This window comes from Melanotaenia boesemani, chromosome 10 (assembly GCF_017639745.1).
Source record: "Melanotaenia boesemani isolate fMelBoe1 chromosome 10, fMelBoe1.pri, whole genome shotgun sequence".
Taxonomy (NCBI): domain Eukaryota; kingdom Metazoa; phylum Chordata; class Actinopteri; order Atheriniformes; family Melanotaeniidae; genus Melanotaenia; species Melanotaenia boesemani.
The window spans coordinates 23,969,391-24,083,870 of NC_055691.1; the positions used below are offsets into that span (position 1 = coordinate 23,969,391).

Below are 114,480 nucleotides of genomic sequence, written 5' to 3' on the forward strand. Positions count from 1 at the left end.
TGTTAATTTACATCTCCTCTTTGGTGAATTTGAGAAGGATCCACAAGTTCTTAACTGCTGGTTATTAGCCACACATAAAGAAGGCACACACTCAGCTCTAAATGCAAGTTCTTGCGAGCACTCAGTTTTATGTAAATGTGAGTAAAGTATATTGATCTGAAATTGTGCAAACTACAGCCATGTTGAGGCCATATGTTGTCAGAGGCTAGTTAGAATACTGGCGGCTCAGTAATCCCCTCAGCCACCCACATTTAAGAGGCTATTTTTGCTGGCTATTAATCTGCAGCTCCGGCTTACTGCAACGTAGTTTCCCTCTCTTTTTATTCTCTTTTTTTCTCCGTTTTTTTATAATACATCAAATGCAACCCAATATACCCGTAAACATCAAATATTCAAGTAGAAAGCTGTTACGGATCAATGAACTGTAACTCTTTAAAATGTAAATAAATGAATAAATAAATAAAATCTAAAGAGTGCAACAAAGGGTCACATGGCTCCCAATGGTTACTAATGTAATTAGTGGCTAATTAACAGTACCTTCTCCATCCAATAGAAAGCAGGTGAGCAGGTGGGGACACACCTCCTCCAAAACAGTGCAGAATGAACAGAAAGCAGAAGGCCCCTTCAAGGAGAGGTGGTCCAAGAACACCTCTGCCCGTCTCCTGTTGGACTCTTGTCCCAGTATTTCCTTATACTCCACCAATGTGAAAACCTTATGGTACACCAGGTAGGGAAGCACAGCATTGACATCCAGCTCATTCAGGATCTTTTGTCGGTGCTCTCTGAGGATCTTAGCTGCCCACTTCTTCTTCTTCCTGGTGCATGGCCTCCTGCCAGACTTATGTTGCTGCCTCTTTTGCTTCCTCACAAACCACTTCTTGGTGCCGCTGCCAAACATCTTCAAATGAAAGACACCTTCCAAAACTTCTTCCACAGCTCTGTCAACACAGTTCCCAAAAGAGGGGAGGTGCATATTTCATGCCAGCGAAGAGACTATGCCACATATTTCTCTGAGCCTCTCTTTGTTGTTGTCTGAGTTGTTTATCTGGGGCAGGAACAGACTATCTGGACAGTAGCTGATTTCTAGCTAGGTACTTAGTGACTCTAAGTAGATTAACAGCCACTTAAGTACACCAATACACACTGTTCACCACTGCTCAGACATCCTCAACATGCTTTGCATTGTCTTGTTAGAAGATTAAACATTTACTGTACTAGTCATTTAAACGCAATAGAAATAAACGTGTCTAACTTTTTTCCTAATCAGCTTCTTTCTCGAGGATAATTCAGAGCAACCATGTCAAAAGACTCCACAGTTATTTTGGGTAGTGCTGACTAGCCCCAAAATTACCAGGGAGTTATAAAACAAGGCTTGTGAGATTTAGTTCCTCCACATTGTGGAAAATTTGTAAGAAGTGAATGAGACACACTGCCACCTGAGCAAGAATGTGGCAGCATTCATCAGTCCACTGGTCAGCACTCTAACTCACCTTGCTGCTTATTACTGCGAATGTGACACCTGATTAAATCAAGATTAATACATTTCATCATGCGCACTGACCCCTTACATTTAGATGCCATGCCTGCACTGAAGAGAAACATTAGCATATAATGGGATGGAACAAGGGCATTTAAAGGGGAGCCTAATGTATTGAACTAAAAAATCTATAAAAAAGAGTAATGCAGCACAAACCGATATGACCTTGAATCACATTTTATTCAGCTGCTGTGTGAAAGACACAAGGGCGGCCTGCTCATTACCAGAAGAGGGTGCCATTTGATTAGAGAGTTTCACTTTGCACACAGTACATGTGTGTTTATTCTTAAAATATATACATTTCATATCATAACCACATACTAACTGGTAAAATAATTCTACCTGTAATAAAGAAAAATGTGTAGGTGCTGACTGGATTTACACATTTAGACTCATCACATATGAAGATATATGAGCTGCTCTGTAATATGAGTAAGATTGTGAGGATTTTCAGCAGCAATTTATCTCCCCTTAGCAAAAAAAAAAAAAAAAAAAAAAAAAGAATTAAACAAAATTTTGAACTTTCATATATTTCCTTTTAAAAGTAATCTGCGATTTGAACTGAAAGGCTGGATAAATTGGCATCATTTATCCACAGGGCAACTGGAGAGCAACAAATGGAAGAGGCAGTGCCATGTGGATGCTCACAGACATAGTATGATGATTTAAGCACTTTGAAAGAACTGACTTTATATATAAAACAGTCTGTGTGTAGGCCTCAGGCTGCACTATCACACATGTGAACCCGGTTGTTTGAAGCTGACTCCGCGTTAAAAAATGACAATAAACTGAAAATGCAGAGGATGTGGAATTAGAAAGACATGTCTACTGAATCACAGTTCATCAACCAGCCTTGAGATGTGAAGATGTTCTTCAGATCCCAGAAATATTATTATAAAACAAAGCAGAGAAAACAAAATGGGAAAGCTTTCCCCTCCCTTATTTGAGCTGCTGAGATTGGCTACTCTTGGTAGAGACTCTTAACACAAGTGCTCCAGTGGAGCTCTCAGCTGCCTGGAGATCAAAATGGTTGAACTGGATAACTGCCAGGTTAAGAAAACCTAACTATTTAATATCAGCTTGCATGTTTATTTATGTATTCTAGTTTTGAATGTGAAATATCGTTGCTGCCCTTTGGAGTATGCAGTGGTTAACTTTCTTACATCCATGTTTCTAGCTTTTTGTTTTGATTCAGCTTAAAAAGGTTGAGTTGATATTCAGACTGACTCAGATTATTAGACGTGTAGCACCCTCATCTTTTCTCATGTCAATTGTATTTAATAAGCAAACAAATCTGTGCAGACCACTAATTTTACATTCATTAATGAATGAATTCAGCTTGTTGCAAAGAGCAACAACTGAAACTGCTTAATAATTTATATAATAATGTAGCATGATAAATAACACAATTCCTTATGTAGACTTAAAATTTCATTTGCGCTGGCTGCCTTACCACTCAAACAAGAAATCACATTTTTCAGTTTGAATTAATTCAAGTGTAATTTTAATCCAAAAGCAAGAGTCATCAGAAGGAGCCATAAAAGCATTTGTTGCACAAAAACCCAAAGTTCCTCCATAATCTAATGTCCTCCGGAGAGATGCAACAATTTACTTTTGCATTTGATTTGTAGACATTGACATGATAAAATAATTAGTTTAAAATGCTTTTTTTTTCTAAATATATCACACAAAAATATGTATAACACTAAACCAGCCATACACTGTGATCTCAAAAACATATATGCACATTTGCAAATAAGAGCACAAGTCAAAGAAATACTTTAGACCTACTTACATGATCAACAATCAAAGAAATTAACTAATTATTTGAAGTATTTGCATCTTTGAGGCATTGCCTGGAATAAATATTCCCCGTCTTGATTGCAATCAATGTAACAGTAATTTTCATGATTAGAGAACAAGTGTGTAAAAAAATTAATCAAATGGAAACAAGTAACCTTCACTTTAATACTCAGATTAAATTTATTCAACATCAAAACCTACCAATATAGCTGTGTGAATGTGTGTTAAAAAACACAACTCAGTATAACTGTTTTCTTTTCATTGCTGTAACCATGCAGTCCAAAGCCCAGAACCTGTTAGAAGTTCTCATAGTGATGTAAGAAATGGGCCTGATCCCTCTTGTTCATCTGTTGGCAAGCTTTCTCCACGTTTTTGGTGAGTCCAGGAGGTCCACAGCTGAATACACCAATTTTTTCCACCTAAAGAAAATAAAAATACAATCATGTGTTGTCCAGACTGATGCACGGAGATAACAAGTGGATAGACATGGATGAGGACTGACTTCTGGGTGAACTTCCTGCAGCGAGCTGAAAAAGGACACGAAGGGCGGACGGCCGAAGTGAGTGACAGACCGCAGGCCAGTGAAGAGACTGCGGTTCCACACCTTCTGAAAGTGGCGCTCACACACGTACTGCACATATATTACAAAAAATGCACAACAATGCATTAGAGATTAAAACCATAGATTGTTTCTCAACTTTTATTAGTCACTGTGCAGTCAGTGTGTTATTGTTTAACAAACTTCCAGGTAAATAAACGGTAAATGCGTAGCTACTTGTATTGTCAGAAAATTACAGCCTGCTTAGTGTTAGGTCCTTGCATATTGTATACTTGTACACACTTTGTACAACTACAAAATATCTCATATAATTACTCATTAAATACCATTTTAGTGTAGAATCAAGATAATTAAACATTTTTTTTAAATACCCTAAATTATTTTCTCTGTTAAATGAGAGTACTGATAACACTAATTTCAGTAGGAGCTGAAAAACTTTGCATAAAGGTCACCAGCAGTACCTCTAAAGCTCAGTTAAAATATGTGAACAAAAAACAAAACTGAGTATAATTTGTAGAGTAACAAAGGGATAAAATGTGTTTATTGGTGAGCTTTTGAGATGCTCTTTAACAGACTTAATCTTTGGACAAACAATATGCAAATTTTAGGATATCAAATATCAATAATAATAATTAAAATGAATATCTGAGAACTCTTTAATACTATTTGCATCCACTCTCTGCTCCATATGACAAGTAACAGTAACATCGGATCTCACCAGCATGGTGGTGCGAAGGTCGAACTTTTCGGCCACCTGTGTGATATAAGTGTGAACTGAAACCAGTTCCTGGGTGTCCATTTCCTCCACCTCCCTGATGATGTCCGACACCCACTCAAACTGACGCTGTGTCCGTGTCACCCAGATGAAATACACCTTCAAACAACATCTGAACATTAGCAAAACGATGTCAAGTCAATGTCATATGAGTAAAGTTTGATTTCATGACACACTTTTTTACACAGAATCTTGGATTTGATGGAGGACTTGAACACCAGGTCTTTGAGGATGGAGGCAAATGGTGTGACTCCTATTCCTCCCCCCACCAGAACAGACACCTCAAAGTCAATCCACTCCTGATGGCCTTCACCAAACGGGCCGTCCAAGTACAGCTTAAAGCATAAAATGAAATATTAACATTAGTGTCATAAAAGTATGAACAAAAATAGCTGAGAAAACATCTCAGGTATATAATAATAAAAACAAAAACCCTGCCTTTGGATAGGCACCAAGCTCAAGGAGATTTTCTTCAGTGTAGAGCTCTCGGAGCTGGCTAGTCCAGGGACCCACGGCTCGGATGTGGAGACTCAGGGTCTCTTCATGAGGTGCTGAGGTCAGTGTGAATGGATGGTACTCATCCGTGCCCAACATCAGGCATGCTATTCGAACCCACTGGCCTGAACGGTACACAAAGCCCTGGGGTCGCTTGAATTCCAGATGTGTCACACCTAAAGGTACAAAAGCTTTTGAGTGGTGATAGACATGATTCCAATGAAAACACATAAAACATCCAATTTCAAAGGGAAAGACTTGAAGTCAAAAACATTTTTAAGACAATGATCTTCCAGATGTGTCACCTGAGGGTAGCAGTTCAGCTCTGACAACAGGGATCTCCACCTTCTTCCTGCTCAGGCTGATTAGTTTGTCCAGCAGGAAGAGGAGACCAGGGGGAATTAAGTAGATGTGGAAACGAGGCTCTTGGAGCAGAGCAAAGCTGCCATGAACAACTGTCTGTTGGATAAACAACAGTTGTATCAAATTACTTTAAATATGTCTTACTGTAAGAATATTAATGTGAGAAAATACTTACTAGAATGTACACAACAATGTAGAGGTAATGAGTGATCCAAAATCCACGAAAACTGATGCGACGGAAATAATGAGAGGCAAACACATACATGAATGCAAATGTAAACAGAAGCAAGACACCAGTTATCCCTAAGTAATGGAGAGGAGGAAAAGAAAAAAATAATTAGATCATATTATGAGAGTAAGTCTACGTATTATATGTCAGTTTTAAAATCATCTCATAATCTACCTGGAACAGTCTGAAAGAACCACCAGTACCACTTGGGAGGAAGTTCAGACCTTAAAAGGAAAACTTTAGTAAACAATTTGAAATCAGTCTGTAAAATCTACATATTTCATGGTGAAACCTGAAATGTTACCCATTGTTGTTAAAGACTTTGGGGAACAGACACGACAAGATGCTGATGTCGCTGAGAGAAAATATGTAGACGTTGACCACATGGCCCAAACTATGAACAACTGCACAGAAAACAGACAACAGCGAGCATCACGTAAACACAACTTAACAACAAAAGGACATCAGGCCTTCAACATATTAAGTGTAAAAGCACAGAGTGCTACTCGCACAAGAAATATTCATGATGCAACTGCACTTTCTAACTCACTGTCTTATCCTGTGTAACTGAAAAGAATTAAAATCCCTTTGTCATGCCAGATGGCTGAAAGCTGTCTTGTCCTATTTAAAATTAGAAAAAGATTGAATATCCCCTTATAGGGAAAATGGCTGAGTTCAGGAAAACATGGACCCATTTATTTCACTGCTGTTAAGGGATAACAAACTAGAATGATTTATATAGCTCTGAATGATCAAAATTTGTTGACAGTGCATATGAACCCATTTAATTTTCTATTTTTTTAAAGATTTTCTTTTCTCTTTTATTTCTTAGTAAAGGAGTTTGTATGTTTGTTAACAGGCTTAGTCAACAAGTTATAATAGTTGTTTACCTGAGGGTGAGGGGTGAAGGGTATGGGGCATAGCCCAGATTAGAAGTTATTAACATTTGATGCAAATCCACACCAACCTGTGAGGACGATGGCAGTCATGGCCATGAATCGATGGAAGTCTATGGCAGCATCAAAGGGGATGTATTGGTTGAGGAAGGTCTCTCGACACAGCGTGATGAGGTTACGGCACACAGTGAGAAGCATGTAGGGAAACAGAAAGGAGACGGCAGCTGCCGTGCCACGAGCAATGATGATGCCCACCACTGATGTCGCAGGCACTCCCGTAGATTCAGCCTGCAAACCATAATCTGAACACAATATTTTAATCAGGCCAGACGAAAAACAGGTAGCAAAGCAAAGGATTACTTAAAAACTATGATCAGTCAACAAGATGCAGTGCTTTCCACTCACAGTAACATCGCTCCGTCAACACTCCAGCTGTGATGCCGTACACAATGATGAAACACACAATGTGACGACGATAATTCTCAATGAAGCGTTTGAACTGCTGGATTTTCTGCTGTACTGGGTTCCTGATATACTGATCACGCTTGGGCTTCACATAGACGTTTGGGGTAATTACACTTAACCTAAAAATAAACAATTTAGATTTTAATCTGTGGCTATAATTTACTGTTGTCTATTTAACCAAATTCAGATTATAAACAACAGAGGAAGAAGAATGTGACACATTTAATAACAGCTATAAATGGACAGATAACGGAGCATTGCACACGCAAACATGCTTTTCTCTACAGCCACAGTCTTTTCTGTGCAAAAAATATTCAAAATACATGTACGGAGGAGCTTACATTCATATGTGTGGGATTATATCTATCTTTCTATTACTTGTTTCATATTCAGAAATAAAAAAAGAAGCATACTTTTTTCGTCTTCGTAACTCCAGCCCTTCTCCCTTGTTGCTGCCGTGAAGAAAATTTAAGCAAATTTGTAACCAAGGTGCAATCCGTTGTTTCTATGTCAGCACTTCCTCGTGCTATTTAAGTAATCACAGCTTGTCTGTGCTGTTTTCTTACCTGTTTGCTGGACAAATGAAGGACACTCTCTGGTCTCGACTCAGCCGTTTCCTCCCCTGCTTCTCCATCCCTTTGCACACACAGCAGATACAAATGAATAAAAAAAAAAAAAAAAAGCTTGGAAAGGTCAATACACAAAAACTATCTTCTTAAACTAAACTTTCCCAAACCTTTGACATTGAGTTGAGCAAATTGTAGCTCCTTTTCATGGTCCCTCAAGAGGAAGTGAAAGTCCTGCCATGAGATTTTCTCCTTGTTATCAAAGCCTGCGGCCTGCATCATGGCCTTGATGCCGTCCTCTGCCTGTTTCTTTGACAGAGAACTGTTGGCGATTTCAATGAAAGACCTGCAAATCATCAAAAAGGGGGAAGACAACCCATCAATCACACAGAGAAAACTCTACAGTCATGAAAAAAAAAAAAAAAAAAAGAAAAAGAAGTGCCACTGAAACCTGAGCATCCTGGCAAATTCTTCTTTTGATAAGTAGCCAGTTCCACCAATGTCATTCATGGAAAACATCAGTTGGGATTTTTCCTCAGGAGACCCTGCAACCATATACATATCATTTATATTAGTATCAGATCTCTGTGAGCATCACTATCTAGAATTCATGCAATCTACTGCTTATGTTTAGCTGCTTAAATCCGAACAGCATTACCCTAATCAACCAATCCTACAAAGTAATCACATTTTTTTATTCATTCATCATTTTACTCATAATGAGCACTGTGAATTCATTTTAATTGGTGGTGGTGTCAGCCATCATGACAAGTGTTAACCAATCTAAATATTGCTTCAAAACTTTTTGCATTTTGTTATAAACTCTTTAGAAGCTGCTAAATATCTGTACAAATTCTCACAAAACAAGAATGCACCACTTTAGTTCTTGTTCAAGCCTGACACAAGATTCTTCAAGCATCCTCTGATGTCTTTATAGACATTTTAGCTAAATGACAGCACACCTGAGGTGCAGACAAAGGTTGTACCTTTCATGAAGATAACAATAACATCAAGAAACTCTTGAAAGGAGAGGTAACCATTTCCATCTTCATCAGCTAGTGTGAACATGGAGTCTACAAATAAGGAGTCAGGCTTGAGGCCAAGTGCGTCAGCAAACTCTGCTGCTGTCAGCTCACACTGGAGAACTTCTCTGGCTCTTTTGCGGGAAACACCACTCATATCTCCGGCATCACACTTCTCTATTTCCAAGACCTGCGTTCCAGAGAGACAGGGGGAGAAAGTGTTATTATTTGTCACCATAGTGTAATATCTCTGACGTCAGCCGAGAATGTCATCATAGATGAGGTTACTGTAAAGACCAACTACCAATTAGTTATACTGGTTTGCGGCCGAACCTCACTTGACCTCAAACAAGAAATTACGCTATTTAGTGGCTTAGTGTGGACCCGCTCAAAGGATTAGGTAAATGTTTCGAAGCTGACTGTACCTTAGAGAAAGCATGTCGAATGAAAGTTTCCACAATCTGAGCCCTCTGCTCTTTGGTAATAGCCTCCTTCAGCAGTTTCTTCTCTCTAATCTCTGTCACTTTAATCTGCTGCCTGATGTCTGTCACCTCCATGTGCAGATGCTTGACAAATTCTGCGCGTTTGCTCTCCTCATCAAAAAACAGTACCTGCATGAGCAAACAGGGAGCAATGTAAATAGATAAACAGAACTGGAGGGAGATAAAAATGATGGAGATTAGAGATATACAGGCACGTTTACATGTGGGCCTATGTGAGAAAAAGTAGAAATAACAAAGAACTTTCATTGTGTTAAGTAAAATCTATATGAACATAAACTGCAAACAAGCTTAAATGAAAACAAAAATTTTCCTGCATGCACTTTTCTAGTCTTATCCTCACCAGGTCATACTCTTTTGGTACTTTGAGAAGCAGAGCTTTATGGTGACAGTCGCTGGAGAGAAGGACATCTAAGTTTTCCTGATTTCCCAGATTGAGACAGCGGTGAGTGGAACCTGATCTGTCGAACACCTGTAGCCTCTTTTTCGCGAACACCACACTGACCAGGTGCAGCGGGTTTTTATTGCCCTGCCACTCATATGCTGGAGTGAAAAGGCAGAATTAAAAGAAAAACATGACAAGGCTCTGAAGAATGATGATACAAGCAAGTCAAATATGATCTTGATTTTGTTTTTTTGGCCATAATGATTCAGTAACTGTTGCCATAGTAATTGGCTTCAGCTTTTCTCCTGATTATAAGCTTAACATCAGCTTTCACTGGAGATTTTAAGATAACGTAGCTGTAAACACTGAACCAATGAAAAGATTTAGAGTTATGTAATCTCTCCTCGTATTTCTCTATCATGTGTTTTCAGTCACTCTTCATGTCTTCAGTTTCTATTTTTACACATTTTAATCTCTTTGTATTATTCTAAGCCTGTTTGTGGTCATCTCACAACTTTATGCGACAGTTTAGTGTCTCACTCTGGTTCTTTTGAGTGCATTTTATTTTTAAGGTCAAGAACAGAGGTACCCGAGATACTGCCTGTTATCTGATGCTTGTTAACAGCTGACAATGAGTTAATGTTAAATCCTGAATGTTTTTATCAACACTGAACATTGCAAATACATTCTAAGAAGGATTTTCTCTTTAATCCCACAGATTTCATACCAGTGATTCCCACAGCTGGCTCCTCTGTTCTGTCACCAGCTTTTCTCCTTCTTCTCTGGAACTTCCTGTACCTGTACTTCCGAAAACAAGCTACCATGCAGGCCACAAAAAAACTCACTGTAAAAGTAAAAAAATCCACAATCAAAGCGCTGATGGGATATATATAAGTGTTGCTACTGTAAAAGAAAAGAGAAGGATACAGACCAACAGGGAAGAGAAACAGAATGATAATAAATATTCCAAAGCCAGCTTTACTCCCATCAAAGTAATTAAGTTTTGTAGCATTAGTGCAGGGATGTAGCATTGATTCCTGCAGCTGTGTTGGCTGAGGACAGGGGTCACCTGCGGACAGCACACACAGCTTTTTTTATTAAAAAAAATAATAGTAATGAAAAAAATACAGATATGTTGTATTTTTACCATCTTTCCAGAAGAAGACATTATCTTGTATATCACTGTCCTCTGCACTTGTGACTGCAACAAGGACATCATGATATGTGACATTACGGATCGTCTGAATCTCCTCATCTGTAAACAGACTGGAAACACAGTAACAACACAGAGATGACAGATGACTGACAGAGCTGTATCACAAATGTTTATAGATAATATAAAAAGTTCTATGGATTACCCATTCTGCTTGTTTTCAAACCAGAAGCGGTCACCATTTCTGATGCGCTCAAACTGGTCCAGGATTATGGCAGAGAAAACTGGACCTGGACCATCAAGAGACTCCAGCAGTCCTCCAGGGAAGAGCTCCAGTTTTGAGATATCTTGGCTGTACAGTTCTGCCACAGCGCGGAGCAGCTGTTGTAGCAGAGCACAAGGCAAAGTTTAATGCATGGGATTAAGCTTTTTCTGAAAGGATGGGTCAGTGTTTACATTAAGATGTTGTCTGTTTGGAGGACTGCAGCTTTAACCTGTGGGTTAGTGCTGTTGAGCTCGGGATTAATTTCTTCAAATCTCTCTACAGGAGGCAGATCCAGAACTTTTCTCAACTCAGAGTAACTTTGTAGACCAAAGTCTCTTCCTCTCTGAATGGTCATAGCCACCAGATCTGTGCGGGTGAATCTTAATGGTCCGTACATGTAGTCTATCAAAGTGTAAATCAGAGTGGCGAAAATTAATTTAATGTTAATTAATGATACATAGAGGGATACAGGTAGTAAATAGGAAAGACTACAGACCTCTTAAGTCCTCCACTACAATATTGTCTTCTCTCTCTGCAATCTGAGAAGCCATGCCCATGAGGAGATCATCCACATCCTGGCCTGTCTTCATGTTGTCTCTCTGGAGAAGACGAAGACTCAAGGACTCAGATCAGGCAATGGATGCAGTCATATTTGGAATTAGCTTGTGCTACATACATGTCTAAATACAATTCAACAGGTGCAGTTTTTGTTATTTTAGCTGTTTAAATGAGCATATTTGAATTGTAGCTATTTATCAGTAAGCGTTTAAAGTGCAGATTTGGAGGTTGTCACATCACTGCTGGAAGAAGATTGCAGCTCTTCAATATGTCAATTAAACATGTTTGTAACACAGCTAAAATAACAAAATGGTGTCAGAGCTCAAATATTTCCAGACTTAGAATTTGTCTCTCCAATATCTGGTATTTAAGGGGTAATTTCCAACACAGTGGGCATTTTCCTAATTTATCTTTGAAGAACCCTTCAAGTATTTGTATTCAGCACAAAATAAATGTCAAAAAGATTTCCTTTTGGGATTAAATGCGCAATTAAACATTTTCCTTATGCTGAGTGGGGATTTATAAAATAGCAATTTAATTAGTTTTAGAGAATATATATACTTTTTTAAGATGGATATTAAATAAAACTAAGATGCATATATGTCTCACATCACAGTTGAAATACATTAATTTCTTTATAATATACCTGTCTTTTCCAAAAGCTGTTGCAAAGGCGCATTGCAGGCGATGTGCTCCCATCTATGTTGATAATCTTTCGAAAATGGCAGGTACTGTTTCTGTACGAAAAATGTGGAGCCAGGAAAATCATCTTTACATCATTACAATCTTTACATTAATTTTTACAGAATCTACACGCTCTACATTCCAAGCAGGCACTCACAAAAGCACATTTCAACAATTCACAGGGAAAAACAGAAACACCACCTCATATAAACACCAGGTGGGGCTAAAGTGATACCAAATCGAATGGCAGCCTGAAACTCAGGAGAGATCCCTGGATCGACAAACTTCTGGTAGCCTGTGTGCAGGAACACAACAAAAAACACCATCACAGTTTAATTAGATTTCATCAATATACGTGTGGATCCGCTGCATTATTCAAACAGTCAAAGTGAAGCTGGAACAGCAGCGGAGATGCAGCAATGAAAAGTGGTTCAGGTCATGGGATCATCTAACCACTGTCTTAACTTTCTTCAGCCACGGCTGCTTATTCAGCAGGAGAAGGAGGTTTGGTGTGATGCTTTGCTGACAAAGCACATATTTGTCAAACACCACCTCCGACAACTGACCTCACCACGGCTTGTGGTCACTGATGCATTACCTGTTTCCCCCCACTTGTACGCACACGCACTCCGGTTGATTCTTACCTGGATAAGGAGGAAGCTTTATGTCTCCGAGGTATGCAGGCAGCCATTCATAGACAGCGATATTCTGTGTGTAAAAGCAGCAAGTACACAAAGAAGTGAGTGCAATTTTATTTTATTTTCAATTAACACCAAAAAATGTCAATATGAAATTAAACCCCCAAAGCTCTTTTTTTCCCTTAATTTTTTCTCGTTTTGGACTAATTTCTTCATAGTGCAAAAGAAAAATTAGTTATATTTGTTTAAAAAAAAAGTAATACTTCAACAATTTGTGGACTCATAATTCATTTTAAAAATAATTAACATAAGTGCGATGTTGTTCAAGATGGTACGTGCAGGATACAGGACCGCAAGAAGTGAGAGATGACGCATTGGTCCTTAATGACCACCTGTCGTTAATGCAACCTCTGTTTTTCCAGAGTGCAAATTAAATCAGCATCTGTGCAGCGAGAGGATTACACTGAGACTTTTTCTTCTACCTGGAATGTGGCCACAACGGTCTTTCGGGCAGTTTGAAACAGCTCCTCGTCTGACCACCCTGGGTGTTCCTCATGCAGCCTGGAGGCGACATAATTGTGGTAGCGAAACCAGATAATCCCCTCTGCTGCTGTGAACATGTTCTCATTGGCCCAAGCATTTCCCAACTCTAGATGCAGAGGGTGGCACAAACAAGGATGTTTTGCAATTTCATCAGGTGAATTTACATTACTATGTCAAAAACATAATACACAAAACTAGGTCAGATGTCTGACCTACAAAAGTCTTTTTTTTTCTTCTTAAAAAACTGCCCTGTGATTCTTAAATATCTTGTCAATTATCAGTATCATGTCAAAATCCAGTTGTATTTATTCATAAATATCTTAACCACTAATTGACAGATAATCTGATTGTTTGTTTCCATGAATTTGAAAACAGAGCATGAACAATAGGAGATCCTCCATCCCCATCCCCAGATAATAACCAAACACGTTTCACAGTACACGCAACAAAACACTGGTTTTATGACACATGCATGGTATCACCTCAACTATAGAAAGAAGGATTTACTGTGGTTAGTGTGAAATGCCATTTACACAATAATTAAAGTTTTACATCCCAAGTCAAGCTGGGCCCCTCTTGACTCAGCCTCCGGTTGCAGGGCTGCAATCGGAATGTGAAATAATATTTCCAAACAATTTTTGTTCTTGTTTGCTTTTAGCAACTTCCAGTATCGATTGAAAGGATGTTGCTACATGCAGCGCAAGACTACAGTGCTCATACCATCCTGTTGAAAGTTCATTTCAACAATAATTTTGTGCAACAAGATTGCAATGCAAATATGAGCTCCTTTAATTAAAAATACTGAATAAACTGAGCTGTAGTTGCTATAGGGTGGGACATTAAATGTCATCGAGCTTCAGAAGTGTGTCCCACTCTTCATCTGAGGAAAGATGGAGTTTTACCCTTTAACCAATTATTGGTAGCAATAGTTAGTCTGTGTTTTTTTGGTCCTTATTGCCCTAACATCTCCTCTGATATTTACTGTTCTCTTCACCAACAAGGTAGATGTGACACTCTGATTCTTGGTGAACGATACATTTGATTCTCAAACCATGCTTGGCATCTCTCAGACAGTTTAAAGTGTAATAAGTCTCACCATAAAGATTGTGCGGTCCATGTTCTCCAGTTGAGGGATCGGCCACACTCCACATGATATTGTGACTTCCTCCCTGATTTGGCATGTTCACCTCTGAGCCTGAAGTCAAGAGCCCTCCAGAGAAACTTCTCATGGAGTCAGACCAAGACGCAGAGGGGCCATAAATGGAGCTTCCATCTATCCATGCTGTCACTGAATTCACCTGCATGAATTGCACAGTTTTCTCAAGTTACTTAACCTCTGGGAAAAGAAAAAATGCAGTTTGTTCTGAAGGTTTAGACTCATGATGCAAGACTGTTCATATATTGACAAAAATCCCTAATCAGCACCTGTGTGCGAGGGTTACTAGGACTCTGCCCAGACTCTTTGTCCCATGGTCCTCGCTGGAAGGGCAGCAGAACATTTCCAGTGTTGGCAGGGTCAAAAACAGGGTCACCTTTTGGGACTTGGATGTTCATGAACTCAGGTGGACAACCACAAGCTCTTGAGTCAAATATTTCAAAAGCAACATGATAACCTAAAAAAATGTCAGCAAAATGATCAGTATTAATCAGAGATAACTTTTTTTATCCAATCAGATTACTGTTAACAGTTGTGATAAAGCTTTAGTTCAGGAGGAGGTAAAACACAACTCTATGTCGACAGACCCTAAAGTGTGTTTATCACTTAATTTTCTGTTAACACACACTGACCTTTCGCTGTGTTATTAAATATTATCTATTTTTTTAATACAACAAAATCAACTATTATTATTTTACCATTTACAGATAATATAACTCTTGTGCTCTTGGGTTAAGAATGACACCAACCCTAACTAGAACGCTAACATTATGGTGCGACTCAAAATGTCTAGTGGATACATTTCTTTATTATCTATAAGATCATATAAATAAATGCAACTTAATCCAGCTGTTAAGCATCAAAATATAAGTGTAGGTTATTTTTCATTTACACGTAATTACCTAAAAAAATGGACACACCTGTTTACCACTTTCTTTTCTTGAATTTAGGTGGAAATTATGAGTGTGTTGCCAAGTACTGAAAACATTTAGTGAAATTACGTCTATAGTTTCAGTCTAAATTCACTTTAATAGCCCATTTTAGCACGACAAAGTACGTTATATTTACCAAAGAACAGAGACAGCACGGTCTGGTTGCGTTTGGAGGGCATACCGGAGGGCCCTTTAGCCAGTAGCCGACTCAGCCTGCGGGGGTTTGGTTCCAGCGGCTCATGAACAGGTTGGTAGACTCCGTCCCAGTAGCGCGCGGGCACGAGGCGCACGAGCCGAGAACCTGCGCGAGCATGACGAGCGTGGTGAGCAGGTGTGTTGCTACTGCTGCATACCTTTTTTTCTTGCTAACTTTGTGACCTACCGACAGCTCCGCGTTTGGGATATCCCAGACTGTTGTACCAGCCGTCGAAGCGAGGGACTTCCCAGGTTATTTCACACTGCGAATCTGCTCAGTACAGAATGAAATTTAACACTTTGCTCACTTTTTCTACATTTTGACTCTGAGAGTGAAACATAGCCGCTGTTTACTTACACTCACTGACAATGAGCACCAAGCCAACCACTGCACACACACTCCAAACCCATCTACGCAAATCCATTGATGCGAGAGATGCTCCTCAGCTCTGTCCTCAGCCAAGGAGAGTGAAGGACTTCTAGAAAAAAAGTGAAGACAAGAGGCGGGTAACATTTGCTATTATTTGTCTATTGTTGTTTTTATTATTTTATGTAATATCATTTGCTAGTTCAGCAGAGATAATAAAAAGAAATTAACTTTACAGGTAAAGGATTCTCTGTGATGGAATAAATTAATTACTTTTGATATAAACAAGAAAATAATACTGAGTCTCACCCACTGCAGAGCAGAGTATATGTGGAGCAGATATAATGCAGGTTCGAGCACAGATGTAGTTGAGAAATGCTGCAATACTAAAGCCAAGATGTGTTATTTAGCTTATCACAAAGTGTGTGTGACCTATTTCCCAAATGGGAATGGCCATCATGTCTGGATCACACCTCTTTTCCAAAGCATTTCGGTAGATGCATCCTCCTCCTCCTCCTCTGTGACATAAAGGGGACTGCAGGTTATAAAAGTGTATGTTTCCTCAACAATCAGACTTCACACTCTTCTTCCGTAGCCCTAGTCCTGTAACTTTCAGGTAAGTGATATCATTTACATTTCACATTTCTCACAAAACTTACTTGGTATTATTGAAAACTTTGCATTTAGTTTTTAAAAAGTATGATCAAATCTGGAACAAACCAAGTCTAGAGTACTCATTTTGTGACTGAGGAATTCACACAGATGTAGATAGCAGAATGTATTTATGAATTTTACAGATGACTTTCTCTCTTTGCAGTAAAGACACAGTATTAGCCAAAGTTAGATGCTTTTACATAAGGTACACATGCTAGTGTTTAATCATGTGCCACGTTACATGGTAGTACTACAATCCCTTATCAGTTGTAAGCAGCAAAGGCTGCTATCTGCATCTGGAGGAAACTGAGAACCCACCCAGTAACACTGCCTTCTCTGTTGCAGTGCCTAGTCTCAGCTGTATCCTTAGATCAGAAGCTGAGATGACTTTCTACAATGACATTTACCCATTCTACCCTCTACAAAGGACTTCCTTCATCTTCAGTGGCCACTTGCTCACCATTATTCTGGTCTTCCTTGTGTTAGCAGTCAGTCTTCTTATTATTCTGCCAGGAATACGAGGCAAGACGGTGAGTGCATCCCATCAGATAACCCATGACTCACTGCAAACAACCTTTGAATTTTTACTCTTTATGCTTTTTGGAATCGTTGGAATTGCAAACTAATAAAAGCATTATATTGCACTGCTTTGATTTGATTTTGTTTACATTTTTGACTGAAATCACCTGCAATAATTTTGTTTCTGCTCCTTTGATTCCTCTCAGCGGCTCTTCTGGATGTTCAGGATAATTACCAGTTTGTTTATAGGTGTAGTGATAGTGGGTGAGTTTTGTATTTGTATCATAGCTGTGGAATAGGTCATTTTTTCCCTATTTCCTTCATCATTATCTATCTTTATATACTTTTTGTGCAGTTCTCAACTTCACTAACAACTGGGCTGAGGCCAGAATTACCACAAATACCACCTACAAGTCTTTCAGCAATGTAGTGATTAATGCTGAGGTTGGCCTACATGTTGGGCTGTACGGCATTAATGTGACATTAAAAGGTGAGTCACTGCTGCAGCTCATGTCTACATCTAAAATGTTGAAAACTTGAAACACTGAGTAACTTATATGTTTGGTTACAAGGTTCGCACAAAACCTTTCTGAATATTCCATAGATTTTTTTTTAATTATCATTTTTTTTGCCAATTAATTTTAGGTGTATCTGCTGTATATAGTACATATAACACCCTGTTTTTTTCTCTCAGGAAATCCTGTCGTGCAGTTCAATGAGACCATAAATTACAATGAGATGTTTAGATGGCATGAAACAACTGAAGAAGATTATGAGGAAGCTTTAGAGAAGGGTTTACCCAACCCTATCCTATACATTGCTGAAAAATTCACCCTGAGAAATCCATGTGGTCTCATCTTTCAGTACAGATACTCTGGACGATACGCCTCTGCAACCCTGTGGTGATTAATAACAACTTCTGTTTTAATTTTATCAAATTATGCTGTCTGTTCCTGCAGTGGCTTATTATAAAAGCAGAAATTTAAACAGCTTTACTTGTTCTGCAGGACGTCATTTTGTTGCTGGATTCTCGCCAACATCCTCTTCTCCATGCCAGTCATCTTGTATGCCGGGTACATGATGATGGCGACCGCTGCCTTCATTTTCTTCTCCATGGCCTCCTTCTCCACCATCGTGAATGTGCCTCAGTGTGTTTTCTCCATAGGAACTAACTCTTTTGTGACAGAGTACAGTCATTCATTCTGGCTGGCTCTGGCAACAGGTAAACTTTTTTTTTTTCCCAGAAACTGGCATATGAAACCACATGGACCACCATGATTTTTACTAACTGAGTTGATTTCCAGGTACGCTGTGCACCATCATTGGGAGCCTTTTGGTGATTTTAAACTTCTTGATGCCAGAGAAGATAAAATCAGCTTTCAGTGTTGGTGTTGACAGCTGTGAAGATGAGGATGCTTCTTGTGGGGAAGGCTACTTGAATTCAGTTTTTCTTCATGGACCAGTGATTTCACCACTGACATCCAAGGTTTCCGCAGTAAGTTGATCACGCTTACCTGTTAGCGTCATAATCGGTAGCATTTTGCAACATGCAAGTAGATTAGTCATTCATTTGATTATGAAATGTATAAATAAATAAATAAACATGGACTTTTATAAAATATATATTCAGTGTTAAAACCAAATGTGACTAATTCTGTATTAATACGGCATGAAATAATAAAATAGAATTAATGACGCTACTGTTGTGACCATCATCATATACAATACATCCTGAATCCTGAGTGCTGCATTTATTTAATTTATTTTATTTTTTAATTCCAGCAGGCAGCAAACTGACTGACCATTTTTTTTGTGTTCCAGGAGCATATATGACGTGGCCCAGATTCCCCTCATGGGGCTTTCAGTTTATACTTGAAGATCATTTTACTGATCGTGTTACAGACAGACAGTCTGTCCGATTTCACATCTATTCTAATTATGTACATGAGCCTGTAAGTGTGTTATGTGTTAACTGTAAATATATTTTTGAATTTGTAAGGATTATTGGCGGGTTTCAGTAGCTGTAAAAAAAATATAAATTTGTATGGGATCTGCATTATATGTGCGTCCGAACATTGATCATGGACGACAGGTGTGTCTTTGACTCTATTTGAAATTAAATATGAAGAAAGCTTTGCAGTGAAATTGCATTTAGTATCATCCGGATTTATATGCATAACATTTTAGATTATTCTGCTACCGACATGATGTCATTTCTGCTATATTTCTAAAGAGCCTAAACAGTTGAACTTTCCAAGAAAATGTGAAAAATATGAGAGTGGATTATTATGAAATTCCTTGTAAGTACAATTTCTCAAATACAGCCAAATGTATTTATTTTGTCAAAGTTTGTCAGCACATTTTTTCAGCAACACCTTAATAAAAATGAAAACAAACTTAAGTTCAGCAGTGAAATTGTATTTTAGGTGTGTTGCATCATTACATTCATCCAGTAATGTGTATATTGATACATTCTTGTATGCTCTGGTAAAGGTAATGATCACCTATACTGTATGTCTTTGAATAGTAGGTGTGTCTTTGGCCTTCAGCATCACTGTAATACACAGAGTTTAATGCCTTTGTACAGCTTTTTTTTTATAGCCTTTTAATACTTACTGTTGTAGATTATTGTGTCAGATTGGAGAATGAATCCCTGGTCAGTTATTTTTAATAATCACATGCATACTGATTTCTGCAGGAGTAATATGGCCTTTCCAACCAAGTCCTTGAGTAATCCAAACTATTTACAGTATAAGTACAATTTTTAAACTCCATACACATTATAAAAATGACTAAATAAAAAATAAATGTACTAATTTATCTCTTTATAAGAAAATAATCATGACCATAAAGCTACGTCTCTTCGACACCATAAACTCACATACAGTACTACAGACAGTATTCACATTATAAGGCCATTATGACAACGTAATTCAAGATAAAACCTGAAAATGAGAACCAAATGTTCTTTACAGCATCGCAACAAGAGGCCAAAACTAAAATGATAGAAAAATAAATTCTGCTCATCACACAGCCAGATGAGCAGAAACGCAGCGGGCTGATCTGTGGAAGGCTCTCTAGATGTAGACAGGCGTCTCTTGTCCTGTTAGCAGTCTGAACATCACAGCAGGCATCGTCTTCATGTTAATCTGGCAAAGAGGCAGTGATAAGAGGAGTGTGGTCATTATTCAGGCAACTTATGAACCTAATTAAAGATGCACAGGTGTAATCACATCACTTGAATTCAGGGCTAATTTGTTCCCCTCTGTGGCTTCAGAGTTATATGAGACCGTGGAGGCTTTACCAACTAATTTTGACCTTTTTTAGTTTAAGTGGAGCTTGCTAATGGAGGAGAAACAAAAAGGTTCTGAGTACGTTGGTAGCTGTGGCTTCTTGATGAAAAACATTAACATGTTGAGAGTTTTGCTAAATGAATTCTCTCATATCTCTGATAAAAACTAAACAGCAGTGGCCAGTAAGTTTGCAAAGACTGAAGGCCTGACTCTCTTCAGCAGGTAATAAAATCCACATCAAAATAACACTGCATCTCACATAAAAAAACTGCAGCGTAAAAGAGATGAGGTGGTTTTATTTAGGTTAAAGAACCAATTTCTTTTTGCCTTAATTTATCCTTTTAAAGTGAATGTTGCACAGCATTAGAGTGATGTCATTATGACTTTCACCACACTGTACTGTCATAAGGTGACCAGAAATAATAGCATTTTAAAATGTGTGTATACCAGCTACAACATGCTGATGACTCTTTTCCCTTTCCACATGGCATTGTGTCAACCCTCATTGTTCCAGCACCTATTTTCCTTCTAATGATGGTATGTTAAACCCTGTAGACCACTGGCACAGGAGGCCATGGCATTTAATTACCTACAGGTTGAGACAGATCACAACAACAACAAGTTGGTGCCCCACCTGGGAGTTGTGTTTACATTTACTTAAATATCTGACCGACTGTTGTAGTCATGTAACATGGATCTGAATGCTCACTGAACCCTTTTCCCCTAAAGAAAGTTGTCAGATAATAGTGAATGTTAATGGGTATTTCTGTCTAATGTGAAAGGGTTTTACAGCTAAAAATTGGTGCACCTGCTGCACCGACAAGTAAACACTTTTCCTGCCTGCTGATTTTCAAATGAACAATTATGTACATAGCTATTGTGTAGTTTCTTTAATCTTCTAAAACCATATAGCAACATGATGCCAACAAATGAATTAGTCTCAATATACCCTATACAATGTATATCTGCTTTCAGTAAATGAATTCATTCTAATGATTTCTTCTCCTCATCCACATCAGAGAAAGCCCTGCTGTGGCTACTTTTGTGCACATAAAAATACTTCAGCAAAGTTCCTGCTCCATATAAAATTAGAACGGTTTCACATTACACCTGCATTTATGCCTCTCTCCTCTCTTTCCAAGCATTATTGATCATTCCTGTGGCTGGAAGCAGCTTGGCTTTGAGGAAAATGAAAAACAGTGCTTTTTGTGCCAATGTAATACCACTCAGCAACACTAGAGGGAGCAATAATTTATTTCTGCTTTATTGAGCTGGACTTTGACAAAAGATTTGCATTTGTCTTTTTATCACAAAGTAAGAAACCAAATAAATGATAACTTTAACCATGACAAAAGATAAAGAGACTGCACATTGCAGGGCTATGCACAGACTTTAACCCTAACTCTTTTCTTACTTTGGCCACTGTTTTCCCTGCATTTGCTAAGCTAACATTACATCATCCTCTGCTGCACTGCTTACACTCGATTGATCAGCTTTTAAATAACGATTTACACTTTTAACTATAACCTTTTTGCCATTGACTAAAGTAAATTTTATCTATTTATTTAATGCATGGTATGACACTTTATAAATCTTTTTTCTGAACCAATCTTAGTCTGTAAGTATCTCTGAAAAGTTTGCATAGCACAGTGTTTGTGTGGCACAGTAATGAATAAAAAGAGTTTGTGTCTTGATGAGTTCTTACCTCACCCACTGAGACAGACAGGGTTAAAACAATCTTCTCATGTGGCATGGCAACAACACTCTGACCATTTATTTCAATGATTCTGTGTCCCACACGAACGCCACCTCTCTCAGCAATGCCACCTCGCATCAGACTGCAGATCTGAGAATATGTAGGATAATATGTAACACTCACCATCTTAAGGATTTGCCAACCTTTCATTTTGAGCCTGAGCTTAAGGATACTCACAATGCCGTTCTGAACACTGAAGCCAAGCTGAAACTTGAGGTCAGGTCTCTTGATAAGGACTGTGGTGACAGGAGGGCAGCTCACAATACTTAGCTTTACCTTCACCTGATTCTTCAGACCCTGGAACAATTACAAAAACACCTTCTTGTTAAGGTAATTAAATATAATCTTCCTATTAGATTGAATCGAAGGAAACTGTACTTCATTTTTTTCTCTTCAAAACGCTTTGCTTCTCATCCAAAAGGCTTCTTTAGTTCTAAAAGGACTGGTGAGGAATTTCAGGCTTATAAGCTGTAGTTCACACTTGATGGTCATTGAAGTCACATGAGTGCTGTTGACCCACCCAACCGTCCTGTGGATCATTAAGATCTGACCAGCCGGACCAACTCACTGGTCAGTGTAGAACTGAAGAAGCCTTTCTAATGAGAGGTGAAACGTTTTCAAGTGACAAGAAAAAGTTGAGTTGCCTTCAATTTAAAATGTAAGGATTACCATGACCTGAGAATCTCCTCCTACATACAAGGAATTTAAATAATCAAATCCCATAAAAAGACCAGAACCAACTATAAAATCCTTAATACAAGCAAATTCTTTTGTGCCGTAGAGCTCAGAATAAATCAGTCCAACATACATTGTTAGTCTAAATACCAGCGACTGAATTAAGAAAAACTGGGACTATTACATTTTCAGTAGGAACCAAAGGACTTGGAGTTGTGGATTAAATAATATTGCTAGCCAAATCAATATGTAGTTTTTGCATGATCATATAAAATAAGAAGTCATCTGGGATGTCATAGTGTCATGATTAAATTGACATCTATTCATTTATTTTCATTTTGTATTCACTTAATCTTCACGAGGGTCAGCAGAGGCTATGATCCATCTCAGTATGCAATAAACCCCACCAGAAAGGATTTGATTCTAATCCATATTTTTTGGCCATTCAAATTTTCCCATGAGGTTGATGTGAATGCTAATGATTTGCATAAATCATAATTTGATTTAATATAAGAAAATACATTTTTGTACAAACCCAAACTGGAGCATGACATCCACTTTACCTTGATAATCCCCTGACACGTGGCCAGTGGCAGCCCCACCAGACTTGTGTCATTAATGGACATAATCTGGTCCCCAACGCTGAGTTTTCCAGAGCGAGCTGCAGGACCGCTATTCAACATACTGGCCAAAATGACGGTGGGTAGAATGGAGCCCCAGCCAGACTCCACAATCACCACACCGAGAATTTCCCCTTTTTGCTTCTCCACATAGAGCTGGAACACAGTTAAAAGTACATATGTTTTAAACCTCACACCCTCAAGTCTAAAGGACTTGGAAATTTCTGACATAGCTATTTGTTTTAGAAGGAAACCCACCTATAAAAAAATTCTCACCTCTTTACAGTTGTCTGAGTTTGAGAAATGGACAAGGTCATCGTGGTACATTTCCTGGGAGTTGATGATGTCACTGTATTGTTTGTGGCTTAAGTCAGTTGGGTTGATGCCATTAGCTCGAAGGAACTCTCTGTAGGCCACGCTGAACGCCTGACCAATGGACTGTGCAATCAGTTGTGCCTGTGGGGAGGGAAGCGTTTGGGGAAAACTACTTAGCAGGGAGGCTATCCCGTTAACAACAGCAAGGAAGTGAGAAAGATCAAAGTGGTTTGAGTGACCAGAGAAAAAACGTGTAATAAATCTTAAAACTAATGTGTAATGCAGGCCCACTTAGGCGCTTACATCCTCCGACTCAAAGACATAGCAGATCATCCTGTACTGACTGTTTCCATCACTGGTAGAGTCAGATGATTCAGAGAAGTCCTCTGATGAAGCTTGAGACATACGCCTCCGTGCCATCAGAACCACGATGCTGCCAATGTCTGCAATGTAGGAGATGGTCCGCAAGGCACTGTCCATCATGGTCTCCTAAACACAACAGAAACCGTTGCAACCATGATACTGAAAAACACACAGAGATACAGGAGGCAGCATCACCACACAGAGCTCCATGAGTTACTAACCTGTGTGTCAGCGTTCAGTACTTTGACAGCTTTAGTGGAGATGAACAGGTCCACTTCTGTCATCATTTGAGAGTCTTCATCCTGGCTCTTTGAAATAAATACGATTTCAGTGAGACTTCTTCATTTTGAATGTTTGCGTGATGTTTAAATAGCCGAAAACAAACATTCAGCTCATCATCAAAACACTAAAAGGAGGAAGATGATAAAAAAAACCAAGCAACAGCTCCACTATGTGGTAAATAAATGAATTCACTACACGCCAAACCTCTACCACAAGCCAGCTGATGCACATGCTAATACGCTCAAACACATCAATAAACCCTGAACATTTTTTAATCACACAGTAAAAAGATACTTTGATGTCTTTTACTCTGTCTGTAGTGAAGAAAAATATCAGAAATAAAAATCATTTCAATTCTTTAAATCTGCCAACAAACATCTGGCATTAAATTTTAAAAAGTCCAGCTAGCAAAATCAGCTAAATCAATACTCATGGTCCTGAATACTGACTTGTTGACCAAATTGCTTCTAATTTGGCTCCTTCATTTTGAGATAAATTAATGAAAGCAGGCAGCTTTTACCTTTTAATAATATTTACAATCCAAATAAATCAGCACTGACAGTTACCTTGATGTGACTGACGGCTTCGTGGGCCTGAGACATGCGGACAGACTTGGATGGATTTTTGTCAGACAACACCTGAGTGCAGCCAAGGTAGTTAGCAGCAAAGATGATCCCATCAATGAGATCCTCTGGCTCACAGGGACCTGGGACTATATAGCAAAACACATTGTCATGTGCTGCAATAATTTTTAAAATCTGTCAAATTCAAGAATATTCTGAAATATTTACCATCTTCAAAGCTGGGAAAAGAGGCAGCTTCCTGTGTTTGCTTTAGAATAAGTTAACAAAATAACATAAGTGCAGCCGATAAGTGAAAATATTAATGTAAGACATAAACCAAGAAGATATACCAATTATAGTGAACACAAGTAAGCATGTTTGCCTTTCACTATGGACTCAATGAAAAAAAAACATAGCTGAATCTTTGACAGTGTAATATTAAAGGCTGTTGAATCTTTGTCATGTTTCATAATGAAACAAATCTCAACCTTGGGAGAATTGCTTTCCTCTGGTGAGGTGGGCTCTGGACATTGAGGCCTCCTCGGTTCCTCTGGCACCTCCTCAGGCATTATGGCTGTGCTTGGCTTCTCATCCTGCTGTACACAAACATCTGCTTTAATTTAGGTCAATTTTAAGTTGGGGATGGTACAAGCAGTAACTATTATAAACTAAATTGTGAGAAATGACAGAGACCTGTCACATTTGCATTTCCTACCTCCTCAGGTTTCTCTGGCCCTCTCCGCTTCTCCTCCACAGACTCCTTCTGTTCTTCTGCTGTGGGATGAGGGTCCAGGGGTGGTTTGACCACCCTGGGTTCATTCTCCTGACTAATAGCAGTGGAGGGACTGGGTCTGGAAACAGGAGGAGGTGGGGCTTTCTGGGTGTCGGCAGATGACTGAGCATGAGTATGACGGGGTGGTGGAGGAGGATGTTGCCTACTGGAACTGGGCCTAGCCTTGGATCTCACTGCAGACTTTTTGCAGTCTTTGGACAAAGCCTTTGGACGCAGCTCGGCGCTGTTGGTCACAGATCCTTTGATCTCAGAAACAATATGCTCAGTGTCTTCTCTTGCTCCCCTCCTTCCTCGTCCTTTACCCTGGCCTTCCTTCTTCTTTGAACTCATGTGGGATGACTCACACTTCTTACCAGCTCCTGGAATATTGTGGCTTCTTGTAATTTGAGAGTCATCTTCTCTTTTTCTGTCATCACCTCCCTTTCTAGTTCTGCCAGTCTCATTGCCCTGATAAAGACTGGGCGGCCTTTGACCCTTAGTCTCTGTCTCTTCTAAATCCTCTACAAATCTGGCTCCATCCAGCACCTCTTCGAACCCATCTCCATCAGTAAACCTGTCTCTCTGGCCCAGTTTCACTACCCTCTCTGCTTCATTGCCAGCTATCAGGGCACAGTGTGACCTAAAATGAGGACCCTTCTTATACGGCTTATTGTCTAACTGTGATTCTTCACTTATTTCTGTGCTAAGTTGAGGTTTGGAGGCAATCTGGTCAGTAGCAGCACTGTTCTCATTAATATTATCACTCACTGCATGCTTCACATCCTCAGGACAATACTGTTTATAAAATCTCATATCAACAACAGCTTCTCTGCTCAAATGTAGCACCTCATCACAGTCCTGCTCAACATCAGAGCCAACGTTGTCATACTCAGAGCAGGTGTCCTCCATATCTTCTGGACTTGGGTCACAACTCCTGTAATAGTGCTTTACAGAAGCCGAAGGAGTCAGCTGGTCATTGTGGTCACCCTTCAAAGAACGGGATGTTTGCTGAGTTGCCTCCTTCACCAAGCCTCGCTGCTCTTCTTGACTCGATTTCTTGAGTCCTGCAGCAGGGCACGATGGAGGGCTGGGAGCCAGTACTTTGGAAATGGTTCCTGGCCTTTGTCCATGAGCCATAACTGGCCCATTAAGTTCACTACCCTAAATCCTGGGAACATTCAAAGGTATTTACAGTTTTGCATTACAAGATCAGTAAATCTTCACTTGATATCCTAAAGGGGTGTCCAAAGTCTTCCTGCAGGCTTTCCATATGTCCCTGATTAAACACCTGACTCACATTAAAGGGATCCAACAGCCTATGAAGTTCTGTACAATGACTCATTAATTTGAGTCAGGTGTGTTGGAGCAGAAACAATTAGAAAACCTGCAGGATTGTTGCCCTTGAGGACCGGAGCTGGACACCCATCTTATAAACAAAACATCTTTCATGTTGCTGAAAATCTTTATCTAAAAGTCAATGAATATATTTTAAGTTAAAAATCAGATTACATTTAATCACAAGACCTAACATACTGTACAAAATACCCCAAAATGGTTGATCTCTTCCATACATACAGAAACTGTTAAGATTTAATTTTGCCTTTAAAGCAACCTCATCCCTATTTCAGTTTTTAAACACATATTCCCAGAACATCTCTCACTCACTTAACACAATACAATACAATAATGTCCTCTCAATAATTCCTAATCTGCATTTTCATAGTCAGACAAAAACAAAAACTGTTGTTTGTTATTAGTCATCTTGCTTGTTGTTTCAGCTCTAATTTTGTCCTGATATCCTGCACAACAGGAAACCTACAGTTAAACTACATTAAGTAAGTCAGTCCAGTATCATATGAGTGTGATGCCTTTTCTTTGACCCTTGAAGTTAGTGGGGTGGTCATATTTATGACCAAGAAGCCCTGTCATCTCAAGAAACATGAATCATTAATAATTCTTTGACATTTAAATTTAATGTCTAAAAGAACATTTACCCTGGACTAAGACACAACACAACAGTCCTGTGTTTTTTTTTGTTTTTTTTTTTTTGTTGTTGTTGTTGTTGTTTTTTTGTAACGCTTGACTAGTTTATGAAGCTAACAATAGCAAGAAAGACTCTTACAATAAATAAAAGCAGATCATACAATTTTACAAGACTAACCAAATTATTTTGAAACATGACGTGTTGCGTTATTGTGCATTGTTGCTAAAATATGATGGTTCCAGCCACCTAAATATTATAATTTTTCAATCAGTGTCTGAAATGGTTGCAATGCCTGAGATTTTCACTCTGTTTGGGAAATAAGAGTTAGGTTATTTATAATTAAACCATGAATAACAAAGCTATCCTTGACAATAGTAAGCTGACTGATCATAAAAAAGTTATGTTATCTACAGCCCTACAATTCCAAACATCACACAAGAACAGCAACACTAACAAAGAACATGAATAAAAACATCAAATTCTATAAAATGTACTTTTTATTATGTATGATTTTTTATGGAACATAGTAAGACCTTATGATTCCCTAGTTGCAACAAATCAATTCTCATTTGTGCCATTATCTGCAACCCTGGCACTTTAGTAATAAAGGCTTTATAATTAGTTTAGTACTGGGTGTGCTAAAGCTAACAGTGAGGAGTGGTTTCCTATTAACCCAGGCAAAGCACGTCACACCCTCATCTGAAAGGCAGCATCTAAGCTTGTGGCTAAAAACAAACTGTGCGGTTTGAGTCTAGCCTTTTGGATGGAGTTAAATTCTCTATACAGCATTATATGTGTCGAACCAGTGTCGATCAGATCATAATGCAATCGAGATTATGGCATCATCCGTCTAAAAACCTGTAATCCCTGAGTACAGCTTTAATCATGACCTCTCCATGGTGCTGAACTGGCAATTAAAACAATGCTGATTATTATGGGCTTAAATGGGGTTCTGTAATGCAGTTTTCTTGCATCTGCCCTGCCCTTCTGTTGTTTTGTATGGTTTCTTATGAAGACATTACGCCGAACATTTGCCGCAGCTGCAGGGGTGGTTGTTGTGGTGGTTCCCCATAAGTGGACACCGCATTTCCATCTGCCTACATGTCGATATGATAATCGGATATATGGTTTTTAAGCGCATGTAGTACTCGCAGTGATGGAGCTGACTCCCTCCACACTGACTGTGTGTTTAACCATATAAACGGATCCTATTATCCTACTGCTGCTGCAATTCACATCGACCTTGATTTGAAGCTTCGAGACTGCACCATGCTGACATCCAGCTAATGGGCTGGTGTACCACAGGAGCACTACCAGTTTCGTTTTTAGTCCTGTTATTGCAAACCGAGCGGGCCTACATGAACCATCACTACATTTGAATTACTGTGCATAGATAGATTTGTGTACCACTTACCGACATCAGTCTTGTGGGCAGCCCTCTTCGTTAAATGCCGTGTTGAACAGATCAGATTGCTACCCGGAATGGGTTTTTTTTAATAAAAGCTGCACAGCAGCCCAGGAACCTGTGTGGGGCAAAAAAACACCCCTCACCATGTGGTCTCTTCCAGCATATAACTCTCAAATAGCCATGATAAAAACCAAGTCAGACTTGTTTAAATAAAAATTGTTTTAATGTAAATATTTAATTTCTTATCTTTAATTATAGAGAAATCATATAAAGTTTAATTTAACAGTAAGCATTTTGTACTGTATAGTCCTTATTATTATTTTATTTAAAGAAATGTTCTAAAATATGTATTAATAAAAAAGATTTGTAAAGGTTTTACTTCAGGTGTAAACGTTCATCTTTGAGAAATTATCGATGTATCTGGGATCGATTGGGCAAGTTAAGGAGCACTGCGCTCTATTGGTTTTGCCTGAGAAGCGGGATTGTTGCTGTGAAGCATTGAAACCGGTGTTTGCTAGTTTCAGCACATTTGACAGTTTGTATCTTTTCATTTTTCTGTTTGCGTGTGTTATTTTCTGAATGTGTAAAGTGCCAAAAGCTGCACATGGGCGATATTTTCAAAGGACATGTTTCATTCTTGCTAAGTTTTCGTTTAATTAAGCTAATCACGGTAAGCACTTGTAACCATTTTCACACTACCAATTATGCAACAAAGACGAACCTTTGTAAAACGTAGTTTTTATCGAGTGGCACTGCTAACGCTGGCAGTATGACAGAAAGAGATAACGAAGACAAACTGAAGCGAAGGTTATCGTTGTCTAAAAGTAAGAAGAAAGACTGTGTCAAAGGTGGGACTTCGGCAAGTACAGCGACCAAAACTCCAATCACGTCGTTCTTCAGCAGCAAGCCTCCACCTAAACTGGCGTGTCCCCTGTGTGGCCAGTTAGTACCAAGATTCAGGATCAATGAGCACATTGATCTGCAGTGCCAGAACTTTGAAAGGAGAGACAGCCTTGTCGCCTCAGGAAGTAGCAGTGTAAAACCAAACACCCACCTGTCACCGAAAACCAATCTCCCCAAGTCCCCAGAGCTGGATCAAAAACTGGAAGAGGTGGAGAAAGAGACGAACACTAGCCCATATTTTAAGAAGAATAACTTTCAGCAGGCACCACGGAAGATAAACAGCAAGACTGTGGTCAGGACTATTGACCTTGGAAGTCTGTCCTCCAAGTTATCCAGAAAATATCAGAATACACCTGAGTCGAAACACATAGAGGATATAAATGTAACCAAGAAGACAGATCCTTCTGAGACTATCAGTAGCTCCCAGAAGGAAAATGTACACATTCAGATATCAGAGGACAAAAAAGAGTGTGTTAAGGATATAATGGTCAGTGTGGACACTCCAACATCATTGGAAGATGCATCAACTTCTAAAAATGGACATAATCCTGAGCTCAAAGCATCTAAATCAAGTACTACCCCAACAATGGTTTCTACAAAATTGCAATCATCTCCCTTCAAAGTAGCCAAAAGAAAAAATGAAATGACTTCCAGTGTTAGCTCATTTGACATTCAAAAGAAAGCTAAGTATAAGGAGAGTGGTAGAAAACTGAAGGAAATGTCTTCTGAGATAACTCAAACTGACTGGCATAAAAGTGAGGTATCCTCAAATTGGGATCCATCTTTGAGTTCAGAGGAGTCATATGCAAGAAGAGTTGCAGGTATTAGTGGTGACTCAGTTCCCGAGTCTTCTGCTGAGAGCTCTAAGCCCTCATCGCTTCCTTACTATCTTCGTAACTTCAGAACTGTACTGCATGCTGTGCTGGAGAATGAAGATGACAAGGAGTTGTTCAACCAGGATGATATGTCACTGGTAGATGCATTTGACAAGCTATCAGGTATGTTAAATTATTGTTTGGGGATGCCAATAAAAATTTGCAGTAATTCAGAACCTTATTGCTAACATTTTATTTTCTCTGTTAAAGTAAAAGGTCAGAAGCTGTATGTCAGGCTTTTCCAAAGAAAACTGAAATGGCTCCAAGTAAATAAACTGGATTATGACGAGATTTGCAAAGATCTAGGACCTGTTGCACAGGAACTGGTTCATAGTGGTTTTCTGCAGACAGGTAAGCAGTTCAAAACAACACAGCTTCTACAGTCTGTCTTTTAATATTAAAGTTGATAATCATCCTGTTATTTTTATAATTTGGCCATTAACATTTACCCAATGTGTTTATTCCACTCCATTAATTTAGCTAAGGCAAATATTAATAAAAGGTTTGGATTAAAGCTCGGATTCAATTTTAATCAGTACTCCCATCTTGTGATGTTTCTGTGTCTTAAAGAGAATGATCTTGAGGATCTTGGGGAAGCGCTAGATCTCCTACCTGCTCCGGAGCTAAAGGCTCTAGCCAAGACTTTCCATCTGGGCAGTTCTGGGACTCAAAAGCAGCAGTTGGTGGACGGGCTTCTCCGCCTGAGCAAGCAAAAGTCTTTCTTCTCTCTGTCCTCTGCTCAAAACAACATTGGAATAGTTATCCTCAAACGGTGAGATCATTTGCACTGACTTCCAGCTTATTACTTTGATGACAGTGACGAGCTCATTCCTTTTCTTTCCTTAAAGAGCGAAGCAGTTTGCAGGTTCCTGTGTGCGCCTGTCTCGTGCCCCTAGAGCCGTGTTTTCCCGCATCCTTCTGCTGTTTTCTTTGACGGACACCATGGATGAGGAGGAGATGGGAGCTGGAGGACAGAACCAGCTCTTTACTATCCTACTGGTAAACTCAGGACGTCTTGCTTTCCCAGACTACACAGTCCATCGAGTGGCCAAGGTGTTTCAGGATAGAGAGGATCTTATCAGGTTAAGTTTTGCCTAAATATTTAAGATAGCTTTTTTCATTTTATTCTGGTAGAATAGACCAGATTAAATACTCATGTCATGACACCTTGCATCACATTAGATATGAAGCTTCCATGAGAGCCCTTCTAGAGGTTACCTCAGCTATGCAGGCTGGTCAGTGGGAACTGGCCCTGGACCTTTATAGTGCTGCCAAAAGCACCTGGCAAGAGCTGAGGAAAAGCCATGACCTGAGGTCAGCACAACATAAATGTTCTTATTTGCTACTGTACCTCTGTAAGAGGTATCCTTGGTCTATGGTAGCTGTTTAATATTGACATTGTCATTTGTTTTGTAGGCACCAGGAAGAGCTGCCCGTGTTCCTGCGCAGCTTCACTACAGGATGGGCTTACACCCGAATTTTATCCAGAGGAGTGGAGATTTTGCAGAGGCTACGTCGCTATGAGGTTTGATGAACTATCCTCACTCACCCACAAAAATTTAAAGCTTTGTGAAGTTAAGTGATAAAGATGCCATGTGTTTACTTTTATATTAAAGGAGGCAGTAGAAGAGCTGCAGTCCTTACTACAACAGTCTATTTACTGTCCTGACAGCCGTGGCCGATGGTGGGACAGACTGGCTCTGAACCTTCACCAGCACCTCAAAAAACCTGAGCAAGTGAGCACCAGCATCTGTGTTTCTATTTACCATACAGTATCAGATCCTATAATCCTGCATTTTTTCACAATTAGCCATATCTGCATTTTTAAGAGATTCCTGACAAAATGGGCTACTTACGCTCAGAAACAACTGCCTTTGTTTATAAGCCTTTGAGGGTTATGGGTGTTGAGGATCTGTGATCAACTCCAGTGTGGACACAAAAAAGAGAGGGACTGCCTCACATAGTTGTAAGAAGTATGAAAAGTTTCCTGCATTCCAAATATACCAACAAAATTTCCCACTCTTTTGTCTTGAGGATGTCCAATCCACAGCACGTCTTTATTGGTCACACATGATCAGTTACAGCCTGTCAACGCAGAAGGCTTCTCTGCTAAAGTCACCATAGAGTGAAACATTTCCATACCAGAGCAGCCTGAGTAAGTGGGTGTTGCTGCACTTCACTGGGAATGTACTGTAGCTGATAATGGTGAGGTTGCAACAAATGCTACAATTTTAGTGCTTTGATCACAAACACTTTTAGTTTCTCAGTTATACTGAGCATGTCTGAATAAACTGGGAACTGTCTGTGCTTTTAAAGGTAAATGTTATCCTGTTAAACATAACTAAGCTTTAGATAAATACACTTAAACACTTCTATGTTACCTTTGAAAAAAATTAAATTGGTTAGCCTATACTTTCCATCCTTGTGGAGATTTTAGCTATCTGGCTGTGTTTTTAACCTGTATTCTTCACACTCAGGCCATTTGTGCTATCAGAGATGGGATGTCAGACACTCAGGTGCGCACAGGGCATAAACTCTCCCTCTATCAGAGGGCTGTTAGGATGAAAGAGTCTGCCAGTTGTAAGAAGTACCGCCTACAACTCAGAGAACTTCCCACTGTCCAAGTCCAAGATGTCAATCATGTGAGTTTTGAAAGGTGGGAAAATTACCCAAGCACATACAGAATAAGAGATTTGTTCATTTATGCTTATAATTCTGCCTGCAGGTGACTATTCGAGGACAGCTGTTTCCTCATGAGGGCGGCATGGGGAAATCAAAGTTTCTTTTACAAAAACATGAAGATGGGGAAGAGTCTGCTCATGCCACTGTAATATGCTCTGTGGAAGAATTAGCTTTAGCACATTACCAGCAACAAGGTTTTGACCAAGGTAGGCTTTCTTCTACTGTTAAAAAAATGTCTACCAACGTGTCACAAAAACAATGTGTCTTCTCGTGTGTAACAGGGATCCATGGAGAAGGCTCAACATTCTCAACCTTGTTTGGTCTTTTTATGTGGGATATCATTTTTATGGAGGGTATTTCAGATGTCTTCCGAAATCCATACCAGGTAAAGTTAGATCCTGAAAGTAATATAAATAAATATATACTGTGTGTGTGTGTATATGTATATGTATATATATATATATAAATTATGCAACTCCTGTTGCCCCCCCACCCCCACAGACGTGCCCGTTGGATCTCTACACAGACTGTTTCTATGAGAATAGAAAGGAAGCGATTGCATCTCGTATTCAGTTACTTGGGGAAGCTTCTATACAAACTCTGTGTGACATGTTGGAAGATATCTGGAACTCCCAGGAGAGTAAAGTGTGCTCACTGGTCAGCTGGGAACGTTTCTCATCCCTTCAACAGGCGCAGGTATTCACTGTCATTCTTAAACATGGATATTTAGTATTAACAGATGTGATGTTTTCCATATATTATATGAATGTGATTAGACAGATAATGTCAGTTATGATCAAATAAATTGCTCTATACATTTCTAGATTTCTTTACAGGAGGCAGCAGCCTGTACTGCTAACAGTATGTTTATATTCTGATATTTGCAGTCTCTTGTTGCATGCTTGGGTGGAACCTTCTTAGCTGCAATAATAGACCGAATGGGAAAAGACTACAGACACTGCCGTGGAGGTTTGCCTGATCTCGTGGTGTGGAATACCTCCAACAACACTTACAAGGTTCTGAAGTAGAGATTTTTATTTTTCCTGTGGATTCAGTTTACTTTGCTTCCTGATCATCCTCATCATTTTAAAACTTATAATACTGAATAAAATCTCCTGTCATTGTAGCTGGTGGAAGTGAAGGGGCCCAATGACCGACTGTCCCACAAACAGCAGATCTGGCTGGATGAGCTGCAGAAACTAGGGGCTGATGTGGAGGTGTGTCATGTGACAGCTGTTGGAGCCAGAGGCGCTCGTCTGGAGTAGGAAGACAAAGAAATGTCTGATGATCAACAAAGACTCATTAATCAGCCGGAATTGAAGCATTACAAACATAATGAGAAAGCCTCCTGGAGAAAAGAATCTCAATCAGATAAGTTTGGTACAGACCACATCTGCAGATTATTTATAATAGCTTAAAAATGGTAAAAATCTTAATCTCAGAAATTTAAATAAACTTCCATCCATCTAAAATGTCATCATATTTGAATATGGGGAATCATTGATGCCCTTGGATATAGAAAGACATACAATATGAGATAAAGATCAGAGTTTGCTTACAGACAGTAGGAGTTAATGCATGAAAGATAATTTTCCAACCACAAAACAAAGTTAATGGTGTTTCTTTTTCCTTTGTAACACAATATTAACAGGATTTTGGGTTACCAAGCAACAAAAGCTCACATTTATTTGAATGTGTATGACTTGCATTACGGGTCTATGAGTCTGTTATGCAACCAATTAGTGTGGTAATGGGCTTATAAATGTGCAGTTTTACAACTATCCATCAATGTGTTAAAAACAACTGGTACCAATAAAGATACCATAGAGCTGCTATTAAAGGTCATTTTTATTTTCAGTGATGGATCTCCAGTGTATTCTCTATGTTGGATAATAAGTTGAATTATTAAAATAAATAAAGGATGAAAGTAGACCCTGAACCGTACAAATCTAAAACGCTTGTGACTAATTTTCTCTGGTAAAAAGGCATTTTACCTCCAGCTCAGTTTCATAGGCTAATTACAACTGATCAGCTCATTTTTGTGTGTTTGTGCGTGTGGGAAGGATATGATTAAACTATAAAAACAAGGTAAATCAGAATTCATAGAGTCCAAATCAACAGTATTTGATTTTATAAGTGACTTTACTACAAATAACACTACATATTATCAGAAGTAGCCTGTTGAGAAAGATGGAAGTAGTGAATGATGGATCAGTTACATTTTACAATGTGTTAATAAATATGTGGTAATCTGAATATTAAACGTTCATTTTCATTTAAACGTATTGTGTCCAAGTGTATTTGTAATAGATTATCTCTGTGATGTACATTGCACACATTGCATTGTACCCAGTGCTGTGCCTAAGCGGGAGGTAGCCTAATCAATAGCCCCTAATGTATTCAGGCCTGGATCATAAATGCTTTTGGGGGAAGGGATTCCAGCTTCCCTGCGTCTGACGTCACGACGTTGGAGAAAGAGGAGGCGATGAGAGGAAGCTGCAATAAACACACAGGGCGTCTGCGCCTATCTAAATAGGACAATAAAGTGAAAACGGTATCAATGCTCTAACAATGGATTTGTCACATATGGTTCTCCTCAAAGTTTTTCTCTTCGTGTACTTACTAAATTGCACCGAAGGTGAGTCAAGCATTTTGAGGGGGGAAAAACCAAACCTTACGGGTTGTGACGAATCCACGAAACCGCGTCTGAGAGGAACAGAAATCCCGATAGCCCGTTAGCTAACAGAAGGGATCAGCAGGGCCTGCTTGTTATGATGAGGACTGCACCCTTTTTGCCGTATTACATCAGGCCACGGAAAGATACGTAGCGTTAAAGCTTATAGAGATTTATGTAGTTTATTTGTATATGCTGATATTGCTGGTTTATGTTTGTGTGTTGTCATAATTTTGTTGCCAGGTTTGGTGCGGTTTTGCTGTTACCGTACCAACAGCGCCGACAGCCATTGTTATGAGAATACTGAGATGCCGACCGGGTTAACGGTCCGTTAGCTTTGTATTAGCTAACGCCTTAGCTGCTAACGTTCACACATTAGTTGAAATCTCAGTTCAGCGGCTGAGATTACGTTACCCGCATACTGTATGTGTGTGTACAATTTGTACGGTACAAGCTTCAAGCTCTGAAAATATTTTTTTAAGTCGGTTTTTTTAAACACATTTTGTAAATAAATGCCACATTTGTTGCTGTTCTGTGGTATTAAGACAATTATACAAAATATTTAGATAATTGTGTCATGAGATTGTTTTAATCAATACAGTCACACTAAGTAAGGTGTTTTTTTTTATTACTTTCAATGAAGTATACATATAGCACCTTTTAAATCGTTAGCTACATGACTAAAATAATCAGAGTATTCCTAACTCATTAAAGGTCTCAGACAGTCTTAAAGTCAAAATGAGCTTTTGATACTGCTTATTTATTATTTTTGTCACTATTGTACATATGGAAATTGTCTAGTTTTATATAGCGATTTAGAAATAATTTGCATTTACTTTTTATAAGGCTGGAGAAATTTAGTTATTTCAGACCTATAGTCTTGGCCCTCACTTCTCAGTCACCTCAATGAAAAATTTAATGTTACTACCTTAATATTTCATATTGCTTATAAACGACGGAAGTAGCTGAAGCCCGGTCTACTTATCCATCTTTTCTACTTAGCTTTACTGTATCCCTGTAAATTATGGCTCACCGGTTGGCTGTAATTACTGGCTAGGAGACAGAAAATACTGTCTTATGGGTTACAGATGTTTTGGAGCAACTGTCTTCTCAGATAGTCTGATGTACTCCGTTTGTATGAAAAACAAAGTTACCTTCACATCAGATAGTTTCCTTGAACAATAATGTTGTGTTTTCTTACAATGGAGTTGAGATGCTTAAGAATCTTTTCCCCTCAAACCCACCACCTACTCATCTGTTGGCGAATTAATTATGCTGTGGTGCTGGGGGCTGTTGTTGAACACAGCTCCAAAGCTGGCATTCATTTTATTAGAATAGATGTTTAATGTTAAGATACAGACTGTCATGATTAAAAAAAATGTTTATCCTCCATGTGAAATATCGGCTATGAACATATGCAATGACTCATATATTCATTCAGATATTTTTGTAATGCTTCCATTTTAAAGGCTTAGCTTTGAGTATTCATGGCTTGTGATATTTTACCAAAATGTCAGATTCAGCTAAGAATAAGTGATGTGACAAACATTTTGTGTAGTTCAGCAGTTACTTGTTCATACAACTTAGACTAAGTTTATAAAATATATTGTATGTACACAGCAGGGATGACAGTGCTGTTGTTTTCTTTAACAGATATTCCTGTGTTCTTTTCTGACAGGACAGTTTAGGAATCCTCTGAATAAGTACATCCGTCACTATGAAGGCCTGTCCTACAACACAGAGCTAGTTCACAGCAAACATCAGAGAGCCAAGAGGGCCCTCTCTCATGAAGACAAGTTCCTTCATTTAGATTTTCATGCCCATGGAAGGTTTGTCCACTCTGTTTTTTGTTTTGTTTGTTTGTTTTTTTTAACTGATACTGACTTTATCTGAAAAAGTCTGTTTTCTTCTCTTCTAAAGTATCTTTAAAAATCTTATCTAAAACTAATCCCATAATCCATTATTTCAGAATAAATGTTTAGATCTGCTTTGACAGTAATCTTTAGTGTGATTTCATTTTTTTATATTTAATTCTGTTCATCAAAATAATGAATGTAGTAGTGGACATCACAGTATTAACGCCTAAATGAATGTTTTTTATTTGTGTTTTAGCTTGTTTCTGTGTTGTTTCCATGGTCTCAGTTGGAGCCAAATGATTCATCAGTTGGTTGAATGCCAGAGGAGAATAAAAAGGCATTCACTTGTTATATATTCTTATTCACTCTTCTTCTTAAGTGATATCTTGGCAATCTGAGGACTTGAGATTAATGTTGGGACAAAACAAGCTATGAGAATACATGCAGTTGGGCTACAATGATTGCATTGACAGATAAATTTATACTTAAAGTAAATGTGAGCTGCACCTCAGATGTGGGGTTGTTCTGATTTCCTACCGCAATGTAATAAATACATGCAGATCAAAGGAAGCAGAAAATGTAGATGTTTATCTAGGATTAAAGTATTTTGTAGCATACAGTATTTTTTAACAGTGTAGTTGGAGAGTATTGTTGGATGAATAGATGCATAAAGTCCTTTATTTTTGAGAGTTGGTTTTGTTTGAAATTGTCTTCTGCTCATGACAAACTCACAACCATCTGGGTTGAAACTTGGAAAAGGCTGTTTATCATCCTGCTTGCAATAGTTCCTGCTGTTCTAATTCTGCTTAACAGCAAAATGTGTGATAAGGACTATGCAAACAAACACAGGGAAGGAAGATGTCTCTTCCTTTAAAAAGCAGGAAACTGTCAACTTCTTTTCCTTTGGAAATTCTGACAAACAAGAAATACGAAAAACATGTTTAATTTGTAACAGACCATCCACCCTTTCTTGATTTGAACTAAAGGTCTGAATGCCTGTATTACACCACTGTGAAAGGCACACAAATTTTATATATAAAAAAATTTACTTGGTATCGGTTTTGGGTAACATTATGTTTAAAAGTAACTAATTAGATTTCATAATAAGTGTCTTAAAACAGTAATAAGTGATGCTGCTGCATTACTCGTGTGGTTTATAGACTTTTGAATGACCAATTATAACATCCCCTTTTTACAAGACACACAAATGCAAAATAATGTGAGAAGCGACTACTCTTATTGAAAAACTAATACCCTCCTACGTTACTAGTTGGTACAAAAAAAGTAATCCGAGTTACACTCAACACTGTTTTAAAGGAAGGCTGTTTCACACTTCTTGAAGAGTCACCACAGTTGTCTGAGGGTTTAACTTGCCTCAGTTGCCTCTTTTTTCCATGCAATCCCAAACTGACTCCATGATGCTGAGATCAAAGCGCTCTGGTGGCCATGCCATCTGTTGCAGGACTTCCTGTTTGTTTAGTTGCTATAGCTGTCCTCTGTGATTTTTGTTTTTTTTTAGGGTTTTTTTGTCTCAATGTCATGCTAAAACATACAGTTTTGTGACCAATCAAAGTCTTTCTAAATGAAGTGGTGTAAGAAAATAAGAACATGTCTAAAAACTTTGCACAACACTGTATTTTAAAGAGCTAATACAGATGGGTGACCTCTTAAAAGAAAGAAAACTGTTTTCACAAAAGACATGAGGCAAATGTGGAGAATTGGCTCAGTCCTTTCTCCTAAATTTAGTATAGAAGATTGTCTACTAGAAATGTGATCTCACCACTGAGAAAACTCCAAAGTAGTTTCTTAGTTGGGGGCACAGGTGGCAGAACCTTCCCCTTCTGCAAAATGGGGAATTTTGCAGTGGATTGTGGAAAAAGAGACTATACTTTGTGTGAGGGTTTTTGCATTAGCGAATTATTAAATCAGGTAGCAAAGGCTTGTGAATTTTTCATTTGTCTAAAAAGACAAGCTGTTGCATATGTTGAATACTAGGGGTCAGGTTATAGATGACATAATGGATAACAAAGTATTAACAATGTGAATGGACAAAAAACAAAGGGGGAAAAAAACAGCATTGTCCAAGGATGTCCTAATTTCCAGTGAGCCATTTAACAAGATAAAGTCTGCAGTTTCTCCTGTGCAGCAACCAGCGACTTAGGGGTTTTCTCTCTACCAGTGCTCATGTTTTGACCCCTTTTTTTTTGTCCACTCTCATTTGAATTTTCCTTTCTTGCAAAGAAGTTTTAAATATTACTTATAAGAAGTGAGGCAAAACTCGGGATACACACCTACATCTGTAGGCTTGCACTCTGACAGAATACCTTTAGGCAGTTTTGTGACCCACATTGTAACTCTGTCATTTCAGGCATTTTAATTTACGAATGAAGAGGGACACCACCTTGTTTTCCCCAGATTTGAAGGTGGAAATTTCAGGAGAAGAGATTCCATATGATACCTCTCATATCTACACTGGAGAAATATATGGTAAGATTGTTGTTTTGGTATAGTTGCTTTGATCTGTCACTGTCACTGTGCATCCCCGAGCATTTTCCAAGCAGCTGTTTGTTTTTGTGATGGCACAATGAGAATGTCTGGGGCCTATACTGTGAGGCAGGATGAGTGGCTTATGTAGGTAACTTCAGGTTCAGCTCTGGATTTTCAGTAACACAAAGCTGGTTTACTTCTTACTGGACTGTACTACCCTGGCGGCTTATGCTGTAAACCTAACCTGTATCCGGGGCAGGTTAGGTCCCAATTGAAGAGAGAAACGCTTTTAAAAGTAATGCCTTTCAACAAATTGGCACAAGAGAAAAGCACTGGCACACGGACAGTAAGAGAGTCTCTGAAAAACTCTCTTAAATGCTTGCGTTAATGTTTAACTTTCATTGATTTTCATCTTTATGAGAAGTGTATGATCAGAGGGTGGGGCTGGACAATATGGACTACAAAGAAAACCATGATCTTTTCTGGCTTTATCCTAATACACAATCTTTATCTCAATGTTTTGAAAGCTCCCCTAAAACAGTGCTTCCCAGCCTATTCTCCTTGGGGACCCTCTTTATGCAAATACTGAAAAGTCATGGACCCCTGCCCCACCGTGTGCTGAAACCATGCTTGGTTTTATGCTTTTAAAAGTGAGATTCTTTCCATAAATAATGTACTCTGAGTCTGTCCTTCCATAAAGCCTAAGTTAAAATAACATATAACCTTACTTTTTTTTCTCTTAAAACAGGGATAATATGTTGTGCTCTTTATGGGACCCCCTTGGGGTTTTATTTTCTATAATTATTCAATGTCTTATATATTTTTTATTAAATTATTTTATATTCAAATATTATTTCATTATTTTGGTCATTTTTTATTTTGCACCAGATCACAACAGAAGTAATCTAAGGACCCTTTGTTCTAGAGCAAGTTTATATTTTTTCTTTTATTACAAAAACTAAATACTCTGATCTTATTTATTTTATTCTCATGCTGACGTGTAGTTACGTCACGTCATGTTTGTACGTACCGTGCCACGTGCACACACAGGTGAGCTACACCCCCACCAGCAGACAGAGCGTACCTTGGAAATTCTCTCGTCAACCACCTGTAAAACAGACAAAATATCTGGTTTAAGATCAGCTTTTATTTAATAAAAAGAGCAGCTGGAGGAGGAAAAACAGGTGGAGGAGTTTCCTGCTCCAGTGTATTAATAACACAGCACAGCTGAACAATCAGTCTACTTGTCATTATCGTCATTTCTGAGGCGTAATACTGCTTAAATAGACGTCTTGTATCTTTTAATGATTGTAAACTAGCTGGCTAGCTGCATACTCTACGTCTCCATGCCTCTTTCCCGTCTCTCATGTCATGTAGGCGGCCTAAAAGGCAGCTGTGACAGCTTGTACTTGATGTTCACAATACAGCCATTTTTATATTTCGGATGTAAAACTCCTCGGGATACATCGAGCATATTCGATATATCGCCCTATCAGAAGCGAATGTTTCATGTAGCCTCTCTACGGTGTATGTGTGTGCAGTATGTCAGACTTGTCCAGCTGTATTAAATGAGGTGCTTACATTCACACACAAATATACCTGCTGAATAAAAACAAAACAATCCTGTTTCTTTACATTTTCCAATCATTGGTGACACAATATGAACTTAGACATTTACAATAAATCCACAGATTTCATCTACTTTGTTTGTTGTTGCAAAGATCATTCAACAAAGTCTGTCTTTCACCTGACAGTATTAAACCTGATGAATCCTTCTCGTGTACCTTAAGAATACACCTGACACACTAATTTAATGAAAGACTGTCAGAAATAGTTAGATCTACTCCTGCTTTAATGACATTACAGCAATATTTATCTGCTAATTAACACATTTGCGTAGTTTGCATTATTTGTCTTTTCTTCCTGCTTTGGCTGCAGCAGCTGTGTTGTTTTTCAGCCTGCCAGGAATATATGATTTATCTTTCATCCTCTGTAAACTCCACCCTTTTAACATCAAGGCGCACATATCTAAGTGAGAAAACCTGGGTTTACTGACCAAGAAGATAGCCAGCGCTGTAGTGCAGCTTAAAGAGATCTCTGTTGTTAGGGTTAGTTAAGCCAGATCACTTAAATAGTACACAGTAAAAAAAAATAAAACTGACCCTGTTTAGTTACTCTGGTGTGTTTTTATTCTCAGGTGAGAAAGGTACCCTGACTCATGGCTCCATTGTGGATGGTAAGTTTGAAGGCTTTATACAGAGCTACCATGGCACGTACTATGTGGAGCCTGTTGAGAGATATCTGGAGGGCAAAGACGTGCCGTTCCACTCTGTCATCTACCATGAAGACGATATACGTGAGTCGCTAGCAACGTCACTTACACAAATACTTTGACAAACTAGTTTCTTTTATCATTGGGTTTGTGTGATTTTGTACATGTACATGTAAACGTGTGACCGGGAAAGTGCGAGGTTAGAGCAGCTGAGCTGATGAAAGCAGATTGGTATGATTGCCCCCCTAGGGAGCAGTAATACCCGGGGTGCTCATTAGCTGAGTAACACTCTCTCAGGCTACTGGCTTATTTAAGCAGTCTACACAATTTTGATAGCAATAGTGAGCACCAAGTACACTTCACATCACCAGCACCCCCTAATTTCAAATCATCTATGTACACATAGCATGTGGCTGAGGGGCAAATTAAACAGGATTGTGAGTAGAATTACTAATGAGAGCGACATAAAAGTAACAGCTCACACAGCAAAGCTAGGCTCAAGTGGTGTGTAAGTACTTCCATTAGCTGATCATGAATAGCACCAGGAATAGAGTGACTCATGGGGTTAAGTAGCTGTCATTGTCTCCATAATCCAAACAGTGTTGTCTGCCTCTGTCACTCAGACTATCCACACAAGTATGGCCCAGATGGGGGCTGTGCTGATAGCTCTGTGTTTGAAAGGATGACAAAGTACCAAGCCTCAGCTGTAGAAGATCCAGCCAAGGTGAATTCATAACACACACAAAAAAACACGTTTTTAGTAAAACATTCTTCTTACCTGTGTTTTTCAATACAAGAACATTTTCTAAATTGCATGAGTTGCTTATATACAGATTTTATATTCTGGTAGTATCCCCCTGTCTGAGAGTAATAAACTAAAAAGAAGTGTAGTGGGGAATTTACTGGTTTTTGTTACTTTTATTTTTGCCCCACCAATAGTTTTGTAACTAACAGAAAAAGTACATGTCCCTGCAGAAATTCAGTTGCACCTAAAAATACCTCACATTATTTATTTACTCACTGCTGGGTTGAAAATGCTATATATGTTTTAGTTAAACATGTATGTGCTACCCTCCCTCACACAGGAGCTCCACACTGAGGCTGACTCTAACAACCTTGTACTGCTGAGGAAAAAGAGGATGGCCCAGGCTGAAAAAAACACCTGCCAACTTTTCATTCAGACTGACCACCTCTTCTACAAGTACTACAAAACCCGAGAAGCTGTCATAGCTCAGGTAATGCACGGTCACACAAGCTATTACTTTACCCAACACGAAGAATTAATTGTAATTATTAGCACCACATACACTAACTAAAAAAGAAAAGTCACTAACTTAGTATTTTTTGGAGCCCCTTTAGCTGAAATTGCAGCTCACATTCTGTGTAAGGTTATGAAGTGTTGTAACATTCAGCCGCTCAGATCACTCTGGATTAGGGTCAATCTGAACTCACCAGAGCACGTGATCTGTTTCCATTTCTCCGGAGTCCAATCTTTATGCTCTCTCTAGAAATGCATTATTTTCTTTTCTCCATTGGCCTCGCTTCTAAGTGGTTTTTCTTATTGCTACACAGCTGTGTAGTTCCAAAACCTCAAGCTCTCTTCAGTGTGAAAATGCCTTGTTACTTCACATGTTGCTGCAACGTTCACTGTTGCTCTTCTTCAGTTCGATTTCACCAAATGTTTAAGTGTGCTCTGATCATGAACATGTTTTTAAGCCATATTTTCCCTTCAAAGGTTGTAGTTCTCCACTTTCCTACAGGTTCTTAACCCAAGTTCAGTTTAAGCCTTCTTAGTTTTTTGCTTGATGCAAACCAGTAATTTAATCCTTCTGAAATAGAGTAGCTTCATTTCCATGACCACAGGGTGTGTCTTCCAACATAGTTTGAAAAATGAGAAACTGCATATCTTTTGCCTGCTGAAAAGTATTAATCACTGTAGCGCTTTTCCATTTGGAGGATCTTAGCTATTTGCTTTGTTAAATCCAGATTTTTTTTTTTACCCTAGGCAGTGCATTTTATATTTTGTATAGAGGTTAGATGGAATAATGAGGGCTCTTACACAGTTGAATTCAAAGAAAAATGTGCAACAGTATTCTAGAAGTTCTTTGTCGTATGTTGCATTAGATGGTTTATTAAATTAAAAAAAGATTTTGTGTTTGCTTGGTGAGTTTCCATTTTTAGTAATAGCTTGAAATGAGGACGTCCTCTTCACAGGCACATTCCGGATTCTCTCCATTATAACTGCACACAGTATTGATTTAGTCTGATGGTGAAATGTTTTTTGTTTAGTCAATAGGCTGTTTAATCTGTGCCCTGAAACTCAAGCAGTTTCTTTTTCCTGTGTGTTTTTTTTTCTCACGTAAATGTCTTCCACTTTCAGATCTCCAGTCATGTGAAGGCCATTGACGCCATCTATCAGGGCACAGACTTCATTGGGATTCGTAACATCAGCTTCATGGTGAAAAGGATCAGGGTGAGTATTGTGCTGAGGGACGGCTTTTAAGTTTACATTGCAGTTTTTGGTCTCTGTTCTTTCTCTGAACTCCTCCTCCTCGTCCTCCTGCACAGATCAACACTACCAGTGATGAGAGAGACAGGTCCAACCCATTCCGCTTTGCCAACATCGGTGTGGAGAAGTTCCTGGAGCTGAACTCTGAGCAGAACCACGATGACTACTGCTTGGCCTACGTTTTCACTGACAGAGATTTTGATGATGGGGTGTTGGGATTGGCCTGGGTGGGAGCACCCTCAGGTACTTAAAGACAGTTTGCCATCTGCACACAGATGTTTAATGTAAGGTAAGCCAGGAAAGGTTTGTTCCAAGTTGTATTTTTCCATCCTAGGGAGCTCTGGAGGCATCTGTGAAAAAAGCAAGCTGTACTCTGATGGAAAAAAGAAGTCTCTTAACACGGGTATAATCACTGTACAGAACTACGCCTCCCACGTACCTCCAAAAGTCTCGCATATCACTTTTGCACATGAAGTAGGACACAACTTTGGCTCTCCGGTAAGTTATTTTAGATGTGCCACATCTACGTGTGGATAAAAAGAATTTATGATTCTAGCACTTTCATCCCTTCTTTTAACCTTTGATTTATTTTTTTCCCCTCTTCACCATAAGCATGACTCTGGATCTGAGTGTACCCCAGGAGAATCCAAAAGCCAAGACATGAAGGAAAAGGGCAATTATATCATGTATGCAAGAGCCACATCAGGAGACAAACTCAACAACAATAAGTTTTCCACCTGCAGTATTCGCAACATCAGCCAGGTGCTGGACAAAAAGAGAGGCAACTGCTTCGTTGGTACGTTTTCCTGCTTTCCACTGACCTTCATTTGAACTGTTACTCTGGAGGATCTGCAAATTAAAACCCCATATTCTGACTCTGCTGTCACTGCACTGTTAAATGGAATTATCCCAAAGTCTTAATTAGTGAATTAATTCAGGGAGCTATAGCAGCTGGTAGTAACTTTTGAAACACAGTCACTTCAATTTTGTCAGTTCAAGTTGTTTGGCAGATTCCACACATCCATAACAATATTATTATTGCAATGTACAATAAAATAAAATTATAATTTGGCAGTGTGTACTCCTTTGTTTTAAAAGACAGAGAGCTTTAAAACTCTACTCCACACTGCATTCTTACCATTCATCATTCTTTATTGTAAGAATAGATAAAAGCTAAATAATGTATATTATTAATGTAATGTTTGCTACTTGTGACGATCTCTTTTTGTGGGCAACTTGATTGTGGGGAAATTATTTTCTTGTTGAATGATCCAGTCTTAGTGAAAGGCTGTCACTTATTTATTGTTAAATTAACGGGATATCACTTATTTAATTGATAAAGATAATAGATTATCCATATCAATATAATATTGGATTAACATGCCTAAAAACTTCGCTTGCTGCTGTTTGAAGTCTTCTATATATATATATATATATATATATAAAAAAATATATAATATATATATATATATATATAATATATATTTTTTTTTTTTTTTTTTTTTTTTTTGGGGCTGATACGACTGGAAAACTCATAAGCTTCCAAACCCTTTCCTGCCACACCTGTTACTGCCTGACATTTCATATATTTCTCCACTCCATTTTTCACATTGGTTTTCTAGAAAACCTTTTTTTACCCTGTTTTTGCAGCAGCTATCATTCTTCAAAACTGTGTCAGTTTGGTGTTATAAAGTGATTGTCATAGTCATTACCTGATTTCTTATAAACCTTCAAGATCACGTGTATATATATTAACTTTCCTCCTGTCAGAGTCTGGCCAGCCCATCTGTGGGAATGGCCTTGTCGAACTGGGAGAAGAGTGTGATTGTGGCTACAGTGATCAGTGCAGGGACCAATGCTGCTATGATGCCAACCAGCCTGACAACAAGAAATGTAAATTAAAGCCCAACAAAGTCTGCAGGTAGGTGTGAGCGTTGTTTTTCAGTTTGTGTGCCTGGCGAAGTGTAATCTGCCAGATCAAGTGTGACAATTCTCGACTCAACACTTGTCTTCCCCATCAGCCCCAGCCAGGGTCCATGTTGTACTTTTGAGTGTACTTACAAGGGTCGCAACGAGAAGTGCAGAGAGGAGTCTGAGTGTGCTCACCAGGGCATGTGTAATGGGGTCAGCGCCATGTGCCCCACTTCGGAGCCCAAGGCCAACTTCACCGCCTGCCATGGAGAAACTCAAGTCTGCCTCAACGGGGTGAGTGGCAGAACACTTCACACCTGGATGAACTGGTTGTTATAGCAACATTGTATTCATACCAGTCACTGTCTGATCTCTTCTGTCTTCTCGCTCCTCCCCTACAGGGCTGCTCCGGCTCCATCTGCGAGAAGTATGGGCTTGAGGCGTGCACTTGTGCCAGCCAAGATGGCAAGGATGAGACGGAGCTTTGTCATGTTTGCTGCATGGAAAAGAGTGAGTCATCTGCTTCTTTCATAGCTTTTATTACATTTGCTATATTAAATCTGCATGAGATTGTGTCTTTTGTAATTTGCAATGTGTTGACTATCAGCAATCTGTCTCCACAGTGAACCCCAACACGTGCAGCAGCACAGGATCAGAGCGACTGGCTCGTTTCTTCAATAAAAAAGTAACCACGCTCCCAGCCGGCTCACCTTGCAACGATTTCAAGGGCTACTGCGATGTGTTCATGAAGTGCCGACTGGTGGATGCAGATGGACCACTTGCCAGGCTAAAAAAGGCCATCTTCAACCCAGAGCTCTATGAGAACATTGCAGAGTGGATTGTGGTACGTATCGATGCTTTGATTGAAATTGAACATTTAGTTTCTCTGCGGCTTGATTAGTTCACCTTTGATATGTGCTCAATTCTTCTCCCAGGCTCATTGGTGGGCAGTGCTACTTATGGGAATCGCCCTCATCATGCTCATGGCTGGTTTCATTAAAATCTGTAGTGTACATACACCGAGCAGCAACCCTAAACTTCCCCCTCCAAAACCACTTCCAGGTGAGTCTAATCCTACACAGGGAAATTTACACAAAAATATTAAGCTTTTATGCATGTGCTCAAAATCACTTCTTAGCACACTGGCTAACAAATTTGGGTTTACTCTTAATCGATACAGAAAGATATGTTTTAGTAAAGCTATTTAAATGTAGTTGGCAGTTTTAAATCACATCAGGATCCTGTTTCAAATCACACAGGTATATAATGATAAAATTTATTCATTACTAATAAATATATAAGCTTGTTTATTAACCACAATTATGGGTTCACAGATCAGACTTTCTCTGCTGAGGAAAGCAGGGCTCTGTTGTGCTCAGTATTTATAATCACGCTGTGAAACTATCCAAACCCCTGAACTAAAAGCCTGTCAGAAATGTATGCAGAGAAATAACAACTTTATACTCCTTTATACTCTATATAATAATTAGAGCCTGACCGATTGATTGGCCATTGCCTTTTTCAAAATAATCATTATCAGAGTTTTGCTGATTAAACACAGATATATTCTTAATTTCTCATAAAACAGTAAATGTTGTGAAGTGTCCGAGCGGTTCAGAGTGATGTCGTTGCGCCGTTTGTCCACTAGATGGAGCTCTGACTCCATTCAATCCTCAGTCCTAACCGCTGTCAGTAACTACAGCAGTAGCTACAGCCAGGCAGCACTACAGGGGTGGGCATAGCGGAGCTTGACGAAAGGTATGTTTATACCGACGTTGTGAAATTAATAATGACTCAACATGTCTCTGGTTTTAGTTTAACTCTGTTTGCAATGTGTCATGACAATGACATGCTTCACTGAATCGCTCTTGCTTTTTATTTATGGTGAATTGCTAAAGTTGTGCTAACCTAGCTTAATTTACTCCCTGTCTGTTTCTATTAGCAATAACATCGCTGTGGATATCCCAACCCAGCATAGTGTTAGCTAACAGCTTAAAAGACAGTAACTGCAGAAATTATGTTAAGCATACAAAATATTTGAGAGTACAACTTGTTTATCACTCCATCAGCCGCATGTTGAGACGCGTTTAAGGAGGATGTGAACGCAGAGAGGAAGAGGAAAAGTTAAAATTACTGTCTGTCTGCAGCGACTGTCATGATGTCCTGTCACTCTTCGTTTCACTTTGTCAGAAAACACTACATGACTCAGGCTGTAACGACAACTCACTGTGTGTGTTGTGGAGTAACATAAGTGCCAGACTATTTGTGACCATTATGTTTAAAATGTGTCTCTGTTAAAGATGACATGTTTTGACATCTGAGAAAGATGTCTTTGGTTTGTATTTTGATAAACATGAGTCATGACTTCATGGCAAAGAAAATAAAGGAGTAGAAAAAAAAGTGATTTAACATTAAACGGCATCAAAAGGCTGCATAAATAATGTTTTGCCTGTAACTTCACTCATATAGGTTGTATATAGCTTACACCTGTGGTCTAAATCTAAAGATAAATTCATTAGTACAACTGGTAGCTATATTAAAAACATTCACACTGCAAATTTAAATTGAAATAAATAAAATAGAAGTTATTTATTCATACATATATATTTTTTAATTAATCAGCCGATGAATCAGTTTTCTGAATTTTTTTTTGTGCCAAATATCGGAATCAGCATCAACCTCAAAATAATCCATATCGGTCGGGCTCTAATAATAACCATTCACACATATGTTGTGTATCTATGTATCATTGCACTTCTTGCTATGATAATCAGCTGATTCTGCCCACAGTGAGGAGATTTGGTCTGTTGTGGAAAACAAAGCATGGAAGAGTCAAGCTGAGTCCAACTGTACTGCACTGCTGTGTTCTTTGTTTTGGAAAAAGGCCTTTTTAAATAACAGGAACCAGCTGCTTCAGGATTAATGCCAGTAAAGTGTTTATGCAACTTGTAATTATTATAAGAACTGATCTACTTTATTCTGAAGTTCTTTCAGTATCCACAGTTGAAGGAAACAGCCTTTCTCCTCTCCAGATTGTTGTATATGTGTAATTTCTTGCCAGTAGATATTTTAAAATCTCAACATAAACTGCAGCCTGAAGGCAGCTTTATGCACTGCTCACAGCACAAGCACTGTCTGCAGCTGCATTTCTAGACATCAGTTTGATATTTTAATATCACTACCTCAGGCTTAAATCTGTTTTTGCTGCAAGCTTTATAGAGTTAGGATAGAAATAGGACTATTTTATTGACAGTTTAGTTTATATCAACTTTTTTTTTTTTTTCCATGTCGCAAATGTCTTAATGTCTCTTTTATTTCTGACAGGCACTTTGAAGAGACGACGAGCGCAGCAGCACGCTAACTCCCAGGTGCAGCATCAGTCCCAGCACCCGCACTCCCATCAGCACGGACACGGCGGACATGGTGGTCAGCGGCAATCCAGGGGACAGCCCCAGCGGCAGGCACAACCCCAGAGGCACCACCGTCAGCCCAGAGAGAACTATCAGATGGGCCAGATGAGACGCTGAGACCCTCCACCCAGTCCCCCACCCCCCCAATGCCTTGGCTCCTCCTTGTGCCTACAGAGGGAAACAAAAGCGTCACTCCATCCAAAGAAAAGCCTGACATGGTTGCTCATCATATCCTCCTTCTACAGACAAACCACACACGGAGAAAACAAAACACTATTTCACAACTCGTTTGGCTCTTTGTGGAGTGGACTCAACCATCAGCCATTTCCAATGCAGTGCAACCAAGCATTGTTTCCATTCTAGTTTTTTTTCTTCTTTTTTCTTTCATTTTTTTAAGGAGTGCCAAGGAGTTTAAGAATCATGTGTAGCTTCTACATTCTGTGATGTGATTTTTCGTTGTATTGCAACGTCTTTTTTGAGTGACAACCCCATGGCTGCTGGTGAATTGTTCTGTGCTTTTCTTTCGCCATTCTAGCCAGGAATGAGAGACACTCCGTGGGGATTTGCGGCACTTTTGTGATTTCCACATGTCAAACGGCAAAAGACACAGACTCCGGTCTCCCGTGCAGACAGTCTTCTGCATGTGACTGTAAATATTTAGTGTATCATAAGTGAAAACAAACTATTTCTTCTATTGTAAATGTGTAATTCTTCACTTATTTTTCTTTTTATGTCTTTTTTTTTGGTTAGTGCTCTCAGGATTCTTAACACATAAATGAAGGAGCGATGGTTGTCATGGGTACCTTGGACATTGCAGTTGAGTTCTCTTTACAGTCTATTCAGGTGGATCTCTTTCACGTCTTATTAGATATCTAGGTTTTAATTTTTAACAACAAGGTTGTCATGTCCCACCTTTCCCCCTTCCCCATCTTTTTTTTTATTTTATTGTTTGGCTACAATAACATTTTACCCATGTTGTGCAACAAGGAAGAGGACGTATAGCGTTATGGGAACAGAAAGGGAAGATCAACTAGTTTGGCACATTTTCTGTCTTTAGCATTTTGTTTTTGATAATGAATGAAAACCACTAACAAGCTGATGATATTCAGATATGAAGAGGAGGGGAAGTGAAGGCTGCTGTGGATTAGTGTAGAAATGAGAGCGTGTCATGTTACAGAGTTAGTTTAAATGAGTGTGGAAATAAATTTTTAAAATGACTAAAAATGTAAGATTAAGTCATTCTATTCTTCAGATATCGAATCTAAGAACTTTTCAATGTGGGCATGCAGACACATTTATTAAATGTGACTATTAATTGACCAAGGTCTGTACTATTTGTATGTCACTCAACACTATTTACTTTGACAGCTATTAATGTTTGTCTTAAAACACCTGGAAAGAGAAGCATTATGCAGCAGTATTGTCGCATTTTTCACTAACATATTCCTGTGTGTTCATTTCAACCGCAGGAAGCAAGCAGCTGTTTGATCTGTATGTTTTTTCACACCTTTAAAAACCCTGCAGCTATCTCCAGGTTGCTTCTCATCGAGGACTGAATCCCCTAAAGAGCTCATGAGTGCAGGATGTTTACATCAGAGTGCCATAAATCTTTATAGAGGGAATCTCTGTGCGCAGGTTTTCTGAAATGCAGGAAGCACCTGGAAGAGAATGAATGGAAAGGGATGTGACTGTTTTTGTGGGATTGTGTGACCTCAGGTGCTTTCTTCCTTCACTGCAGCAAAGGGTGTTTTGGAGAACTACTACCTAACACTAACTGGTAATTGTGATAATGTGGTGCAAAATGCTGACAGTTTGCCCACAGAATACCTCTACATGGGGGAGAGGCGAAGCACAACAGATTTTGCATTATGTGTTGTGTAAGGACAGTTTTTCCTGTACTCTGACTTTATTTAATCCTGGCACTGTTCTTTTTAAATGCATGCAACACTAATCACGACTAATATCTCACAACACTGTCCTGATGGTTGTCATAATCACACACGTGCTCTGGAGGGGGACATGGAAAATAACATGCCTCACACTTTCTTTCACGCAGCAGATGAATTCGGCAGGTTTGCAGTTGCTGTAACTTCTCATGTCTGTACAAAATGGAGCTCTTTTTAAAATGTCATCTCCCAGGCTGCGTCACATTCGGTTGGCCTGAAAATTTTACTTGTAAAATTGTACAGTACTTGGAAAAATTTGCATTTCATTTGAAGAATGAAAATTACATTTTGATACTTTTATTTTTCTTTTCTTTTTTTTGTATTTGAATTCCAGAGTAACTTGTTCAAATGTGACAAACTTTCCTTTCTTCTAAGTTATTTATGTTCTTATATGTGCTAGTTGAACTGCAGTTTGCCTATGATGATTTTCACCATCGTCATCAATGGAAAAAAAAAAAACATTTCAGTGTGATGGAGTTAATCTTACATTCTCATTTTTGTCTTTCTTATCCTGTGGCATGGTTTGGGTAGAAGAGCAGATGAAAAATGCCTGTAAATTTACTTTTCTTTTTAATTTCGTAGTCTTGGTAAAAGTTTTTAGATAAACGTGCACTGAAAAATGTCCAAATTAAGTTGAAATGTTGTAGGTGATGTAGGCCGAAAGAACACAAGATTAAAGAGTAATACTACTGTCTGATTTTAATGTTCACTGTGTTTTATACAGTATCCAAAATTTTTGTTCACTTTGAACATTTTTACTAAAAAAAAAAAAAAAAAAATTTCAAATTGTATTGTGCAAAGAGATGTAATTTTTGGAGTACTTGAAATGCATTAATTAAAAGACTCGTTCAAAATAAAATAGACCCATTTACTGTCTATAAATTGTGCACTTTTGGCTTTTTGTTTACATGGCGTTGGATGCAGAGCTCTGTGGTGTTTAAACAACTTCTGCCTTGTTTTATAAGATAAAAATCAATACATGTTAAAGTGGAAATCTTTCATTAAATTGTAGTGGCATTAAACAGGCAGGAAGAGCATCCCAAAATATAGTGTCCAGCCACCTTGATTTTTCTATATGTGATCACATCTCACCAGATCAAAAAGAAATGCCTACTCGGGCTAGCACCAACATAGTTATCAGAATTAGATAAGCAGATTTTTATTTATATGTTTTTTTCTTCAGGCTCTCCGGCTTCTCTGCAGTTGTGGTCTGTCTCTTTCCAATAAATCTAATTTCAGTCTCCATGGTTTCCAGCCTGGACTTGTCTATAGCCAGAGCTGTCATGTGATCATCTCTCACTATTTTCTGGATGGTTCTTAAGTTTGTTTCTTTAAGTCCGCCTGCTGAGTTTTAAACTAGATGTCCATCTGTTGTTGCCTTAAGAGCAAATTGACTCTGCCACTCAGTGTTGCAGAACTTGCCATCACATTAATTAATCTTTCACTGGGAACAAGCTCATTTAAAATGTAGTGGAGAAACTCGTTGATTTAATATAAACTAAATTATTCGTAATCTGAGTTTACAGGTTTTTGCTTGTATTTAATCTGAACGATGAACATGAGTCATGAAAATTGAAAACATCGTAGATAGCAGAGGATGGTTTCGATCCATCGACCTCTGGGTTATGGGCCCAGCACGCTTCCGCTGCGCCACTCTGCTTCCGTAAAACGTCATGGTGTATTCTTCAATCGTCAAATAAATGAAAACGTCACATTTTAGTTTTTGTTTGTAATATTGTATTGCATTATATATTGTATCCTTATTATTCTTGCTTCCATGTATCCTTCGTGTATATGTCATTAAATTTAAGGACATATGTTATTTTATGTTAAATATCTGAAAACTTGACTTAAATCTGCTTCTTTTCCTCTTTAAATCGTCAGTCTTGCTAATGCAGTTCAGAGACTCTGCCAGCAGAGGGAGCAGCTGCTTGATAAAAGCGTTGAGCAGATGGTTTTGGATCAGAAAACGTCTCATTAGCTTGTTTCCAGAAGAACACACACACACACACACACACACACACACACACACACACACACACACACACACACACACACACACACACACACTTCAGTACTTGTTCACAACCTCAAAATCCTGTGTTGCTTTAACATTTTGAGATTTAGTTGAATAAAGTTTGTGGAAGGAGATACATTTGCTCAGCATTTAGATCATTCAGCCACATGACTTCAGGCTCCACAACACGTTCTCCACATGTTTTTACACTCCTCATTGACTAATCATTAATGACTTTGCCTCATGGATGTGTTTGATGATGTAACGGCCATATAAGCACAATATATCAGATTCTGAAAGCATACATCTACACATGCAGTGGAATGTGGCCTGCAATTGATTTTCAATGCACATGCTCTGCTGCAGTTACCGGTTGCAACATGACTGGGGAGAGTCACCCACAACAACTGTTTAGGTCTATTATTTTCTGAATTTGTACTTAAGTTATACAGTGTTATGTTTTGTTTTGTTTGTTTGTTTGTTTGCTTTATTTATTTATTCATTTTTACTGATGATGTCCATAACCTTGTGGTTCTCTCCACGTGCATGCTCTTCTGTGAAACTGCATTTTTAAGAGAGAGGAACAATCTTGTATGCTGGCTTCTATTTCTCTTTGAGGGGATGTCAACGCTGGTCCTTGAGCATTTCCTCTGGTTTCTTTTTGTAGTGACAAAGGATGATTGTAAAGGTGGCAGCAGCTTGCAGCGTCACTCACACTGAACTGTGATGCAGCTAGCCCTAGCCTACCATTAAACAGCAAAACAATCTTTCTATAAGCAGAGAAGTAACTCTCATTGCCTTGTATTCATCCATTCAATCAGTTAAGAAAATGTGGGCTAGTTTAATTAATTAATTAATTAATTAATGAATTAATTAATGAATTAATTAATTAATTAATTAATTAATTAATTAATGAATTAATTAATTAATTAATTAATTAATTAATTAATGATTTTTTATTCTCTATAACTGTGCTTCCATTTCACTTAGAAATACTTCAACATGCATTATCAGAACGGTCAAGATTTTATACAAATGGACTTTTTAAAAGATTATGGTGTCTAAAAATTTATAGGTGGTAATACAACCAATATCTTTTAAAATGATTCTTAGAGTTTAATGAATCAGAAGAAGTAAAAAAAAAAAAAAAAGCATTAAATAATTCTTAGTAATTTCTCCAAACTGAGTGCTTGGATTATAAGTTTATCCTCCACTTAAAAATGTGTTTTTATTTCTTTACCTCACCTGCTCCGTCATTGTGTATCACAGTTTTCACATTTACGTTCTGTAGATAAATGTGTGAATGTGGAAAATCTCAGTGGGAACCACACAACCTGTCTGATGCAGATCTTCAGTGTTTGCTTGAACCTCTATGAAAAGTTAATTTAAGGTTAGAGTTGTTTTTACTGCCAGAAAAGTAAACAAAGACTGAAAACTATAATGTTAAATTTGAAATGATTTTTGCACCCAGAAAAAAGGAAATAAATTCATGTTCCATGACACAAATCAAAAGATTAGGTTTCATGAAAATTCACAAAACTCCATGAATGTTAGCACATCATTTATCAATATGATGTCCCTCATGCATTTTCATCTCTTTGCATGTCAAATTATCATTGTGATGGATGCCTGTGATGCTTGCTCGTGCCTTCACACATAGTGTGAACATCCTAACTGCAGCTAATTTAAATCTTCTTAGATTTAATTACTTATAATCACAACATTAATATTTTTAATAGGGGTTGTATGGTGGTATGATGGTTAGCACTAGATGAACGTTCCTGGTTTAGGCTTTGACTAAACTTATTGTTTTGTGTAACCACATTCCTTAAACATTTTCTGTTCAAATGTGCCATCACTTAAGGTTTCTCGAAGTAAAATCAGGAATCCCTCAGAGACTTTTGAATATGTTTAAACTTAACAAGGTTTTAAAGCAAATACTCCTGAACATAAAGCTCTGTTGCTGCAACATTAAAGTCTGAACAGCACTTAATTAAACATATGGGGTTATGATCAGCAAACCCATGAGGTTGCATTTTAGGAAAAAGGCATCAGTGTTTTTAGTGAAACATGCAAAACTGAAATGAAGCGAGATATTGCTTAAGAACTTATTTATATAAACTTTAATGTTGACAAACAATGCTGAGTAATTTAAATTGAAAAATGAAGATCAGGGAAAGTGTGCAAAAAGTAAAACTAAAAGAAATAATGAACAGTATTTTTTTTAATTAATATAAACAAAATGTAATAATGACTGAGGCAAATGGGACAAAAGCTATGAGGACACTTTCATGCACAACTATTAATCCATTTTCAGAAGGGATCTTCCTCTTCACATACAGTAAAATATGTACAACATGTGACATTAACAGTATCAGGTTACAATGCAAAACAAGGAGATTTGGCAACTTCTTGTATTTATGGAAAGCAAAAAGAAAAATCAAAGATTGAAACTGAAGAGATTACTTCATATGTTTACTATTTCACCCACAGTACAGACCGAATAATGACCGCAGTGTTATTTTGCTGCAGATTATTTGACATTTCCTAATTTATTTGACTTCTTTTGGACCTGGGGAGATTTTGGCAGCATCAGCACGAGGCTGGGAAGTTTGTCTCTGCAGAGCAGGACGTCAACCAGAAATGTAACTACAGCTTATTTTGCTAGTATTGAAAGCACACTGACACATGGGAGCCTGTCCTCACACATGGGAACTGTGCTGGCTGTTCTCCATCTGGTTGACGGTCAAAATCAGTCAGTAGTGAAGGGTCAGTGTCTTTCTAGCTCATGGCAATCATCTCATATTTATCCTTCAGACTGCTGTCCTCATCATCTTCTTCTTCCTCATCCTCTTCCTCCTCCTCAGTGGGCTTCTCAGCCTCATCGTGGGGGTGGTGCAGCTCAATGAGCAGGAAGTAAATGACGGCAGCAACCACGCCCCCCACCATGGGCCCTGCCACTGGGATCCACCACCAGTTGTCTGCAGTGCTGCAAGGACCAAACAAAAAAGAGTTAAATACGTCACTGGCAGTCACCCAAGCAGCTGGCAAAGAGTAGAAATAGATAACTGGTGCCATCATTAGATCGTTTACAAGCATTGACCACATCTGGTTGGTGCATGTGACATTATATAACAACAGGTCAGTGTTTACCTCAGTAAAAATCTAAATACAAACATAGTTGTACATGTGGAGGATTCCAGGATAAACAGGCACATTCACATAATGTCAAGATATGACAAGTACAACACTTTTAGTTTGTTTGTCTCAGTTTGTCTGATAAAAAAATGCTTTTTAATAACAATTATCAGATAAAATTGCACTGCATGAAGTTTGATAAAAAGATCAGCATCCTGTTACTGAAAAACTCATTTATAAATAACATCTTATGCATGCAATCCAAAGTTAAATACATGAGATGTTAAGTTTTTTCATTGTTGTTTTTACTTGACTTCATTGACTTGTTAAAATCTAACTAGGTTGTTTTAAGTCCTGATCTCCAGTTACCTGAAGACTTCTATCCCCCATCCTGCCACTGCTGTGAACAGTCGTGGTCCCAGATCTCTGGCAGGGTTCAGAGGGTAGCCACAGTTGAGCCCCATGGACACTCCGATGGCCATGATGATCAGGCCGATGGCCAGTGGCTCCATGCCTTTAGGAGCTCCAATGTTTCCACCATCAACGATAGCAAGAATACAAAGAACCAGCATGCCTGTCCCCACCACCTACAACAGGACAACAGTTCTTGATAGATTTGTGGTAGCCTGTAGGGACTTGGAGGATCATGGCAAACCTTTAATCCCTTAAACCCTGGCCATATTTTCTTAGAACAACACCTAAAAAGAGACCTACTGCTCCACAATTATAAGGTTTATATGTTTCTGTTGTCTAGGGACATTTAGGACAACAGAGAATATATTCCCAATTTTAAAAAAATGGTTTCTTTTACTATGCAAATTGCAATAAAACATAGGAGAAATTAGACATATTTTTATGTATTTATTTGATGTAGTCTCTTTGCTCTTTAGCTTTAAAGAGAAATCTCCCTTCTTCTCCAGCACAGGTATTCATTTAATTAATATTGCCCTTATAAGAAAGAGCAAGAAATTCATTGCCACTTCAGTAAAAGTTACACATCTGAGGATTTTTAACACTTTTTGAAAATAAGCTACGTCAGCCTGGTTTGAGTTGTTTTAGGTGAAGAAAAGTTCAGTCTTCTTATGCGCCCCTCCTGAGCTTTATTCTGTATTTAGCTACTACAAACGGAGAGATCTCCGACTGCTGGCTGCTGCAGGTAAGACAATGAATACTCATAAGCATTACACTTGTATAAAAATAAATGACAAATAAATTAATTTAATCATGAAAATAAATAAACCAGATAAATGTTTGTTGTTGGTTTTTCCCTCCTGCCCTGCCCCACATGTATTTATTGGCACTTGCAAACATGTTCTTATTGTTTTGCCTAGTAAAATAAAGGTTAAATAAAAATCTGTATAATGCATGGCAAGTTTATTTATATTGCACATTTCATACAAAAATCAATCCTATGTTCTGTACATGACTATAAAACAGCCACTTGACTTTAAAGATGGCAGATGAACTGAAAGAAAGTCAACATGTTTGTCTCCTGCAGCCTGCAGTTGTTTGTATGTAGAATCAAAAATTCAAACTAAATTATTTTGCATGTTCTGCTTAAATGAGTTCTTCTTTGTTGTACGATGTTCACCTCATAGCTGCTCAGGTTGTGTTTTATTTACTTCCACTTTTTGCACAGCATCGCTCTGACACCATGAGCACAGTGGGTTGCTGGAATGATGATTCCAAAATTAACCAAATTGAACTAATTATACTAGTCATTATCATCTCAGTGGCTGACCTGATTTAGTTTTCAAAGACAGACATGTTATTTTTGGATTCCTGCACCAACTAAACAGACTGAAAATGCTGCTAAATGGCTCTGACCTTCCAGTGAATGCCAAGAATTGGGTCATTAGACCCAAACCAAGCAAAAGAGGGAGTGTTTTCAGACTAAATGGGGCAATCAATGCTGCATTAGCACAGTTTACCAGATTTTGTGCTATTTGGAGGCTGAATAGTACAACAGAAGTGCACAAAAAAGGAAGGTTATTGGGTCACAGCGACCAGAACTCACCTGATCAATGAAGCCGCCGAGGACTGACAGGTGTCTTGCAGGGTATGAGGCAAAAATGTGACCTGTTGCATTGATTCCCGTCACAGACAGAATCCCACTGGTGAAATCCATGAATGCATCTATGATGAGAACAAATGCACGTATGAAAGAGTGCAAGGGCACCACTTTGTATCTTATAATGATAAGCATGCAGCTAAAGTGTTTTAACTGATAGCTAAGAGTTGAGTTTTTCCAAGCTTTAGAGACACTAAACCTATAAGCACTTCTACCACCAAAATCTATCACTTGCTTATAAACATATGTAAAGGATAGTTCACCATAGTATAGCCCGAACACTGCAGCAGCTCCTGCAAAAGCACCAAGAAACTGAGCGATGACGTAGAAGGGAAACTTCCAGATCTTCAGTTTGCCCAGAATCACCATGGCCAGAGATACAGCAGGGTTCACATGGCCCCCTGGGTCAGAGCACAAAGCACAGAGACAGAAAGAGGGGAGCTGTGGGTGTGGGGTAGCTGGCAAAACATGCTCTTCATCATTAGTGAGGCCATCACGGTTGCAAGCTACACCAGAAGGGGAGCAGCCCTCAGGGCAGTCCAGGGTTTTATTATGGTCAAGAGCAAAGAGGCAGAGTAATGGTGTGTTCGATTTGTACTTGGAAGTCGGATTTTCCGACTTTCCATTCGGAAATGCAACAAGAATGGCATTTAAAGTCAGATATTCGAGACAAAAAGTCGGGGAAGGCTCACTAGCTCCGACTTCACCCATTAAAGATGGCTGCTGATTTCCAGATCCGACTTCAGACTTCAGAGTCAAATCAAACGCACCATCAAAGTCACTGATTGGAAATTTACCCTCAAGAAGAAGTAATAATCTTTGAAGTCTAAAGATCATATTGCATTAATATATTTATACTGCAACTATGTACTGCAACCATTTATCAAAATCTGAGGATGATATTTATTCACTTTAAAACATTTTTCACTGGACCACAAGTGTGTAATATAGACTTGGGTCAAAAAAGTGTTAAACTCACTAGCAGGGATTAGTTTGCATTGGTGATACGGATGTGTCCCTAATTCCATCAGGATGATGGATTACATTCCCTGTCACATCATATACTGTACATATTATTATTTTTTTTATTTGTGTGTGTTCTCGTTTAATATCACCTTTGTGCTTCTGCTCAACGAGCCTGTATTTTGCAACAATGTCATTTCCCCAAAGAGGGACTAATAAAGGTTTTATTATTATTATTATTATTATTATTATTATTATTATTATTATTATTATTATTATCATTATTATTATTATTATTATTATTATTATTATTATTAGTAGTAGTAGTAGTAGTAGTAGTATTAGTATGAAGATCCACTTTTACACTACTAATGTCATAACAATGTTTTTTGTATTTTGTCTTAAGATGTAATTTATCAGGAGACTCTAAGATGTTTTCTGCATTTTTACTGGAGCATTATATTCTGACTGCTGTTGAGATTAAAAGCCAAAAGGACCTGAAAAGCCCTTTTAGGGTCAAGTTCTATAATCTTTTTTATAATTTGACTTTGCTCCTGTCTTGGCAGTTGTAAACCTTCTATTAGAAATCTGTTTTAATGAAATCCTTGCTGGTCTTTTGGTTTGGCATCAGGCTGTAGATAAGGCAAGCATGTTCTGTCTGACTGAGTCTGGTCTCTGTCATAGACAGAAGCAGCTGATCAATGGAGTTTGCAGGACATTTATTGCCCAGGGTTATGTATGACCCCAGAGAGGCTGTGGACTAGAGTTAATAAATCAATAGTTAGTGCAAATTCATTGAATCTGAGCAGAGAAGTGGCACGTTCCTGCTGACACTGGAGCTGTGGAGGTGGCACATGAGTGTACAGAAAACCATAAAATGTTATTATCCAAGCAGCAAGTCTTATGAGTAACAAACGTTTCATTATAGCTCATACAAAAGAGGTGTGTCCTTTTGTTTTTAATGATCTGGGTAAAAGGGTTTTTTTTTCTATTAAATGTGAATTACTCCAAGCATATAAAAGTGTCTGTAGTGGTAAATAATAGATTACATGGCAGCAAAGGGGCCCAATATACAAACTGCAAACAGCTTGTAACAACACCATTAAAACTTTTGTTCGGCTGATTTGACAGAATACTATCCAATTAAATTTAATCCTTAAAGTTTACGGGCCTTCTGTACATGTACTGAATTTAAACACAGGTAGTGAGGATTTGTTCACATAAAAGGTAGGTTCTACTTGAGGGGAAAGAATGGCCTGCAGAGGAGCAACAATAAATCTCATTTACCTGACACTCCACCGGCCACATACACTGCCATCATGAGACCCACAGAGAAGCCAATGTGGACGGTGAGCGGTTCCCCCAAAGTGTTTCGACTCAGGACGGTCTGTGCAACTGAGCCACATCCAAATAACTACCAAAGGTAGCAGAAGATAACACGTTTTTAAAAGAAGCTCTTGGATAACCTAAAATAATCTTATGGAACATTTCTGAGAGTAATCCATAACAAGGAACAACTTCAAATTCTGCACAAGGTGAAAGATTTTTTTTATTTATGAGAAGAAAAAGATAAAAGGCTACTTACAACCAAGACAAAAGTCCCAAGGAATTCTGCCAGGAATTCCTTGAATATTCCATGTTTCAGAGCACAGTGTTGCCTCATGCTTCTCTTGTTTTGTACTTCCATGTATCGCCGTGCCAGTAGCTGTTAAAACTGCCCAGCGTCCAGCTGTGAGAACCTCTGGCGCTGATCAGAGTCAGATCTCCACCTCTGCACGGCTGCAGCCATTCAGCACAGTCTATTGATCCGTTTGAACAAATTTACTTTCTGCTTCTGCATCATGAAAACAGTTTTATGGAAGATGCTAAATAAGATGACTGACAGATGAGCTCTATGTTATATTTTCTTTACTTTCAAAAGTTAAAATGTTACTCTTTTCTCCTTTTTTTTCTATATTGTATGTGTGTGGTTAAAATAAAACTCAAATCTGCAGAATTTAAATGCATTTATTTCCATTTTCATAGTTGTTTTAAGCAGCAAAAGGTTAAAAAAAAGCATTTTAATACATTTTATTTAATATTATATGTTTATACCAACTTATTTCACACAGTTGCTAAATAATTTATAAAACAAAAACACAATATGAGTAAATAGTATAAATCTGCTGCAGCTGTAGTTATAAATATGGCCACAAGAGGTCAGCTTTGGCTAAATGCCACATTTAGTCCAAAAGTCACACCTGAGTTAACTTAATCATGTTTAATATCTTCACAGTAGGCCCAACATTGCTTTATTAAATCCATTTTTGTTTGTTTAATTCATGTTATTTAATCACAGTCCGTCACTCAGTCAGATCCAAAGTCATCCATGTCATCCACGTTGTCCTCCGCAACCTTAACAACAGCAGGGGATTTCTTCCTACGCCTGATGATGCAAAAGACAAAAAAAACTAATGTTTATTTTAAGAGTAACACAACAATATCATCTACTGTAATAGTATTTTAAAAGGAGAAAGTCACCTCATCTCATTCCGCAGAGCACTTAGTTGTCCATGAAGCTGCTCATTGGCCTCCATCTGCTCATCCACTTCTCTCTGCAGTTTCTTTTTCGCATGCTCCAGACGCTCAATCTCCTCCTCCGCCTCATCCATTTGCCTTTTTGCTGTCTTCAGCCTCTGAGTCAACTGCCAAGTCCAACAAAGTGAGACAGATTGTTAATCATGAGTCATGTTTCATGCTCTGAGATTCTTGATGTTTCCTTTCTCTGTGATGTACCTGGTCTGTCTGGCTCTGCAGGTTGATGCGTTCCTCATCTGCCTGCATCTTCATCTCCTTCACTTTGCGCTCCAGCTTGCGATTTACTTGTTGCAGATTGTTGTTATCCCTAAGAAAAAGGAAAAAAACACATAGAGTTCACATTGCTGCTCCAGCTTCTTGTGACCAAACTCTCACTGAGGCTCACTTTTACAACCATGGTAAAAGTGTGATAACTGGGTTCAGCTTTGACAGTTATCAAGAAATATCTGAGCTATTATCTGTTTTGCCTTCTAAATATTATCATAAACTAAATTTAAACAAATATTTTCATGTGAAAAAAACAGGAGTTATAAGGTCATGTAGTGTAGATCTGGGGCATTCAAAGTCTGTTCTCCAGGGTTTTCAGGTTTTCAATGTTTCCCTGCTCCAACACACCTGACTCAAATTAAATTGAGCCAAGAGCCTATAAAGTTCTGCACAATTACTCATTACTTATTACTCAGGTGTGTTGGAGCAAGGGAACATCAAAAACCTGCAGGATTGTGGCCCTCGAGGGCCAGAACTGGATACCCCTGCTGTAGATGCTCACCTCTCTTCTCCTTGCAGCCTCTCCTCCAGCTCATGGATGCGGCTGTTCAGTCTGGAGACGACTGAATCCTGGTTGGTCTTCTGTGATCCTTCCAGATGAGTTACTCTGCTCTTCAGATCTTTATTCTGACAGAGGAAACAAAACACAAAATATATCTTATATAGCAGTGTGCAGCTTTGCTCTTTTACAAGCCATTTGCTTACTGTCATGCAGGACACACTCCACTGGTTGCTGTCAGGGCATTGGGTCCTGGTCCTGGAATCTTTAACAATTTTGACTGTTGTGCTCTACAGAAGACGTTTATTTATCTGGGGCAGTGATGCCCAAGAAACAAGCTACTAATGTTAAGGGAAAGAAATTTAATAATCCACTGAGACAAAAAAATTGAACATGAACAAAAACTTGTCAGAGGGGTAACAGAATGTATGATGATATCATTTCTTATTTCCCCATGAGGCAAGATTCACACAAACATTTTTCAGGTTTCAACAATCACACTTTGATGAGGTGGGGTTGTGGGCTTATTGCTTCACTTTGCTTGTTGTGGAAAGTTAAGCAAAGGTCGACCTTGCAAGTGACAGTGAAGGCATCACTGTATCGAAGTAGCTACGTGACAGAATATCACTTTAATTACAAAAGACCAGGCAGCTCATATAGAGGCAAGTTATCACATATGGATGAATTCTGCATGAATGACTGACATACTGGACGTTTTTAGCATTTTTCAGAGGTTAACAAACTTTAACGGCTGACAAATATGAGGATGAGGTACTGTACGAGGGTGTATAATACAATATTAATATTTACTTCATTAATCCCCACTGGGAAATTAGGCTCAGCATTTTGCTTATCACTAGTAGATATTAGAGAGCAGTGGGCTGCCATATGTTGCTGTGAGCCTTGTTCAGGAAGTGGTTTGCCGCTGTTGCCACACCAGGGACTTGAACCGGGGTTCTCCAGACCTCTGTAACCACTAGGCTACCACTCCTTCCTAACATAAAAATATTATTTTATTAATAATGAAGATAAACTAATAAACAATGTGAACAGTGCAGAATAAGCGCATTAAAATTAGAGTGTTATAAAAATAATGGTGAAAAGAGGATAAAAGGTGTGAAAACATGGTATAAAAATCATAAACCTGTTTAATGGTGATCTCTGGCATTGAAGGTTTTTTTTTTACCTAAAAATTATTCTTCTGCCAAGGATTGACTGTGGTAGACATACTATTTTTTAATTGTCTCTTTGTTTGTCAGGCAGACCACACAAAAATCAAACTGGGTGAATTTCATGTAACTTGGCAGGGAGGCAGAGGCTGGCCAAAGGATGAGCTAATACCAGTCACACTGGCCTGAGCGACCTCTGCTTTGTTGTCCCGTGTTACAGTCAGGGGTCATTACCTGTCTCTCCAGGCTCATCTTGTCACACTCCAGGTCCTGCCTGACTGCTCGCTCCTCCAACAGTTCATTCCTCATCTGGTCCACCTGCGACACACACACCAGAGGGAAGCATTTATTTTATTTCTCATTAAATAGCAACATTATTTAGTAAGTTAACAAAGCATGACATGTGGACATTAAACCACTCTTTAGTGCCAACTTCTAACCACAGAGCTTAATATAAACAAGCTGTTGATATGTTTTCCCTTCTATATTGACTGAAAACATGGCTGAGGACCTGGTTACAAACATGTCAGCTCAACTCCTAACTCCACAGGAAATAATGTCTGGTTTGAGCGGTCACATCAGCTCTAAGGATTCTCCTCACTAATAACATCCAGAGGCCCAGTAAAGGGAGTGTGAATGGCTTCTCCATTTTTTTTTTTTTTTTTTTGTCTCTCCACTGCAAACAAAACCATGTTTTGTGTCAATTAGTCTGGACTGCTTTGTTCCAAAGACTGGTGGCCTACTTTACATGGACACTGAAGATGTGAGTCTGTCCTAATAACATCAGAGCTGAAGCTTCATTGAAAGAGTCATTCATGGTGAGTTCCAACTGAATAGAAACACACATACACACACACCAAAAATGTTTAACAGCCAGATTGGAAACACCAACCAGCAGCTTTCATTATCCATCCGTTTATGTTGAAAACAGATGTAGGACTGAACCTTCATAATGGAGACACACACTATTTGACTGAGAGGGGAAATTTATGAATGTTGGCAAACACCAAATAAGAGCTTTGTTAGCAAAGGCAACAAGACAGTGAAGGAGTGAACCTGCCTGTTCTTTGGTTTTGTCTAGACGCTCCATCAGGCGGTCCGCACTGCTGCGCTCATCACTGAGATCTTCTTCTAGCTGACCGATACGTCCCTGAGAAGAGACGAACGCATGACAAATATCATATGGTATTATACTCCAATGCTTACCAACCAGCCAAGATATGGTTTCCAAACTAAGTCTAATTACATCAAGAGAATATACAGTAGTTTAGAGAAAAACTACTGAGAGAAATGTTACTGGGGCAATAAAAGATCTTCATATAATCCTTTACTTTCTGTTGCAGTGAGTGAAACAGGAAAGTGGTGGTGAGGTAACAGAGGATCTCTGCGAACACCCAGACAGGTCTGATAACTTTTTACGGTAAACATGGGCTTCCTGAGCTGATAGGCACTATCAACAGTGAGTATGCGGTTGTGTGATGTTTTGTCATCAGCAGAACAAACACTGCTGAGCTGTGAGACGTTGTTTCCAGCACCGCTAAAGTTCACAGGACCAGGTTAAAGTACAGGCATCTGAACAGAAAAAACACTTGAAAACAAAGAAAGATGATGTATTAGAGATATATGTGCCTAAGATTCATGATATAGATCAGTGAGTACAAATGAATTCTGTTAAATCTGACAGAGGGCTACTTGTGGGATGAACTGTTTATATTATGCATAAATGGTATTGTAATGTGTCTGAATAACTTAAATTTGTTTTAACTGCATATTAAAGTGATTTATAAACTTTAAACTTTAAACAACTTCATTACCAAGTGGAAAGGAAATCAAGTCTTAAATAGTTTTATGTGAATAATTAAACCTGAAGATATAAAAACAGTTATACTGAATTCGAAAGATTGCCTGTAGACTAATCATTGCGAGATGAAATGGACAAATACTTATAAAACCAGTTCAAATTAAATGGCTCAGAACAATGCTGTAATAATTATAAGTCAGTCAGAATATTATCAACCGACTAACGCACTATTTAAAAAATGAAATAGATTGAAATCCCATGATTAAGTACTAAATTATGTACTTCCAGTTGGTATTCAGAGATTACATTTAGAGAAAACCAGCATGAACTGGGAAAAATACAAAATATGTTCAGTAAAATGAGTCAAATTAGAGAATAGCTTGGAGCTAAATGGTTAAATGCAGAACCTGAAAGGTCTGCAGAGCGTTTTCTTTTTACAGTGGTTATCATTCTGTATATGCGTATTCTCTTTCATACACACTGATAAGGTTAAATTCTGGGTTAAGTGTTTTGCCCAATGACACTTGAACAATGTGGAGGATCTGGAGTTCAAACCATTAGAAACTAGAAACTAAGAATGTGCTGCTCACTAAATACATTTAAGACAGCATTTAAAAATATTGTGGTACCACAGACAGGATTATATTTATATTGGAAGACGTTCCAATGAGATTAAAATAAAGCTGTTTTACTAATTTTATTATCTAAAGAGTGTGCGAATGTGTGGTCCAAACAGAGCATTGCTAGGGAACATCTCTGTTATCAATGAAACATCCCATAATGCCAATGTGGGTAAATTTTAATCTCCAGCAGTCAACTGAAGGATTAGATTATCTGTGAGCTGAGACGTTTGTTGTATCATTTGGTTTTAGGATTATCTGTAAAAACTACAGAAAGCAGTAAGAATGGCTCTCTTCCTGTTTTCAGGATATTGGTAATAATAGTAACAAAAAAGAATAATCACACCTGTAAGTGAATGTTGTATAACTCCTAGGTCGTAGTAAAACTTTATCAGCACTGATTTATAAGCACTTTATAAATATCTAATGATCAGATCACACCATGGTGAAACTTTCAGGAGTTTTAAATTTTTATTAATCTGTATACAGTTCACTCTGTGAGCACCCATACGGAGGTCAGTATATAAATAGATACGACATACATTTAAACAAGTTTACATGAGTTTATTTTAAATTGAGAACTATGTATTAAATGTTTTAAATTGTTAGCACATATTGCATTAAGTAGTTTAAAATAGTTTTCTTTGTGGTTTCCTGTCAGAAAAGAATTTTAAAAAACATATTTTAAAAAAAACAGCAGACTTTGATTAATTTATTACTCTGGTTTTGTTTTGTGACACTATATTCGTGTTTATATTATTAATAATGTTCACTTAATATACTAATACCTCCAAGAGTTTGACCTGCCGCTCACGCTCCTCCATCACAGCTACATTCCTCTCTTCCAGCTCCTCCACCCTCTGCTCCAGCTGCTGCCCCCTCATCTGGGCTTCCTGCTGCTCCCTGAGACACCGCTGCAGATCCTCCTCCAGTGGAAGCAGCTGGTCAGAGAACAGACAAGAAATCAAACAAGTTTCATACATTGATGTCAAGAAATGATGAATCAGAAAGTTAAATTTTGTGCTCTCTATGGGTAATTTTCATTGAATCTCTTCTTTACTCAAATTTCTTCTAAAACATTCGGTTGGCGATCCCCTTAGCATAGATATTATAAACAATAAAAAAGTGCTGGGGGACTTATTATTTTATAGATTTGTGAGACAGATTTGGAGAATTGGAGATGATGAGTACCACACCTCTTCCTGCAATTTTATGGCTGTCTGTCTGGATTTCTCCAGCTCTGCTCCCTTTTCCTGCAGCTGTCTCCGCAGCTCAGCCAACTCCCTCTGACTCCTCTCTTTGGCCTCATCGACCTGGTTCTGAAGAACATCTGTAGACGCTTCACACTCCTCCAAAATGTTATTCATCTGACCAGGGAGATAAGCAGAAAGTTCCGATAAGTGGATGTCTTTGGATAGATGGACATGGGGGATTAAAGTGGCAGCATACAAATAATCTGCTGTTTTTGCTGATCTCATGTCTGAATGTTTGCTGATGAAAACAGACTAATTTGGTTTATTTGGTTCCAGAAATATGCAGAAATCTCTCAACAGAATAATTTTTTTTAACCTTTTACCTTCCTCTGCAGTTGCTCCATAGCCCTGTCCTGCAGCCTCCTCTCATCCTCTAGTTCAGTTTTTGTTTTCCACAGTTCCTCAGTTTGTTTCCTCTCTTCCTTGAGCTTCTCTTTTAGTTCTCTGTGCTCATGGTTTAGTTTTGAAAGTTTACTCTGAAAGGAAATGAAAATATGAGTATCCAAAGCCACATCCTAGGTCTTGAATATGAGTCATTTTATGTATTTACCTGTACATCCTCCAAGCGAGAAAGCAAAGACTGGTTAGAATGAGAAATCTCCTCCTCCTTCCTCCTCACATCCTTCAACATCTCCTCCACCTGCTGCTTTTCCCTCTAAGGAAGGAGGGGAGCAGAGGATATGAGAAAACAATTCATCTTTGAGTTAAATTCTGATTGAAAGCATCACAAAACAAAAAGAAATAAGATATTTCGCTCATCTTGTTTCTCTCTATTTATCCCCGCCCACTTCTTCTCCTCACCTCCAGCTGCTTCACTTTCTGCTCCATCAGTCTCTCTGTGGTTTTAGATTCCTGGATCACCTGAGTCAGTTGATCCACCTTGTTGCTGAGCTCTCGCACCCTTCCTCTCAGCTGATCTCTCTCCTGGTTTAGCTCCTTTAGTTGGATCTTTGCAGCGCCTCTCTCCTCTTCTGCCTCAATCCTCTCCTGACCCAACAGAGCACTGCTCTAGGAGATGGGATGACGAAGCAAATAATCAAAGACAAAACAAAACACATTATGACAGCTTAAAACCAGAGAAAATTTTTCCATTTACCTCTTTAGCAAGCTCTAAATCTCTTAGCAGTTTCTCAAGCTCCTGTTCATATTCTTCCTTTAAGGCAGCCATGTATTTATCATGGGTCTCCACCTCCTCTTTAAGTGCCCCCTTCAGGGCACTGAGCTCCCTCTCTGTGTGGTGCAACACCTCCTCTTGCTCCTCTTTCACCTGTAGCATCTCCTGAAAGTCCATACGCAGCTGTGCCAAGTCCTGAAAAGCATCCATCAAATGAAAACAATCACAAGTCGGCTAAGAAACATTTGCATCTGCTGTTGATTTGGGAATTTTTTCTGGTTCATGTGGTTTTTTTTTTTTACCCGAAGAAGGACTTCTTTCTCTGCATTTATCACCTCTCCCTTCTTAGATTGGTCCAACTCATCATGCATCTCAGACAGTTGCTGCTGAAGGTCTTTCATCTCTGCCTTAAATCTTTCTTTCTCAGTCTTCATCTGAGTCAACCTAGCAATATGACAAAAATGCATATTTTTAGCTCCACATTTAGCTCCACATTTAAGATTCTTTAAATCTACAAAAATATACTCAATAGGGCTAAATAGAGAAAAAATAGATATCTGCACACTCTGTGAGTGAAGCAACATTAATCTGATAACAATTCATCTGAACCACCAAACAGTACGAGTTTGTTAAACATAGCGGAACATACCACGGAGTTAAAGTGCATGATATTCTGTTAAGTCTTGGATTTCATATTTGTTTACTTTAGCACATACATGTATTTGATCTGAGGCACTTGATTCCTACAGGAATCATTTTATAGGATGTTAAGTTTTCTCTTATTTTCTGTCATACGTTAAAAAATGTCACAGTGGAGCTACTTGCTACCAAATGTGGCTAAACCTTCATAGAATTAGGTAAACATAGATTAAATCCCTGTGAAACAAAGTGAAGTTTTCATACTGTTTTGAAAACTTCCTGTTTCTATTGTTGGTTCTTTAAAACTGGGTTGTTTACGGTAATTATTGAACAAAGGGGCCACATAATGATGAATTGTCAGTTTTGCAAATGGATGGAGTGGGAGGGCAGAATTAAAACGTAGGTTCGGGTGGTAATTTTGTATTTTTTTAAAGGAAGAATTTTGACAATTTTGAAAATCTACAAACCTATTTGCTTTTTACAAAAAATGTTGACATCAGAAAAGTTGTTTGTATAGTGGGATGCTAGCTTAGCTTAGCTTGGTTTAGCTTAGATAGCTATAAATATGTAATTGGATTAGCCAGGCTTTGTCCAAATATGAAAACGTCAGCAACTTTAAAGCTCACATTAATAAAATGTACTTGCTTTACACATAAAAGCATATGTCCAGGATAAGTTTTTTTCTTTTTTTTAAGGACCGAAATAGCAAGTAAAGGCTAACTACTGTTTTCAGTCTTTTTTTTCTAAGCTAAGTAAACCAGATGTTTGTCCTGTTTCATATTCTATACAGGTGTGAAAACAACAACCTTATTATCAGTGTCAGAAAGAATTAGGAGAACAAATAAGCTGTTGCTGTAACCAGATGCTAACTATAAGTTGTGAGTCCAGCAGTTCAAGATGCTGATGAGAGAATTTATTCTAGCTCTGTGCCTCAAAGTTAGAATTGCAGCTGTTTTAGTTACTGTAGCTTCACTAAGCAGTGCTTTACTTTTAAACTTTGCCAAATTAATTTAAGTTCACATCCTTACTCCTCTTTGGTAGACAGAAGTTCTGCCTCAATTTCAGTCAGCTTGTCCCTGAGTTTGTTGATCTCTGTCTGACTTTTGGTCAATTCCTCCAGAAGTTTCTTCTTTTCAGTCCTCGCCTTTTCAAAGGCTTTGGCTAAAGTCATTTCATTCTGCACAACACAAGAATAAAAGAAGTCACCATCATCCATGACAAAAACAGGAAGAGAGTTTTTCTGAGCTGAATCAGCAGGATGGGGAATTGCACCACACCTTTATCTCAATTTCCAGCTTTTGCTTTAAGTGGGACACTTCTTTTTCCAGAGCTACTTGTTTCTCTTGCAGAAGCTTTGTCTCTGTTGCATATACCTGCATATTTGAAAACATTAAACAAACATTGAAAAATACAGCATCATCAGGAGGGTAAAACAAAACATAAAACAAACTGAACAGTGGTAAGACTGGCAGACATCTTACTTTCTCCTCCTCCTCCACACTCTCTGCAGTCCTCCATTTGAGCTTGTTGATCCTTGTAATCAGCAAACTGACTTTTCTTTGTGTAGTAGAGTCATCATCAGTTGTCCTGAGAAGAACAAGAAAAAGAAATCACACGGTCACAGTCACACTGTGAGTATTCTAGTGAAGACTAGTGAAGAGAGAAGGTGAAACATTGAGACTCAATTTCAGCAGCTGCCAAGTAAAACAATTTATGTCAGTGTGAGATGCCATAGCATTGTGAATGTGTTATAGTTTTGGTATGTGGAAAAATAAATTTATGTTTTAGGCTTCTCTTACATGTGGAGCCCTACATCGGCATATTTTTCATACCATAAAAACAGGCATGGGATGATTTAAAATGTTCCATGTGGAGGAGTTTTTCTTTTTATCACTGAAAACATGTTCATGCTCTGCATTCCTGACTACTGTGTGATTGAGTACACACAGCTGGAAGAGCAACCTGATTCTGACTGCTGTATGATTGCAGCCACATCACAAAAGTGATTAAAACTTTTTCAATGTCTACAGTGACTCCCATTTGTGCAGCAACAACTTCAGATGTTTTGGGCAAATGTTGATCATTTGTGCAAACTGACAATGAAGCGTGTCAGCCTCATCTCAACAGATGCTGGTGGATTTCCTCACTTCAACTAGCAACTTTATGTTCTACCACATTAATACTAGATTAAAGCCAGAACTTTGGTTTAGATATACTAAAACATTTATCTAAATCTTTCTCTGGCAGAATAAATTGTGTGCTGATTGTTGTCTTTTTTATTTTTCTTAAGATTCGGTTTTTATAGATGTCCCAGAATTTTCCTGTAGCATTGGTAGCATAGTTAAAAAGTCAATATTTCATCATTGACAGCAAGCTCTCTTGTTCCAGATGCAGCAAAACAGGCCCGAACCACAAAACTAGTGATTTCCTTCATTTGTACTTACAGTAAATTTTCTGACTGTGGATTTATTCAAAACTGTTTAAAGATTTGTTTTGACATCTTTCATTACATTTTGAGCATTTTTAACTGTTACTGACATCCTCCATTTTTTTTTTTTTTTTTTACATGATGAGTGGTCCAAACTGTGTTTTTTTTAACCTTATAAGTGCTTATTCTATCAAGCACTTTTCACAGTGTGAATCTCATTCATCCAGCCCTTTATATGCACTCTATACAGGGACGTTTCATTATAATCACAGAGTTATGGTCCGCTTATCTTCATACTGAAGACAACTTCTCTTTATGCATGATTCATGATATCAAGAAATGTTCTGAGATCAGACTTTGATCTCTGTTCCCAAAACAAATCCTGTTGCACACACACCCCATGGTCATGCAACTGATTTAATTTAATATATAAATTAACACTGAATCCCAGAGATGAACATATTTTTCACTCATGGGTATATTATACTCATTTCCCTTTAGAAAAAAATAAACAATATAAAAAATCTTGAACAAAAACAAATTTTTATGCTACATTTATATCTGTCTTGTGTCTAAGCATCTATTTTTCACACACACCAAACAAAAGCTGTTGAACTTGTCATTTAGAGGACTTTAAAGAAGCTGTTAGGTGTTTTATTTAACTATTTGCACAATGTCAGGAGAATTGTTCTTCCCCGTTTGCAGTTTGTGTATTTAAAAACAATGCAAATAAAGTTTTTATGCTGAGCTCATCTTGGGATTGCTTTTATTTACTGAACAAATAAAACTTTCCATCTTGCCCCAAGATATTGAATTACAGCTATAACTTAACTCAAGACCTGAGGCGCCCTCTAAAAATGGACACATATATTCATATGTTGCTTCAGGTCTTACTGAGTTTGAAGTGCAGTAAGTTGAGGGATACCTACCCATCCTTCAGGAAAGTGAACAATATTTGCTTTGTTGTGTCTTCAGTTGGATTTGCCAAGAGCTTTTGCCGTCCTCTTAGCAGATCAGGAGTGACCTGGTAAAGAAACAGCAAATTAGTACCTTTTGAAAATGAGTTACCTATTAAAATGAACAACGTTGCCCCAAGACAAAATTTCCCTACCTGTTTTTCCCTCTCTTCAGATTCAGCAGATTGATCAGCACATGGCTTTGAAACAGAAGTTTTTTCTCTTCTCTGAGACGGTTTTGCAGCCTGTTGGGATACTATTTTTTTCCCATATTGTTCTTCAGTCAATGCGCTTGGCTGCCTCTCCTCCCCATTACTTGTCAAAGTGAGTTCTCCACTGAGGAGTCGAGCCCTGGCTGAACCAGGAGGATATTTCCCACTGGAGGATTGGGACCCATTCCCCACCAGAGATGAGGCTCTACTAGATGATGATGACAAGGAGGAAGAGTCTGAGGTTTGAGTGCTATCCACACTGCGTGACCGCCGACATGCTACCGGGTCCAGTCTTTTCCTTGGGCCCCTTCCCCTCTGCAAGCTGCTGTTGAACTGGCTTATCAGCTTCCCTACAGACACGATGGAGTCTGTTTCAACTGAGTTTGGGAGCTGTGCAGGAATATGTCCACCTGAAGGAGGTATCTTGTTTTGATTCATCTCAGCTGGATCTTCTTCTAGGCTGTCAGCAGGCAGAGGGATCCTTGGTTTGGCTTTATGGGTGGTAAGGGTTCTCTCAGATTGAAGGCAAGTGTGTAGCTGCCCAGGCCTAGAAGCTAAGGCAGCTTGAGTAGGAGTGCTGAGGCTTATGTTATTAATTTCAGGGTCATAAGGTCTCAGGATCTCTGGGTGTTTCTGATAATGAAACAAAGAGGAGTTCCCAGTCTTCTGTGTCTCCGATGGAGACTCCACACACCTCCTAACTATGCCTGGGTTGTACCCTGCCTGGTGAGTTATGACAGAAATGTCCTTGTGGCTCTCCTCACCAGAACTGTTCAGAACCACATAAGGTTGACCTTTGATGCCCTGAACCAGCACCCTTACTCCAAACAGGTTGTCCTGACTGCCTTTGGAACTCTGTTGCACCATGTAGCCCTTCTGTATCCTTACATCTGGAGAACCACTCAGTCTGTGAGAATCCATCCTGCTTTGGCTGTATTCACATATAATCTAGGAAAAACACAGACAGGTGTGTTAAAAGAAAACTGACTCTATGGGAAAGTTAATTGAAAACTGATGCATCAGGGTGGTAAGGCTAAATAAGCTGTATACAAAACACTGAAGCAGGTCAGAGCCCCAGTGTACACGGTGACAGACATCCTGGGAGCTCCTGCACACAGCTGCACTCAGCCAACATAAAGACAGACTAAATGGGCACTGGGAAGAGCCTGATATTGCTGTGCAATGAAACAGCCCCTTCAGTGTGCCAATGACAGGGCACTATTGTGCAGCCCAAGCTAAACCAACTGCATGACGACCACAACTGGCTGGAGTCGCCAAGGTGTCGTCACCCACTTCATGGTATGACACTTGAGGAAAATGTTTGTCAACAAATACACTATTGTGAGACAGAAATACCCGAACACAAGAGGTGTTGTGTAGTAAACAATATGGTATCATCTTGAAAATCTCATCCAGTGTGAGGACACTTTAATTAAGAATATTACAGGGAGTTCAGGTTTACAATGAGCAAAAATATTTGTAAAATTTCATAATATGCTTCATTTTTAAGGATTTTCAGTGTCATTCGATCATTCGTAAACTGGACACTGCACAACACGCTTGTCTTATGATCAGTTTTGAAATGGTTTGTGTTTTCACACTACAACTTTTTGTAATAGAGGGTAATACCGCTGAAGCTTTTTGTTAGATTAAATCTCAAACTATGGTCAACAAACTTTGTGATGACCTGAAAACATGAACAAGTAAAAAAGAAACTCATGTTGTCCACTTGTAATTTTTTTTGTTTTGTTTTTCTTTTTTGTAATAGACTTGAGAAGGGTTTTCCACCCTAAGTTCTTCTCATTCCTTTTCTTTTTGGCTGCAGCTCCTCACTGACTCCTCCCTCACCAAATCCTCCCAAATATCAAGCCAGCTATTTGGACAGCAAGCTTGCAATGCCTTGGTTACATAGAAATCAGATCTTTGAAGCATTGACACACAGTTTAGCCTCTTTTTGAAGCACAGTACCATTATGTATTCTTTTATCTTTGAACTTAGCTCCATTATTTTCAGACTTACTGTCATTAAGTTTTATTTTCAAGTTGTTTGATCTAACTGAGCTTATTAAAGCTGTGGCTTTGACTGAAATCCACATAACTTTGTGAGAGAGATAGAGTCTCCGCTCCAACAATATGTTCGCCTCCCCCAAAGAATGGGGCTATTTTGCAACCACATTTTGTTTTGTGTAAGAAAGCAACCATGACACATTTGGTGTGACTGGACAGATTCAAATCTAAATTATTTGTAATTTTTCTAGTGCAAAAAAATATAATCAATATAGGTCAGCGGTGGGTCATTTACTTATTTAAGTTGCAAGGTTTTAGAATTAGTTTGGTTCCTGTAATTCATCATAATGTGCTATGTGCTATGTGATTTTTGTGCACAAAAGACTGAATTAGCTGTAGCTTTACAGACCATCCTGGAAAATGAGCGTGGGTTTTTTTTTTTTTTTTTTTTTAGGAGTCATGATTAGACTAACAATACAGCTTATAAATCCTTTATAACATTAAATATAATGTTTATATGTAGCCTATTCGTATTGTGAAGACTTTTTCCTGTGCAGGTAAATTGTTTGTAGGCTGTATATTCACGGTTAAAAAGTTTTCTTTTTCTTTTTTATTAATTTCCCCTCGTCACAACAAACAGGCTTCACCTAATGGAAAACACAGCCCTTCGAAAACTGTGTTTAAGCGTTGAATGTAGGAGGAAACGGAAGATAGAAGGTATCCTAAAAAAAAGTAGAAGAAAATTCTAAACGTCCCGCTGATCAGATGATAAGTCGCTTAAAACTCACCCACTCTGAGCGGATCGTCGTCTCAATCGATCAGAAACTTGTCCGCAGTTGGGGTGCAGTGTGATCGGTGAGTCTTCCTCCTCGGTCCGATCAGACTGTCCTGCCTCAGGCCGGACACGATCACTCTGCCTCGCGCAGAGAGGCGTTCACTACCCGCTCTGTCATCATATGACCGCTGCTTAGCGCCTACTATGATGTAATGTATCAACGCAGGGGGAGCCTGTGATGACAATAACATAATCACCTGTTTGAATCCTTATAACACTAATTATTAACTCTCAGTCATGTGCAGGACGGAAATCTCACTGATGAAACTTTATTAAGAATAAAGAATGATGAAAGAACGAAAAACATCTGGGCGGGAGTTTATAACTATTTCTGTATGTCTTCATTAAACATAACTTCAGGGGAAGCATACTTGTGCTTTATGTTCAGATTGCATCCTTCTGAATCATAATTAACTTTTAAAAGTTTTAGATATAGCCATTTTATGTTATGTGAATAAACTGGATGTAAAGAAATTAGATTAGTTTTTGTGTCGTTTTTAACCGTACAACTACTTGTTGCCTCATATTTCTTTGAAAACTCTCACACATATGATGATTATCTCAAATTTAAGGTGGCGTAAGATACAGTCATACTAAAAAGAAAGTACATCTTCTTTTATTGAAATACTATCAGAACACAAGATCATTTGTTTCTGAGGAAGGGTAACTTCAGAGGAAAGAAAGCACAATATATTAAAATATGTCATCATCTTTTTAACAAAAATTTTACCAAAATGCAGAAGCAATGTCTAAAGGTCTAATGAGGCCCTCAGTGTTTCCTAGGAATTATGAAGATAAATGGTATTTTACTAATCAAACATAATTAATTAAATGATCATTAGCAGGTGTGAGCACATCTATGAAAACATGTTTTAGTATTCTGCTGATATGGGACAGTCAGGTGTGTTTTAATACAAAAAAAACATCTGCAATGATCTTAGAGAAGTAACTGCTGCTGTTCATCAGTCAAGGGAGGGTAAAAAGGTCATTTTCAAATATTATGTATTCCATCATTCTGCATTAAGAAATATTAGAAGAAAACATTCAGCAAAGTTGCCAATCTCTCTAGGAGTGCTGCAAGTGTACCTCAGGGTCAGCCAACGCTCAGAGAAATTACAAAACAACCACAAGATACATCTCAAACTCTAAATGCCTCTGTGGTAAATATTAAAATTTAAAGAATTAGAAACTGAAGAATTATGTCCTGTTTGGTAGGGTAGCTAGAAAAAACTTTTTCCTCTCTAAAAAGAGTAAAAAATGTTTGAAAGATGCATTTGAACAAACTAACAAAGACTTCTGGGACAATTTACTTTAGACAGAACTAAAATGGGAGATGGTTGATTTATGTGGCAAAAAACAGTGTATCAACACCACAATGAAAGACTGTTCTACAAAATACTGAAAAATGGAATCTACTTAGGTTTTTAGGCACTGTGTCTAAATTTTGACTTAGTTTTTGTAATAATAATTTAAAATTGTATTTACCTCATTTTAGGATGCGATGTAATGACTGTAACCATCTTAACAGTGTAATGTAAGCCCAGCAAACCTCTCTATATGTTGTATACGTTGTAGAACACAGAGACTCCAGTCATTTGAAAAAAAAAAGACATTTATTGGTAAAATGTTATATTGACACACCCTGCAAGCTACCTCAAACTGTACACATACTGTACATGTAATGATAGGAGTATTTAACATTATTATTATCATATTCAGCAGTGTGATATGCAAACATCCATATTCTGCAATGCTGTACTGCTCAGAGCATAAAATGAGGCTACATCTAGTAAACTGCACAAAAACAGTGTCCCTGTGTAAATTCATTAACAAAAGCAACTAAAGACATTAGTAAGCTCGAAATATGTGTATAAAAGATAACTTATGACTTAAAAAAATTAATGGTCTAATAAAAACTCGAACATGCAATGCAAAGAGTTAGACTACATCCAAAGAGCAATATACACTGAGAAAAAGAGGAATTTGTCCACCAGTGTTTCTGTACATGTAGTCCTGTTAACAGTGCAATAACACAAATATACTGTATATAACAGATTTACATACAACAGAGGATGGCCACAAGTTCATTCTTGGAGATCTGTTCATTCACAGAATGCTCAAACCCCTGCAACATTCACACATGATGGCTCACACACACCCGCACACACACACCAGGAGACAAACTAAATGTTGTCTGAAAACACATATGTGAAAATATCACTCCTCTGAGCTCAGCGGAAAGTGTATGTGGTAAATAGTGATACGCTGGACATGTTGGTCACAAACCTGTCTGATTCTGACAAATTTAGGCTGCAGATGAAATCATGTCAGCAACCAGAGTTTATCCGTTCTGGTATATTGCAACAGAAAGATCACCAATAAATATACAAAATATGTACAAAACATCTGCAGTTTACAATGCATTTGTCTGCTACAAGTAAAATTCAGGCACAAGTTAAAAAGTCCATTTTGGGAAGCAAGGAGATGATTGTTCAATGGCATCACTCTTTCTAATCAGAGCAGGTGAGCTCTCTGTACTGGTTCAATTCACAGGGAACGCTGGACATCCAACACAGCTGGATGGTTCTGGGATGTTCTTTACGCAACATCTGAACATCAAAGAAACAGCATATAGGAAATAATGACAGTCATTATAACAAAAAAGAAAAATAAAGACTTCTCTTTGAACATAACCTACTAAATTCTGACTATATTTGGAATTGAACTACTAGAAGTCATTACGGTTTGACAGCATTTTTGTTTGTCAAAGTTTTCCTGTAATGCATGTTTTAGTTTGGGTTATGATTTAAACTGATCACTGATATGAAGCAGTAGGAGTTTAATACTTGATGATAATCTTTAAGTTGTGGGTATCAGGTGCTCAGAGGTGGCCCATGGGGTTTGCTGGGTCTGTCAGACTTGGATGAAAAGCAAGATGCACAGACTGTGGATCTGTCATGACGGCAGACACCTTTTCTTCCTCTCGTCTTCGCAGACACGCCGCCTTGGGGTTCAGATTCCTCTCTGTGGGATGCAACAATTAACCGATTTGTCTAAATTAAATACTTCAGAAATAAAACAGAGAAACTAATATTTGCACAAGTAGATATCACATGATTAAACATGAGAGAGCAGGGCGCGCTGCACCGCCTGCCCACTGACCTCTGACTTGTTGCTCCAGGCTGAGGATCACAGCCACGGCCTGGTGCAGCACCAGCAGTTTGGTCTGCGGCTTCTCGCTCTTCAGGTGCAGCTGACACATGTGACCCAGTTCCTTGAAGGCCTCGTTGATGTCCCGCACACGCAGACGCTCACGAGCATTGTTGGCCATCCTCCTCTCTCGCTCACGCTCAGCCTTCTGTTCTGGGCTCAGATCCTCGTCCTCATGGATACTAAAGCAAGACATGAGTAAATAACTGATGCAGCTAAACCTCATATGCAAGTTGAACAAAATGCAACTTAGAAATAGAGAAAGAGAGTTGTGTTAGTTAGTTATACCAAGTTATTCTGTGGAGTTATCTGCCCTCTGCTGGTCAATGAGTCAACATTACAGTATATTTGGTCTCCTGAGGTCATCTGATAAAATCTGATTTGTTCTGTGAAAGAGTGACCACAGCTCAACAATCAGTACCATTAGAAGATTTACTTTTACAACCTCATTTAGATTACCCATATTTAATCATTTTATGGTCACATTTTAATGACCATCTTATTTTCTTCTGTTTTTTATTTATTATTATTATTTTGTCATTTAAAGACTAAATAAACTCAATAGAGAATCATTGCTGACAGTTAATATGTCACTGCAGATATCACTGAAATAAATTGAAAACATGCACTCAGATATCAGGGCAGATGTCATAAAAGAGATTTGTCCTCAACTGACCTCGAAAATAGAGAAACCGGGCTCTGCACTATAATCTGTGACTCTCATCTAACACTATTTCAAACCACGTTTCATGGCAGAAACCAACATTAAACCCTCACTTGCTGTTAATAAATGGGGCTATTTTTTGGCATTTTATCCATCCTAACAATCTCAGTCTCAACTCAGTCTCTAGGCTGATGTTTAATTATGAACAATAAGTGGGAATTGAACCAAGTAGGATTTCTGTTTTTGTTTTTTTTTGTTTTTTTTGTTTTTTTTATGTTTGTTTTTTTAATACTAAATTTTGGAGTTTTCAAAACGCATTAATAATGCAATAAATGCCCACAAAAATCAATAATAAGACTCTGGTTTAATATAGTTAGATGATAACTGATATAAAAGTTGAACATATCACATATCAAACTGTGTAAAAATATAAATAATAACAGAAACAAACTATGTTTTACTCTTGATGACTGTTGATGGATGATATCCCTCTGTAGAATGACTTACTCTGTTCATTTTCTGTTTTTTTTTAACTCTATTGCATCACTTCATGGACAAAACTTGTTAAAAACCCTGCTGTATACAATCCGATACTTGTGGCTATCTTTTGCATGACAAGAAATCTTATATCTTATATCACATATAACACATGACATGTTAAACGGTAAAAAAATGGTGTATGTATGCAATTGTATTTATTTATTTATTTGTTTCATTTTGTTAAAATGCCAAATTAAGGCTACAAATGAAAAGAAAGTGAATTTTTTGCCAATTATCTCTTGGTTCAGGCTTTAAAGAGTTAAACTTTTCTATCATTGATGCCTTTTGCGTGAAAAGGAAAACCATGGCAGCTGTTCTTATAGGTCTTTTTTCTGCATGCAATTGACTGCGCAGCTCAATGCAACATGAAGAAAAATGAGAGGCAGGGCCCATCCAACTCCCCCAGACACAGCTGTCCTCCACAGCAGGAGGTCTGGGAGTATTTTAAATGAGTCAGACCCAAGATGGATCTTCTTGTTTTTTACTGAGGGGACTTTGAAAAAGTGTAATTTATGTTAACTTTGTTTTATTAATGGGTTATAGTGATTTCTATGTGCCTTGTTTATCTGCTGCAGGTTGTTACTCGTCATTTAAAGGTTGATTTTCTGCTTTATACTTAGAGATCGCAGCGTGTTTACCTGTTTCTTGCACTGTTTTCTCCATGTGTTTTGAGCTCACTTTCCTCATCTGATCTCGGGCTGTCTGAGCTGTGGCCATGATTGGTGTACATCATCTCTTCCCTTTCCCTGCCTTCCATCTTCAGCTCCAGATTACTCTGAAGTGCTAAACCACCTGCAGGAGATCACACAAAATATTGAATTTTTTAAAATAATAATAACAAAAAAAGTTTCAAAAGTGCAGACAAACAAGGCCAAATGTATGAACCCAGCAGTTGATAAATGAGAGGAAAACTCGCCGCTACCTCCTCCTCCTCCTTGAATAGACTGAAGTGTAGTCCTCTGTCTGGGTGGGTATGGGTGGCCATTTTGTGTGCGGCTCTGGAGGGCTGAGTGGTTGCTGTTCATTGTGACAGCTTCAACCTTTATGACACACAAAGAACCAGATGAGAACCAGATGAGATAAACGTGTGCATGATGGAGTATTTAGCTGATGAAAATCCTCTAAATGTTGAGTGTTAACAATCTTATGGCTCCATAAAATCTTTCTAAGACAGTCATTCACTTACAATATCCAACCACTGACACATAATTCACAAAACCAACATCTGCCCACTCATTTCCAAAGTAACCCTGAGTAGATCTCTAGCTCTGCAGAATTAATTTAATCTCAGACAATCTTAATCCTTCTCTTAAAACTACTACATACTCCCTAAACATACCCCTAATTCTCTTCAGGAATGATCCATTTCTATCTGACACATCATTTGAAAAAAAAAAAGTGGGAGAATTTAATACCCCCTCTCCCAAAGGATTAAACTAAAAACTCCTTTCCCCTGAAATTCTGTGAACTTCCACTGCAGCTGTGCTAAAATCCCTGGGTCTGCTGGGAAGAAAACATGTTGGAACAAGAGTTCACAATGCTGCCATCCCCATCACCCTACAATGGAATTAGAGTCTGCACATACTGTACGTTTTCCATACAAGGGCGACACATTACAGTGCTCTCCCATTGTGCTCAGTTTCCTATTTCAAGGACAACAACCTTTACATGAGGAAAACATGCAGACATAGCCGACGGAAAATTCTTGAAACTAAATACTGGCAGCACTCAACATGGAATTTCCATGCACAGAGCCCTCCCCTGCTTTAAATACTTCAAAGTAATGTTTATTAACCGTGGCTGGAGGGTGACAGGTGAGCGGTACAGTGCTGGCAGAGCCTGAGTGGCCATGATGGGATTGGTTCAGCAGGCCATGGATGTCAGTGAGTAGACCAGCTGTGGGCCCCACTGCGTGGTTCCTCAGAACGTGGATTACATCATCCAGTCTGTCCAGGCGGTCCTCCACCTGAGACTGAAAATTCAAGGAAACATAAATACACAACTTTTTGTTTCACCAATTCTAAACTATTTTTCTCTAAAGAAACCTTAAATGGGAAGTTTAATATTTTGTGTGATAGGCTTATTGAATTTCTTCCCTAGATGAGATGATCACTGGTTTCCGAGGTGGAAACAACTAGTTATCCCCTGTTCTAGAGAAAGACTAGTTGTGTACAAGTCATACAGTATGGCCAAAACTGTTTCTTTTTTCTTTGAATTTTGGTTTTGACTACTGAGACTTAGAGACAATTTCATGTTGATTGTTATAAAAAGTTTTTCTTACCCTCTATTATGTTGAGCTAACCAACTGCTAACTGGAGAGTCCACATGTCTTTTCAGGGGCCACTTATACAGTCAAATATTAGTCTAATCATTAACCTATTCCATCAAGTCTCACCAAACCAAGCCTTAACCCAAACCTATATGGTCTTATGTAAATACATAGCAGAGGAAAATGAATTTCTAGTTCTCAGTTTGAGCTACTAAGATCATTCAAGGTTCAATACATGCCATCAAAATTTCGGGGAACCAGTCCCAGTTGTTGTAGCTAGAAACATCCTGAACTAGTCCAACTAAAAAAGGCCAATAAAACAAACTACTTCCTATAATTAAAACATGCCTAATCCCCAAAATATGTAAATATGTCTTAAATAGTTTAATATTGTTAAGAAAAATTTAGGTTGCACATTGTAAACATGATGTATGACATTATCGTATCCTGCTGCTCACATGTTATTCACTTATGCATGTGTTATCATTTGTTTAGATGCACTTCTATGGCATGTGCTTGTTGGATTTCTTTTCATATTTTAGCATATTACAAGAGTTCTTACAATTATTTTAATTAAATTAAGCATTTACTAAAAAATCTGAAATTTTGATATGACATCACAGATAATCTAAACCCAAATGAAGAGCTGCTACTTACCATTGATATGAGTGAGGACTCATAGTGTGGTGAGACTGGTGCCTGAACTGAACTGCGGGGCCACATGCTGGTACCTGAAGAGTAGAAAACAGCCAAAAAAGCATTAAATATGGAATTAACAAATAATTCTACATTGTATTGAAGCCTTGCAGAACCAAGCTGTATGCATTCCTCCAGTTTACCTGCAGGCTCAGCTGCATTCGGCAGTGGGGATGGAGACCTCACTGGTGTAGACGAGCTGGAGGGGAAGCTGCTGCTGGTGTGATCGGGTGAATAAATCTGACAGAGAGAAGGAGCGGAAGAAGTGTGACCAGGGCATGGATCATTTTAAAAGCACAACTTGTCATTTCTGCATTGGCTTTTTACAGCTGCCGCCACAACCCTTAGGGCTCACCCGCTCTCTCATAACCCAAACTAAACTCATCAATTCTGGTCATTTTACAAGTCTGCAACCAATAAAAAAAGTCTTGCTGCATGAGAGTACTTCTTTAATATGCACTGCCCTGTTACTGGCAGGGAATTTTTGCATTATGCTTCTGGGGTTTTATGGTTTTATGCTGTGACTTGAATGTTTGAACATAACAGAGCATAGATGAGCTGATCTAATGGGATTCTATTGGTGCATACTCACAGATGCCAGAGCTTTTCCCAAGGTGTCACCTGTCTGTGATGCTCCTGACACATTTACATGGCTTCCTGAGAGTGGAAAAAAAAGAACATTCACTTAAAAATGATCTAAAAAATAGAGTTATTATAAGAGAGAAATAAAAAAAGGCCTTTTAAAAAGTTCATTTCCTCACCTGTTGAATTCTCTGCAGTGTTGACTGAAGGAGTGCGTGATATTGTATTGTTGCGATGAAAAGTGGACATAGGTGGAAGACCCCTGTTCATATCAGCAGCCACAGCTGAATGTGGAGAGAAGTCCTAAACAGTTGACATACACACAGTTAAAACCACAAGGGTCAAAAATCCCCTTAAGGTCAACATCTAGGGTGGTGAAGGTAAGCTCACCAGGTGACTGTGTGTTGGCTGCAGGCTGCTGTAGCTCCCCGGCTGTGTTTGGTGGGTTGAAGTTGCTCCCAGCGCACCTTCATAGCCCTGCTGGTTCAGGCCATTTACGGCATTCCAGATGTCAGCCGAATTGCACATCCCCTCTGAAATGAAGAACAATATTATGGCTTGCACTGGCACAGCATCTCAAACAGCCAGCCATGAAATCCTGAAGCAGAAGAGTGGGCTCCTAAAACCAGTAGAGTCCTATCACTAAGTTTCACAGACTAATTTAAACTTTACAAAACATGTTTGGCTCATTAAAGAATAAAGACTGTTAGCTTAAAAGCATTTGTTCAGTTTAGTTTTTCTTTTTATTTGTGTTGCTCATTCTTAATGGTTTGTTGATTTTCCATTTGCAATATAATATTTGGCTGAATGGGATTGCATGTAGGTCTGTGATGTAAAGCCACCAACCATCCTTTCCCTCACCTCCTAATCTAATTTTTGTGTAACAACACAGCTTTACATAGTCATTGGCATTTAACATTTTTAAAACCTTGAAAATTAATAGATTTTTTTTTTTTACCATTTTTGAGCATGAATGGTAGTTTCACATTATGCAAAGTAAAAGTATGATGATTTTATAGTCCTAACGACTGTATCCATTTTACATTCTGGTGTGAGACTGCGTCGCATTTTGGGTATTTTGTGGCTTGTTGTCTCTTTTTGTAGCAGTCCTACATCCCTTTGTGGTATTTTTTATTTCCTCAATCAACTAGTTTGTTTTGTGATATCAGCAGGTGGCGATATATCCCACACTGTTCTTGGCTGTTAATGAACATAAAGATATGAATAACTCCCTGAGCATAAGTGAGAGGTAAAGTACATTATGATTAATCTTTTAGCTCAGAGAGTTTTGGTTACATTTATTCTCTAGGTGTCACAAATCTGACAGTTCATACATTGTGAATTCATGTGAATTATATAATTGCTTTAACAGAACTGCTATATTGCAAATCATTTTTTAAAGGCTAAACCCATCTCAGGTTTTTGCAGCTATTGCAGTTTCCAACATGATTTTCTAATGCGCAGTTTAAAAATGTTCAACAGAAATTATGGAGACATCAATTAGTCAAATATCAGAGGGAAAATAAGAGACCGTTTTCTATAATGCGATCTATGATTTTATTCTCTTCAGTCATGTCGAAGGACAGATATCTAATGCATGAAATAGTAAAAAACAATTATAGCTAAAGCGCTTAGTGGACAACCATTAGAAAGAAAATGGTCAGAAGATGGGCCAGCTGGCCAATCTTTAAATTTATTTGTAGACTTTTCTTGTGACCTTCTTATGACATTTTATTTTGAGCCAACAACAGGTTAGATCTTCAGATAATCCAACACTTTGCTTTAAGCAAGTCAAACTACTCAAATGTATTTAGTGCTTACAGGCAGGCATGTTTGTACTTTAGTATTTAGTATTTAACTACACCACAGAAAAGCCTCACGGCAGCTTGCATAGCTACACTCTTTCAATGTTTTTTCTGTCTTTTTTAAGATATTCATTTTAGCTTACATTGTTTTAAACAATTGGCGGAACGCAGATTATAAAGAGGGCACCTGAATAATTCATTGTTGAACCTTTATAACCCTGAGCAGACAAAACAGGTCACTGGTACAGTCATGTGGTTGTTTCATAAAACCTCAACCTGATGCAGAGTATTTGTAGCTGTCATAAAGTCCAGCTTACAAACAGCATGACAGGTCAGAATGAAAGTGTTCAATGGATGGATAAACATCATTATTTTGAAGGGTTTGAGCTCACCAAAGAATGTGCTTGCAAACACATTGTTGGGGGTCTTGCTCGATGCGGGTGAAGATGAGTTCTGGTTGATGGTGTCAGTACTGGGAGACTGCCCATAAACCTAAAAAGATTAATAAAATAGTGAAGGATTTTTAAAGCAAGCAACAAAAATCTCATACTACACATCACTCAAACCTATCTGGCTGACACATGTGAATACTGTGATCATGAGCTGAAGCAACAGCATTATAAAAACAAAGCAGAAAGCTGATGCACACTTAGAGCTATTGCGATAATCCATAAGCTGCAGATCCATGCACCTCCTCATCCGGATTTAGGAACCATTCACCATGAGAAATCCCCGCGCTAATCACGATCAGGTTCGGCTGGCTTCAGACGACTGGGACGCAATTCACCCCAAAATAAAAATTGAATTTCAAACCTTCCTGTGATTTGTCCTCGGAAAGACACCAAACAGAGAACTAAGTCTCCCTCTAAAAAATCTTTCCCTGCGGGAAACTAAATATTCTTAAAAGCAAACAAGTTAAAAAATTAAACTTAAGATTTTTTCTTCTTCTTTTAATTGACAAATATGTGTAAACTGCACATATAGACACACACCACACTAACACATGCTTGCTCACTCAAACACACTAAGAGGTCTGGGCTGCACCTGCACCTCTCTCGATTACTTTGATGTGCCCCAGGAAATGAAAATAAACCTCCCTGCACAGCATCAATGGGGTGTCAGTTACCCGGACGACAAGTTCTGTAAAGCAGGCTATTAAAGACTCTCTTGAGTATGCTTGTGCATGGCTCACACATTTAAGTATGTATACACACACACACACACACACACACACACACACACACACACACACACACACACACACACACACACACACACACACACACACACACACAGCCGTGACCCTGGCTGGCATGAGTCCCATGGTGATTGTGGGCTTGGCCAAACAGAGGAGCTCCTGTCGACACCGGGCCCGTCTGAGCCGCCATGGGCAGCATATGGCAGAGGATAAAGCCAATTGTCCTCCTTACCATCAGCATAGCAGGCGACCCGTTAATAATGGTCACACCCCCGCCCCAGTACGCCCTCTCTGGCCCCCGCTGGAGAGGGACCATCACCATGGCATCCTCTTTTAACATAGCATTGATTTAGGATCCATCAATCATGAAATCACAAATGATAATAGACTTTTTTTCTGCAGTTCAAGCTGCATATAAGAAATAGGAATACAATAAATCAATAGTTTCTTGAAATGATCATTCTGTTCAAACAATCCTCATGACATTATGTGTCCACAGAAAGCTTTTTTAACCTAAAAAGAAAATAAACATACAGTCTTATTTATTTATTTATTTATTTGTTTTTAAAAAACAAACAGCTGCATGACCCTTCTCTCTGTATGCATGCATGATCAAGATGCAAGATAAGTGAAATATCAACTTGCTATTCAAGGCCCACGCTTTGCTCCACCATGGGCAACTCCAGCCACATGCAACCAATTTTCTGCCTCTGTGATCCACGATGTCTGGATATGGTTAGTTTCTCAGAGATCAAAGCTGCCTTTGATAATGGCTGCAGTGGTGGAGGGACTGCTCCAACATAGCAGGGTTAAATCAAATAGAAATAGAAGCGATCTGCTTCATGTCAAGATGCTTTCTGCTGCCAGGCTTACATGGTACTGAACAAACAGGAAGTCACATCATGGCAATTTTAACAGAGTTTCTCTTTTTAGCCTAAAAAAACTGATATCAGACATATTACCATATTAATTAGCAGGATTATTTACTTGGGCATGAAGTGTTTTCATTCAAATTACTTATTAATTGTTTATAAGAAAAAAAACAAACAAAACTTCTGCAATAACTCTTCTAAGCTGCAACCTTGACACCATTTTAGAAAACCAAATCTTTCTCCTTCTGTTTCTTACTCATACACAACAAAAACTAAGACACAATTGAAACAGTATGGCATTAAAGCAAATGTGTTTAAGGTGGGAAACATTCTCACAACCCCTTCAGCATCACAAAAAAATATATCCAAGTGACAAAATGATGTAAGTGAAAACCTCAAACTTCAATATAAGTTGCACGTGTAGATGTTTCTTTCTTATGTAAATGTGTTAATCTATTAGAGCACACACACAGCAAATGAGAACACACCATATGAGTGCAAATGATTTATCACTAAACATACTGACAGTGCCATATAGGCCAACCTGTGGAGAATAAACAGAAAACAAACAAATTAAAATAAACAAACAAATGTACTTACTGGTTTCATGTTGTAGCAGTACATCAATGAGTTGTTCCCTGTGCCAGAGGCAGGATGAGCACAGTACATAACTCTGTCTGGTTCAGTGCAAGACTCCAAGCTTACTATACAGTCCACACACAGCTCCTCTATCCGTGGCTCTACTCATGTGTGTATACTCCACATGCACTCCTTTCTCCTAACCTACCCCTGCTGGTCATGCAGCTACCCGCAGACAACTTATGCAAATCAGGGCTGGACCATTTCATGCGACAGAGAGGGGGGTGGCCAAGAGATGACGCTGTTACTGATGGCCAAGCCTGAAGATAAGCATCATGAATCTGCTTTTGAGTTTTTAGGGAAATTTTTCCTTTTTTCTTTTTTTATGAAATAAACAGTCTAGCTGTAGTTTTTGTTGTTTGATGGTGATTTTTTTTATGTGAAAAACGGCACAATGAAGATAAGTAATACTTGTAATATTCAGGGAAATCCCCACCCAAGCAAGAGCAAAACAACTCTTGAACACACCAGAGCAAAGAAAGACATAAGACATCAGTTTAGTTAGACTTGTTTTGTTGTTGTTGTTCAGGGGTTGTCCTGTTGCTGTGCCATCCCATGTTTAGTGTAAAATCATTTGCAAGTAGGGCCAGACATCCCTCCTCAGGACCAGTAAGCAATGATGACGACACAAAGATAATCTCCTGTTAGACAGGTAGAGGTTTCCAGTAAACAGTGGATACCACACCCTTGTCTGACCTACATTTACAAATAGAATCAAGTCTCCATTTGTAGGCACGTGTGGCGTGGCAAGCTCCTCCTGTGACTGGGTTCAGGGGTTATTCGGTCTGTCTGGGTAATCGTCTAACATATAACATTAGTCCATCTTCCTGTTTGAGGTCAAATCTACTGTCTGCTGCCCTGCAGACATTATTTGAATTGAATGAGTACAAATAAACAGATAAAAAGATTAAACAGAAGGTCTGTAATACTGCAAGCTAATTTGTCACATGCATCATATGCCGGTTGGACAAACTTGATAAGAGTAAAAAGTGCTGTAGTTGGGACAGAATTAAAATGTCCTGATGAGGCCATATGTTCTACAAAAACCTCAAAAGAATCCAGGTAAATAATTCCCTCCGACAAAACACCAAAGTCTTAACTTAAAACACATTACTGACTGCTCCGTGTTTATTCTTAAGATATCAACAGTTAACTTTTTTTTGGCAAAATTTCCTTTTAGTTGATTGTTTGGTAAGTTTTAGGTACCAAAACTATTTGGTTTGCTTTGGGAGAGGATAATACTGTGAAAAACATTTAAGTTATTGTTATGAAAAAGCACACATCCATCAAGTAATGTCCACGTGCTGACAAAATCCTGCACACATCATAAAAAATAAACAATTAAAAAAAATAAATTAAAATAAAGAAGACAGTCCACATAGTAGGATAATACTCATTGGAATAATTCAGACCCTTTCACAGTGACGTTTTTAGTGTGAAATGTCACTGTTAGGTGCTAATGTTATGGACATTCCAAGAAGCATTAATGCTAGTGTGCAGACTTGGCATTAAATAAAAATGTAATAATCTTGTATGATAATAAAAAAGTTTTGCTTTTTGATAAAGCTTATGCATACACTGTGTACGAGAAGTGGATGTGGCAACTACAAAAGCATTTATTTTTAATTATGAATTGTGTTTTGAGTGCTTTTATAGAATTCTTTTGGCACATGCTTAATACTTAATACTTCTGTGTCTTTGTTGCTATGCACCATCTATATTGGTTTTATATGTATTTTTGTACTCATGTATGCGTGTGCAAATGTTCTTATGTGTGTGTGTGTGTGTAAATATACGTCAAAGAATATGTACATATGCATATATTTGTGATTTTTATTTCTTGTTCTTTTTATGTAAAGCACATTGTGTTTGCATGTAATGCCATGCAAGCTCAAAGACTATGTGAATGATTTCTGTTAGAAACTTAAAATGTCAATTTTACTGTTCTAGTACAAAACAAGTGGCCATAAAAACATTAATAAAGAGCAGTGAGCTGTTTTTTTAGCAGCACAGTGATATATTTAGAAACTGTAAACTGTGAAAATCATGTGATTGTCCTCTTCTTTCAATCTGTCTGAAGGTGAGCTTCAGTCTTCTCAGCTTCCTTAAAGTCACAGTCTAATCCTGACTACCTATGCAAGTGTTAACTGGGTCAGGAGGTCAGTCACTTTATCTTTAACAGAACAATTATTTGTTGACCTCAAGGTCTGTCTGCTTGAAGAACTTCTCTTGAAATCTTATTCAAATATGTGTCATAAAGAGAAAATTAATCAAATACTGATGTCAGAAATATTGAAAAGAATTGAGTTTTCTTTGTCTTTTTTCATTTTTAGACAAATAATCCTAAAACACCATTGGCTCCTGAATGACCTTCTCTTCTGACAGTGATCAGTCCTCTTATCTGACACACTAAGCATTCATAACACACACACATAAATCTGATCCAAGACCCAATATATACAGTCCCCTAACCCTGAACTTTGCATCAATCTTAGTTAATTGCAGTCTTGTCAGAAGTGCGATTATTCAAACAGGTAATGCAAATGTTAATGAGATCAAATTTGCATATCTTTATTTTCCCATGGTTGAAATGTCATTGGTTCTGAAGCTTTACAATGAAGGATGTCACTACTGATGGCCCCCTGATACGTTGTTGGTCATTAAGAGGCCAAAAAAGAGCAACCGAAGGGGATGGAGGGGACACAACAAGGAGCATGCTCAAAATAGAAGGAATGATGAAAAATGCAAGCACATAAAAAGATATGTTCAAGATCCTCATTTAGCAGAAATGCTTGTTATGTTCTGTTCTAAACACAAAAGGAAAAACATGCACCACTTTGCAGTTTGAATGGTTGTCCTTTTATTGTTAGATTTGCTGTTGTGCATACTACGACTGCAACACACACTTCAAGTGTTGCTGGCATATTGCACGTCGTCATGCGCCTGATTTGACATGGCTTAAATAACTATCTTCCTGCCAGTGATTGGCATTCACACAAGAAGGGGTGAGTGGGACTGGGGAGCAGATGGTGACATTCCACATGACCAAACTGATCAATCAGCATGCTGGGACGCAGGTGCAGCACAGGCGGGCAGCACCACACCATCTATTTCACCATCTACGGGGCACAAACACATGGGCACCAATCATGGCACCCTGAGGGTCTGCATGCTCCTCTGTCCTGCTGCGCCAAGGTTGATGACATCAGAATTTCCCATCCGCTCTTCCACAGGATGCCAAGAAAAATGAGGGAAAAAAAGCACAGTATAAAATCTGCAATAACAGCTTGGCTTGGGAAATGCTGTGTAAATGACGTCAAAGCAAGGGACTCCCATATTTCATCCTGGAACTAAATAGGAGCTGAGAAAAGAAATGCACCTAGGTATATATTTACATTTTGACCTGGCCAGAATTTCTTTTGTTCATGGTAACAGTAATGGAGCATAAAGAGACTAACAATAACTCATTACTATATAGGCACAATTACTCTTTTTAATTTTTAGTGTTAAGACAGAAAAATGATGACAGCACTGATCAATTTTGACTATTTTTTAGATAAAAGGAAATGTTGTAGTCATCAAATACTTTGCACTTTTGTCCTTGAATATTTTGCAGATCTATTTCCAAATAAACCAATTTACTGCTATAACTGTTTGATTAAAAATCCTTATGTATTTTTAGTCTGTTGCTGTGATGAAATTGTAGATGCATGAGCAATCAAATGAAAAGGGAAAATATATCTAATTCTATTATAGGACATGACAATACATGTATCTTAACAACAAGCAGGCCTTCAGTGTCTGTTCAGAGGTTAACTAGTTGGTTGTGGCGTTTGATACCTGCTGGCGTGACTCTGGGCTGAGGATCTACTGTAGCTTCAGGGATAAGACCTGAACACAGCGAGTTGATCTCATAGTCTGGCCTGAGTGCTGGAGGAAGTAGGGGGTTGTAAGAGGATTGGACTGGCTGGTGGTGCACATGAGAGCCAGACTCAACAACCTCCTCACAACAGTGACCCCGCCGTCCCACATTCATCAACAACAGAGGATGTGTGATTTAAGGTCTCTGCCACAGTCAAGTGTGACCTGTTTGATCTCTGTGAGACATGTAATGGCCAATATTTAAAGAAGCTTAAAAACAAGTGGTAAAATTGAAAGTTTATTATGGTTGCAACCCACATTCTCAACTCTGCTGCTCATCCCACAAACGCATTTTTCTTATCAATCACGCTATTTAAAAGGGAAATAAGAGCATAAAATTTATAGCCTAGAAGCATTGCTACAGCAAATAAGTAATTCTCAAAATACAAATTTCTTTACTTTGTGTTCATAATGTATATATATATATATATAAAGTTAAATAACATTATTGTGAAATCTTAGTTGATAACTCACACTGAGACAATTATTTTTCTTATTACAGCTTAAAATATGCAAATTAAGTATATTTAAATATTCTGTCATTAAGTATAAACTAATTTGCATAAATCTTTTTTTGGACAAGGAATAGCAAAATAAAATACATACAATATGTTATTATATCTTTTCATGGATCAACACTATAGAAGAGAAACTTTGATATACAGAATATCAAAGTTTAGTTTCTATAGTTTGGTGTTCTGTATATAAAAGTTTAATTTATATACTGTTTTTCCATGAAAAGATGTAATAAGGTATTTGCAAAAATGTGAGGGGTGTACTCACTTCTGTGAGATACTGTATATGTGATGTATATCTTTTCACTTCTCTGTAAGAATATATGGAAGTAAACTAGTTTTAAATCTCATAAATGTTTTGCCTGGACTGTATCATCATAATTACATTTGGCTTTTATTCAAAAAGGACTGCCTAGTCAGAACAGCCTTTTTATACTTTAATTTTAGATATGGCTGCAAGATTTTTCTTCAAAATGTTTTGTACATAAATATATTCAGTAAATAAGAAGAAGCAATCTTAAAGACATGTAAAATGGTACTGTGGTATAGTACTGTAGCAAAGGAAGCAGATTCTTTAGGAGGAATGTTGTGTATATCTTAACATTTGGAGGAATGAGCAAGGGCACAGAAAGCAGAGATGAGACCTTCCAATTCAAATCAGAAGTGACAGGAGATTGACAGTAAAACAAATCAGTCCAGAATAGCCAGCAACCAAAAGTCAAAAATAGAGCAAGAAAACAATGACTAACAAGGAAACAACATTTCTTGTGATTTTCATGAAGTGCCACCATTTCACAACTCTGGTGTTGCTAATAGGTCAGCAAAGACAGTATGTGATGAATGTGTGAGACACATTAAAGAAAGATGGACAGACTGGTAAAAATGTCAGTAGTAAGAAAGATCAGACAAATTAGATTTGGCAATTAGATCATAATCATTTCTGTAATTATAACTGCTCCTGGTAAGTAAAACAAATTTTCCTCACATCCTGCGTTACATCTTCAGAGATATCACATGACATTAAAATATCTGATCAAAATACCAGACGGAGCTAAAGCATTTCTCTGCCACACATTACTAACTAAATAATCTAATTATACAACTTTTCCATCACATCTGTTTTACTCCAAGAAAAGGCCAAACACACAAGAGTAGATGTGAACATTTCATGAAGTCAACAGTAATGTTATTAAGTTGTGGCACTGAATCAAAGATTTATTGGATGATAAAAACCAGAGACGGCGGAGCTAAATCAAAAGGATAATCAAAGCCCAAAGCATAACCTTCAAATAAATATATATATATATATATATATGTAGGAAGGTAGGTAGGTAGGTAAAAGGAAGACTAAACTGTAGGAAAACATTTACCCTTATTTGAAAAATTGAATACAATATAAAAAGATTGTTAATTAAGCTATTGTAAATTACTAACTAAATGAGACATTTTCACACTTACTGGATTAAAAGCTATGAGAAATGTTAGCAAATGTGACTACTAATTTAACTGACCATTGATTGGTGAAAATATGAAACTACCTCTGATCACATTTGTTTATAAGATGCTAAAAGACAAGTGTACCATCCCCAAAAAAATTCTGTCAGTATCAAGATGACATGGTGAAATTATAACCTTGACTTCCAGTCTCAACCAACAAACCCTGCTTATGTGTATTTCTTTATTAGAAATACTTGTATTACTCTTTAGTTGTGTATCTCAAGTTTGTACCCAAACATGTGTACTCACATTTAAGCAGGCGATGTTTTTATATTCTATGTTATATAATTTCTCATTTTGTGAAAAGATATTTTTTCCTTTTTGGATGTGCAATACCTGATTTTTACTTCTTTTTTTTCCTAAGACTTTCTATTTTATATTAACACAAACATATTTTTTATTATAAACATTATACATTAGAAATAGAAACCTTAATAAAAGCATAGCTGGAGAAGAGCAACTTTATGCCCTGCAAAAGACACAGCAGTGATATTTACATTATTTTCTTCTCATTTTATTACCATGAGAGGTATGACATCACTCACTATATATTTGCACATACTTTCCTGATGTGTCTGTTGCTATCTTGCATTACATTTCGTGCCAGTAGTGTCAGTGGAGCAGTGGAGTAACATTACGTGTTACCATCAATAGATGGCAGCATAAAATAAGTCATGATAAAAGCGTTTTTTTTTATGTTTTTTTTTTTTTTTTTTTTTTTTGTAGATCTTGTTTTTCATGACCTGGTGACTTCATTCTCCTAAATTTTTACACTTTTTTCCATTAAGGAGGTCAGATCATTTCTAATCATTAACTGGTGAAAAAAGACAGCATCGAATGTTATTAAACTGACACGTGTAGGGATTATGTTTATAACAGATCCACTAATAATGCGTAATAAACGTGTTATTTTTATCTAGCACAAATAGTCTCAATTCATGTCATACTCCCTGGTTATTTTTTCCGAGCAACTGTGTCTCAGATTTCAGCTGAAGGGGAAAAAAATAGTAAGCTCTTTGATGAGCACAGACAGTTTGGTAATAATTTGTCTAGGGAAACCTGCTTCAGCATCTCCTGTTTAATCAGTATATCGTTTTACAGAAGCATATCGGCAGGTATTGGGATCAATATATGTGCGGATAGCTGCCCCTTTACATGGTACAGTGATATCATTCTGGCTGTTTACCCGTCATTGTCACTATCTGATCAACCAGCTTCCTGCAGCAGCGCCCCTAGAGGCTGTGAGGGGACATGCAGCGAGTACACAGCGTCAAGTTAAACACAAACAAGCAAAGTTTCCGGATAAGGACGTTTAAATTAAAACTCTTAATTAGCAAAGCGTAATGGAGAAAATAATTATTCACATTCACGAATGAATTTGTGATCATATATGTTGAGAACAAAAAGAAGTTGTAGATTAAGTAATTAAGATTGACTGGGGAAAGGGTGGCGCAAATAAAGAAGACATAAAAATGTTAAAATAAAATAAAATAAAATAAAATAAATGGGGGGGCAAGATTTTAAGAAACACACTGATTATTACAACTAAAGTAGACATCTAATGTAAAAAGTAAACGCAAACATCCATCTTTTGTCTACACCCACTTATTCCAATGTAGGGATGCACAGGAACTGCACACTGAAAGGCCCCAGCTAAGGTCCAAACCAGGAATCTTCTTGTTGTTGTTAGCCAATAACGCCACTGTGTAACTGTGGGGGGTTTTAGGCCCTTTGGGTCCGCCCTTGACTTGTTATGTATTTTACCATCACTCACCAGCTCAGACGTCATCATCAGTAAATACGCTGTTGCTACCTGTGTGTGCTATAAACAATAGCCATCTCTTTACTTTGTTGCAGTCAGAACGGTTGATTGCACATTACACAGACCAGAACCTGGAATATCTTTCATTTTGGTTTTGTTGCCACAGAGTCTGGTTTGAAATTGAGTCGTCTTCCCAACGCCGCAGTTCGGGGGATTTTATTTCCACTAGAAATGTCACGGTACTTCCGGTATTTTCAGCGCTTCCTGCATGCACCTTGACGCAGGCAGCTTGTCTGTAGCTGCTGCTGGCTGCTGCAGGCGTGCTATTTGCGGCAGCGGAGATACCTCTGCGAAATGCCTTTTGTATGCCCGGGTGTGTTTTTTGGTTTTGTTTTGTGAGGGTCTGATCACAGTGTTTGTAGCCATGCTCTGTGGTGGATTCAGCGGGCTGTCCTAGCTGACTGAGCCGCTCCAGCAGCGGTGGGTCCGGTGCAGTGCACAGCCGGGGATGAGGCCTACTTGTTAAAGCTCCCCCACCACCCCTCCATCGCGATGGCTGATGATCAACAACAACCTGGTCAGAAGCCTGCCTCGGGATTAGGCTCTCTTCCAGCGCTGGTGCCAGGACTCCAGGGGCCCGAGGCTAACGCGTTACAGTTCAAAATAAAGAATTCAATTTGGTAAGGATGGGAATGATCCCAAAGCAGCCACACTGTCCTTTTCGCTAGCCGTAGCCTCATAATTAGCGTATCTCACTCTGGAGTGGTAGGAGGGCACTGTGCTGCACAAAGCGGCCGAGAATAACACGAGTGCTCCCGAGCTAACCGCACACATTTAAACGAAATATAACTGCAACGAGCCATGCGATGCTGTCCGGGTTCTGCTGATGCAGTAGTAACACGGTAACGTCGGGTTACTTGCAGCGGTAGGAGCTCTGATCATTAGCATCTAACCATAGGAGGCCATGTTATAATAGTTGACACCAAACACACCGGAGGTGCTGATGCTCAGGATGACAGGTGTCAAAGCAGACAGCTCCACAGATAAAGCCTCACACTGATCTCATGCTGTTCATAAATAGGCTGGAGCTTTAAAAAAAAAAAAAAAAAAAAAAAACATTAAAAAGACAGTCTGCCTTATAAAGATTTACTTTTAATGTTTATGTAATTTTTTTCTTCTATAGTTTTTTGTATTTACCGTTTCTATTTTTCACCCTTTAAAGTGTTATCAAAGTAGGTATTATTACTTTTGTTATATAAAACTGCATAATATTTATGGACATAAATCAGATCAAATTATCTTTAGCACACTTTACAGAACTAAATTTAAATTGATTAAATGTACACACATTAACCCACATTAAGTGAAAACAAAATGTTGGAGTTTTTATTTTTATTTAACCACAATAATTTAGTTAAATTAAATAATCCTGACATTTTACTATTCATCCTTTGAACCACTTGCTTTGGTGATTATTTGAATACCCATAGTGATGTGTCTGAAATTGCTCCCAATTATCGAAGTGTTGTGTAACAACAGTGTGTCTGACAGGTGAGTTTTCAAAGTGAGGCCAAAACTTGCCCTCAAAACATCCCACAATACCTGTTTCACTGTTTACATCTTGTTATTTCACAGCAGGAAAACTACATTTGTATTATACAGTTAGTAAAGGCTGAATTTAATTTAAATTTAATTCATCTGTATCAGTTTCAGGGTTCACATATTGAGCGCAAGTTCACCAAAACCACCAGCATGCTTATAAAGAACAGAACGGCGCCTGTGGGAGCTGTGGCCAGGGTTTCAGAGTTTTTAACAGCTGGCAGGGATCTGTATTATAAAAATATGAGCAAAAGTTGCACATATGTTACCACAAATTTAAAAAGCTAATACAATGGCTAATTTTCATGACATGATAGTTGATGGTATCAGGATAGGTCAGTGCACTCACATACAGTAGATCTTAATGTTTTACAGATTTATTGAAAAAAGATTCCAGGCAGCATCCAGGTCCAAAAATGGTGTCTCTTGTTTTTCAAATGAAGAATTGACCAAATTAGTAGAGGTTGAGGTTCTGGCTCACCACTTGTCTAACGGCATCAGAGGCAGGGTGGTGGCAGTGTGTTACTGTGGTGTTGCTTTTCTTTGGCACGACTGGTATTCTAATCAGGGAGAAGAAGGAAGATAAACATTCATATTTAGTTTGTGCTGTAGCACAGCCGTGACCAGAAGCGTACAGTAAACAACACAACGGTGGAACAGCTTTAAGGTAACTGAATGCATCCAAAAAACATGACTTTGATCTCACCAGGCAAAAAAATCTAGAAATTGTTTTTTTTTTCAAACCTTCCTTAAATCTTTTAATCAATTAATTGTGTTTGAGAGTTGATTAATGACCAGAAAATTCATAGAACAATTCCAGTGTTTCCCACAGACCAGGTAGCAGTGTCATGGTGGTCAGTGGAGCCTGCAATTAAGGTGTATGTAAGGTGTGTGCAGCGGGCGGCGTTCGAACACACACCTTCTGAGCTGCCACATTAAATATATACACTTGTGTGCTTATCTATTGTTCTTCAGTCACCTGTTGAGACAGTTTTATAGCTAAAAGAAGTATTTGAAATGATTCAGCTCAGTCTTAATTCTTAAAAAGAAGAGACAACTAAGAGAACTAATCAGTTTTCATCTCACCGGCCATCTCCATGGTGATAATGTCTGTCATGAAACCACCAGACATGACGACTAAAGTTAAACAGTCAATATTGATAAGGAAACTCCGATAAAACTGATGAGCAAGATAAAAAGCCTAAAAACACATTTTTCTTTTTATCACTGAAGTGTAAGTCTTTATGCAGCAGTGATAACACTGCATACAACACATGTGATACAGTTGTTTACTTTGGGTGATACAACACAGGATCACCCAAAGTAAACAACTGTTGTTAAAAATATTTCATTGGCTGTTTTTTTTTTTTTTGTTTGTTTGTTTTGTTTTTTTTACATTAGGTGATCACTTCAGTTGTAATGATAAGTTCAATATTTTATAAAACCTTAAAAGTTTCATTTATGCCAGCCTTTTCCTGGGCAGTGCCCTGCCTTGGCCACCCATTTAAACTTTTCTAGACCCGCCCCTGCATAGCTGAAGCATTAATCCATTTTTACCACCTGCCACCTACTTTGTTAGAGAAGAGTTCTGAAAATAATAATTTGGGGTAAATAGTTTCCTCCTTATCAGCTAACAACAAAAGCGACAAGAGCGACAGGAGAACAGATCAGCTGGTCAAGGACAGAGGAGGCAGAGCGCTGCACAGTTTGTGCAAAACTCAGAGAAAAGTTAAAAAAAAAAAAAAAACATGCGGGAAAGGTTTAGGTGTTGAACCCTCTTATCGGGAAAAGTGTGGGTGTTAAAATCATCCTCCACTGGTGTGACGCCTACGGGTTTTGCCACCCGGCTCATCTTTCTACCTCCACTTCGCGCCGTCATAACAGAGAAATAACAGATGTATTGGGCTTGTCATACCGCGCATGCGTTAAATATGCTATCACAATTAAATAAATTAGCTCCGTTAGCGCCTTATTTATTACAGCCTTTTTTTTTTTTTTTTTTTTTTAAAAATCGCGTTCTGGGGGACGGAATCTGTGGCGCTGAGCCACACATTGGGTCATGTGGGGGAAAGCCTGAATTCTGGCTAACATCAGCTAAATAAAAAAGTTAGATATAATATGTGTAAAAGATCCAATTACTTTTTGATTGATACAATAATATATAGATGAAGATAAAAATGTCATCTTAATTTGAATCACGTTTAATTACACAGTATGCATTCACCTTTGCAGAAGTCTATATGCATTGCAGTCATAATATCAGATATTTAACACCTAAAAAAACATAAAACACCTTTGTATGTGTTTGTTTTTAATTCTTTGTTCCCTAAAAAGACCCGTTTTACAGTGTTGGATATGTCTGTGTTAAATTAAAGCAGGTTGTATTAATTCACTTTCCTGGCCTTTTGCTCTTTTTCTTATTCTAGCAAATCTGTACAATCAAAAGTGGACAGCATATTGGTGAGTATCTGTGAACACTGGTCAGCTTTTCCAAACCGAGTCTTTTCTTTATTTATGATGTGCCACTCCTTTATTGTCAGAGTTAAACAACAAGAATGGGTGTGCAGAATTTATTAAGAAAGGCAATATAAATAGTAAATTTACTACTTTTTAAATTCTTACCCAATGTTTACATGATTGCAAAACATTTAAAAAGGATCTTTTGATATTAACACTTCAATATAACCATTTCATTAATAGTTCCATTGTGGTCGCTTTGCATTAGTCTCTATTTGACCATTACATACAATATCCCCTCCTGAAATGGATTGAGCAGGTACAGAAAATTGATGGATAAAACAAATCTTTTGCCATATGCAAAATGTACAAATATGGAAATCTACAAACCCATGACCAGTTATAAGCTTCTGGTTTGTATTTGAGTATAACAGCAATTTAAACATGTTTCTGATATTGCTGTGTTTGAGATATTATAGTACATTTCTCCATTTTTATTCACTTTCTTGGCATCTATTTATGCACATTGTGCCTCAGTTTTGTCTGAACTGAAGTTCATCACAGCTGTATTGAGCTACAAAGACACGTCAGCAACATCAAGCAGCAGGATAAAGCTTTGTCTTTTTTTGTCCTTTTAAAAAAATGTAAAAAAAAAAAAAAAAGAGAACAGACACTGTATTTAATTTCAACCCATGTATTTTCAGTTTTTTTGTCTCTTTTTGTCCCAATAAAATATCTACCATTTGCCACTTCTGAAACTCACACATCATCATAGCGTATATCACATCAAAATGTTACTTCAAAAAGGTTTTAAAGAAAAGATTTGAATTTGAACAATTTGAATGGTCATAATATTAATGCTGAGAATAGTAAGAAACAGTGAACTATGGATAAAGCCCTTTTCCTTTTTTGTGTATCTAAGAAAAATGTGCTTGATTTGTTTTATCCTGTGACCTACATATCATTTATTTCATCACATTGATGCAAAAATCCTATAAATCCAATGTTATGAAGTAATATTGTGCAAGATACCAGAGATTTTCCCGTGGCATAAACAGTATATGAGAATGTAAAATGATATATAGAATTTACTTCAGCATTTGATGCCAGTATCTTTAATGCAATGGAAAGAAATTACGAATTTGTATAGGATGGATTAGTTTCATTACAGGCCCTCCTGTCTGCTTCTCCAAACAGATGATATGCTGACCACCATATGCCATAATTAATAACCTGAGTATAGATACCTAGTCCATATCCAGTCCACCTTCAAAGAACCAACAAAACCTAAACTTTCCTAAAGTTTTCCTTTATCTGAAAAAATGAAGTCTGAGAATCAGCACCCAGCTTCAATGTCCTGTGATATTTATCAGTTGGCTTACTGTATAGCTGCGGATTAGTAACGTAGACAACAGTTAATTGTCAAGAACTGTATATGGGCTCTGAAAGTATAATGTGGAGGACTAAAACAAAACTCATTAATACCAAATAAAAAAACAACTTAATCAGATCAGAGTTCCTCAGTATAAACACTCACAGTTTTTATAAGTAACTGACAGAATAGTAGTTTTAATGCAGAGCTTTTGCTGCGAGGGAGTGTGTTATTTCCATCAGTCATAACACCCTTTATGTGGCTGAAATTGTCCTGGAAATTTCTTTCCTGAAAAGAGTTTGAACCTTGATTTATGTCCCAACCACTATGTCCGACATATGATTTACTTAATGCTTCTAACAGTGGACGGTAGTAAACAACATTTTCATTCACTGCTTATTGGCACACAGCTCTCACCTCATTCATTTAAGCATTGGTTTCCATAGCAACAAAGAGGCAAATAGAAGAGAAAGAAGTGGCATCAATCCATTCTTGGAAAGGTGGTAAAGGTGACACGGTTGTGCCAATATCGTCATACACAAGAGCTCATACACAGTGTTTCAACAACAGTTACACTTTATTTTGAAAAAGAATATTTAGACTCTTTTTTTTTTCTTTTTGTGATTTATTCATTTCTACAGCAAGATGTTGAGAAGTTTACAGACATCGAAAAACTCTACCTCTACCTTAAGTTGCCTTCTGGTCCCAGCAGTGGCAATGATAAAAGGTATGTCCTGATACACACTTCACTCAGGTTCATTGCTTTTGCTCTTGGGCCATTTTGTTTTCTTTTTTTGTCTCTGTCACACAAACACACTTTTGTTGCAGCTTTCATCACATTACTGGCACATTATTGTCATTGGTTGTCAAAAATTCAAATCTGTATCCACTGGCTAAAACACAGACACAGGTTAGGCTGATACCTCCTTTTGAAATATTTTATGCAGGTTGTTGGTCATTGTTAATTTTTTTTTACTCTTAGTGCAAAATAGTGAGTAAATTTTCAACTATATGATTGATTATCATAATGAACCAAACCACTGAAATATGTAGATTTTTGCTATACCTAGCTGTCTGTGTTTCATTTGTTTCCCCATATCTATTCATCACCCCAACCCCCAAATTCTGCCCATTTGGACTGAGAATGAGAGGGGGTCGTCCACTCCTGGATTATGGTATTAAAAGTTTCTGTATTAACAAGAAATGATGCGCAGCAGTCAAATGCACTGCCTCACCAGAATTATATTTTTTCTACACTGATTTCAGTGATCAGAGTTCCATGTCATCAAGCCGTACCCAACAGATGTATGCATTCAACTGGATACGCAATCACCTAGAAGAGCACCCAGAGACGTCCCTCCCAAAGCAAGAAGTGTATGACGAATACAAGTAAGTGTGTTCAAAGAAGCGACAAGGACAAAAAATATATAGTAATACGCCTTAAATGTTGTATTAATGTCTCATGTGGAATCTTTTCTTTTCCAGGAGTTATTGTGACAATCTCGGCTACAATCCACTGAGTGCAGCGGACTTTGGGAAGATTATGAAGAATGTTTTTCCTAATATGAAAGCTCGTCGACTGGGAATGAGGGGCAAATCCAAATATCCTTTCATTCTGATGAGGCCATCTACAAAGTCTAACAGTGTCTTCCTGTGTTTTTATTTATCTGTGAGCAACATGGTTTATTCCAACAAGTAATGTTTGAAAAATAAAACATTTAATATTATTGAATAACCTTACAAACAGACAAGCCAATCAAAGCCTTAGTTTTTGGCAGAAGATATAACAAGCCTGGGATTTTCATGAGAACTCAATTATATTTTCTTCTTATGTATTGAGATTTCCCAAGTTTTATAAGTCTTCTAAACATGTTGTTCTTGAAAAAGTGGTATAGAAAATGAATGAATGATTAGCCTAGAAAACATCAGAAACCTAAATTCCAAATAGGACTTTCCCAGCCTTAAAAGAGCCATGACATTTAAGAAGCCTTAACTTCTTTGCACATACTGTTACAGTGGGTTGAGGAAGAAAGCTTTTGTTCACATGCCATCCTTGCCCAACCTGGATCTACAGAAGTCTGGTGATGGGGTAAATTGCACTACATTGCAACACATTTGATCTACATCAGACTTTCAGCTGGTTTGAGGCTCTAAAACCACCTGCTCCTCTGCTCTGTGTGAATAGTGTGAACTTATGGAGTCGACAGGCCAATCTCCAAACGCTGAGGATGAAATGAGATCTGCAGCCTGTGGACTGGTCTGTGAGTGGGCTCAAAAGGTCCTTAGTCGTCAATTTGACAGCGTGGAGGACCTGGCTCGCTTCCTGCTTAATAGCCACTACATTGGAACCAAGTCCATGGCTGCACTCACTGTTATGACTGGAACACCCACAGGTAAAGATGTCCTCTGAGCTCATTCTGTTATTGTTTTATGTGAGAACATTAAAGGTTCTTTGTGTATTATGGATCATATCCAATAAGTATTTTAATAGAGGTAAGTTGTGTTGGAAAGAAATGCATAGTTGACAATTAAATTAGATTATAAAGCTTTATCATGATGAAATGATTGTCTAAACACTTGTGGCCTGATGATTCAGTTTTTTTTTCACTGTGATCCTGCAGATGTTCTTAAACAGTGACATCTGGGGTGTGTCTCATAAAAGTATTGTGAACATTACTTACATATGTTGTAATCCTCCTCTTTCACAACTAATTATTACCTACAAAACTGAAATAAAATCACAAGTTCTGCTATTCACTGACATGCTCATTTCTCATTGTAAATGATGAAGTAGAAGTTGCACAAAGGACAAGAGAGAAATGGATCTTATTTAGTAAATTATTGGAAATTTAATTAAACTGACCCATCTGTCATTTTCATGCACTGTCCATGGTGCTGAAAACTGAGGCCTCTACTAATTCAGCTTCTACTGGCCAACATTACAATAGGCTTGTACTAGTTTTTAGTGACCTAACACTGTGCAGAACTGATTGTCGTTTACTCACGGTATACCTTAAAATCTTTTTTTTTGTTTGTTTTTTTATGCTCTAGCAGGAATAAAGACCCCAACTCCATCTTCTGCCTTTGTGCCCACTGCTGAAGCAAACTCATTCCAGCCCCAGGTGAAGACCTTGCCCTCTCCTTCTGTTGATGCAAAGCAGCAATTGCAACGCAAGATCCAGAAAAAGCAGCAAGAGCAGAAGCTCCACTCACCCTTGCCCAGTGAGACCCAAGTCAAGCGAACAGAGGCCAGTACTCCTGGGCCCACCATTCCTTGTGGAAGCCCTGCTCTGCTATCCTCTCAGCCCACCATAGGAATCGTAGTAGCAGCAGTCCCTAGCCCAGTCACGGTATGCAGCTAACTTTTGGTTTTTTTTTTATGCATGTATGAGTGTACTAAACACATGCATATGTATTTTATTCCTCTTCCAGGTACAAAGAAGCAGGCAGTTGATGACCTCACCCAGTCCTGTGGGGACAGCAGAAGGAAAAGTGGTGCCTGTGAACTTTCAAGTGGTCACTCAGTCTCTTAAACAATCCCCCAAAACTCCCCAGAATATACCAGCTAGCCCTGTAGGTGACCGGCTGGCAAGACACAGTACACGATATGCTCAAATCCTGCCCAAGCCCTCTGCCACCAGTGCCATCACACTGCGCTCTCCACCCACCTTGCTCATCACCAACAGCCCCATAAAAACTGTGATGCCCACTCCCCATGTCAGCTCAGTCAACGTGGTGAAGATGACAGCCATCGCTTTGGCTCCCAGCAGCAGTAGTAACAACAGCAGCACAGCTGTGCGACCAGCTTCGGCTGGTGTGAACACCACATCTGCTATGGATGATTCCCAGCAGTCACAGGGTGGGAGTTCAATTGCCCCTCCATCTCCTGCAGTCATAACCAGCGTCCAAGCATCCACTCCTATCCTCTCTATTGACACCAAAGGGGTGTCTGAAGCTGGAAATGACTCCACATCCGGTACAGAGAAACATGCTGTTGTAGCCAAAGAGGAGAAAGTGGCTAAATTCAGGGCTGCCAGTGAGCCAAGCTTCTTTGTTAAGTGTTCTCCATTACCAGACAAAGGGGTAAGGGTAAAAAGTGATTCTACATCCCCTCCCACCTCTATAGCTGTAGCTGGGACTCAGGACAGCAATAACAGTAACTGCCATGACAGTACTTTGTACTTGACTGTTGATAATCAGAACTCCAATAGCAACACATCATCAAATGGCTCGTCTGCTGTTGCCCCAACATTGAAGGATCCCTGCCCAGATGCTAAGAGCCCAAGGAAGCGCACAGCCGGGGAGTCACATGTTATTCCAGTTAAGAGGGTGTTTATCTCCCAGCAGCCACTTCCTGTGATTGACAATCCCAAACCTGGGGTCAGTGCTGCAGTGAAGAGGATTCCCAGACCAGGAACCCCTGCAAGACCAGAGAGTGCCCCCTGCAAAGGGACTGTAAAACACACACCTATAGGGCCCCCACAGATCCTTGCACTCAGTGACGCACCAATCACTCACACAGAGGGAACCGAGACTGTTGTCAAACAGCAAAATTTGGTGGTGAAACATGAAGACCGTACTATCAGCATTGATACCAATGCTATAGTTGCTGGAAACAATACGTCTGATCAGGCATTGCTGCAGCAGATCACTGGGGACCCTTGTGCCATACCAGCCAACTCAGGACCACATGAAGCCTCTGTGGTGAGTGATTTAAAGAGCACAATATGGGAGACACAGCAGATACCAGCAGAACACAAACAACCCCCGTCTGACCAACTTTCCATGATAACTCAACCTTCAGAGGCCTCGGGTCAGCTCAGCCTCACACAGGAGATGGTTGACTTTGCAGGTTCTCAATCCAACATGGACTATTTCCCGTTCAATGATGATGACATGACCCAGGACAGCATAGTGGAAGAGCTTGTCCAAATGGAGGAGCAGATGAAGCTAAAGGGTCTGTTTGGAAACTGTGTTGATGTGTCCCTACAGGGTCAGTCAGCCAGCGGTCAAAGCTCAATCCTTAATACTCACCAAGCCAATACTACCTTCTACCACTCTGCACACAGCAGTACCACTCCTGTCCAAACTCCCACTCCAACACCAACCCCAACCCCGACACCAACCCCCACCTCTGAAATGACGCTTGCGCACAGCCTGACGAGAGAGAGCCCATGCTCCCGCATGGCTCCTATCACACCTGTGGATGGAGCCATGGGTCGCCACACCCCCATTAGCACGCCACTGTCCAACTGCAGCAGCAGCGTACCTCCAAGCCCAGTCGAGTGCAGGAATCCTTTTGCTTTCACTCCCATTAACTCGAGCATTACAGGTTATCATGATGCAAGTATTGTCTCCAGCAGCCCTGTAAAGCCCATGCAAAGGCCCATGGCAACACACCCAGACAAGGCCAAGCTGGAGTGGATCAACAACCGCTACAACAGCAACTCTGCAGGTCCTCTATCCAACCATAGCATTGGTATTCTGCCGAGCTACCAAGATCTGGTAGATGATCAGTTTCGCAAGCCTCATGCATTTGCAATTCCTGGCCAGTCATTTCAGTCCCAGTCGAGACAGGACTCTGCTCACCTTGGCCGTTTGACCCCCATTTCACCAGTTCAGCAGCAGCAACAGCAGCTGCAGCAACCACAGCAGCAGCAGCTGGTAACAGTTGTAACTACTCCTACCAAACAGGAGAGTTTTGCTGTGCCTGCACCATTAGACAACAAGGCCTCCACTTCATCTGCATCCAGTACTTTCCGATGTCGCAGTGTTAGCCCTGCCGTGCGGCAGAGGAACTTTAGTGGCAACACCGGTCCTCTGACCACCACCACAAGTACATCAACAACTACCCGAGCTGTAGTGTCACCCTTTAACTCACCCATCACCTCTGAGGTGCTCAGTATCTTGTCCAACAGTCAGACAGTCAGCTCTGTCCACAGCATTGTCCAGCGTAGCCAGTCTGTACCTCTAAACATCATGATGCAGAGTGAGATGCTTCCTGTGCAGGGGCAGAGTAACACCGCCAAGATCACCAATGTTCTTCTCAGCAAGATGGAAGCTGATGGGGACGATTCTGTCCGTGGTCTGGGCATGAACAATCTCCCTTCTAACTACACGGCCCGTATGAACCTCACACAGATCCTGGAGACCACTCCTAGCTTTGCAGGAGGAACTGCTCACCAGACTCAGCTGCCTGTTAGTTCCAGCCCTGCTGCCTTTGAGCTCCAGCAGCATGGCTACCTCACTACTGGCAGTGGAGAGCAGGTGAGTTTCACCACTGGGGACAGCCAAGCACAAGCAGGCCCCAGTGAGCAAGACCAGCATCAGCAGCTCCAGGAAGATTCAGTGCAGACACAACCACAGCTCCTCCTCCAGAGCACACAGCAGCAGGAGGCAGAGGAAGAACAACAGCAGCTTGATTTCAACAACACTGTCAAGGACTTGCTGGGGGAGGATGGCCTGAACCCCAGCTCCCAGCTGGTAGGTCAGGTAGCTTCAGAGCTCAACGCCGTGGCATCCGACTTCTCAAATGACATCAGACTGACCTCAGATCTGTCCAGTAGCATCACTGACCTTAATACTTTGGACACCAACTTGCTGTTTGATCCAAACCAACAGCAGGAACAATACGAAGACTCGACACTGGAAGAACTGAAGAACGACCCGCTTTTTCAGCAGATATGCAGTGATACTGTGAACTCTGGATTTGACTGGCTAGAAAGCAAAGACCAGCCTACTACAGTAGAGATGCTGGGTTAACCGTATCTTTTATTCTGTATAATTTCTGTTCTTTGTTGTTTGGTTTAGTGCATATGTATTATCTGTTTTTAAACCATAGTTTGTTGGGATTTGTCTGGACTTTGCCATTCGTTCTGTTAAAAGTGCCAGGCTTACCAGAAAATCTCTCCTGCTGATGTTTTACTTCTCACCTCCTTTATCATTTTTCACCCAAAGTTTCAGTATTTAGCCACCTTCTCCCTCATCTGAAATCAGAAACGTAAGCATTTCACGTAAAGAGCGTGAGCACTCGGTGGCAGCATGCACTTAACCAAGAGCAGATTTGTATGCTATGGATAATCTTCAATAATGCAATATTTCTACTTCATGAACAATTAAGGCAAGTGAGATGGTTAGGAAATCTGGCACAAAAGACTTCACCAAAAACTGTTGTATACTATTTTCAGTGTGTGCAGTTCAAGTTCAACCAAATGGAGACAATATTGGTATTGTAGTGTGCACATAATAGTTGTAGTACGTTTGCCTGCCATATCTAAATATTAAAAAGGGTAGCATCTTACGCTGCCAGGTGCTGAATTTATGACATAATCTTTATACTTTATCATAAACCAAATCAGTGGAAAACTGATTCACATCTGAGCATTGTCCAAGAGTGAAATTTTCTTAAAGCCTATACTTCTTGTACTGTTTAATATCTTATAAAGGGAGTTGATGAGTCAGTAAGGAGAGGATGGGAATTCAGGCCACTTTGTGGACTACACAATGAAAGGAATCAACAACTGGCTGCCTTATTCCCAAAGTCCAAGGCCTTACGCCATCTTTAGAGAGACTGTATATAGTATAATGTTAAGATATCTTCAGAACCATCCAGAGCTTCATCCTATCAAGGCAGCTGTTACTCTGATATTTTCAGTACTATTTCTTATTCTGCTCTTGTTTCGCAGTGTTACAGTATAGTTGCGCATTGTATAGGCTAACGACTACACTGTGTGTACCCTTGTCATTAATGGGTTAAGAGGAATTTGCTATGCTGTCATTTCATAAAAACCATGGCATGCACTCTTCAGTCATGAGATTTTAAATTATTTTGGCCATACTACACTCCCAGCTTGGATCGGAATATTAATGGTGTGGAGAAGACTTCGCTACAGGGACGGCCCAAAGGCTGGCATGTATGTTTAGATGTCATCTTGAAATCAAGAGGAAATTATGTTTTTTCTTTTAGAGATCCGGCCTTATGTCCATGCCAAAGAAGGCCTGTTTGAGAATCATAAGAGATTATTACACATAGAAATACTCCCAGCAAATGTAAACAACAATGGGAAGTGGGCAGCCTCAGAGATATTAAAGAGTTCTATCGCATTCGAGGAAAAGGATTAAGTTGCGTAAACCTTATGTACAATTTGTAAATTTTGAAATGGTCACTGTCCTATGTTCTATAGGTAACCATGGACCTGAAAGCATGTTGAAAACATCACTGCAAAGCCAGGTAGGCTATGTGATACAGTAGGATGCTTGCTTGAGTTTTTGGCTATTGTCAATGTTGTATAAGTCATGTTTAAGCTCCATTTGTAAATAGGATAGATACATAGAGATTTGATGTATCAAGACACTATATTATGGCCATTATTCTAGCTAAGTATGTGCCATTTTAAAAGAAAAAAAGCTTAACAGATTTATAGTCGGCAAGATACTGTATGTTGTGTGTTACATTTCTGGCTCAATGTGTCGTAACAGTAATGCTGTCTGGTCTCGCTTGCTGATTTTACTTTGTTTTTTTCTATTCAAAGATAATAGGTCTCTGCAGTTGCAGAAGTGATGTGTGCTTTGAGCAGGATCAATAGCATGGTATATTGAGGGGAAAAAAAGTTGTGATACTGTTAGCTGGTTGCAGACAGCTCTGTGACAGAAATTGTGCTCAAAGTCCTTCAGCAGACACTGGAAAAAAAATACAAAGACAAAAACAAAAAAAAATTACTCATGTTTCAACAAACTTTGGAGGTTTCACTTTATTGCACTAAATTTTTATGACACATGGCTTTGCCACATCCTTATGGACAAATGTAATGATGGATGCCCGCAAAAGAGAAAAAAAAGATATTTTTTATGACAAGCTGAGTAAGGAAATTAAATGGATTGTCAGAAAATGACTAATTGTCTTGTAGCAAAATGTGCATTAATCTCAGTGAGATACACGTTTCTTACTCATTCTCATACATGAGAATACAAAGCATTGAGGGAAAAAAGTTGAATAACCTTTTGAAACCTACATGCTCATTATGTTGATAAATGATTGTACGCACGCATGTGTGATGACTTCTGTTGTACTTTGTATCCTTGGTAACCACTGTCTTCTGTGATTTGGGCAGGTTCTGTTAACCAGACTGGCAGTGCTAGTTTCATGAGTTACATTACTTTGGTTGTGTGCTGTTTACTAAGTTAATGTTGTTCTATATGTTTATGTTGACGACTGTTTTCTGATGATTTTACATATTCTTATTTTGCTAAATGCATTTGTGAAGAAATTTAACATTTTCTCTTCATTTTTTTTCTTTAACAATATGGCACTGATATTTGAATTTGAATGAAGGAAATCCACCTCTTTATGATTACAGAAGCTCCATCAATCAGTGACTCTGATTCTATACCCTTTACTGACCCAACTGTTTGACTATCTTGTCCATTTCTACCAGTATACAAAAGAGAGAAAAAAAAAAACCCTCCTCTGTGGTGTTGTCTGGTGTTCTGCTTAATGTACAGTAGCTTGTTAATATTGCAAATGCGTTGTTTCTTTTTTCAATGGAAAGTACTCACTGGTGAGATTTTTAAAGTGGTTTTAAAAGCCAATAAACTTTTTTAAAGAATGTTGTGTGTCTAAATGGTGATGATTTTGTATTTCATCATAGTAAGTTTAAGTGCTTCACAGCAAGTGTTGTCTGGTTTTACAACCGCAAATTGTTATTTGGACTCTCCCCATCTTGTTATAGTATAGTATTTATTGATTTTCTTTTTCCTAATATGGTGATGCAACTGTTTATATAATTTTTCCTAAACACCATGCATTATTAATATTTGCACAGTCAAGTTTATGCAAACCAAAAACCTTTCCATCACCCTCTTAGCATGAGGTTAGAGGTCACCAGCTCTTCAAATGACATCTAAAGCCATTGGGGGGTGGCCTCTCCTAGAGACAAGCTCTAGCCAATCAGAGCCCAGATCAGGAGTCCTCTGCTCTGCTTTCCCAGGGCCTCGTGGCATTCATAACATGTTGATGACCTTAACCCTATTGATTGTGGCCAAACAGCCGGCCCTTTAGCCATGTGGAGCCCAGTGGTTCCCTCAGCCTCCACAATACAACTTTTATCAACATGAGTAGAAAGATTTAATGAGGAATACAGGATTGTGCTACTCTTGGGTAAATAATTACAGCGTGTTATTATGAAAATAATCTAGTTGTTGAGCAACAGAATAACAACACATTTGCATTTTGGGTACTAGCATACACAAACGAGCACAATCTTGTTTTTTGTTTCTTTTTACAAGTGAGATAATCCAGTTTTAAAAAACAAGAAAACGTAAGGAAAACATTTTAGTGTCCAGAAATTACTGTTTATGGATATATTCCTAAATATATTGTCTGTACACATTAACATACATGTGTTAGTCAACATCCATAAAAAAAAATAACTCAAATTGTTTCCTATTAAAGACAATGTAATGTCAACACATCATAATATCATTTTTCTAATATGTATAAAATCTTACATAAAGCAAGGTCAAAATCTTAACTACTGAGTAAACACATTACAAGATGCTATAAATGTGACAACTGGTTTGAGCCTTAAATTATAACTATAAGGCCTTAGATGATTAAATCAATAGTTAGCTCTAATCAATACATAATTACACTACGGTGTCCTCATTTGATTGGATATTGAAGTGTGGAGGTGCATGCTTGTAGCACTAATCCCTTAAAATCATCAAAAAACATTTACAGATAAAGTTAAAAGCAAAATATGTTTTGTGAAGTCTGAACATGACTTTATTTACCTGGTCCAGTGGATTGGTGTTTTGCTGATCCAGCAATGGCTGATCCCACAGCTGGAGTCCATTGTAGTACTATTGAATGAGGGCTTGGAGACGAGAGGGTCATTGTCAAAAGGCACGGTCGCTGGATCAATATCTGAATTCATTAAGCAGCTGACATCCAGCCATCAATATCTCTTCATAATTACCAGCTTCTGTGGAAGGAGCAGATGCTGTTCAGAGTGACCTTCCTGCACACTGATAACTGATAATTCACTATGTTTATCTAATTCTGCTGTGCAAAATATCTGATATACAGAGGAAAAAAATCAGTTTTATTACCGATCACTTTGTAGGTTATATAATACACTCAATCAGAGCTTGATGTAGGTAGAATGCACCACAGCTTTACATAAAAATGTTAAGAATATCTAGCAAATTCAGTTCAACTCAACATATATTTTGCTTTGTGTTATGTCCAACACACTCCCTCTGTCAGTAGATGCTCAAATCAAGCTGGGACTCATAGAAACTGCTTGAAAAGAAGGAAAACTTGACTACACAGAGACATCTTAATAATGTCTTGCATGTATAGTAGGCAGAGATGACAAATGTTTACATAATGGACGGGCACCTTTAGGGTATTAAAGTGCAAACACGAAAATATGAAGAAGCCTGTAATACAAATGTAGTATGAGAGCCTTTATTAAAGTTTATTCAGATAAGTAATGAAAA

The 114,480-nt window shown here is 38.5% G+C and overlaps 9 protein-coding genes and 1 non-coding gene across 21 annotated transcripts; 4 read left to right on the forward strand and 6 right to left on the reverse strand.

Annotated features, from left to right (window-relative positions):
• Window positions 1-3,024: 3,024 nt before the first annotated feature.
• Window positions 3,025-16,199, reverse strand: duox (dual oxidase). Of its 3 annotated transcripts, none has more exons than XM_041997707.1 (33): window positions 16,078-16,199; window positions 15,907-15,990; window positions 15,661-15,825; window positions 14,862-15,049; window positions 14,533-14,734; window positions 13,376-13,542; window positions 12,900-12,963; window positions 12,457-12,550; window positions 12,218-12,302; window positions 11,510-11,612; window positions 11,243-11,415; window positions 10,954-11,129; window positions 10,743-10,861; window positions 10,527-10,664; window positions 10,323-10,439; window positions 9,554-9,753; window positions 9,136-9,321; window positions 8,675-8,900; window positions 8,140-8,233; window positions 7,859-8,034; window positions 7,689-7,758; window positions 7,536-7,577; window positions 7,063-7,241; window positions 6,729-6,959; window positions 6,066-6,165; window positions 5,936-5,985; window positions 5,708-5,835; window positions 5,475-5,628; window positions 5,113-5,345; window positions 4,851-5,009; window positions 4,618-4,773; window positions 3,843-3,971; window positions 3,025-3,759 (listed from the first exon to the last, which is right to left on the reverse strand). In XM_041997707.1, exons 1-33 carry the CDS (start codon window positions 16,142-16,144, stop codon window positions 3,637-3,639), a joined length of 4,578 nt encoding a protein of 1,525 aa, XP_041853641.1. In that variant the 5' UTR covers window positions 16,145-16,199; the 3' UTR covers window positions 3,025-3,636. The 3 variants fall into 3 exon arrangements, with proteins under 3 accessions (XP_041853641.1, XP_041853640.1, XP_041853638.1); XM_041997706.1 differs by having other exon boundaries at window positions 7,536-7,574; window positions 12,218-12,308; XM_041997704.1 differs by having other exon boundaries at window positions 12,218-12,308.
• duox2 (dual oxidase 2) lies at window positions 15,851-19,589 on the forward strand. 3 transcript variants are annotated; one of them, XM_041997714.1, is made up of 8 exons: window positions 15,851-16,226; window positions 17,086-17,270; window positions 17,466-17,523; window positions 17,615-17,749; window positions 17,954-18,161; window positions 18,267-18,481; window positions 18,564-18,754; window positions 19,081-19,589. In XM_041997714.1, exons 2-8 carry the CDS (start codon window positions 17,124-17,126, stop codon window positions 19,090-19,092), a joined length of 966 nt encoding a protein of 321 aa, XP_041853648.1. In that variant the 5' UTR covers window positions 15,851-16,226; window positions 17,086-17,123; the 3' UTR covers window positions 19,093-19,589. The 3 variants fall into 3 exon arrangements, with proteins under 3 accessions (XP_041853648.1, XP_041853647.1, XP_041853646.1); XM_041997713.1 differs by lacking the exon at window positions 15,851-16,226 and adding an exon at window positions 16,294-16,702; XM_041997712.1 differs by lacking the exon at window positions 15,851-16,226 and adding an exon at window positions 16,294-16,702 and having other exon boundaries at window positions 17,168-17,270.
• Window positions 19,590-19,656: 67 nt separating this feature from the next.
• apba2a (amyloid beta (A4) precursor protein-binding, family A, member 2a) lies at window positions 19,657-29,402 on the reverse strand. 4 transcript variants are annotated; one of them, XM_041997710.1, is made up of 12 exons: window positions 29,297-29,402; window positions 25,842-27,066; window positions 25,615-25,719; window positions 25,355-25,394; window positions 25,130-25,275; window positions 24,503-24,589; window positions 24,222-24,407; window positions 23,880-24,059; window positions 23,547-23,759; window positions 22,486-22,605; window positions 22,258-22,398; window positions 19,657-20,408 (listed from the first exon to the last, which is right to left on the reverse strand). In XM_041997710.1, exons 2-12 carry the CDS (start codon window positions 27,033-27,035, stop codon window positions 20,337-20,339), a joined length of 2,484 nt encoding a protein of 827 aa, XP_041853644.1. In that variant the 5' UTR covers window positions 27,036-27,066; window positions 29,297-29,402; the 3' UTR covers window positions 19,657-20,336. The 4 variants fall into 4 exon arrangements, with proteins under 4 accessions (XP_041853644.1, XP_041853645.1, XP_041853642.1 ...); XM_041997711.1 differs by having other exon boundaries at window positions 25,355-25,385; window positions 25,615-25,722; XM_041997708.1 differs by having other exon boundaries at window positions 25,615-25,722.
• A 369-nt stretch (window positions 29,403-29,771) lies between these two features.
• On the forward strand, window positions 29,772-36,021 carry fan1 (FANCD2 and FANCI associated nuclease 1). Its single transcript, XM_041997987.1, has 13 exons — window positions 29,772-31,191; window positions 31,279-31,419; window positions 31,639-31,840; window positions 31,917-32,150; window positions 32,251-32,382; window positions 32,485-32,593; window positions 32,685-32,804; window positions 33,546-33,710; window positions 33,794-33,956; window positions 34,032-34,135; window positions 34,252-34,446; window positions 34,638-34,766; window positions 34,878-36,021. The coding sequence occupies exons 1-13, from the start codon at window positions 30,060-30,062 to the stop codon at window positions 35,013-35,015; spliced, it is 2,964 nt and encodes a 987-aa protein (XP_041853921.1). The 5' UTR covers window positions 29,772-30,059; the 3' UTR covers window positions 35,016-36,021.
• Window positions 36,022-36,226: 205 nt separating this feature from the next.
• On the forward strand, window positions 36,227-52,613 carry LOC121647526 (disintegrin and metalloproteinase domain-containing protein 10-like). Its single transcript, XM_041997048.1, has 16 exons — window positions 36,227-36,388; window positions 38,103-38,253; window positions 40,649-40,767; window positions 42,965-43,123; window positions 43,663-43,763; window positions 44,125-44,274; window positions 45,420-45,512; window positions 45,608-45,791; window positions 45,883-46,046; window positions 46,161-46,344; window positions 47,319-47,469; window positions 47,570-47,753; window positions 47,861-47,969; window positions 48,083-48,303; window positions 48,395-48,521; window positions 50,784-52,613. The coding sequence occupies exons 1-16, from the start codon at window positions 36,322-36,324 to the stop codon at window positions 50,984-50,986; spliced, it is 2,367 nt and encodes a 788-aa protein (XP_041852982.1). The 5' UTR covers window positions 36,227-36,321; the 3' UTR covers window positions 50,987-52,613.
• Window positions 52,614-54,403: 1,790 nt separating this feature from the next.
• Window positions 54,404-54,475, reverse strand: trnam-cau. Its single transcript has one exon. It is a non-coding gene; the product is annotated as a tRNA-Met (tRNA).
• A 2,525-nt stretch (window positions 54,476-57,000) lies between these two features.
• LOC121647974 (aquaporin-9-like) lies at window positions 57,001-62,691 on the reverse strand. Its single transcript, XM_041997833.1, has 6 exons — window positions 62,590-62,691; window positions 62,292-62,418; window positions 60,305-60,442; window positions 59,988-60,106; window positions 58,340-58,557; window positions 57,001-57,821 (listed from the first exon to the last, which is right to left on the reverse strand). The coding sequence occupies exons 1-6, from the start codon at window positions 62,689-62,691 to the stop codon at window positions 57,614-57,616; spliced, it is 912 nt and encodes a 303-aa protein (XP_041853767.1). The 3' UTR covers window positions 57,001-57,613.
• A 354-nt stretch (window positions 62,692-63,045) lies between these two features.
• On the reverse strand, window positions 63,046-77,463 carry LOC121647973 (cingulin-like protein 1). The gene is made up of 19 exons (XM_041997832.1): window positions 77,334-77,463; window positions 74,483-75,487; window positions 74,301-74,395; window positions 72,425-72,530; window positions 72,221-72,316; window positions 71,972-72,120; window positions 70,607-70,748; window positions 70,287-70,499; window positions 69,992-70,198; window positions 69,741-69,845; window positions 69,514-69,666; window positions 69,134-69,304; window positions 68,726-68,878; window positions 66,577-66,666; window positions 65,751-65,834; window positions 64,351-64,475; window positions 63,780-63,888; window positions 63,525-63,688; window positions 63,046-63,429 (listed from the first exon to the last, which is right to left on the reverse strand). Exons 2-19 carry the CDS (start codon window positions 75,458-75,460, stop codon window positions 63,351-63,353), a joined length of 3,219 nt encoding a protein of 1,072 aa, XP_041853766.1. The 5' UTR covers window positions 75,461-75,487; window positions 77,334-77,463; the 3' UTR covers window positions 63,046-63,350.
• A 1,534-nt stretch (window positions 77,464-78,997) lies between these two features.
• LOC121646861 (transcription factor 12-like) lies at window positions 78,998-89,985 on the reverse strand. Of its 2 annotated transcripts, none has more exons than XM_041995933.1 (12): window positions 89,817-89,985; window positions 87,539-87,638; window positions 85,732-85,874; window positions 85,521-85,644; window positions 85,352-85,416; window positions 84,903-84,999; window positions 84,721-84,794; window positions 83,590-83,766; window positions 82,717-82,834; window positions 82,433-82,586; window positions 80,543-80,772; window positions 78,998-80,404 (listed from the first exon to the last, which is right to left on the reverse strand). In XM_041995933.1, exons 1-12 carry the CDS (start codon window positions 89,883-89,885, stop codon window positions 80,262-80,264), a joined length of 1,494 nt encoding a protein of 497 aa, XP_041851867.1. In that variant the 5' UTR covers window positions 89,886-89,985; the 3' UTR covers window positions 78,998-80,261. The 2 variants fall into 2 exon arrangements, with proteins under 2 accessions (XP_041851867.1, XP_041851866.1); XM_041995932.1 differs by having other exon boundaries at window positions 82,711-82,834.
• Window positions 89,986-97,813: 7,828 nt separating this feature from the next.
• On the forward strand, window positions 97,814-112,583 carry LOC121647364 (DNA-binding protein RFX7). 4 transcript variants are annotated; one of them, XM_041996714.1, is made up of 10 exons: window positions 97,814-98,230; window positions 101,576-101,609; window positions 103,620-103,705; window positions 104,115-104,153; window positions 104,245-104,367; window positions 104,464-104,580; window positions 104,983-105,067; window positions 105,164-105,371; window positions 106,030-106,328; window positions 106,411-112,583. In XM_041996714.1, exons 1-10 carry the CDS (start codon window positions 98,103-98,105, stop codon window positions 109,738-109,740), a joined length of 4,449 nt encoding a protein of 1,482 aa, XP_041852648.1. In that variant the 5' UTR covers window positions 97,814-98,102; the 3' UTR covers window positions 109,741-112,583. The 4 variants fall into 4 exon arrangements, with proteins under 4 accessions (XP_041852648.1, XP_041852649.1, XP_041852650.1 ...); XM_041996715.1 differs by having other exon boundaries at window positions 106,033-106,328; XM_041996716.1 differs by lacking the exon at window positions 104,115-104,153.
• Window positions 112,584-114,480: the final 1,897 nt, after the last annotated feature.

Coding starts and splice junctions, on each gene's coding strand:
- LOC121646861 (XM_041995932.1), bottom strand. CDS start 89,885: ATGTACTGTGCTCATCCTGCCTCTGGCACAGGGAACAACTCATTGATG. Junction 87,639..89,816: donor ACTGCTACAACATGAAACCA/GTAAGTACATTT, acceptor TAATCTTTTTAG/GTTTATGGGCAGTCTCCCAG. Junction 80,405..80,542: donor CCTGGAGCAACAAGTCAGAG/GTCAGTGGGCAG, acceptor TGCATCCCACAG/AGAGGAATCTGAACCCCAAG.
- apba2a (XM_041997708.1), bottom strand. CDS start 27,035: ATGGCTCATGGACAAAGGCCAGGAACCATTTCCAAAGTACTGGCTCCC. Junction 25,276..25,354: donor TTTTCCCAGCTTTGAAGATG/GTAAATATTTCA, acceptor TTTGCTATATAG/TCCCAGGTCCCTGTGAGCCA. Junction 20,409..22,257: donor TGTCTGTCTCAGTGGGTGAG/GTAAGAACTCAT, acceptor CCTCTTTGCCAG/ATTAACATGAAGACGATGCC.
- LOC121647973 (XM_041997832.1), bottom strand. CDS start 75,460: ATGGATTCTCACAGACTGAGTGGTTCTCCAGATGTAAGGATACAGAAG. Junction 72,531..74,300: donor TTCACTTTCCTGAAGGATGG/GTAGGTATCCCT, acceptor TGTTCTTCTCAG/GACAACTGATGATGACTCTA. Junction 66,667..68,725: donor GGCAGGTCAAACTCTTGGAG/GTATTAGTATAT, acceptor GTCTCTTCTCAG/GGACGTATCGGTCAGCTAGA.
- LOC121647974 (XM_041997833.1), bottom strand. CDS start 62,691: ATGGAAGTACAAAACAAGAGAAGCATGAGGCAACACTGTGCTCTGAAA. Junction 60,443..62,291: donor TGTGGCCGGTGGAGTGTCAG/GTAAATGAGATT, acceptor GCTCTGACCCAG/GGGGCCATGTGAACCCTGCT. Junction 60,107..60,304: donor AGTGTTCGGGCTATACTATG/GTGAACTATCCT, acceptor TTCTCATCATAG/ATGCATTCATGGATTTCACC.
- LOC121647364 (XM_041996714.1), top strand. CDS start 98,103: ATGGCTGATGATCAACAACAACCTGGTCAGAAGCCTGCCTCGGGATTA. Junction 98,231..101,575: donor AAAATAAAGAATTCAATTTG/GTAAGGATGGGA, acceptor TTCTTATTCTAG/CAAATCTGTACAATCAAAAG. Junction 103,706..104,114: donor AGCAGTGGCAATGATAAAAG/GTATGTCCTGAT, acceptor TCTGCCCATTTG/GACTGAGAATGAGAGGGGGT.
- duox2 (XM_041997712.1), top strand. CDS start 16,641: ATGTTTCCTCAACAATCAGACTTCACACTCTTCTTCCGTAGCCCTAGT. Junction 17,750..17,953: donor CATTAATGTGACATTAAAAG/GTGAGTCACTGC, acceptor TTTTTCTCTCAG/GAAATCCTGTCGTGCAGTTC. Junction 18,162..18,266: donor TACGCCTCTGCAACCCTGTG/GTGATTAATAAC, acceptor CTTGTTCTGCAG/GACGTCATTTTGTTGCTGGA.
- LOC121647526 (XM_041997048.1), top strand. CDS start 36,322: ATGGATTTGTCACATATGGTTCTCCTCAAAGTTTTTCTCTTCGTGTAC. Junction 43,764..44,124: donor CTGTAGAAGATCCAGCCAAG/GTGAATTCATAA, acceptor TCCCTCACACAG/GAGCTCCACACTGAGGCTGA. Junction 48,304..48,394: donor ACATTGCAGAGTGGATTGTG/GTACGTATCGAT, acceptor TTCTTCTCCCAG/GCTCATTGGTGGGCAGTGCT.
- fan1 (XM_041997987.1), top strand. CDS start 30,060: ATGACAGAAAGAGATAACGAAGACAAACTGAAGCGAAGGTTATCGTTG. Junction 31,420..31,638: donor TAGTGGTTTTCTGCAGACAG/GTAAGCAGTTCA, acceptor TGTGTCTTAAAG/AGAATGATCTTGAGGATCTT. Junction 33,957..34,031: donor GCAACAAGGTTTTGACCAAG/GTAGGCTTTCTT, acceptor CGTGTGTAACAG/GGATCCATGGAGAAGGCTCA.
- duox (XM_041997704.1), bottom strand. CDS start 16,144: ATGGATTTGCGTAGATGGGTTTGGAGTGTGTGTGCAGTGGTTGGCTTG. Junction 6,166..6,728: donor GACTGCCATCGTCCTCACAG/GTTGGTGTGGAT, acceptor TTTTCTGTGCAG/TTGTTCATAGTTTGGGCCAT. Junction 3,972..4,617: donor ACCTTCGCACCACCATGCTG/GTGAGATCCGAT, acceptor ATATATGTGCAG/TACGTGTGTGAGCGCCACTT.